This window comes from Syzygium oleosum, unplaced genomic scaffold (assembly GCF_021117445.2).
Source record: "Syzygium oleosum isolate NSW1041296 unplaced genomic scaffold, Sole_v2.1 Sole_v2.21, whole genome shotgun sequence".
Taxonomy (NCBI): Eukaryota; Viridiplantae; Streptophyta; class Magnoliopsida; order Myrtales; family Myrtaceae; genus Syzygium; species Syzygium oleosum.
This window is the reverse complement of record NW_026607505.1, coordinates 6,792,539-6,936,095: the sequence shown is the minus strand read 5'-3', so window position 1 is coordinate 6,936,095 and position 143,557 is coordinate 6,792,539. Positions and strand designations below refer to the sequence as shown.

The 143,557-nt window shown below is 40.9% G+C and overlaps 7 protein-coding genes across 17 annotated transcripts in view; 4 read left to right on the top strand and 3 right to left on the bottom strand.

Moving 5' to 3' along the window:
- Window positions 1-9,046: 9,046 nt before the first annotated feature.
- On the bottom strand, window positions 9,047-12,999 carry LOC115671069 (pentatricopeptide repeat-containing protein At4g21065-like). 4 transcript variants are annotated; one of them, XM_056320771.1, is made up of 3 exons: window positions 10,005-12,999; window positions 9,786-9,923; window positions 9,047-9,552 (listed from the first exon to the last, which is right to left on the bottom strand). In XM_056320771.1, the coding sequence occupies exon 1, from the start codon at window positions 12,773-12,775 to the stop codon at window positions 10,685-10,687; it is 2,091 nt and encodes a 696-aa protein (XP_056176746.1). In that variant the 5' UTR covers window positions 12,776-12,999; the 3' UTR covers window positions 9,047-9,552; window positions 9,786-9,923; window positions 10,005-10,684. The 4 variants fall into 4 exon arrangements, with proteins under 4 accessions (XP_056176746.1, XP_056176747.1, XP_056176748.1 ...); XM_056320772.1 differs by having other exon boundaries at window positions 9,047-9,923; window positions 10,005-10,154; window positions 10,252-12,999; XM_056320773.1 differs by having other exon boundaries at window positions 9,047-9,923; window positions 9,995-12,999.
- A 7,582-nt stretch (window positions 13,000-20,581) lies between these two features.
- Window positions 20,582-29,989, bottom strand: LOC115671068 (dolichyl-diphosphooligosaccharide--protein glycosyltransferase subunit STT3A). Its single transcript, XM_030592537.2, has 23 exons — window positions 29,765-29,989; window positions 29,365-29,427; window positions 29,101-29,156; window positions 28,930-29,001; window positions 28,505-28,610; window positions 28,359-28,409; window positions 27,143-27,238; window positions 26,872-26,931; window positions 26,664-26,777; window positions 25,951-26,037; window positions 25,366-25,469; window positions 25,048-25,143; window positions 24,633-24,753; window positions 24,463-24,543; window positions 24,247-24,381; window positions 23,922-24,152; window positions 23,347-23,490; window positions 22,692-22,878; window positions 22,523-22,620; window positions 22,242-22,321; window positions 22,059-22,146; window positions 21,003-21,092; window positions 20,582-20,908 (listed from the first exon to the last, which is right to left on the bottom strand). The coding sequence occupies exons 1-23, from the start codon at window positions 29,888-29,890 to the stop codon at window positions 20,846-20,848; spliced, it is 2,349 nt and encodes a 782-aa protein (XP_030448397.1). The 5' UTR covers window positions 29,891-29,989; the 3' UTR covers window positions 20,582-20,845.
- A 28,213-nt stretch (window positions 29,990-58,202) lies between these two features.
- Window positions 58,203-68,136, top strand: LOC130134339 (cell division cycle protein 27 homolog B-like). 5 transcript variants are annotated; one of them, XM_056320740.1, is made up of 16 exons: window positions 58,203-58,341; window positions 58,836-58,908; window positions 59,082-59,191; window positions 59,372-59,418; window positions 60,905-61,002; window positions 61,636-61,946; window positions 63,215-63,370; window positions 63,895-64,111; window positions 65,266-65,489; window positions 65,582-65,647; window positions 66,005-66,124; window positions 66,323-66,399; window positions 66,662-66,781; window positions 66,913-67,132; window positions 67,240-67,521; window positions 67,713-68,136. In XM_056320740.1, exons 1-16 carry the CDS (start codon window positions 58,237-58,239, stop codon window positions 67,761-67,763), a joined length of 2,277 nt encoding a protein of 758 aa, XP_056176715.1. In that variant the 5' UTR covers window positions 58,203-58,236; the 3' UTR covers window positions 67,764-68,136. The 5 variants fall into 5 exon arrangements, with proteins under 5 accessions (XP_056176715.1, XP_056176714.1, XP_056176718.1 ...); XM_056320739.1 differs by having other exon boundaries at window positions 63,206-63,370; XM_056320741.1 differs by having other exon boundaries at window positions 58,298-58,341; window positions 59,090-59,191; window positions 63,206-63,370.
- A 9,872-nt stretch (window positions 68,137-78,008) lies between these two features.
- Window positions 78,009-79,146, top strand: LOC115671344 (uncharacterized). Its single transcript, XM_030592890.2, has one exon. It carries the CDS (start codon window positions 78,105-78,107, stop codon window positions 78,783-78,785), a length of 681 nt encoding a protein of 226 aa, XP_030448750.1. The 5' UTR covers window positions 78,009-78,104; the 3' UTR covers window positions 78,786-79,146.
- Window positions 79,147-104,012: 24,866 nt separating this feature from the next.
- LOC130134338 (golgin candidate 1-like) lies at window positions 104,013-114,127 on the top strand. 3 transcript variants are annotated; one of them, XM_056320889.1, is made up of 21 exons: window positions 104,013-104,333; window positions 105,532-105,606; window positions 106,323-106,372; window positions 106,463-107,098; window positions 107,197-107,259; window positions 107,918-107,995; window positions 108,086-108,289; window positions 109,378-109,434; window positions 109,580-109,654; window positions 109,731-109,802; window positions 109,962-110,024; window positions 110,133-110,239; window positions 111,002-111,077; window positions 111,254-111,322; window positions 112,361-112,408; window positions 112,490-112,585; window positions 112,707-112,783; window positions 112,930-112,975; window positions 113,057-113,155; window positions 113,243-113,287; window positions 113,541-114,127. In XM_056320889.1, exons 1-21 carry the CDS (start codon window positions 104,093-104,095, stop codon window positions 113,610-113,612), a joined length of 2,349 nt encoding a protein of 782 aa, XP_056176864.1. In that variant the 5' UTR covers window positions 104,013-104,092; the 3' UTR covers window positions 113,613-114,127. The 3 variants fall into 3 exon arrangements, with proteins under 3 accessions (XP_056176864.1, XP_056176866.1, XP_056176865.1); XM_056320891.1 differs by having other exon boundaries at window positions 104,014-104,333; window positions 110,133-110,231; window positions 111,002-111,073; XM_056320890.1 differs by having other exon boundaries at window positions 104,014-104,333; window positions 110,133-110,231; window positions 110,996-111,073.
- A 7,040-nt stretch (window positions 114,128-121,167) lies between these two features.
- LOC115671000 (NADP-dependent malic enzyme) lies at window positions 121,168-126,034 on the top strand. The gene is made up of 19 exons (XM_030592423.2): window positions 121,168-121,429; window positions 122,234-122,354; window positions 122,465-122,539; window positions 122,764-122,915; window positions 123,000-123,105; window positions 123,205-123,270; window positions 123,459-123,554; window positions 123,629-123,700; window positions 123,791-123,874; window positions 123,954-124,052; window positions 124,311-124,358; window positions 124,458-124,511; window positions 124,604-124,702; window positions 124,801-124,890; window positions 125,037-125,114; window positions 125,234-125,308; window positions 125,415-125,505; window positions 125,601-125,729; window positions 125,813-126,034. Exons 1-19 carry the CDS (start codon window positions 121,284-121,286, stop codon window positions 125,899-125,901), a joined length of 1,770 nt encoding a protein of 589 aa, XP_030448283.1. The 5' UTR covers window positions 121,168-121,283; the 3' UTR covers window positions 125,902-126,034.
- A 14,089-nt stretch (window positions 126,035-140,123) lies between these two features.
- LOC115670931 (2-oxoglutarate-Fe(II) type oxidoreductase hxnY-like) overlaps window positions 140,124-143,557 on the bottom strand; it is a 4,551-nt gene continuing 1,117 nt past the window's right edge. For both annotated transcript variants that reach the window (XM_056320850.1, XM_056320851.1), the window contains exons 4-11: window positions 143,444-143,495; window positions 143,208-143,329; window positions 143,027-143,127; window positions 142,874-142,932; window positions 142,285-142,341; window positions 141,546-141,591; window positions 140,972-141,051; window positions 140,124-140,402 (exon numbers count right to left, since the gene is read on the bottom strand). In XM_056320850.1, the coding sequence (XP_056176825.1) occupies window positions 140,312-140,402; window positions 140,972-141,051; window positions 141,546-141,591; window positions 142,285-142,341; window positions 142,874-142,932; window positions 143,027-143,127; window positions 143,208-143,329; window positions 143,444-143,495 (608 nt within the window). In that variant the 3' untranslated portion in view covers window positions 140,124-140,311. The remainder of the gene's footprint in view (window positions 140,403-140,971; window positions 141,052-141,545; window positions 141,592-142,284; window positions 142,342-142,873; window positions 142,933-143,026; window positions 143,128-143,207; window positions 143,330-143,443; window positions 143,496-143,557) is intronic.

The window sequence follows — 143,557 nt, the reverse complement described above, 5'->3', positions numbered from 1 at the left end:
AATATTTCTTATTCGATCAGACATAATGACAGACTTAGCAAATTTGGTTTTTATTGATCATATTTCTATACGATTTCTATGTTGTTATATTTAACTTTGACAATGTGTGAATGCGCTCCAACTTTAGGCATCTCGCCATATGACATGAGAACCCAACTTGAATCTTAACATGAGTTAGTGTTGGATTTGTGTTGGTCATGTTAAGACTTGTGTCGAATTACTTTACATTTTTAATAGATTATTCGCATTTGATGATCTGCATATCCATACTCGCACATTGTCTATACATGTTCATTTCACACTATTTTCATCCCTTGAATAACTTTAGATACACCCTAAAATTTAAATAGTCCAAAATAACCCTCAATTAGACCTCATTAATAGTAAGATTCATGAAAGACAAAAAACATACCTTTATTTTGAACCAATCAATCTCGTGATTTTTATCCACCTTTTCTTAACCGCTCTTTCTTCTTTTTTTTTTGTGTACAAATCGACCGGGTTTATACATTGGAATTTTATTGTACAATATCTCTCTAGAATTCAATTTCTGATAACTCTCTGTCATATACAATTCTTTGCTCCAAATTCTTTCGAGTGGAATTCTCTAGTTAAAGTTGTGAAATATATATATTCCAAGCTCATTATTGAAAACCGTTCATAGAATTCAGCTTAAGCACATTAATAAGTATGAGAGAAGAGATGAAGTTTGTATGGAAACAAACAGAAAATCACAAAAGTGGAGTGAAAATTGTTCAAAAAATCATAAACATATTGCACTTTAGCCAATTCAGTCATAAACCTTTCAATGTGAGTCCTACACCATTTCATGATTTGCCAATTCAGTCGATCTATCCAATTTTAGTTGGAAATCGTTGATGTGGAAGCCAATCGTCTTCTATGGCACGGTCAGTGCTGATGTGGATAATTTTTAAAAATATTTTAATATTTTTTCAATTTTTTATTTTCCTTTGTTTTCTTTTCTTTCTCTTTCTTTTTTTGTCTTTCCTCGCCCAGCTATGGCGAGGCCTACCTCGCCCAGCAACGGCAAGGTCGAGCCTCGCCAAGGACAAGCAAGGCTCGCCCAAGGTTAACCTCACTAACCTTTGCCTCTAGCCGGTCGTCAGCCATCGCCAACGCCTGGCGAATGGATAGAGGAGGAAGAAGGGAAGAAAAAAAGAAGAAAGAAAAAAATTTAAATAATAAATAAATTCAAAAATATATTAAAATATTATTAAATATTATCCACTTCAGCACTAGCCGTCCCACGTGGCACGGCCAGCGGCCACGCTAGTGATTTCCGGCCAAAATTGGCCTGATGGACGCAATTGGCAAAAAGTGAAAAGGTTTAGGACTCAATTGGCAAAATAAAAAGTTTAAAACTAAATTGGCAAACGTGGAATTGATTTAAGACTTTTTAGACAATTTTCCCCAGAAGTGAAGGACTAGAACAACATTGTTTTGACTAAAATGAACAATTTTGTATTTTCATGATAATGTGCAGCTTTTGTGTATTTAATAAATAACAACTTTTCACCCTTTCACCTTGCGATTTCGATCAATTAGTTCTGTTGAAATTATTTTATCAACTCAATATATTCAGGGTATGTTATGACCATTTAGAGTGTAGAAACGGAGTGAGCCATGTTAAATATGGCTTTTTCTAGGTTTGGCAGTCTATCCTTAACTCATTCATGATATTATTCTCCTGCACAGGCAATAGGGCAAATTCCCACGTCGGGCAACTAAGGAGATATTCCGGGGCTTATAATAGGTTGAGTTCCCTATCGTAGCAAACTAGCTTTTGGGGATGAGTTATTGCTTTTTACCCCTTATAACACATCAACACCTTGTGGGTTGATTCACTAGCTTAATAATGATGTCAAACGTCATTTCGCAGCAATAACAGAAGTACATTTAAGGGTTGGAAGGAAATAAAAGACTAAGCACAATGTAGGGTTCGTCAATGTTGATAACATTCTTAAATTGACTACAGATATTTTTAGCAATTGACTGTTTTCTCCGTAAAGTTAAGACTTATATATATCGGTGCACTGATATTTAGGTCAAAGAAGGAAACTTACATGGTGTAATCACCGACGTACGATCTTGATAGAAGGGGGAACAAAATCTAACTAATGGAAATTGAGAGTATAATAATATCTTCATTTTTCCCAAAAATATTTAGACATAAAATGTTGTCGATGATGAAAATATTTTTCATTAACTAATCATTTCGAGCGATACAATTGATCAATTTTAGAAAAATGTTTTTTAAATCATTGATTTTCCGCGAAACAAACACCCTAAAAAAGAGACTCTCAAAAGCTCTATCCTCAAATACGCTTATATTTCTAAGTTCTCTTAAACACGTACTACAAAATAAACACTCATACATAAACCGTTAAAAAAAATGTACTCGCAAACTTTATTGTGCATTACCATATAAGGCCGACTAGATATTATTTACGAAACTTGGAAAGTATTCTCACCTAACTTTGATTCCTTGTGATCATACACACAAAGAAAATCTACAAAACAAGAGTTCCCAAATATTGACTATAGAAGTGGGAGACTCCAACAGGATGTAACATTGCATTCCGTGTAGCTGTCTGGATGACTTTACTCTTAACCTTCGAAACTTCTTGATTTTAGAATTTTGGATTTGACTTTTATGTGGTATTGAACAGCAAAAGCTGGAGCTAAAGTCACCCGCATAGGCTTTTGTGGACAAATCGATCGACAAAAGATGCTCGATTCGCTTAGGGTATAGTTCCATTGCTCACCATGTATCTACGGATCACTACTCTGTACAACATTAGTCCGAGAGAATCGCGATCGCAATATTAGGGTTTCGGCACTCTAAATCTCAATAATGCAATTCAGCTCGCCAAGATGACAGCATGTTCTCACGAGCAAACTCTTTCGAGAGTGAATTCGTATGTAATGACCAGAGGATTTCTGGGGTTTTACGTACTATTGCAGATGAAAAGGTTTTTCAATAATGACGACAAGATCAAGAGGCGAATAAAGGAAAAAAGCCATTGTCCTTTTCACCCGACACGAATCAAAGTCGTATCTCCAGACTAAAAACGCTCCCAACTTTCGATTTGGCCAATGCCGAAAGATGCTTTGCGACATCACCAACCACATCCCCTTCTATCTTGCGTGGCTTGAAGAGGGAAAAGTCTAGCGATGTCGGTCGATCACTGTTGGTCCATACCAGGAACAAAAAACATGAACAAATTCACCCAGAACAAGAACGTCGACGTGCATGTACCAACTAATGCGAACCCAGCCGTCACACAATAATTACATTTTGAACGTCACTACGTAGTGCAGTAGACAGTGAAGGGGAGCCAACCCATGGAAAAGCACAAAGCCAAGAGACGATAGACGAATGATGCGAAACGTTTACTTCATTGGGTAGTCTATGATGACTGCTGCTTTACACGTGCTTCGCCATAAGGAGGAGGAATATATATATATATATATGTATAATACCACCAAAGCTTCATGATGTGATCTTAGACAGCCATGTACAGAATTTTGATTGAAATGAGTATGTCTGGCGAAATTGAGATGGTGGCTTAGCACGAGGATCGCGTATTCAACAAAACTATACTAACAACCAAAATTCATGTGAATGCTATATGGTTCGTGTACCGACATAAGGTAGGCAGCTCTTGCACCAAGCTATTCTGCGTGACTTGACCTTCCGATTTTGACTTTACCCAAGTTAATCACAGGTCGACGGGAGGAGCTAAAGTCGTATCCGGGCTGTAGTCAAATGATTTCTTGCCTTGTATGCATTTGCATGCAATGATCACTTAGCTATACGAGATCAAAATGCATAATAAATCAATAATCATTGCATTAAACATGCGATGTCTATTGCACTCACTCTCTCTCTCTCTCTGGTCTTTTAGCATAGCATTAAGGGTGAACATATTTAATAAGAGTGACAATTGGGGCCTAGAAAGATTTGAACTTGAACTTGAGACCTCCAGCTCTGATACTATAGGAGATTTGGCGGGGCCACTTTCAACTATTCTAAAAGCTTAGCTGTTAGATAAAGGCGTGATTTATTATATAAATATTCTAACACTTCACCTCATGCATAAGCTGGACTTTGGCCTCAGCCTAAAGCGTGGAAATATGCAATTAGAAATATGCAATTGGCCTCAGCTCTAATACCATGTAAAATTTGGTGAGATCACTATCAACTGTTCTAAAAACTTAAACTGTTAGATGAATGCATGGTTTATTATATAAATATTCTAACACTCCTCCTTAAACGTAGGCTGGACTTTGGAAATATGCAATTGGGGAGACAAATAGGGGCATAGAAAGATTTGAATTTATGACATCCAGCTCTGATACCACGCGAGAAATCTCACAATTGTGAGATTTTTGTGAAATCATTACCAACCGTTCTAAAAGCTTGTGACGAACAAGGATTAAATAATGTCACTCGAGTAAAATATGATTTAAAGCCTTTTCCTCGGGCAAGATGATGACGAAGCAAGACAAAGGCGACATTATTAACCCCTTTTGGCAGACAAAACGTGCGGTTTGTTTAATAACGGCAAAAGCACGCACATCTGCCTTTTAACCCCAAAAAAGTAGTACCTCTCCCTGTTTTGACTAGAGAAAATTTCTTGAGTAATTGGTGTTCAACAAAAAGTCTTGCTTATTATGTTTAGGGTTATGTTTCTGAAGTCACAAAGGTTTAGTAGTGCTTGGAGATAATTTTCTTTTTATGTTCAGATTGTAACTTCGTTTTTTTGTCTATTGCTTTTCTGTTTTTCAGTCATTCTGGTTAATATTTCGACAGTCTCATTAATAACACATAATCACTTTACTGGAAAATGATTGGTTTAATTCTCTATGTCAGCAATACATGGGTTTCCCACAACACTTTCTCAAATTTATTTTTTGTCTCAGAAACAAGCGACCGAGTACGATAATAAAGATAACATGAAAATAAACCAGATACCAAATTATACCAATAACCCGCACAATGCTTAAGCCTCGTGATTTCTCATGGAATTTCTCTCGATCTCACTAAAGAATACACGAAATCCTACCACATTAGGATTGCAATATTATTGTGAGATTTTGTGATATCACTGTCAACTGTTCTAAAAAGTTTAAACTGTTAGATGAAGTTGTAGATTAATATTTAAATATTATAACACTTCCTCGTACACGTAGGCTAGACTTTGGCCTAGTACTAAGTATGAAAACATATACTGGGGAGGCAAGTAAGGGACCTGAAAAGATTTGAACTCGGGATCTCTTGCTTTAATGTCATGTAAGATTTTGCGACGTCACCATCAATTATTCTGAAAGTTTAAATTGTTATTTGAATTCATGGTTTGATACTTAAATATTCTAACAATCGCGGAACCCTCGTGGGCCAACTTCAGCTCTAAACTAGGAAAGTTAATATCCTTGTTTTGTTTGAAAACCTATTCAGATCTAGACTCTTTCACTATGCGACATCCGAGAGTCGCATACACGGGCCGGATTCCCGTACTCTTTCTCGGTCGGGTTTCCTTCACGAACTCAAACTCGAGACGTTTTCCACGTTCGCAATGCCTATCGCACTTCCGCACTGCGCGCACCGACGCAACTCGAAATGGAGAAATTCAAGGTAGCGGGCGTGACGAGCGGACCCATTCGAACCCTCTTCAATAAATAAATAAAAAAACCAGGTTTCTTCCCACGATCAAACTAATGATTTGTTCAAATGTCGGGATCCAAAAAATCTCAACGCAAATCATGACGAGCCCGGAGAAGATCCCCGAGTATATGAACTGACACTACTCCAAACACTTCACATTCCACGACCGACTTTTGCGGGTCCATCGATCCGTCTCCAAACAATCTCCCCGATCTGGCTAGTACCATGCAAGGGTGCGGTCCACACCCCACGCCCGTCGATTTCCGTGTCCGTGTCATGTCCCTTTCCTCACATTTATTATTATTATTGTCATCGAAGGGATCTCGTCGTATAACAACAATGCACCTTTTTGATATATATATATTCTTTTACTCATCGGTCGACATGAGCTTAGAAAAGAAGCTGAAAAAGGGGGGCTCGAGATCCGCCTCCCCGATACGAAATGGGACTTCCGATACGAGGCTTTTCCGAACCACCGGTGGTGGGGCCCCCACCACCCACCGGGGACCGCTGCCGACTCGACGCGGGGAGCAGCACGCGGGCCGTCCGATCCCGGGGGGGGAACGCGGCGCGGGGCCGTCCGATCCCCGCCGTCGCACGTCGGGCGACGGGAAAACAGTGGTTGAGACCTCGCTCTCTCTCTCCCCCACACCTTGAGGGGTTGACCGGGGTCAAAGTTTGACCCCGTGGGTGCCCGCACGGGTGGCAGCGAAAAGTGGGGCGGTGATGCGGTCGCATGGTGGGGGTGCGCAGCAGTAGATCTGGTCAGGATTTGCGGCGTCTCTCTCTTTCTCTCTCTCTCTCTATGGGGCTCTCGGGCACTGCACAGGATCTGCGACCCACAACTTTTTCATGTGGTCACCACACGTGCGAGTTTATAGGCCCGACCCGATAGAGAGGGACCTTTTTGTTTTTTTTTTTTTTTTTTGGTTCCGTCCTTTAATACAAAGTTCAGATCTTTCATTTGCTTCGCCTTTTTCCGACAAGAAAAAGTTCACTTTTGAAGAGGGAAATCTAAAAGCTGAATCGGCACGAAATCAAAGCATCGGCTTGTCTTTTTTGATGGTGTCGAAGATGTCCAGCAACCCGGTTCAGCAATTCGGTAGCCCCCCAGACGAAACCGGGTAATCGCATCGCTAACGCAAATGTGGGCTCCGGGATTAGCCTCGATGAATCGGTAAAAACGAGACCTCCCGCTTATGATGTCGGAAAACCCAAGTATCTCGGCATCAAATCCTTCGGGAGTTGTTCAAAGTTTATAAAAAGATCAAAATAACATAAGCAGATGGGCCTACTAACTAAGCCTCACATGATAAGGCTTGACTCGATATACGGATCATTTCATCGCTTTTATGCATCTATGTTAACGGGTGTCTTAAGAACACTTATCGAGAATGTTTGATAAGAGAATGTTAAGTTAGCAAATTGTTGAGTGCATATTTCTCAAAAAAAGAAAAAGGCCAATGGAATAGAAGATGTAAGCCCACATAAATTATGGAGCCTAGCTTGGCCCGATTACCTGGACTATGATTTTCTGTAAGCCCACATAGTGATTGGGTTCAAACTCGAAGCATGGCCTAGTGATACTTGTTCATTTTTAGTGATAAATTATTGAAATTGAATTCATTCTTTTTCTTTGTTGATGAGAACATCACATTGAATTTCACCAAGTTTTCCTTATGTTATAGCATAACTTACATCCTCTTTGTATCACGAGGTTTCAAGAAATTTATACTTCGAAATTTAGAGCCTAAATTAGTTATAAAATGTGGTGCACAAAGTTTAAATTCCGATATTGAAAGATGCAAAGCATAACCGAGAAAAAATGTTGTGGATGGCTTATTGAGATGTTCCTTATTAAATGTTTTAATTTGGAAAATCATTTCTTCTCCCAAAAGTATACAACTTCCTAAATATGTAGAAAGCCTAAAATGATATACATTAAGCCAAACCGAATTTGGATTATCATCTTTCCAAATTGGAACGAGTATGCTAAATTGATGAATTGGGATTTTAGTTTTGTCCATTGAGGTTATCTACAAAAGTTCCAATCAAACCATCACATTTCATTCTTCTTGAAGAAGCCCAAGCTACAAATCTTAGTATGTTACCTATCTTTTATAGGTCCAATTTAGCTTGATTTACGCTAGATCCATTCCCTCATCACTCATAAAGATATTAAGACCAGTTGTTTCATGGAAAATAAATGATTAAAAATTATTTTTATAAAAATGATTGATTATATCACGTACAAAAATTAGTCAACGGAAAATATTTTTGTTATCAACAACAAATTATGCCTAAACATTTCGTAAATAATGAAAATATTTTTCGTTCGTTCCTTCGTTCATTCTTATAAGAGATATGGGCAATCAATTTTAACACAGCGATTTCCAAAATAACTCATTTTCCACAAAATAAACACACCCTAAGCACCACTCTTCTAAGGAAACCAATATAGGTTGACACCCGAGCCTGCCGAAACAAGGATCGATGTCGCCCAAAGCTTGGAATTAGAGTTAGTCCGATCGACAAACAAGGGGAAAAGTCCAACCAATTCGGGATTCTGAAAGCCCGAAACCCAAAGTAAGGAAATAATCATCGAGTTCTATATGGCACACCAGCCGTGCAGTCTATATTTTATACACGTTGTCATTGATATGATCGTTAAGTTAAATCCTAAAAACATAAACAGTCCATACCAACGGTGATGGAGATGGCTTGTGTAGGAAAAGAAAATAATAGCCTCGTACTAAAGTTTAGTCCAATAATCATAGCGACATTAAAAGGATTGGCATCTCAAAAAGGAGGGCTATCTCGAAAATTACTCAAACTTTTCCTCGACTAACTAGAGAAGAAAAATGAAACAATAGCGAAGGCAAGCAACTGCATGATTGACATGGCTAGTTATGGACAGGCAAAAGCATCTGGCAGATCACGATAAGCAAAAACAAAGCTTTTGATGACATTTGGATTGGACTGGCAATTCCATCAAGACCACACACTTAAGGGGAGAGTGTCACTGATGTTTGAATTGTCGACAGTGGAGGAGGGTCATATCAAACCACGGCGAAAAATTTCGAGCTGTGAACTGAACTGCATTGAAGGATAAAGTTCAGGAAATGACAAGTGAACCCTATGTGACCATCAACATCAGCTTCCCACATGATATTGCTTCTTCCCTGTCCTTACACTGACCTCCTAACTGAATTGAGTTACTACCATATCCTGTCCAGGCGATAGTACAATGAGCTGAAGTAAACTATACTTCGGATGCATTGGTCCCCTAAGCAAATTTAATACATTAATCAAAGAACAAGTTGATATCTAAATTTTTATCCCACAATGTGAAGAAAATTTTGTACCCAAAAAAGAGAAGCATGATTTATTGCTAGTGCGACAAGACATTGTGCTGGAGATTAGTTCATGATGCAGTACATGCCTGGAAATATTATAGCCAAGTAATGAGAGTTAGAATTGGCCTAGCCCAGTCAACAACACAATTACAACTGCTTGCATTGCATTATATGCATCATATTATGCTTCTGCCACTGCCACTAAGAATTTACATATCCACTTTGAGCAGCCACAGTTAAGCCTTTTAGCTTCCATCCTCCAAAGTGTATAGAAAAAACAATATCTCAAGCACCCATCGACTCTTGAATTTGCCCCACAAGATTGGCAGGAATGAAATATCAAAGGAAGGACCATAAATTAGACGTGGAAACAATAGTTTCATCTCAAAAAAGGGAAAAAAATGAACACAAAATTGTAGAACTCTGAACAAACTTACACTTTTTTGTGAATGGGTGGACTTGGGTAACATGGTTAGGTCAAAGCCCGACCCAGCCTGACCCTTCCCTCTGAGCAACTCTAGTTAGTACCACAGAATAATGGTTTTCTATGACACCAACTGTGAATGTTAAACTCAAAACTAAGGTGACAGAAAATAAGTAGGGTAGAATTTCAAACTTTTTCCAATGTAGAACTCTACCAAATTATAGGAAAAAGAGCCGAACTTGAAGAAAGCTACTTCAGACCCAGTTGAGCAAAAAGTAATGTACCCAACGAGGAAGTTGATCTCACGGTTTTTTACCTAATTCAAGAATTATAACTGCAGTACAGGGTCTCCAGCACATTACCCTTCAGGCCACTTAAGCAGCAGACCAACTATTCCAACCAGTCAACCACCTAAGATGGACCTCGCCTCCTCATTTAAATGCTTGAAATGGACCTGATACAGAGAAATAAACCATTACAAAGAAAGAGGAGTAACCTATTTTTAGTGTATACTCGATTGCCTACCAGAACAAACCTGTGTCACTAGCTCCTCTTGATCTAAGTTGTTTAACAAAAGATTGTCTGTACGATATCCAGAGATCCGAGCTTATAAGCATCAAGCGTAAGTCATGAACAATCTACAATCACCAAGTGAAGAAATGTTGACCTATCCAGTGACCTCACTCTGCATCCCATCACATACAATAGCTGCTTCAGCTAACAGTGCCTGCATTTGTGTCTCAAAAGCTACTAGCGATGCTATCACCTTGCTACAAACATACCATGTGATAAACTAACAATGAATTGCTTGGGGTTCCTCAATTGATAAGCTTGTTCATCATTCTTGCTCAAGATTTGGTTTTGAATTATGATGTTAGCACATTCTATTCAGATCATTCCCATAAGCAGCCTTGCGTGCCTGTAATCAGTCGGCACGCATTGACATGGGGATGGACTCATCTAGTGAAGATCAGTCCGGTGCTTGAAGAGCCCCAACACCTCGTTATAGCTTCCAAGAGAAAAGAAATGATCAACTGAACCTTTAACGAGATGATCCATTGTTGGTAGCCCAATGAAAAGGATCTTGCATCTAGCTCTTGGCTCAGTTCATCTCAACAAGTTGAAGGGCTCCTGCTGCAAACAGACCATCCACCGCAAAGCTGCAACTTAACCATCTGAAGTCAGTTTGAGAAAATTGAAAATCAGAAATTCTTACTACCAGCAATCATTGCAAGAGCAGTTTCCTCCAATAAAATGATGATATTTGTTATAATCTCTCAAGATTATATGGCGCCCAATAAGTTCAGATGCATATTTCATAAACATGTGGCAGTCACCACATACACGAATATTCTTTATTATTCGTATGGGAATTGCACCATCAGGGTTTTTGAGCAAGATGAATGCAAGAGCAAGTTTCTCACTGTGGTAGCTTATAGATGCAAGCTTCTCATCGTCAGCTACATCATGGAGTGCTGACTTTGTATTAGGAACAAAGCCAGCCACTTGTAGTTTCTTTATCAATCTGTGCAGTTCTTCATAAATTTGATCTGTCTCTGGATGAGAACGATCTTCTGACACAAATCTGTGGACCTTACTATTGAACTCAATCCAGCTGTAAGCTGCGACTTTCCTGACATTTCTATTCTTCATCAGAGATCTCACAGATGCAACATCTTTCCATCTGGCATTAACCGCATACATGTTAGATAGTGTAATATATGGTCCAGCATTACATGGATCAAGATCAAATAAATGGCTTGCTGCTATCTTTCCAAGTTTAATATTGCCCATTGTTGCACATGAAGACAAAATAGAGGACCAAATTACGCTATTTGGTTGATGGGGCATTTGCTTGATGAGACTCAGTGCTTTATCTCCCTGGCCTAATCGAACAAGGAGGCTGACCATGAATGCATAATGATCCAAAGTTGGCGTAATCCCATGTACTTTGCTCATTGAATCAAAATACTTCTGTCCCTGTTCCATCAGATTGGCATGAACACAGGATGAAAGAACAGCTATAAAAGTGATAATATCGGGTTTCATGTTCCCTTGCAGCATCTCCTCATATAGTCTCAAGGCCTCCAGATCTTGACCATTTTGTGCATAACCACCTAGCATGGCATTCCAAGAGACAACATTCCTAGAAGTCATCGTATTAAAAATGAACTGAGCATCTGCAATGACTCCACAGCTGCTGTACACGTCAACAAGAGCACTGGAAACAAGCAGATCATCATCAACTCCCACAAGAATAGCTTTCGCATGCACAGCCTGACCAAGACACAAAAATGCTAATTTGGCACAGGAACTCACCACACTAGAGATCGTAAAACCATCGGGCTGCACATTTGTTGACAGCATACGACAAAAAAGCAGCAATGCATCCTCTTCTCTTGAACTTTGGGAGTAGCCAACTATCATTGTCGTCCAACAAATTTTATCTCTCTCTCTGATCTCATCAAACAATTTCCCTGCTTCAACGACATGTCCACATTGAAAGTAGGCTCTGAGGACATTGGAGACCGTAATCTGATTGGGCTTACAACCAGTCAATTGCATCTCACGGAACAAATCAACACATTTATCCGGATTCCCATTAATCACATAGCCAGAAATCATTGTGTTCCATGAAACCACATTCTTATCAACCATGCGATCAAACAACCACCTGGCCCAATGAATTTCACCACATCTAGCATACATATCAGTCAACGCATTCCAAACAAACGCACTGCCCCTAAAATTACTAGCAACTATCCTGCCATGAATCTGCTTTCCCAGCCTCAAACCCTGCAACTGTGAACAGGCATTCAATGCGCTCACGTGAGTATATTCAGTTGGCGCAAACCCATTTTCGTGCATAATCACAAACACTTGCAGAGCCTTTTGAGGTTGTCCATTTCCAGCGAAACCCGCGATAACTGTGTTATAGGAAACACCATCGCGTACAGGCATCTCATCGAAGGTTGCCCACATGTCCCCAACAGACCCACATTTAGCGTGCACCGAAAGCATAGCATTCCACGAGAAAACGTCTCTCATGGGCATTTCGTCGAACAGATTCCGGGCATCGTCGAGCTGGCCAGACCTCGCGTACAAATGGAGGAGGCGATTGAGTACGTAGGTGTCGTCAGGTCGAAAGGAGTGGAGCTCCATGTGAGATTGCAATCGCCTAGCTTGATCGACATCGTGGGCACGAACGCATTCGAGCACCAGACGAGTGTAGGACTCAGGGGTCGCACGCCCGCGAGAGTACAGCGAGTCAACGGCTTGGCGGAGCTGGTGTCTCGCCGCTCTCATTTGGTGGGTTCGGTTTTAGATTTTTTCTAACGCGTGGATGCATCTGCGTCGATCACGACATCAGCACACGAGTGCTCTTCACTAGACAGATGACGAGCAGATGGATACTGGTTCCAAGAGACTACAACTTGGGCGACGAGGCAATGAAGAAACGGGATTTAGGACAAAGTTGAGATTATGAAACTTAAACGCTAAATAACACGACGAAATGAGTAAGGTTGCTCTAGATATCAATCTTGATTTATGAGTTGTATGTAGTTAATGTCGGCCACGAAAATGGCACACCCAAGATCACCATAAACAGAAATCGAAACACGTAAACAGAGAAATTATCGATTTACATATCTAGTTTGGAATTCATCAAACTTAACGCGGAATTGGCGACGGTTTCCGAACACAAACTCAAATGCATCTCCCCTATACCCTTTGTCGAACACTGGCCTAATGAGATTGCCACTCACGAGAAGAAATTCCTCTCTAGATCCATATGTGAGTTATATTGTGCATCATCGGATTGAGGGAGGGACTTGAGCACTTTCTATAGAGTTTTCGAGCACTGGCCTCTCATTACGAGCCGAGCCATACTCGGCCTACACTAGCCAACCTCATATTAGACTTATTAAGAACCCACATATCTCATATTTATTAAACCAAACTAATTCAATTAATTTCAATTAATGAAGCCCACGTTAGGAAATTCTTACATTCTCCCACTTCGGCGATATTAATTGAAAAAGAACTGTGTGCACACCATTATGTTGGTCCAAAGATTATTCTTAATAATCAATCCGATCCCATAAAGTCTCGAACATCGAATCATTACGGTAACTGCATGTACTCACGCAGAGCTTTCCATGGTCATGAGTGCTTTCAACTTTACTGATATAGATTCAATATGGTAGTGTGGCAAACGGACAATATCTCATAATGAGTAATACTTCATGTGTTGTTCATTTTGTCAGTCCAAATTCTCTCTCCTTAAGTGTCACAAAACCTAGTGTGTCACTAGAGAATATCCTTCATGGTTCCAACGAACCTACATATGTCTTACCCTTATAGTTAACTATTACTTATGTCTAACAAGACATATCGATAAGGCTAATACCAAGAATGCCCCTAGTTTGTACTCAAAGTTTACACAATACCTCGAGATTTTCATCAGATATATGTATGTACTCAACTTGATAAAATTACATTCACAAATACCTCATTGAATGCAAAAAGTTGATACATATCCAAATGTTACAAAATGTAACAAAATTATATACAAACTTCATAAGAGCAACACAAGACTAAACAGCTCCCACTAATTAACAGTATCCCATGATACTCCTAAGCCCATGTTAATGACATGTCGCTCATATACACAAGGGCGAAGGCCTTTAGTTAGTGGATTTGCAATCATATCATCTATCGAAATGTGCTCTACTGCAATGTCACCATTCTGAACTGTTTCCTTTATGGTCAGGAACTTGACCTCCATATGCTAAGACCCCTTGAGACCTCTATTATTGTTGACAATTTGTTGTCACAATACAACTCTATGAGCCTATCCACAAAATCAAATACGGTCAATTCTCTAATGAGGTTCCGGAGCCAAATAGCCTGAGTAGCGGCCGAAAAGCATGCTACGAACTCTGCTTGCATGGTAGAGGATGAAATGGATTTCTGTTTCTCGCTTTTCCATGATACTGCACCTCCCGCTAACATAAAGATATACCCTGCTGTCGACTTCTTGTCATCCTAACAGCCAGCAAAATCTGCATCTGAATGCCCTACTAGCTGTAGGTCCTGAACATGTTTGTAAATCAACATATAATCTTTTATCCTCTTTAAGTACCTCAAAACCTTCTTGGTAGCAACCCAGTGATCGTGTCCAGGATTTGACTGATATTTGCCTAGAAGTCTTGTTGCAAAAGCAATATCTGGTCTAGTGCATACTTGAGCATACATAATACTCCCAAGTGCACTAACATAAGGTACATTCTTCATTTGGGCTTTCTCAAAATCTGAATGAAGATACTGTGACAGACTCAACTTATCACCCTTAATGACAGAAGCGAATCCTAGCTTGCATTGTTGCATGTTGAATCTTTCTAAGATACAATCAACATATGCCTTCTGAGATAGACCTAATGTACGAGAAGAACAATCCCTATGGATCTCAATGCCAAGGACAAAAGATGCCTCACCAAGGTCCTTCATATCAAAGTTCTTTGACAACATCCGCTTTGTCTCATGCAGTAAACCAAGGTCACCGCTCGCAAGTAGGATATCATCCACATAGAGTACAAGGAAAATGAATTTCCTCCCACTAACCTTGCAATATATACATTCATCTACTTTGTTATCAACAAATCCAAATGAAGTGACAACATTATGAAACTTCAAATATCATTGTCTAGAAGTTTGCTTGAGATCATAAATAGACTTTTTCAATCTACATACAAGCTTACATGAATCATCTGCCGCAAAGCCTTCGGGTTGCACCCTATAGACTTCTTCATTAAGGTCTCCATTGAGAAAGGCAGTTTTAACATCTATCTGGTGTAACTCCATATCGAAATGAGCTACTGATGCCATGATCACTCTGAAAGAGTCTTTAAAAGAGACAGGAGAAAAGGTTGCTACATAATCTACTCCTTCTCTCTAAGTGAAACCCTTGGCTACCAGTCTGGTTTTAAACTTTTCAATCTTTCCTTTGAAGTCCTTTTTAGTCTTATACACCAATTTGCAGCCAATGGGTCTGTGACCTTCAAGTAATTCAGTAAGTTCCCAAACACCATTATGTTTCATAGACTGCATTTCATCTCTCATTGCATCCAACCACAATTCCGACTGAGGACAAGAAATTGCTTCGGCATAAGTCACTGGATCAGCCACAAAATCGATATCGTAGTCTTGCTCTCTTATATAGATTAAATAGTCCGGTGATATAGCTGATCGTCTCTCCCTAATGGATTTCCTAACTAGAGCAGCAATAACCTCATCCTGCACCTAAGAGGCTTGAGGAACTTCATCAGGAGCTGTCTCAACATTAGGATCCTAAGCCTCAACAGGTTCAGTCTGTGATGTAGGAATCTCCACAATTATCTATATAGGAGGAGAAAAAGATACAACATTACCCATCGTACTATTATCCTCAATAATCTATGAGCAGCTACTTTCTTCGGCCACATCAAACTCCAAAAACTTTGCTGTATGTGATTCCACAATTCTTGTGCCTCCATTGAGATTATAGAATCGATATTCCTTCGAATGATCCGGGTAATATACAAAATAACACCGAGTGGTTCTGGAGTCTAATTTATTTAATGTTGGATTATATAACTTTACTTCTGCAGGACATCCCCAATTCCTAAGATGGTTTAAGCCAGGCTTACGTCCAGTCCATACCTCAAAAGGAGTCAATGGAACAGCTTTAGTAGATATACGATTTCGAATGTATAAAGATGTTTTCAAAGCTTCACCCCACAGAAATCTAGGTAAATTTGCCCTACTAATCATACTCCTCACCATTTCCATAAGGATGCGATTGCGCCTTTCGGCCATACCATTCTACTTAGGACTCCCAGGCATAGTAAATTGAGCCACTATCCCAGAATCTTCTAAGTATTTATCAAATGGCCCTTTAAGCTGTCTGGCATCGCCATGCTTGCCATAATACTCTCCACCTCGGTCAAATCTAACAACATTTATGACCTTTCCCAACTGTTTATCAACTTCAGTCCGAAAAATCTTTAACTTGTCAAGAGACTCAGACTTTTCTTTAATCAAGTACAGATAGCTATATCGAGAATAGTCATCAATAAATGTGATGAAATAAAAATTTCTACACAAGATTGCCGTATAGAGTCCACTAATGTCAGTGTGAATGACCTTCAACAGGTCAGAACTTCAGACTGCAGTTTTATTTCTTATCTTGGTCATTTTACCCCTACAACAGTCTACGCATGTCTCTAGGTCATTTTTAAGAGCAGGCAGGATATTAGTCTTTATTAGCCTTTTTACTCTATCCTTAGAGATGTGGTCAAGCCGTTTATGCCACAATGTATAAGACTGTTCCTTAGATAGAGGTCTTTTGGAAACAACATTTTCAGCCGTATAAGCGACATATATATCATTAGGAGACAAACACAATCTGTACAATCCATTGGACATATTATAGTGCCCAACCTTATTTGAATCATGAAACAAAGAAATAACATTGTCCTTGATTTCAAAAGAGTAGCCATACATGTTCAAATACGATACGAAAACTAAGTTCCGTCTAAAAGAAGATACATAAAAAGTGTCTTTTACATTAATTTAAAACCATAGTCTAGAATTAAGAGAACATCTCCCACAAACACCACATCGACTTTCTTGTTGTTTCTCACTGTGAGTCTTGATTCATCTTGATTTGGCGTCCATCGGTTTATGAATCCATGTATGGTAAACGCAACATGATTAGTTGCACCTCTATCTAGCCACAAAGAACTAGATGGTGCTTCTGATAGGTTGGATTCACAAACAAGTGCCAAAGAATCATTATTTGTAGGCTCACGTTTAGAGAACCAAGTCTTGAACTTTCAACAGTCCTTTTTTATGCAACCTTTCTTCTTACAAAAGAAGCAATGGTCGCCATCATTCTTGAAGGATATTTTCTTTGGACCCATATTATCAATTTGACCGGTAGTTTCATGAGTACCTTTATAAGTACGATTTCTGAACTTCTTATTCTTCCTCTTGTGGGAACTAGAAATATATAAGGCTAGATGTCCTCTTTCCTTTTTAAGTTTCTCTTCCTCCGCCACCACCCTAGCTATCAAGTCATTAACCGACCAAGTCTTATCTTGGGAATTATAATTTGTCTTTATAATCCTAAAATCAGGTGGAAGGGTGTTCAGGGCGTTCAGGGCTTGATGCACAATGCAATCATCAGGAATGGAAACATTAAGAGCTTGAAACTTCGTATTTAGGTCTACCATCCTAAGGACATAATCTCTAACCCCAGCAGTATCATCATATTTCATATTGAAGAGCCTTTGAAGAAGTGTACCAACATCAGCATTAGATGAAATGCAGTTTCTAGCCTCTAAGGCTGCCATTATTTCCTTAACAATACAGTCAACTGGCAAACCACTTTTCAAGTGTTCTTGAACGGATTTCTTCATTGTCAATAAACAAATCCGATTGCTCTTTTACATGCAGCATAGTGCGCTTTCTCAGCTTCAGTACTGGTGGCCATGATATCTATCGGCTTATCCTTTATAAGAGCAATGTGAACATCCGACAGCTCCATTCCAAATTGAAAATCCTCTTTCTATTTCTTAAAATTCAACCCAGTAAGGACCTCAATGGAAATGGAATTATCGTTTACAGAAAAGGTAACTGAAAAAAAAAACAAACAAACAAATAATACAATTAGCATCATGTGAGTACTTATCCAGAGAGTTACATACATCATCACATAATCACCTTTGGGCAGAAAATATGACATACACTTGTACACTCTCCACATGACAGCAGCCATGAGAACATATTCTAATCTTTCGTGAAATCACCACATTTGGGTATATGAACCATTAAGGTCAGTCATTCCTCAAGCACATACTATACATGTATCCTTCCATGAACCAATACAAAATCATCTCCTTTGGGAGCATGACCACGCATTAGAACAGGAGACATCCCACCACAATATGAGATCGATATTTCTCAAACCCAGTCAGGTGTGCCACTTTGGTGATCACTACCCAACTGAATCTTTGAAAATCTCTCATACCAGGGATATGAGCTTTATGTATCACATTCACTGTATACATGTAATGCTAGACGTAAAGATAGGAGCGTATATCTCTAAAATTACATGTCATGCTAATTATATTGTTCCATTCATTGATAGACAATAAATTACACTCTACATATTCCTTATGCGGTGATAAACATTTGAGCTACCATATGCATTTCCGAAACCATAGAGAAATACAAGAAACTACGCAAAAATACCCTGAAAATAGGCATATATAGGGTTCTATACATATTTTCACATCCTTAAAAGCTTCAACCATGTAAAATAAATACACCACAGTGTAGAGAATCTTGATACGAGCACGTCGGTACCAAGAATGTCCCAAACGGACGTTGGACGTGTCCTCACGTGCCGCTGAAAAGGGCGGAGCGTGCGCTCTTGTTCAGCCGATCAAACCGATCTGAACCGCCATTCCGACCGGTTGACCGGTCGGGTCAACAGTCGAGTCGGCCCCGCTGACGTGATGTCAGCGGTTACCGGCAGGGAGATGCGCCGATTACCGGCAGGGAGATGCGCCGGTTCATCATGGCCGCGCCTGGTCGTCACGCACCGCCGCGCTCCCGGCATGTGTTGGTGCGTGAAGGCGCGTGCGGCCTCCCCTGGTGACATGCCGCCCATCAATCTACTCGTCTTGATGAGTAGATTCCAAATATGCAATAAAATATAACTTTTATCTTAACCAAAAATTTCAAAAAGTGACAAAAACCTCTCGATCAAAATGAAAACGGTCTTAATCTGCATGTTTCAGTTATAATCTATGGCAAGCTCTGGTACCACATGTCAGCCACGAAAATGGCACACCTAAGATTACCATAAAAAGAAACCGAAACACGTAAATGGAGAAATTATCGATTCACGTAATTGGTTTGGAATCCATCGAACTTGACACGAAATTGGCAACGGCTTCCGAACACAAACTCAAGTGCATCTCCCTTATACCCTTCGTCGAACACTGGCCTAATGAAATTGCCACTCATGAAAAGAAATTCCTCTCTAGATCTGTATGTAAGTCAAATTGTGCATCATCGAGTTAGGGGAGGGACTTGAGCTTTATTTATAGAGTTTTCGACCACTGGTCCTCTCATTACGGACCGAGCCGTACTTGGCCCACACTAGCCAGCCCCATATTATATTTATTAAGAACCTACATATCTCACCTTTATTAGATCAAACTAATTAAGTTAATTTCAATTAATGAAGCCCACGTTAGGAAATTCTTACAGTTAAATGGAGTGAAACTTGTTCCTTCTATCTTGGGAGATTCGATTTTTTTTTGGCCGAGTAAAGTCGCTTTGTTATTTCAATTCGTCCTTGCCGCATCAACATGATACAAGAGAAGGATCTTCATCGTCACGAGACCTCGGCATATTCCAAATTTAGATCTTCACGATTACAACTTACGCTGGAGGAGAAAGAATCAGAGCAGCCGCATATGGAAGAATCGAACGGGGCAACATCTGTATCACCGCCTTTGATATCCTCACATCAGAGTTACAACATCGCCACAGCGATTGTTGATGTACTAGTTCTCGAAATTCTTCAGATAATAGCCGCAAAACGGGATGGCATGCCCGGTGACCAACATGGGATCGCTGCTTAAAGGACTCTCGATTCACTATGACCAAGGTGTAATTTATCCCATTGAATGTACAAGTGAAAACACAATCTCGACGGGATTAAATCCCGAGTTACCGTCAAGGCACGGAAAAAGAATCAAGTAGAAGTAAATATTTTCCTGGACAGTGAACTCTTCATTCTAGTTCCTACAGCCTTTTTACTCGCGGTATATGTACAAAAGGTTTGGTCAAAGTGATTCATTTTAACTGAACTAGAAGATACTGCAGCTGATGGTCCAACTTGCGGAAGCAAGTCCGGAAGTGATGGAAGAACATCAGTTGGATTCCTTCCATTACGAAGAAGAATAGCTCTATTCTAAATCACGGGAATGTAGTAAAAGTTAGCAACGTGGTACTCCATTGTGAAAAAGCACGAGATCGAGCTAACTCCTGATCTATCAAACTGAGCAATCTCTTGCCCTTAGCAGGAAGCAACAGAAGCAAATAGATATCGGAACCCCCTCGGCGAGAAGCAGTAAGCACAAACATTTTCGATTTGGTTCACAGGCAAAACTGCAAAATCTTTGAGAACTAGCATCTCTGCAAGGTCAATGACCACCTAATCTCACGCGAACTATCTCTGAGGTGTCTCGCCTATAAATTATACAATGAAGTACACGTAGCAACCTGAACCCATAGACTGTAAAATCTCAAAAACCTCTATTGCCAAGGATTTCTTGTTATTTTCCCACTCCTTTTTGAGCTTGAAGCGGAGCTTGTTTTCTGCCAAGAACAAAGTCAATGGATAAGGTGTTATTAGGAGGATATATCTGCATGATACCTTATATAAATTGGAAGGTCCAAGAGTGTTACATACCGCCTTCGATTTTTTCGTTTTACCACGGAGCCTGTTCTTTGGAGGCTTCAGTTTGTATAAGCGAACCATCCAATGATGAGTTGTAAACACCTGTCACCAAGCCCCAAACAAAAGTCCTTAGTTCTGAGTATCTTTTGGAATTTGGACCACTCATACTGCTGTATACTTACTACTGGAAGAATGTCATCTCGGCTGATAACTATGTCATCACACACACACACACACACACACACACACACACACACACACACACACACATGTTAAGACATTACTAATAGTGACAGAAAAGAATACATCAGAGAACAACTATGGTATGGCGTATGACATGAAGCCCCTTGAAAGGCCCTACTATGTTGGGCGGCAAAAAATTAGACTTGCAATAATTGCTGGAACTATTTCAAACCTTCTTATTTTTCCTCTCCAATAAGATATTTCACCAGGATTTAAGTGAAAATAAGATGAAGTAAGAGAATAACCACAATCAAACAACTCATCTATATGACAGATCTCATGACAAACAGAAAGATTGATGCACAACCAGAGAGTTGTATCTTTCATAATAGCATCCCTGAACCAAATCGATGATCAATATGTAGATTCAAACAACGGTAAACAGATTAAAGGATTAAAAGGAAAACCTTGAAATTTCACTCTCAAACCCTTTTCACCTTCTAGTTTGAAGATAAAATAGTTAACACTTGGAAGTTATACATCTTGCCTCAATTATAACAACATTATGACTTATATCCATCCAGACATACAACTGAGGACTGGAAGTCTTGGCCAACGTTCGTGATATATAGAACATAAAAGGGTGGGTCCTCAAATCAAAGACTTTCCAATGAAAAAGTAGTAAACTTAATGATGCTTATTTGTTCTAAAATAATTTATTGACCGAGAACCGTGTATATCATTTTTTACTCATTGCTGCACTTTTCTGTAACCTGCTTAAATAGTGCCAGATATATAAAGATTTACTGATATGTTGTTGGCGCGATAGAAACATGAATTATTATCTACCAAATTTTTGTGCTGCCTTAGAAAAAGAAATCTTACCTCTTCGAAATGGGTGAGCTTAAAGTGTTTCTTTCCAATCTCTGTCCGCCTAACTCGATCAAAAGCTTTACCATCGGTCTCAACAAACCTGAAGTATAAACATGCACAGAAGACACTGAACATTCAGACAGCAATTTTAGAATACAAAAGAGAAAAAAATCATGTTTTAAAGCTGTAACGAACCTGTAATATGAGAGCTTGTACATTAGACAGTTTAACATAGTTGGCGTGGCCTCAGAGTCAATCCGATATTGGCCATCTCGCTTTAAACAGAAACGGAAGCCAAAAAAAATCAGTCCCAAAATCATGCCATGACACATTGATAAGTGATGAAAGTTCGAAAAGCCACTATGAATATTTATCACAGCGAGAAATCTTAATTCCAAGGATTGTAGTAAAACTGCGTAAGCTTTAAGAAGCCAGAAACCAGGAGTCCTCTTTCCAATGAAAAGGGAGAAACTTACTAGGTAATCAGGCTCTTTAATATGAGGAAACACACCACCTCCTATCCGTACCATCCATAAGAACTTATTGATATCATCACTAGGATAGCCCACGAGACCTGAATTAAACAAGCACATGTCAGAACAGCTCCTCCAGGGGAAAAGAGAAGCATTTGAGAAGGCCACAAACCTCCAAAGACAACAAGAACATATTTGACATCCAAAGAGCTGAAAATCTCCCAAGCTGCCTTTTCAGGAGAAGACATGGCAGTGCCAACAGTTGCAATATGCGTGTTATTCCAGGTGTTGTTGTCGACTATGACAGTGCGATTTGCCATTGCAGTTGTTTGGTAACCATAGTCCCACCATGATGCAACCTGTAAAAGGAAAATTTTTTGGGTTAAAAAATGCTGCATTGGCATATTGGGAATATAACAAGTACTCAACAGTCTGTACTAGACATCAGAGTTTATCATTCTACTAGCATAGGGGGGTTTTAAGCTATGAATGCAACTAGCTATTTCTCTAATTAATGTAACATCTAGTTCCACTGACAAAGTCCTAACCACCCTCATTGCATTCGACATGGGGACAAACAAACTGTCACTTGCCTAACTGTACACAGAATTGTCAGTTCCCCTTAAAGAGCTTTGGATATCCTATACTTCTGAGAACTGATTGTCTGACTGTAAAAATAAAGAAAAGAAAGAGCAATCGAGCTTCTGGCAACTGCAGCATGTGGAAAATGGGGTAGAGAGGCCACAATCATCAGATTAAATAACAGGAACAATGTACAGCCTCGTGTCCACTATCAAAATCTATGAAATAAGAAGGAAAAAACTCACTTTGTCATCCACCTCCGTATTGTGACTTAGCCATGCATAAGCTTCTCTAAAATCATCAAAAACATGCAGTCCGTCATGAGAATGGGATGTCAGAACAATTGAAGGGGCTGAATAAGCTTCAGCTGCTGCCCAGACACAATGGACCTACAATGACGAAATCATGTATCTTGAGGGCCTTTACAAAGCCAGAGAAACAGTACAGGAAAAGGCAGGAGAAATAAGGACCAGATCTACTTATATGACAAAAGATAATGAGTTTTCTGTGTTTGCATCTAGAATACTATTACGCATGCCTCACGCAGCTCTCACACTATCCACATAAGCAACTTCAGCGGTGGCTATGGCTTGTAGACGGACTTCAAATAGTATGAATTTCTCGGAGAGAATAACTTTGTCGAAGAAATAGCACATTTTCATTCTCCTTTCAGATGACATCTTATTATATCAATTGCTCAAAATATAACAAATGTTGTCCATATAACATAAGAGAAAGGATAGACATTCTTTAAAGATGAAAGCTGGCGGTGATTCAACAAAAAGGCAAAAATAAAGATGAGAGAAGAAAGTGTAATTACCACATAGAAGGCACCCAGCAAGACAAGTAGAAAGATACCAACAATAGACGCTTCAAAAGGTAAAACCAAAAGCTTTTTCGCATTTCGAGGATTTCTTGGAGGCCTTTCCACTGGCTCCTTTTCCTTCTTCTTGCTCTTCCTTGATGGTCTCTCCTTGGCAGTCTCTTCAGTTTTATCAGCCTTGATTACATCATTCTGTGCACTGGCACTAGCAGAACTAGCATCCCCTGCCTTATTGGCAAAGAGATATTGTGAGTCTTTCATACCCTGATATAAATGTCATAGGCATGAGTGTATAAAGATACAGAAAAAGGTACATTCTTACGTTAGCTTCGGAGTTTCCACCAGAGATTCCAGGTAACTGAAACTTGATAGAACGTGTAAGAGTATCAAAAGCTTCAGAGAGAGCAATCCCAGACATGATACAAGCTGCTGGAGCAAGGACCAGCATTAACCGTACCTGTAATGTTAAACAAAAGAATTACCCCTGGAATCACCACAGCGGAAAAGACACTATTAGTGTCGCAAGCATTCCCCTTACCATGACTCCCGAAAAATATACTGATGTCACGATATAGAGAACAACGAAGGAACTTGCATCAGACAATGGCAGAAAACAAGCCTGCAAACAAAGGCATCAACCACGAAATTACAATCTACAGAAAAATTAAGTAGCTGGCAAAGGAAAAATTGCTCTTAACAATGACTCACAATAATGCCTGCTGGAACCAAGAAAGCCAAGACATTAATGTCCATAAAATATGATGGCCATGTAGGAGGCTGATGTTCGCTGACACTGGCTATAATTGGTATGTACTTGCTTGCATAAGTTCTGTCAAGGAGAAAGCAACAAACAAGAATGGGGAGAAAATTAACTTTCAGAAAAAGATGCAACTAACAGAAACCCTATTCCTCTCTTTTTTCTTGTCCGCCTTTTCATGATATAAGAGTTTGTGAAGATACAAACTCAAGCGACAACTTACAAATTCACACGCTAAAACATATGTGCACAGTAGTTGTTTGACAGGCAAGTAGAGAGGGAGGTTAACGAGGGCATAGAATCCAAAACCTTAAGGATCTTAATGATGAACCCAACACCTCGTGAGTTCTTAAACTAAATACTTACGGATCAAGTAGACTCAGACTTCTTCCACTCCATCCCTTCGTTGGGCTGGAAGCAACCAATGCTATGAGTATTGCTACCACGGCAAAGCACACTATCCTGCACATTAAGTTAAAGGAAAGGTAGGGAGATTAACTTCCGTATGGTATGGCTTCAAGGAAAATGCATACAATCAAACTCAAAGGAAATTCCAGTACTAAATGTGAACCGAACTGGCATGAAACATCAAAGCTTTGACCATAGTAATTAGATGTATAACATTAAACATTTGTTCAATTGAGCATCAGCCAGCATCAGCCAAATAATACAGAGGAAACTTACAAGCCTGCAGAGAGAACCAGGGTAACAGCAAGTTTAAACATCTTCGGGGAGAGAATCCCTTTGATGTAATAGACAAGAGCAACCACATGAATGATGATAAAGACCTGCCAATCACCTATTGTTAACAAAACGATTGTATTGATGGTATAAGCACCAAGCAAGTACACATATCATATTAAGATTTTTTACGCAATCACAAGCCAATCTTATCTATCAACAAGATGATAAAAGACATTTACCAGTTTGATGTACTCTTTGTCTCATGTAATATACACTCTTTTCTATCAGCATCTCAGTTTATACACAAACGTTTTCTGTATGAGTGTGATGTTCCATCTAGAGAACAATTTGTCTTTGTTATAGTACTAGAACATTAAACTTCGCCCTTAGACACCACCACAAATAATGATACAAAACTCGGACAACTGTGCAGTATAGTGACTGTTCAGATCATATACATTACACAAGTCAGAAAACTATCTGTTTTAAGTACATAACACTAGGAAAATGGAATCTCAGCAACTCAAAACGCACAAGGTTAATAAACATAACTAAAAGCATCGAAAAGTACAGGTAAAGACTCACCAAAAATGATGCAAAATGTTCTGATGTCATGACTGCATTAAATCCAACAACAGGCACCAATGCAGCCAATAATGTTCCCAAGACAACCTGCATTTGATAAGGCAATCATTTGACTATAAAAAAGAGCTTAGTTTAAAAGTCAAGTGACATTGTGAATAAATGTTACTGGACTGCTCGAAAGTAGTTGGCCACAAATTAAGATGAGATATTCGACAACCTTCTCTGTATAAACTTTCAAGGACACTAAGCAGATTGGGGCAGTAGAGTGCAGACTCATTGTTGGACACAAGGTATTTAAAATTATCGGCAGCTCAAATTTTTTCAACTCACTCAAACTAAGGGCACAATAATATTTTATTTAACTTGATATAAATGAAAGTGAAGAAAGTCCTATGTGAAGTTGTCAATATAGTAAGTGGACATGATTATTGCTGGGAACGAAGCACAAATTCATAAGAAAATGAATTCTTGGCCATTTTCCAAAGAGAAAAATGTCAAGCAAGCCACACATAAGAACCAAAAACTTAAATCCCCGTTTATAGTTACTGATGGCCCTTTATCCAGATGCTCCTAATCTGCATGCTGACATGCTCAAGCTAAAAGGACAAATTTACTCTTTGGGGCTTCTCTCTCATATTCTCCAAACCTAGCACTTCCCAATGCTTGTTCACAGATTCAGTAAAACAAGATCTTGCAGTGATGTACACACTTACAAGGGGAGCATAAGCAATGTACAGCCGAGAGGAATAGCGACCAGTTACAATGCATAGCAACACATGCATGGGAATGAGATTGATGATGAATGTGTATCCTCCCCATGAGCAAACCTGGAAGTTCATTAACCAAAGTCAACTATCAGATGCCTAAAATGGAAAAGGTAAACTCAAATAAAAGAAAGTCGCAAAAAAAATTAAAACCTACCATGTAGAAGTAGGAGATGGCATTCAAAGTGGCATAAAAGAGTGATCCAGTATTAAGTGTCTGTATAACATAGAAACATGATCTAAGAAAATCAAACAAGTAACTACTAATTACAAAGAGAACAAAGTTTAAGCCTCAAGTAAAAACACTGAAATTCCTTTCAGGGTTAAAATTAAAACCATTTAATATATTGTTGGTTGTGTCTCTGGACAACATCTAACCTTGATTTACTTATCTAAATAATCGTGTGATAAGTAAAGCAACAACTAACCTTTATGTAGAGAAAGAACGTGAAGATTAATGCAAATATAGCCACTGCTTCATTGTCATAGCTGCCAGCCACAGATCGAGATATATATGATGGAACCTGAAATATACAGCGCCAGACAATTGATGCAATTATCCAGCCGTAACTGAAATTTTCAAAAATAAAGCATCCCTGCAAGGACGCAGTACTAGGTAGGGCACAAGTAATTCATTTAACTGACCGACTAACTGCTTAAATAGCTGTAACTGAGGATTTAGTTGCAATTCACAGGACCAATTCAATAGTACTTAAACAGCCCAACTTTTGAATGATTTTGAAGTTAGTATTGCACGGGTTTGCAATTTATTTGATTTAAATCATGGGCATTCAATGAAAACTGATTAGTGTAACTAAGAAACCCGAAAAAAGTAATTCTAGGAAATAGCACATTGTCAAACCAAGAATAGAGCAACAAATTTATCTATGAGCTTCACCCCGACCCACTTAGTAATCACCAATGCAGCGACGTCCTCTGAAATAGAGAATGAAGTGGTAGAATCATTCCTCTATATTTTTCAATGGGATTCTGTTTAAGCTGCAATATCTCGACTACAATAGGAGCATCCACCTTTCCATATCATTTTTATAGCCTCCCCATTGTCCATCAACAAGAACCATTCAGGAAAATGTCAATTCATCACCCAACTTTTAGAAATAATCAAGAGGGAAAAAAATGATGTTGAGGTAGCTCCCACATATAATCTCAAAACCATTAAAGAAGATCTTATCCTATCCATCTAAGGAAAGAGGGAACGCGACAATTAATAATCATCAACCTCAAATTTCTTTAAATTTTAACCCAGAATGGTAAAACTACTCAAGCTCACCTCCTGCCTGTAGATGGCTTTAGCTAATTATGAGAGTAGTAACCATATGAACTTCAATTCTAGTTGATTTCTCCATTCATCAAATTGAGCAAAGTGACAACTTCTAAGTGCACGTCAAAGCTAAAAGGGTCAGAACAACCTATATAAAGTTTACATTCTCCCTAATACTGCAACTTGTTACCTCATTTTAAAAGTTTTAAGTTATGATATCTGCAGTCTCCCTTTATAGAAATGAGACAACAAATCTGGACAAAGAAGAGGCAATACCATGATTAGAATTTTTCTTTTACTATCTTTCAGTTCAGCTCCGTAATGAAAAAGCAATTACTTTCAGTACTCGGCTACTGTCTTACCATCGCTAAAAGGGCTGCAGCTGTCAATCCAGCACCAGCACCCTTAACTTCCTGCAGAAGATACAGGCAACAACATCAACATCCCGGAGACTCTAGCTTTAAAAACTTAAAGTGAAAATAAAACAGGAGTGAACTAGAAGACAAACCTTGGTCAAAAGGTAGGTTGCCCATGAAGCAAAGGCAGAGAATATAGGTGCAGTAAACACACACACAGTCTCCACGGATAGAGGAATATTCAAAGAGTTCAGGAACCTGACATGAGAAAGTACTTGATTAGAAGAAGAAGAAGAAGAAGACCACCCAAAATTTAACGTACACACTCCTTTTTATCATATATCCACGTATAAGACTAGATCACAAGACAAGAAAAACATTCTTGTGGTCTGTAATCTCTCAGCTAAAAGAAAACCTTTTTCTATGTACCAGTTTTTCCATAAAAAATGAAGATTTGTGAACAAGATTTCCCTGATCAGTATTTATAGACCTCTTTTTCGATAGATGAAGAAAAAACAGTGAAAGAAAGAAAAATAACCACATTGAGGATGAATTACAACAAAAATAGAATACTCACCACCAAAGAGTGCCTGCTGTCAACGTTAGTCCAGGGTACACAGTTCCACCAATCACACGTCCTAGTGGGTACCTTTATCACGTGACACGAAACACAAGTATTCAACTTTTAGATTAAATCAAAAGAAATGTGAAAGATGCATTACAGGTTATAAATTGAGTAAAGAGTTACCATGTCCGATCGTCAAACCAGTTCCAAAAGTCATATATCCCATTTTTTGTGAGAAACTGAAACCAACAAACACGCCATCACCCTCTATACTTCTTAGAGGTAATTCAAATTATCAAAATGAAATCCAAGAGCAAACAAGACGGTGCCTTGATTGAAGTGAGCACTCATAAGTAATTATACAGCAACCGCGCGAGATTGCTACGTCCGACTACACATGGCATATCAATAGAAAAATTCACGTTACTGGTTAAATCTACACCGCACCTGAGTAACTCTGTAGTTGAAGTAAGGATCGAACTCGTGAATGACACTCTCGTACTTGATGACCTGCAATTCAATCATCGGAAAGATCATTCCGCAGGCAGTGATCGACAAGTGCAATTTCCAACTCGACGTCAAATGAACCAAATTTACACATCCGCCGGTCAATCGGCGGCAGATGCCAAAGAGAAAAAGCTACAAAACACTTCCTCCCAGCATAATCAAGCCGCGCGACGACACAAAACATCCACCCGACCGACCGGCCGATTCAGGGCCACCGGAAAGGCGACCGCTTTGACAAAACGCTTCGAGCTCGCTTCCCAGGGAAACGCAGACGGGAACCGGAAAAGCGCGACAATGCACTCGCTGGCGGCCGATCTACGAGCCGTCCGGCGGAACTTACGGAGAAGAGGCGGATCGAGAACGCGAGGACGCCGATCAGGAGGAGGATGAAGAAGGAGAGGACGCCGCCGAAGGCGTACCGCAAGCTCGTCGCCGCCGCCGCCGTCGATGCCTCCGGGGCCGCCATTGACGGCCGAGAGGGGAAGCCGCCGATGAGCTCTGATGCGCTGCGAGGGTTATAGAGAGAGAGAGAGAGAGAGAGGGAAGACTTTCTAAGTCGCGAAGGGTTGTACTTGTATGCAGTGTAAAGCTGGGAGGTAACGAGACCGGGAGTAGCCTGTGACGAACTTCTTCTTCTTTTTTTCGCTTTAATTTTTTATTTCGGATTTTGTTCGTTTTGACCCTTTTGTCCACGTCGGATTGACCGTTCTGTCCAGCTTTCCGCCCGCGGTGACGAAACTAGCCCTAGAGGTTGGTGAGCTGGCGAGCGTTTTCACTTCCGTAGGCGGAGCGCCCGATTGGCCTCGCGTTGCGTGGCATCGCCACTTGGCGCGTTGCGAGTGGCCAATGGAGGAGCGCGGGCGACGAGCGTGTCTAACTTTGTTCGGGTTACGTGGAAATTTTCGTGTTTTTTTTTCTTGGTTGGGAATAATTGACTCGAGACTAGATGGAGAAAATAGCGAAGAGAGAAAGAAAAGACTATTTGAATGAGATGATTGGGTGAATGTTTTAGTTGATTGGCAAAATGAGTTGAAAATTCATAGAAATTTGTGTGGTTAACGGACCTTGACAACATGATCAAGAGCTAATATGATAAAAATCGCGGCTCGATAAAGTAATATGCGACGAATAAATCCAAACATGAATGAATCCAAAAAAAAAAAATCTCACCAGCCACCATTTTCTTGATAAATAAGAAGGAAATAAAAGCTTTGTCTTTGGACGAAAAGACGCCTCCTCCGCCTCTCCTTTTCTTTACATCTTCTGTAGTCCTCTACTCTCCACCATGTGTCACATATCAATACTTTGGATCGCGAATTGTGCGACATTTAAGGTGCATTTGATTCGATTTTTTGGGAAAGTATTTAATAATATACAATAACTTTTATGTTAAAGGGTTTTTTCAAAATACGTTTGGTAAATTGTAATTTTAAAATGCATTAAGTAACAACTTTGATTTTAATGACATTTAGAAAAATCACACTTTGTATAGCACTTTTGCTTTAAAAAAAAAACTTAAAACGAGCAAAGAACTCAGCCCAACAAGACTCCAGGAGGCCATATCTAGCTACCGGAAAGCCAAATCTAGCGCCAACAATCTCGTACCAACGACCTCAGGGGGTATTGCTTAGGTTCGCACAACCCATGTGGCTGTCACCGACCCTAGGCGACTATCGCTTGTGCAACCCAAGCGGCTGTTGCTTAGGTCAGCTTGGATCGCATGAACCCAGGTGGCCACCACCGACATCCTAGGTTGTATGAGGTTGCCAAACCTCAAGCAAGGCTACCAAGAGCCACATTTGCCCTTGTTGGCAACTTGAATCCTCGTAAGTAACGTCAAGTAGTGACATTTTCGGAATTATGAAAGTTTAGCGAGAACAAAGGTGGAAGAAAAAAATGTATTTATATTCTGAAAATGCTCAAAACTCAAAGCACGTCCAAACCTATCTTGAGCTAAATGCCTTTAGAAGCCTTTGGAGATGCAATTACGTTTTCCCAAAACTCTCATAAATATTTGCCAAATGGTACTTGCATTTGCCCAAGGGACTTTAGAGCCCAAAGCCTCATGGTAAAGCAATTTCCGAATGCACCCTTAGACCTTGAATGCCTCTCTTGGCCTAAATGAGCCTTACTTCCTCTTATGCTCACTTTAACTCTCAAGCTCTCACTCTCACACTCAAAGAAGGGAATTTTAGAAAGAGAAGTATTTAAACAGAAAAACTCTCAATGATACTATATTGATCAATTTTTGTAGATGAAACAAATGAGAAGGAGAATGCCCCTACTTATACACGAGTCATAATCTTTACAACCGTTGATTTCTCGTTGATCTAACGGTGAAAATTCAATCTTCTTACCTATCACTTACTTATTAGTGACAAGTATACATTTCCTAGATATCCTTGGAACATTATAGAGTCTCTTAGAAAACCTTAGATATAAGAAAGTTTTAGAGGACTGGGCATGGGCTATCTTGGCCTACTTTCTCGGTTAGATGGGCCGGTGGACTCTTGTCTGTGACATTCTCCTTCACTGAATTTGGCAACACCCTTCTCGCATCATCATGGAAATGTTGGATTTGCTCGGGGAATTGCAATAGTGATATCGCCAAGTCCTCATTTGCTTCGCTCTCGAGTAGCCCTTTCCACTTTACCATGTATTCATGGAGGCAGGGGTGACTCTCTCATTGAACATACCTTTTCGACGATGATGTAATCCACCTCTCGATCATGGGTAATTCGAATACCAATTGGTGCTTGATGTGATTTCATGCGCTCAAGATCATTTGTGCCTTCTTGATAAGGCTTGAGCATGCTCACATGAAACACTGAATGGAACTCAAGCTTCAATTGAAGTTTCAACTTGTAGGTGATCTTCGCAACTTAGAAAGGACCCTCGTAATCGACAAAGGAGGCCCTTGTAAAATTGACCTCGTCTTTTACAGGTCAAGATTCACAGGGACAAGATCACCAACTTCGTACTTTATTAGTTTCCTATGCTCGTCGACGAATTTCTTCATTTGCTTGGTTGCCTTATGAAGACATGACCGGGGAAGACCGATTTTCTCTTGCCACTCTTTGACAAATTTAAAGCCTCCATACTACTCCTCCTTGTAGCTCATAGCTATGACATTTGGAGTTTGAGGTTGATGGCCCATCACAATTTCCAACGAACTTCAGCTAGTCAACTTGCTTTTCTTTAAGTCGAATGAAAATTGCACCACATCAAGGAGCTTAAGGTAATCCTTTTAACTCGAATTCACCAAATGTACGCAGGAAATGCCGAAAAGTACACCTCAATAAAAGCGTTGGTTCGTTCTGTTTGTCCATCAATTTGGGGTGCATGTTGGTGGAGAAGTTTAAGTCTGTTCCAAGTAGCTTGAATAACTTCGTCCAGAATTTGCCAACGAATCGGCCATCCCGATCACTAACGATGTAAGCCCTAATACTTCACGATGTTCTTCAAGAGCGAACGAGCCACCTCCTTCACGGGGAACTCTCTTGTAGCTGGGATGAATGTGGCGTATTTGGAGAACCAACCACGACCAGATAGTGCTAAATCCCTCGGATTTGAGCATACCCACTATGAAATCCATGAAGATGCTTTCCCATGGATGTTTGGGTAGGGGGAGAAGCTCCAAATGACCCGCCGATGCTTTGTGCTCCATTTTGTCTTGTTAGCAAATAAGACAAGCCCTCATGTATGCATTCACATCCTCCCGCAAGTGAGACCAATAGAAAGTTTCCTTAAAGAGGGCAAGCATTCTATGCATCCCGGGGTGATCTGCCCATTTGAAGTCATGTCACTCCTTTATAACTTCCCTTTGTAGATTGTCGAGGTACGAGACATAAATGCAGTGGCCGTTAGCATATAGAAGACCATCCTTATGTCAAAATCTTTGTGTCTTGACCTCTTTAGCATGTTCTATAAGATTAATAGCAAAGAGATCATGAGACATACCTTCTCGGATGAGATCCTCGAGGTTAATTTGTGGCCAACTCATGTATTTGAGTTTAGACCACTTGACAGTATCCGTCACCGAGTTTGTCTTTTCAGCATGGTATTTGACTGGAAAGTTGAACTCGACAAGGAAGTCTTGCCATCGAGCTTGCTTTGAAGACGATTTCTTTTGTGATTGAAAGTAACTCGTAGCGATACTGTTAGTCTGTCCCACAAATTTGGATCCAAGAAGACTGCCATGTACTTAAGTGATGTACCATGGCCGTCATTTATTTCTCTTGGATTGTGTAACGCCTCTTCGTCTTGTTCAATATCCGACACTCAAAAACGGGGAAAAGTGCCAAAAAAGTCCTAAACCTTTTGCATTAGTGCCAATTTAGTCCTAAACCTTTTTTTGGTGCCAATTCAGTCCTAAACCTTTTGCATTGGTGCCAATTTAGTCCTAAACCTTTTTTTGGTGCCAATTAAGTCCTAAACCTTTTAAATTGGTGCCAATTCAGTCCTAAACCTTTTTGTTTTTGTGCCAATTTAGTCCTTCCGTCAATTTTGACCGAATTTGCTGTGACGTGGCGGGCCGCCGGAATCGGTCACCGGCGCGACGAGTGGCCGACGTGGACAAATTAAATAATATTTTAATATTTTTTGAATTTTTATTTTTTTCCTTTTTTTCTTTTTTTCCACTTTTTTTTTTTGGCTTTCTCCTTCCTCGGCCGGCGCCGGTCCGGCGACCGGCCGAGGCCGAGGCCGGCGAGCTCGACCTCGCCGGCCACCGGGAGGGCGGCCTCGCCGGCGAGGGCGAGCCTCGCCATGGTCGGGCGAGGCCCGACCCTCGCCGGCGAGGGCGAGCCTCGCCCGGCCGCCGGCGAGGCCCGACCTCGCCAGATCCGGCGAGGTCGGGCCTCGCCCTGACCATGGCGAGGCTCGCCCTCGCCGCGGCCTCCGGCGAGGGCTCAAGCCTGCGCCATGGTCGGGCGAGGCCCGACCTCGCCGGATCCGGCGAGGTCGGGCCTCGCCGGCGGCCGGGCGAGGCTCGACCTCGCGATCCCGGCGAGGCCGGGCCTCGCCCACCATGGCGAGGCTCGCCCTCGCCGAGGCCTCCCGGCGAGGGCTCGAGCCTCGCCACTTCGCCCGACCTCGCCCGGCCGCCGCGAGGCCGGCCTCGCCCGGATCCGGCGAGGTCGGGCCTCCCGACCATGGCGAGGCTCGCCCTCGCCGCGGCCTCCGGCGGGGCTCGAGCCTCGCCATGGTCGGGAGGCCCGACCTCGCCGGATCGGCGAGGTCGAGCCTCGCCCGACCAAGGCAAGGCTCGGCCTCGCCGGGCGAGGCGGCCCTCCCGGTGGCCGGCGAGGTCGAGCTCGCCGCCAGCGGCCTCGAGCTGCGCCGGGACCGGCGACCGGCCGAGGAAGGAGAAAGCCAAAAAAAAAGTGGAAAAAAAAAAAAAAGGAAAAAATAAAAATTCAAAAAATATTAAAATATTATTTAATTTGTCCACGTCGGCACATCGGCGCCGGTGACCGACGCGCACGGCAAAAAGTCCATCGTCAAGAAATTCGGCCAAAATTGACCTAAGGACTAAATTGGCACAAAAACAAAAGGTTTAGGACTGAATTGGCACCAATTTAAAAAGGTTTAGGACTTAATTGGCACCAAAAAAAGGTTTTGGACTAAATTGGCACCAATGCAAAAGGTTTAGGACTGAATTGGCACCAAAAAAAGGTTTAGGACTGAATTGGCACTAATGCAAAAGATTTAGGACTTTTTTGGCACTTTTCCCCTCAAAAACGATAGGATGTCCTCTTGTATGAGGACCCCTCTGATAGCAAAGTTCAACGCAACCTTTTGGACTTCGAATGCCTTGGAATGGTTGGGTAACGTCAAGACTGGCTCTTCCGCTATGGCCTTCTTTAAGGCCTCGAAAGCTTCATTGCATCTCGCACGCCAATCTCATGATTGGCCTGTAAGTTGATCAAGGGCGTTGTGATGTGAGAGTATTCACGAATGAACCATCAATAATAGTCGGTCAACCCAAGGATTGGAGCTTGGGGACCTTGATTGGGGGCTCCCATTCGAGAATGGACTTCACTTTCTTTGATCCATAGGAATGGCGTCATTGCCGATGATATGACCCAAGAAAGTAACACGAACGAGTATTTCTCCTTCTTGACGAAGAACTTGTTCTCATTTAACACTTCGAAGACCTGCCGCATCGCAAATGCTCGAAATGTTCCTCCAATATTTAGCTATAGACCACAATGTCATCAAGGTAAATAACAATGAATTGATTAAGGAAAGCTTGTAGTACTGCCTTCATGAGAGTACAAAACATAGCAGGTATATTGGTGAGGTTGAAGGATATCACGAGAAACTCGTAGGATTCATACTGTGTCACATAAGCAGTCTTTAGTTCATCTCCTTCAGCTATCCGGACTTGATAGTAAACTGATCTTAGGTCGAGCTTAGAGAAACATTGGGCTCCTCCAAGTTTATCAAACAAGTCGGCTTTAGTGGGATCAGATACTTTTTTTTTCACTGTTAGCTTATTGAGGGCCTGATAGTCAATGCATAAAGGAATTGACCCATCTTGCTTCTTTTGAAAGAAGACGGGAATACCAAATGAGGCCTTTAAAGGTCATGTGAATCCTGCGTTGAGTAGCTCTTTAGGTTATCGCTGAAGTTCCTCTAACTCGGGTGGTGCCATCTGATAAGGAGCCACTACCGAGGGATGTACCTCAAGTACAAGTTCGATCTTGTGATCCACCTTTCTTAACGGTGGCAACTTCTTGGGTAGCTCTAGAGGCAATAATCACCTCCTTAAAAGATTTAGAGCAAGGTCGCTAGGACTTGTCCCTTGCCTCCCTTGTCTTCATCAAGCTTGAGGGTCGCAATACAAGTTTCTTCATTCTTCCTTTCCCCTTTGGCAAATTGCATTGACAAAAGGTATTTGGTAGCTTTCCCGATTGACGAAACATGGGTATCAAGCATTGTGAAGTACAATCCACAATGTATAAGTAGTTTCCATTTGGAATAATTACAGTATTGACACGGTCAATAAAACAAACTTATAGCGACCGAGGGCATTTACCTCGAGAGTTTCCTTGCCTTGCCGTGTGTTGATGTAGAGATCCACACTTCAAGCAAGACCTTGCCGTGGGAATCTTCTTTTAGAGTTGACGTTATCAAACCATCCTCCCACTTTCTCCACCTTTAGGTCATGTTTCTTGGCCACAATGTTGGAAATGAAGAGGTGGGAATCGCTGGCGACATAAACATCGGTAAATATTAGGCCTCTCTTCCTCATCAAAGTTTGGCCTTTGATTGCATTGAAAATCTTCAATGAACCAATGCGAGCTTCCTCTCTTTCTCCGACATCATTCGCCATGGATGTGGAGAGCTTTCCTCGCTTGGGACAAGCCCTAGCCCAATGAGGGCCGTCACAAAAGAAGCATTTGATCGGCTTCTTTTCTCTTTCACTTTATGGACATGGATGGGACTTCATTTCTCAACTTTGCCTGTTGTCCCCGCTTTTCCCTTAGTTCTTTGATTTGGAAGAATCTGGCTTGGAGAAGTCCACTAGAGATTCAGCTATGTTGAGGGCCTTCAAGATATCTTGGACATGTTGTTCAAACTTGGTTTTTGCCCAAGGCATTAAGTCATAGAGGTGAAGAGTGTTTTACTATTCCCCAAAGTCAGGAATCTTGAGTCTAAGTTCGGTGAGCTCCTTGAACATACTCTCAAACCATTCCCCTACGTATGAGCCGACGAAGCTTATAGTGAGCCTTGATCTAGGCAAATTTAGGAAAGAATTGCTTCTGGAAGTCCTTGACGAACTCATCCCAAGTGTAGACAGAATTGGCACCTTGCTGTATCTCGTTAGCCCTACGATGCCACCATAGCATCGCAACATTGGTTAGGAACATAGTAGGGGTTCTTACCTTAGCGTTCTCTTCTTGTATGTTAATGGCACCAAAGTATTAACGCTCTAAATAAATATGTCTACAACTCTAGCGGATCGATTTCCTTTAAACTCCTTGAACCTCGGCACATCCATCTTGGGTGCCGTTTGGAGGATCCCACACTTTCGTGCTGCTAGCCTTGCACAAGACTAGCTTGATCTTGAGTTCTTGCACTTCCAACTTTAGTGCTTTGATCGCCGCTTCAAGGCTTCATTCTTCTTGTTCTAGAGGGCGGTGACTAGATTCATGGCACTTAAGAACTTAGCGCGAAGGGTGTCTTCCACCTCGTCAATCCGCTTCACTTCCTCGAATGACACTTATAGCTACTAACACCTTGTAGAGCCTTTCCTCGAAAGAGTACATGATGTCCTTCAAACTAGCCCCGTTAGCTTTCCCACGATTGTCTTTCAACAAAGACAACGGCATCGGAGTTGGAAGCCACAGCTTCAAGAACATTGCTTTGTTATCATTTGTTACGAGTCGATACTTTAGATTGTGAACTATGTAGCACTTAGACATTGAATCATTGTCTTGATCCAAGTAAGCCTTACTTGCTCTCACTCTCATGCTCACTCAAGGAAGGAATTGTAGAGAGAGAAAGTTTTAAAAGAAAGACGCTTTCAAAAATGCTATATTTAGGGGTGTCAACAAAACTCGCGCCGGCCCAGCCTGACCCACGTCGGCCCGGCCAGGCCCTAAAATTTAGGTTATTTTGGGGTTGGACCTTGTCTTCTTTGGGTAGGGCTTTTAGGTGTGGGTATTACTGGGGTTAGGGTAGGGTCAAATCTGACCCATTGACACCGTGAGACTACCCACGGGCCATAGTCCACACGTCTCCCTCTCTCTCTCTCTCTCTCTCTCTCTCTCTCTCTCTCTCTCTCTCTCTCTCTCTCTCTCTCTCTCTCTCGTCTCTCCCCTTCTCTCTCCTCTCTCTCTCTCTCTCTCTCTCTCTCTCTCTCTCTCTCTCTCTGCGCGACAAAACCCTACCTTCCCTGCAACGCTCGCTCCCTCCCCGGACTCACCTGCAACTCAGCCGTATGTCCATCACCACCGGCCATCGCCCACGGTGCTACCAGTAATCTCTCTCTGTGACATCCTGATTCTAGCTCACTTATTTTAATGCACAGAGAATAACATTTGGAAATGTTATTTCGCAATGTCTATTGAGAAATAGTCTTTGGATTATTAATTCATGTTTTATCTATCTTTTTTTTGTGAATTATTGGTTTTGCGATGATCGTGATTTTGAGGTGCAATAGCTTTATATAAGTTTCTATTGATGTGACGTGGATTCTAAAGGGCCTAGTGATGGTGGCGCCTTGCGTTTTTAGCTCATAGTGTTTATTAGCAAGTAAAAATGGCTTGGTGGAAATATCGTAATTTTTGGGAAATTACAGGGGTATATTTTAGAAAAAGGCCATTTATAAGTTAAATTTTATTTTTCTTTGGAATCCACCGACCCTCCTTTCTCTCTTTGTCCTTGCCGCCGCCGACCTTCTTCTTTGTCTTTGATTGTTGCTTCTTAGTTGACATCTCCTCCATAAATCAAATTCAAGGAGACAAAACCAAAATTCTTTTTCTCTTTCTCTTCTCACGCCCAAGACCAACCAGTTATCTCTCTCTCTCCTCATCACTTAATAATCTTCATTCGATAGAATTTGAAGTCCAATTATTTGAGTTGTGATGATTACATAGCCAATAAAGTCTCTCTCTCTCCTCTCCCTTTCGCACGGCCGGACTCTATCTCTCTTCTCTTTCTTCGATTCTTATCTTGCTTTATTGAATAAGTTTTGAGTCCAATTACGTGTGAGCAATGATAACTTTTGGCTTATGATCTTTCTTCTCTTTTCTTCTCTCTTTCTCTCTCTCACGCCAACCTCTCTCCCTCTTCCCCTTCATTTCTTTTGTCTTGTCTCAATTGACAATCTTTGAAGTCCACATATTGTATTAGATAATATTTGAAGTTGCATTCATTGAGAATGATGATGAGTCTTGAGTTTATGAATTTATTCTTTCTATCTTTTTTCTTATTCTCTTTCTCCTTCATTTCTTCTCCTCCACCGACCCAACCGCCTCTCTCCACTGTGCTCTCTCTTTGCTCTCGTTTCCTCATCGTTTGTCTTCTTGAGATCTCGCTCGTTTTCTCTCCGTTGAAGCTTGAGTTCTAGCTTACCTCGAAAAAGACGAAGGACGAAGCTTTATGATCGTATCTAAGGCGAGTATTCTTGTCATTTCTCTTCGTTTCAACCCTTTATGTTATGATTAGAGGTGGAGCTTGGATTGTACGTTGTATGTAAAGCTGACCGGTAATCACGCGAAACTCGTGAACGTTGGTAGAAGCTTCGAAATGAAGTGGTTTTGTGACAACGAGGTTGTTTGCTTTAAAGACGGTGGAAAAATGTGATTTTTCGTCGGTTCAGAAATTTCGACGGTGGCCATTCATGTTGATAATTCAGCTAGGGCTAATTTGGAGGAAGTGAAAATACTATTTCGTAGTTGAATCGGCACGATGAGGTTATGTAGTGGTTTCCGTACGTGAGTGATGAACGTGATTTGCTTTGCATGGCTAGTTTTTATTGCTTACATGCCTTTTACAACTTTCAATATATCTTGTGAGTTTGTTGTGATGAACTCAATAATGTGGTGAACACTAAAAAAATTTCGGTGGTGATGGGATTGAAACGGTGCAGCTGGTGGTGCAGCCATGAACGCTCTGAATAATGATTATTTCGACTATTGTCGATTGCATCCTATTTACAATATTGATATAATAATTATCGAGTATTGAAGTTGACATGTTGCATTTCCATCATTTCATCCATTGTCGCAACCTAACCCTCGAGGGCCGCCTTGGGAGAATAGGTTTAAAGGTATTTTTTTGAACTCTCCCTAAGTCCATACCTCGAGTGACATTGGTTGTTTAAATCTATGTGTTTGATAGGAGTCGCCACTAGCTACGATTAAGGATCGGCTAGAAATCCTAATCAAGATGCGGGAGTGACATCTCAAAAACATATGCAACCAGAGATTCTTAAGGATCGGAGAGTTCATTACACTAATTTTTCAACCAATGCCCTTTCGGTACCTAAAATTGACTATTTGCTAACCAAAATGTCAAAGCAGTCTTTCACTAGTCGAAAATTCTGAATTCCATCCTAACCATTCTAAAAGGGAAAAATAACAAACAATATATTTAAAGTGCGCAATCAAATAAAATAAAAAATGAAAATGCACAAACAACAACCTAGCATCGTCTCTAAAAGAAAAAAGGCAATCAAGAATCCCTAAGGTAAAGCCCTAAAGGCTTATCCAATTTGGAATCAAATTTTATTCAAACCTAAGGTATTTATTAACAGCCCTAAACTAGGTGAATTCTACATTTTTTTAGCTTTTCTCACATTTTTTATTTTTCTAAATTTTATAAATTTATTTATTTTTATTTTTTATTTCAGGAAAAAGGACTTTGGACTGGTCAAGAAACCCGGTTCGATTAGCCGGTCTGACCCGGACCCTAATGTTCCAGTCAAGCTCGCAATTTGGATCGGTCCTTGGGCCCAGTCCGAATTTGGGTCTCTTCTGATGGGCTATCAACAATTCAAGCCCAAGTTTTCCAACTTTTTTATTCATTTTAGCCCAACTCCAAGTTCAGCACATTCACACTAAAATTAAGCCCATTTACTTATCTTAATCTCTAGCCCATCAGCTCCTCTGCTCCGATCCAGAAAAGAACCCAACCCGATTTTCATTATAGCCGAAATTTCTTTTTTTTTTTCTGATTTTTTTATTTATTTTATTCTCTATTTTTTTATTTCTTTTTTCTTTTCTATTTTTCCTTTTCTCTGTTTTGTCTTCCTCACGAGCGTCTTCTTCATCGAGAGCTCCCCTAGACCAATTTTCACTGTGAACCTTACACCGAAGCTCCAGTCAGCAGATCCCGCCATCAACACCAACCACCAACACCGGCCACCACTCCCCGTCAGTCGGCTGACGTCAAATCACCGTCGGCCACTAGCTGGCGGCGGTTTCTAAATTGCCGGTCACCTATTCCGGACCGAAAACATTCATTTCACAAATCCATACAATTAATTTAGTATACAAACAAGCATATGCGTACTAAAACGGAGATGAGTAGACTAACTCGGGCGACCTCAAACCACTGGCTTAGCTCCGACAAGGGGAATATATCTCCGACAGAAGACTCATCCATGGCCAAACCGTTATGCATAAATATCACAGAATCACGGAAAAAACATGGATTCAGTATCAATCTAACAATGTAAGAACAAACAGAATGTGAAACGAAAATTCTACGAATCGATTTTATGAAATCGGTTTTAGGCTTTCACTCGAGCATTTTGTCAAACACATGTTATGCAAACAGTGAGTGAGTGGATTGTAATCGCTTCTGATGCAAACTCGCAACCGTACTCGAATTAGATGAATGTATGACGCTCTATTAGTCTCATGTATAGTCAGTTTTACTCGGTTTAATCCTATTCAGAGAATTGGACTTTCGGCTATCCCTCTACAGAAAATAAAAGGCAATAGAGGATAAGAGAAGAGGATTTTACCTGGTTCATGAATTGCAGAATGACAATCGACAACGGTGAGGAGAAATCGGCGATGACAGGTATGGCGATATTGGCAATCGTCGACAATGTGATGATAGCGGCAACAGAAATGAATCACGAGCAGAAGATGACCGGTGATCGAAATGCGATGATCATCTACGACCGACAGATAACAACAAACTCCGGCGAAGCTTCCGACTAATTAATGGTAAAGAACTCTCTCTTCTTCCTCTCTCAGTCAAGTCTCAACCTCACTTCCTCTTCCTCCGAACTCTCTTCCGTGAGCTCTCTCTGTAACTCCTTCTCCACCGATGAACAGTTTCAATTGATGGTCTTCTTTGTTCAAGCATGAAGAAATTTAGCGGTTGGCAGTTGGCATTTTCCGGCGATGATAAAAGAGCAACCGAAGATCCAAGGGGAGGAAATTTGCCGGTAATCCTCCACGTGAATGGAGGAACCGAACTCTTTCCTCTTTAGACCCTTCTCTTCCGGCGATGTCCTCCTCTTTCCGAACTCCCTCGGCCCCCCATTTTGCATCTGTTTTTCACCACCTTCTTATCCTGTGCCCTATCTTCCAACCGTTCTCTCTCGGTTTGTTATTTCTAACAGATTGGCCAGTTCATTAGGTTCTAGAAGGTTTCTTGTGGACTTGCTCCGGTCACTCACTGCTTCGTCACCATCGCACCCTCTCCTTCGCTCACCCGTGTCCTCTATCTCATTCTTGCGTCACATACACAAGCGTGGAAGGAAAGCTCCAGTTAGGCCAAGTGCAGCTGAGATGGGCCATAAGAGAAAGAAAAAGTAATGGACCGGGCTAGCTAAATTGAGAAAACTGATCAACTGGACCAACGAATCAATTAAGCATGAATGGGTCGAATTGAATCAATAATATTTTTATTTATTGTGTTTTTTATTTTTGTTTTTATTTAACGAAAAACGAGGCATTAACATCCATATACATTATATTGTGAGGATTACGGTGAGAACCATCGGCTGAAGTACCGGTGATGCTCCCGGTGATGCCCCGTGGGAGCCAGCGAGGGAATTTAGGAAGCTCAAGGCCGTTATACCTTGAGGCCGTGTCATGTGGTCTCGGTGATAGATGCGTAAGTAAGTCGCATAACCTCAGAGTAGGAGCGAGACGCCTGCTGCTATGTGGTCTGCAAAAGATCGATTTTTAAAATCGATGGTTACGAATGAAAGTGACATTCACGAGGAATTCATGGGCATATCATATGCATTCTCATATTCATATTATCATTATTCATATCACGATGGAAATCGATAATCTTATGGTAGACTCTTCAATCGTGATATAATTGTTTGAATAGAATAGTTATAGCTTGATTTACTTGCTGAGTTTATCTCATTGTTATTGCTTTTCATGTTTTTTAGACCGTTAGCATAGTGTTCCATCCACCCACTTGACCTATCTCCACATATAGTTCGGTACTAGATATCGAGGAATCGTTCGTTGAGCGTCCCAATCCCTCGTACCTGGAGTGGTGTGGGAACACCACTCATCCATTGTCTGGGTCGATTGCTTTATTCCCTTAGGACGGATGCCGTTTCGTTTCATATCAAACTATTTTCGCCTAGGTGGTCACCTCTTTGGATCCATCCCCTTCTCTTGTGAGAGTGTAAGGAGGCTCGCGGCTGGTGGTTGATCAAGCCAGGTGTTGATGCAGCCGCCCCGTTTTGTTTGAGCTGTATCATGATCGCGGGCAGGTAGTCTCTTAGGGCATTTATATGGTAGCTTTAAGACAGGCGCGGATGTGACGTTTTGTAGCCAGTAGAAGGAGTAAACTAGATTATTTCTTTCCCAGTTGTTATTTCTTTTGTGATGTAAATATACTAATCGCCTAAAGAAAAAAATAAATAAGAGCTGTCTGTTATGTTTCTTTTGTTATCTCTGATTTTCATTTTCGTCTTCGGCTTGCGTTTTTAATCAAATCAGATAATTAAGCAACATAGTTTTTATGACAGCCTGGGACGTCACGGCTCGAGTCGGCATCGTCACACTCTCTCTCTAAGCTCACTCTTGCTTGCGTATACTTTGTTGTGTTTTTAGTTGAATCACTCTCTCTTCTATCTCTTGCACAAATCCAGTTTAATCTCCCAAAGAACACATATTCAATTCGAGCTCCTTCTATTCACTTCCGGTCTCTCTTTGTGGGTTCATTCAGCTCATGATTGGGAGCTTTTCCGATTGTCCTCCTTTGCTTCTCTTCTTCTGGGTTAGTGCTAGGAATGCATATCAACGATTCTGGTGTTGTCTTGTTCTGTTTCATCGTTTCAATGTTCATATGAGGTTTGTGTTTTCTGCTAGTGTGAGCGGCTTTTCGAATTGGTCTCATACAGGTCTCTTATGTTTGGTTGGGTCTTTCGTTTTCCCCTTCTTTCGGGGAAAAAATGGTTTTTTTTCTCTTGGTCCGAGAAAATGTTATCTGGATGTTGACACTCTAAGCTGATGATTTAGTTGTGGCAAATAGCGGATTGAGATGCGCGATCAAAACTGATGGTAGTGATCTCGGGAAGCCAAATTCCAATTGCCTGCAGGTATGTTTATATAAGGAAAAGAAAAAGAAGTTTTTGCATTTGTCAGGATATACATTTTAGTTGGTGTATTCTCTATTTATGAGTAGAAGTTGTTGGTACCGGCAGTTGTTCTGGAATTCAAATTCATAAATTGCTTTGCTTTCTCTTAATTATGCTCATTTCTTGGTATCGTCAATCATCGATGGCTAAAGTTCAAGGAAGAAGAACGAAAGTAATCTGCATAATGGGTTTTTGAACATCTAGGAGCTAAGGAGTAAACCCTGAAAAGATTTGAATCAAGGCATACTCTCTGGACATGTCAGTTCACTTCTCTAGCAAAACTAAAGACCTAGATGCGATTTCTCTCGTTTAAATCCGTTTCTCTAGTTAGAATTATTTTCCACCTTTTCTAAGGTTCGTATCAGTTAAAATGACTGGTGCAGGAATTTAATATTTATCTTTTGTGGGAGGCTGATGCAGAATGTAATCAAAATTGAGTTTTGGGTTATGTAGTCCTGCATTGACATGTGTACATGCGCTTGAGACTGAAGTTGAGCATGATAAATAATATTTCGAGCTTGAAATTGAGAATCTTCATGTTTTTTTTTGCTGAGTCTGAAGCACGAAGAGAAAAGATGATTGATATAGTTTCTACCAATATAGTGAAACGCTTACCATTTGTATTTAGTTAAGAATATGTTGAGGACTACATTTCTGATTATAATAATACTTTGTAGGTTCTAAGTGTCATAGATAGAAGGATTGCTAGATGTCTGAAGTGAGTGCTACTAGTGTCACAGAAAGAAAGATGAGATCTGTAGTGTGGAAACACTTTAAACATATTCCTGATCAAGAAAAGGCTGAATGTATGTATTATGAAGCCCATATTAGCTGTTCTAGTGGTCAAGGGATCAGTTCGATATGTCGTCATTTAGATAGATGTAAGAAATTCTTATATGTTTGACTAAGATGATAGTGGAAATGAATTAGCGATCATGTTTTATTCTTGATATATTGCCTTTCAAGTTGGTAGAGCATGACGGATTTCGGCGATTTGTTAATAAAATCCAACCAAATTTCTTAATCCTGTTGCGCAACACTTTGAAGCGCAAATGTTATGATTTATACATGGATGAAAGAAGTAAATTGAAGAAATATTTCTCGAAGACATCTCCAAGAGTGTCTTACAACAGACACATAGACTTTTTGTCAAAATTTGAGCTATATGTGTTTCATTCCTCATTTTGTTGATGCTAATTGGAAGTTGCACAAGAAAATATTAAATTTTCGTCAGATCCCGGGTCATTCTGCCTAGATAATAGGAAAAGCGGTTGAGAAATGCTTGATTGATTGGGGGATTCAGAGCGTTTTTTCTATTACTGTGGATAATGCTAGCTCAAATGACTTAGGAATTCAATATTTGAAAAAGAGACTTAACTCTTGGAATTCTCTGGTATTGAGAAGTGAGCTAATCCACATGAGATGTTGTGCTCATATATTGAGTTTGATTGTGAGAGAGGGGTTGAAAGACATAAATGATTCCATTGTTAGAATATGTTCGAATGTGCGTTATGTGAGGTCTTCTCCTGCGAGGCTAAGACGGTTTAAAGGCGGTATTGAACTAGTGAAATTGAGTCCAAAAGTCTTGTATGTTTAGATGTCGAGACTCGTTGGAACTCGACATATATGATGTTAGAAGCAGCTTTGAAGTTTCAAATAACTTTTAGCTCGTTGGAATTTCGAGATAGCAAATTTGTTGAAAAGCTTTCCAAGGCGAAAGGGTTTCTCACTAGTAATGATTGGGAGTATGCCCGTCACTTTTTTCCTTTCCTGAAGATGTTTTTTTATACGACTTTAAAAGTTTCGGGTTCTTCTTATGTCACTAGTAATGGTATGGCGAAAGATGTGTATGAGATTTATATAATGATTGATAGATATTGTGAGAATAGGGACTAGAGTTTGCAGGAAATGGCTAAGAGAATGAAAATTAAATTCAATAAGTATTTTGGCAATGTGAACAACATCAATCTTACTTTGTTCATTGCTTGTATACTTGACCCACGGCCTAAGTGGGAATATGTGAAGTGGATGATCCTCAATCAGACGTCACTTAATTACGTATCATTGGACTTATTCGGCCTCGATTAGGCGTTAATCAAGAGGGTAAAGCCCATCTTGCCACATTTGACCTTGGTTGATTTTTGGATGATTGCACATTAATGTGCTTTGTGCATGATTAGTGTTCTATGTTTATTAACCTATAGTTTAGCTTTTAATGCAACTTCTAGAAGCTTTGTTTAGGGAAAGACCAAATTGGGTTTTGTTTTGAATAGTTTGAGCTCCACTTTAGGGAAGAGGGGGAAGAGATCAACTTGGTTGGTTTCTAGTTTGGTTTTCCTAATTAGTCCATAACTAAGTACTTGAACCTACTTTGTTAGCCATAATTGTCCAAGGGAGAGGCTTGTTGAAGAAGACTTCCAAGATGGCTTTGTCCATGAAGTTGCTTGGTTGGGAGCAAATTAAGGAGTTAGGCTAGGCTTGGTGGTTGGGTCATTAATGCACTTGCATTATTGGAGTCTTATCACTTAAGGGGAAACCCTTCTCACTTCTCTCATTCCACTTTCTCGTTAACTCTCATTTCTCTCTTTCTCTCCCTCACTCTCTCTCTTACGCCCTTCTCGCCGCCGTCCGCCGCCGCGCCGCCGCCAGGCTGCTCACCACTGTGCCATGCCATCTTTGCCGCCGTTCGCTCATCGCCACCGATTGCCATCGCGTCCCTCGCCGCGCCGTCCGCACCTCCGTGTCATCGCTCATCACCGTCGCCACGCCGTCTGCCAAACCACTCACTATCGCCACACTGTTCAACCGTTCGCCGTGCCACTGCTTGTCGCCTCATCGCTACTGCCTCACCGCAGCTGCGCCGTCTGTTCGTTGCCGCCGCTGTGTCTTCCGCTCAACGCCACAGCCGTTCGTCCATCTTCGTCTGTAATCCAATTAATTTTGAAAGTAGTTCTTCTAATCCGTGGATAGGACGTTATTCTATGCATGTTAGACTTAGGTTTAGTCTTGTTTGAGCTTGTTCTATCATGTGTATGGCTATCCTTGGCTAGGAATAGTTAAGGATGGATTGTGTAGGTATGGAAGGTCAGTTAGAACCATCTTTGGGTGATGATAATGCTTGTCATGTTTTGTTTTGCTTGTTCTAGGAAGATGAAACCCATGTATTAATTTTGTATGGTTGCTAATGAAATGCTTTCGATGTTCGTGCATCTTATGTATGCGAGGTTTTAGATGTTATAACCGTATAAGCATGAAACACTCTTGCATTAGCCTAAGTGAAAGATAATAAGTGGCTTGAGTGCTTGATATGCTTACGTGATCACATAAATAGTTTCGTATCCGTATGATTGCGGAGGACGATGCCCGATGGATTTTGGATGCCCGATGGATTTTGGATGCCCGATGGATTTCGGTTGTCGTTTGTGATAGAGTTCAAAATGATGCCCTTTATTGAATGCCGTCTTCGAGTGAGGTCAAGACGTTACCGTGCCCGATGGGGCGGGACGATGTTCGGTTACACTGGATGACCACCGACGTGAGTGTTGGTCGTGGCCCTAAGCGGTTGTAATAATCGAAACACGTGTGGTTGCATTGGGTATGAATATGTGATATGAAGTGTTATTGATTACTATGTGCAATTGTCGCATGCCAATTGGAAGCGGGCTTCGCGTGTGATTATTCGTGTGAATTGTATATGCCGACGGGAGGTAAGTATTTGCGTGTGATTATTTGATTGCGTTTTGACATGCCAAGAGGTTGACGTTACTGTTCGTATTTCCGAAGTGAGGTATCCTCCTATACTGGGCTTAGAGGATTTACTTATTGAGTTATACTCATGTGTTGTTGCTTACCCTTTTCAGGCCCCTAGTATGGACACTTGGATATTACGTTTTGATGTCCCGATAGATCAAGACGTAGAGGTGGTTGAGTATGTAGCACCGGGGACAGATACGACGTACGAGAAGTATACGACGGCCGTTTGGGTCGACGAGGAGCTTACCAACTTGGTTCCTCATCGTTTAAAAGCATGGTATGTTTAGTTCGAGGGAGAGCATTGGGGACCTCTCCGGGGCTTTGACGGACCCCCGGGTGCCCCTGTGATGTCAAACGTCCCTGATGATGTCATCAGTGATTCGGAGTCGGATCCGGACAACAACCCCGAACCTGAGCCATTGTATGCTCGAACGTGGAGGAAGCCATGTTCTTTTTTAGGTAGCCTTCGTAGATAGAGGAGCTAAGTAGATCCCGACCTCCTCTCCTTTTTGTGATGTAATAGGAAAATGGCCCATGTAGTGGGCATGTAATTATCCTTGCTTCCGATGTGGATCGTTAATACATATATATAAAGCATGCTTTTGTGAATATGTTTCCCATGCTATCCCTATTGTTGTTGGTTGGATGATTTGGATTTCGCTTCTGCATGTGCTTATTTGTTAAATAATACGATGGGTCGGCGACGTCTCCTGAGACATCGCAATTAAATGACCTAAGAAGGGAAGTCACGCACCTGAGCCTTGGTGGATAGGACTGGGGCTCAGGCGCGTGACAGTTTAAGGGCTATATTGAGCTAGAGAAAATTGAGTCCAAAAAGTCTTGTATGTTTGAATGTCGAGACTCGGTGGAACTCGACATACATGATGTTGGAAGCAGCTTTGAAGTTTCAAATAGTTTTTAGCTCGTTGGAATTTCGAGATAGCAAATTTGTTGAAGAGCTTTCCAAGGCGAAAGGGTTTCCCACTAGTGATGATTGAGAGTATGCCCGTCACTTTTTCCTTTCCTGAAGATGCTTTTTGATACAACTTTAAAAGTTTCGGGTTCTTCTTACGTCACTAATAATGATATGGCGAAGGATGTGTATGGGATTTATATAATGATTGATAGATGTTGTGAGAATGGGGACTAGAGTTTGTAGGAAATGGCTAAGAGAATGAAGATTAAATTCAATAAGTATTTTGGCAATGTGAACAACATCAATCTTACTTTGTTCATTACTTACATGCTTGACCCACGGCATAAGTGGGAATATGTGAAGTGGATGATCAATCATGTTTACGAAAGCAAGGAGACGGAAACTTTACAAGATAAAGTATTAACATCTCTGACGTCATTATTCGAGCAATACCGCACTAGTGTATGCCCCCAAAGCAACTTGAGGTTAAAGGGTACAAGGACAATGAACGTGTCAATGTCTCCTGTGGTTGGTGCAGACATTATGACTGAATTGTATTTTAGCCAAACCAGACAACAATATTTGGAAGAAAAATGTGAATTGGACAAGTATTTAGAGGAAGGATGTGAACGTTATAGTGCTGAGTTTGATATCTTGAGTTGATGGAAAATAAATTCTTCGAGATATCCTATCCTCTCTTCCATTGCTTGAGATATTTTGGCCGTGCCCGTCTTAACTATAGCATCATAGGCAGCATTTAGCATAGAAGGTCGTGTGCTTGATGTGTTTCGTAGCTCCTTGACCCCAAGTATGGTGGAGGCTCTTATATGTGCTCAAGATTGGTTACGTTCCGTGCCACTTTCACATTCGATTGAAGAGGACTTAGAAGAACTCGAAATCTTTGAATCAGGTGAAAAAATATGGTTTTAGAATATTAATACCCTTATATATTTCAATAAATACGTTAATTCTCATTTTCATCGTGAATTTAATGCAGAGTTGCCAACTATAGCCATGGAGCCAAAGTCGATATTGATTTCTCTAGAAGATTGATGAAGTTGGAGATTGCCATTTGTTGGTCGTTTTTCCTTTTTTTAGATCATGAGCATTTTTGTCCGAAATGTGTTTCAAGTTCATTTGTTCATGAGTTGTAATTTGGTTGTTGGTTTTGTAGTATCCAGGGAAGAAAAAGTGGGAGCTCCATATAGCTTCTACCTTGATCTAGTTGACTTGAGCCACTTCAACCTAGATCTCAACCTGTTCTTTTTCAGTGGCTCACTAGTCTTACTTTGGTTCGTACTAATGATATTTTTGCTATTTTGTCTTTGCTTTCAATGTTTTCTTTAAGCTTACCAATGAATGATATCTCATTATCATCTTCGCCATATAATTATCTCTAGATAGAGAAGAGCTCTGTCGAACGTACATGAATAGCCAATGTATGCTCACACATCAGAATCTAGCTTCAACATGTGCTTGTATGTGATTGTCAAGTCTTATAGGGACATTTGGATCTTTTGATACTTGGTCCTGAGGTGGTGAAACTGATAGTGTTTTGTGCACGTGTCCTTGTAGGTATATGGATGGGGAAGAGGTGAACATGGGACTCTTGGTTAGGTGTTGGGATCAAAAGTATTTAGAAAATTTTGTATCGAGTTTAGTTGGCTTGAGTTGGATAAACGTGGATTGTATTTTGTTTGTCGAAACTTTTGGTATCCATTATTCTTTGAAGATTTTGTTCGTCAATGTTTTTGTACGAGAGTAGTTTAGCATTAGACATTGAAGGAGTGGATAGGTTCTAGGCTCCTAGTTGTGCCACTTTTTTTTTTTGGTCTAAAAAGATACGAGTTGATTGGAAATTAAGTGTTCATGAAACTACAACCCGGCGAAGGGGCATCAAAACATAACAGTTCCCATAAAGGTTGAGGGGGACGGGCTAGCCAAGAAGAAAATAGAGAATTTGTCCGTTGCGCCTTGGCGACCCAATCAGCAGCTTGATTCGCGGATCGATTACAATGGGCCACAGTTAGGTTTGTGAAATGGGCCATACGAAGGTGCGCTTCTTTAACAAAGCATTCCTCTTCCCAGCCGACTTCTGTCTGGCTGTATAGTTTCTTCACTACCTCAAGGCAGTCTGTTTCTATCACAATTTCCTGCGATCTTCTATCATCGAGGAAAGACAGGGCGTGCAGCAAAGCTTGCAGTTCGGTGTGCAGCGACAAGATTGCAGGGACTGTCTTGGCGAAGCCGTCCAGCAAAGATCCAGCTTCATTTCTGAGGATTCCAGAAACTGCTCCTGTTGCTGCATCTTCAAGGTAAGATCCATCTATGTTGATTGTGAAGCAGTTTCTCTTCGGTGGTTTCCAGTACAGAGGTAAAGGGTTCTGTTCTGCACGCAGTAAAGGGTCCTGTTCTGCACGCAGACTAGCATTTTGATGGTTCCACTTCTTGTAATTTTGCAATATTTGTCTTGCCGACTCGATTATGGAACTCGGAATTGGGGGTTTTCCTCTAAACACAAAATCATTTCTTGCCTTCCAAATCAGCCACAACAGGATGGCCATCTCATCTAGATTCAGCAATTTATCTGGTTGTAGCTTATAATTAAGGATCCATACCTCAATTCTTGATAGTTCTTGACGTACTATTCTGTTCTGTATCGATGGATCTGTCCAGACGGCTTCGGTCCAGGGGCAGAGGAGAAGGAGATGCTCTACTATTTCAGCTTCTTGATCACAGAAGGGGCATGCTGGTCGAGGTAAGATCTTTCTCTTATAGAGGTTGTCTGCTGTGGGGAGAGCATTCTGGCAAACACTCCACAAAAATATTCCGACCTTGGGTGGACTTGTAAATTCCATATTGTGCACCATAGCTTGCGGGGTGGATTGAAAGATGATGATGCTTGCATTGCATTTTGTGTGTTTTCCTCTTGACGAATCTGGTTGTATGCATTTTTCACCGAGAAGACCCCCGACTTTGTAGCTGTCCACACCAGTTTGTCCTCTGTTGCATAACTACATAGTGGTATTGCTAGCACTTCATTTACAGTCTATTCATCAAATATTCTTGCTAGTAAATCTTCATCCCATTTTCTATCATCTCGGATTAGGTTTGCAACCTTGGCTGGTTCTTGAGAGTTTGCTTGTCCTCCTATTAATCCTCTTTTTGGCCACCTATCTTCTCGGATATTGATTTTTCCCCCATGCCAATAGCCCATAATGCTGAGTTTGATATCGCATCTCTTCCCTTGAGAATACTCTGCCATCCCCATGATGGCCGAGATCCCTTTCCAGCCCGCCAGAAAGACCTTGTGGGGAAGTAGATGCCTTTAAGGATTTGGCTCCATAAGGATGACTGGTCTTGAGAGAGTCTCCATGCTTGCTTGCCTAGCATTGCTCTATTGAAGGATATTAGGTCTCTAAATCCCAATCCCCCTTGATCTTTCCTGGTTTTGAGCACTTCCCATCTCTTCCAGTGAAGGCCTTTCTTTGATTCGCTATTCTTCCACCAAAAACTTGCCACCTTTCTTTCTATGGATTTACAAATTGAGACCGGGATCTTGAATACCGACATGGCATATTGGGGAAGAGCTTGAACAACAGTTTTGATTAGGGTTTCCTTCCCTGCCTTTGAGATGAATTTTTCCTTCCACCCTTCTAATTTCATATTGACTCTGGCCAAAATCCACGCAAACATTTGTTTCTTGGAGTCACCCCAATCTGATGGAATCCCTAAATACTTGCCAATCTTCCGAATCTCTGGGATTCTAAGTTCAATTGCCATATTGTCTCTTAAACTCTGCAGACAGCATATGCTAAAGGAGATTCCAGACTTGTTCAAATTAATGGCTTGCCCAGATGCATAGCAATATTGATTGAGGATTAGTGCAAGATTTTGATATTCAATGAGCTTGCCACCTAAGAAGAAGATCGAATCATCAGCAAAAAGGAGGTGAGATAGGACTGGACAATGCCTATTGAGTTGAATGCCAGAGAGAGTTCCATCTTGAATTGCTTTTTTCATCAATGTGGAGAGTGTGTTTGCTACTATGATGAACAAATAGGGAGAAATGGGATCCCCTTGTCTTATCCCCCGAGTAGGCTGAAAATAGGGTTGTGGTTCTCCATTTAATTTAACACTGAAAGAGACAGAAGTGACACATTTCATTACTCTCTGCACCCACCAGTTACAGAACCCCATTTTCAACATAGTAGCCTCAAGAAAGTCCCACTCTACCCTGTCATAGGCTTTCTTCATATCAAGTTTTACTACTGCCTGGAATCTTTTTTTCCTTTTTCTGATACGCAATTGGTGAAGGACTTCCTGAACAATCAGAATGTTGTCTTGTATTTGTCTACCGGCCACAAACGCACTTTGTTCTCCTTCTATTATCGCTGGCAACCACTGCTTCAATCTATTTGCCATGATTTTGGAGATAATTTTGTATGCGAAGTTGCAAAGGCTGATAGGTCTGAACTGATCAAGGCTTTCCGGGTGATGAACTTTTGGGATCAAAGTGATATATGTTCTGTTCAGTTCTGGGTTTAGATTTCCATAATGAAAAAATTCCTTCACTTCTTCAAAAATCCCATTTTTTAAGCTTTCCCAATTTCTTTGGTAAAATTGGCAATTCAATCCATCCGGTCCCGGTGCCTTCAATGAGCCTAATTGAAATGATGTTGTATGGACCTCTTCCATTGTGACCTGAGCTGTCAAATATTGGTTCATCTCAGTCGTGACAATAGTAGAGCACTGTTGCAAAACAGGTTCAAATTGTCGGGGGCCCTCCGAATGATAAAGCTTTTGAAAGAAGTCCCCTGTCATTTCTTTTAACCTCTCCAGATCACGAATCCATATGTTTTCTGCATTTTTGAGCATCGATATTCTGTTCCTCTGTCGTCTTTGAATCGTTGTGGCGTGAAAGTATTTTGTGTTCTTATCACCCCATTTCAGCCAATTGATTCGGGATCTCATTCCCCAATACATTTCCTCCTATCTCCACAGTGTTTCGATCTGTTCAGTAATGGCCTTCCTTTTGTTTTGACTATTGTGCAGATTGTAATCATTTGTTATGCGCATGAGTTCTTCTTGCAACTCTTTAATCTTCTTGTGGCTGTTCTGAAAAGTGTTCCTGCTCCAAGCTGCCAATCCCCTTGAAACTTCCTGTATTTTCTGCACTAGATTAGAGTGTTGTAATCTATCTTGATTTCCAGATTTGTGTGATTATCCTCCCACAATCCTCATGTTCCAACCAGAATGCTTCAAATTTGAATGTTCTCTTACTCCTAGGAGGTTCGGCTGCTAATGTCAGTAATATAGGGCTGTGATTAGATCCGATGGCTGGTAGAACGAAAACCTCAGCTTGAGGGAATGATATTCTCCACTCAATATTGCAAACCGCCCTATCTAGTCTTTCTTTAACAAAATCCTGCCCTTCTCGATTGTTCACCCAAGTGAATGCGCATCCTTCACTCTCTAAATCCATTAAACTACAAGCATTGACGAAATCTCTAAATGCATTTAGTCTATGTTGTTCCGGAGGCCTCTTCCCTAGCTTTTCCTAGTAATTCAAAATGTCATTGTAGTCCCCTATACACACCCAAGGCAAGGTGTTTTGGCTACTCAGCATCTTCACCTCTTCCCAAAATTTAATTTTATCCTGGAACGATGTTGGGGCATGAATAAAGGTAGCTCTGAATTGTTTACCCACTTCATCGTCTTGAAGAGTAATATCAATGAACTCATTTGTGGAAAGATTAACTTTCAAAGAAATTCCATCCTTCCACATCAGAGCTAAGCCCCCCCCCCCCCCCAATCCCTACCGGATTGACAATATAGCAGTTTTGAAAGTTTAAATTCCTGCTGATACGGCGAACTGTAAAATCTTGGTTCTTGGTCTCCATAAAAAAAACCACCTCGGGCCTTTTCTGGGCTATAATGGCCCTTAAAGCTTGAACTGTCAAGGGTGTGCCCAACCCCTGACAGTTCCAACAGAATAGCTTCATATGTAACCCGGTGGCTTATTAGGGCTAGCCACCAAAGCCCATTGATTGGGTTCTTTTGCAAGTTGCACCGGAGTTTCTAAAAGCTGTGTTTCATCTAGCACTTGGCCATCCGAGGTTTTTTGATCATACGGTCCGAATCTTCTGCTCTTCTTATGATTCCTTGCCTTCAGCTTTCTACAGTTGCTTTGCAGTCTTTCACCTGCTATCAGCGATGGGGATATGTCTATCTGCAGTGGAGAGGCTAATTCAAGATCAGCATCTACTTCGATTTCTGGTATGTGCACTATAGCCAGCAACTCCTTTTCCGTTAATTTCCTCTTACCCCTATCCTTTTGTATATTGTGTGGTCGTGTATGCGAGCCACCTTCTTTATTCTGCGCCACTGTGATCAATCCTGAATTTTCTGGGGTTTCCAGTACCATCTCCTGCTCATCTTCCACTTCATAGATTTCCCCATAATAGGCTGTCCAAAATGGGCTAATAGAATTCTCTTCAGCTTTTAGCCAGGGCCCGTATAGCAGTGTTTTAGTTTTGGACATGAGTTCGACCTCATAAGGCACAAGTTGACAGTTTTTTGCATAATGTCCAATAACCCCACATGAATAGCAGAAATGGGGAAGTCTTTCATACCTAAAGTCCAACCAATGCTCCTTGCCTCTAAAACTAGAAAGCATGCCTGAGGAAAGGGGATTTGATAATTTTAACATAACTCTAGCTCTCCCCACCACTATGGATGCAAAGCCTTTTGTTTCTATGCACACTTCTGAAACTTCAACTACATTTCCTGTTATTTCTCTTATTGCTGCTTCAGACCTCCCTTCTATAGGTAATCCATGAATTTGAACCCAAAAGGTAGAGGAGTCGAATATAATACAATGTGGAGGCATACTTGGCTCCCATAGCTTTAATACCAGCAAATGACTTGAGAAGGACCAAGGTCCAGAGTTCAGTATTTTGTTTCTCACCTCCACTGACTCAAACTCAAATGAAAATAGACCTGGCTGTAGATGCTTGCAAATGACAGAATTCGATTTCCATGCTTTCCTCATCGTGGCTTGGAAGGCTTGGAAATTAACAGACATGCTTCCAAAAAGCTTGCCGAAAACAGTACGTTCACACTCTTGCAGTTTATCCTCAGTAACCACATTATCTAACACAGCGATTTTTCTTCCTGTCCAGAGATGTCCTAGTCTTCTACACAATGCCGCCATCCTTAGCTCCCATTCTCTATTTTCTCCCATATTGTTAGATATCTATTACTCAGGCAACCTAAAGCTCCTAACTTGCGATTTGTTTCGGTTGTGTTTCTTCCTTAGGGACCCAAAAAGAGGAACCATCTAGAGGAGAAGGGAACCTACCAGAAGAAGGACAAGGACCCATTCTGGATACAACTATCACCCATCGTGGGTTTCTTCTACGCCATTTCTTTTGCTTTTGAACCTTGAAAAAAAGGTTAACAGTGGCTGTGGACTTCTGGGAAGGAGTGGCGCCAGAGGAGGGAACTAATAAACCAACGACTGCACCTGGAAACCCGCGGCCTTTGTGCTATGGTTGCGCCTCTTTCTTCAAAGTCGGGATTTTGGATCTAAGTGTCGTCATTTAGAATGGGAAACAGAGAAGTTAAGGGTTTTGGAAAGGTGTAAGGGTAGGGAGTAGAAACCAACTATGGTATTGTTGTGGATATGGATTCTTGGGATTTTGGGAGGAAAACAGGGTTTAGGGCAAAGCTATCCAGATGATAGAGAAAGGCTCTTCATGCGAGAGAGTAGTTGTTGTGCCACTTTGATACTACGTTATGTTTTGCTATTTACCCGCATTTCTTGTTGCTAAGCGTTTTATTTTAACACTACGAACTCTATTAGGCTTCTGTGCTTGCTCATCCTCATTATGCTTTATCTAGTGTTTGTAACTTTGTTTGCTTAGCCCATTGCACTGTGTTATGTTTTGCTATTTACCCGCATTTATGTCATTTTCTTCCCTTGGGATTCGCTTGATGTGGTCTTTTCTATGAATTAGAAATTTTTTGCCCCTACAAAAAGGTTTTAGTGAAAGGAAGGTATTAAACCTGCAAGGGGAGAAAACATAAGCTTTACAAGAATTATGACGCCGAGAACCTGTTGCTCAAGGGGATTAACAAACGAAATGCCAAGTCATTTGTCATCTATCTAAAAAAAAAAGAAAAAAAAAACCAACCAACCTCCGACCCAACCCAACCTGACTCGGCCCGGCCCGACCCTTGGGGTGTATGCTGAACAGGGTCTTGGGGTGGGTTTGGGCGGGTCAAGTATGACCCTATGAGTTTTGGGTCGAGTAGGGTATCATTAAAACCCAACCCGACCCATTTACACCCCTAGCCATATTGCTCAGATGCTTATATGGTACAAATGAGGAGATGGTACCTAATTTTTAAATGATTCCCAGCACCTACCTATCAACGACAAGCATACATTTCACATAATACCCTTTAAACATTCTCGAGTCCCTTAGAAAACTTTAGATACAGAAATATTATGGAATAACATGCCTGAAGTCATGGGCTACCTTGGCCTACTTTCTCGATCAGATGGGCACGGTGGACTCTTGATTGTGACACATGTCTCCACCGCACCGCCGCCCCGAGCCCACGACGAGCTTCATCGGTCCATGACGCCACCGCCGCAAAACAGAGATTAAAATGATCTTTTCCAGAGAAAAGAAAAGTCGGATTTTTTACGTCCCGAAATTTCCGACAACACATTAGTTGTCGCATCGCGTGACGGGTAATAAAACGGCTCGATCGAATGGGTTACCCGTTGGGTTCTACTTCTAGACTCCGCAGCTTGCTTTTTCGAATGAAACTCCCGTCTGGGGCCCGCCCGCCCGCCCGCCCGAAACCGAACCGCGATGAATAAAAAAAAAACAAACCATGTCACGTGACCGCAGTCGTTCGAAACAGGGGACGGCACGTGCGGCGCAAATTTTGAAACCTGCTAGAGAGCAAGCAAGAAGCCCCCAGCGCCATCCCTCTCTCTCTCCCTCCCTCCCTCCCTCTCTCTTGAAGCGAAGCGAAGGCAGCCATGGAAGCGATGCTGGCGGACTGCGTGCAGAACAGCCTGCGGCACTTCATGTACCGGAACGCCATCTTCATGTGCGAGCGCCTGTGCGCCGAGTTCCCTTCCGAGGTTAGTTTTCACCGATTCTTCTTCTGAATTGTTTCGCCGAAGGAGCTCGAGCGTCGAATCGAGTGCGTCTCTTTTTGCGTTGGTTGCCGTGGTGCGATGCGCGCTGAGGATTCCGTCGTCCGTTTCCAATCTCTCTCTCTCTTCCGGTAGATTTGGGTGCGACTTCTTTTCGCTCCATCAGTGTCCAATCTCACTCCCTGCAGTCCCCCGTGCTTCTCGAATTCGATGTCTAGCTTTTGCTCTCAGTGGAGCGAACTTTTACTGTTGTGATTATGCGATTGCACTGCTAGCTCCTCTTTTAGTGCGCTGGTGATTTGGACGCTTCCCTGGCGCTTTCGTTTTCTGTGGGTTTTTCGCTTTAGCGGCCGTTGGGTTCGGACATATCGGTTTATGAAGCTTCGGATTTATGAATTTCTGTTTTTTTTAGCATGTTCTGTATTCCTTTTTTATATGTTATGTTGAAGTTGAGTTCTGGGTCGTTCGGTTGCTTTCAGGTGAATCGGCAATTGTTAGCTGGTTGCTACCTGCACAACAATCAAGCTTACTGTGCTTACCATATTCTGAAGGGTAGGGCTGGTCTCCTGTGTCTTCATTGTTTCGCTGATAATTTTGTGTTTTTGCTGAATTACTCATTTATCCTGGGGTCACGCCCCTCCACCCCTTCTTCTCTACTGGGTTCCTTCTGTAAAGTTTCTTGGGTATTTGTTTCCCTGATTGATTGAAGTATTCTTTATGTGAAGGGACACAGATGCCTCAATCACGCTACTTGTTTGCAATATCGTGTTTTCAGATGGATCTGCTCAAAGAGGCCGAGTCAGCATTATGCCCTGCCAATGAGCCCGGGGCAGAGGTATGTGACCTGCCTATGCAAATGAAGCCGGTGGTCTCGATTTATTTCATAGTAGTTTAAATCTCATTGCATGTGGTTTATATCGGTCTAACCTCATGTTGTTTGACAGAACTCGTATTGCTTATGTCTTGGTTTGATGGATGTGGTCATTTGCTAATTGCTGTTCTGTGCTGCGAGCAGGTTCCAAATGGTGCTGCTGGTCACTACCTTCTTGGCCTTATCTACAGGTTGTTATTGCATTTTTTGCAGAATCATCCTGATAGCATCCTTCTTGTATACGTTGTCTATCGGGAGTAATTAAAATGGTTTCTCTTTTTTGTAGTTGGTGATATAGATGCTATGTCATATCTAAAATGTGGACAGAGGTGAAATAAGCAAAAATAGTTTGAGAATCTCTTTCTCTGAAATTACCATGTTCGTCAGAGATAAGGAAAACTCTATTGAAGAGGTACCAAGGGGTACTGGCCCATTACAAAACGACTTCAGAGGGGGAGCCTCCCAAATACAAAAGTTATGCGCCAAAGTTTGTTTCTAACATTTCCAACAAACTAGAAGTATGAAATCAAACGTCCCCAACATAGCAAAAATGACTATTATATTACTAATTATTCATAAAAGAAAACCATGAAATTAACTCCTTGAAATATCATCTTGTTTCTTTTCTTCCAATGAGCTAAAAGACAAGTAGAGGAGCCATCTGAGTAACTTCCTTGTTTCTGACAGAAGAATTAATGGCATCTCTCCAAGCACCAACTTCACGTTGCAACCCCCCTTTTGTGAATCAGTCTCTCTCCCCCTTGAAAGATTGAAAAACTATAGTCTAGATCAGTCTGGTTCAATTACATGCAACAATAAATGATTCACACAGCCTCCTTCATTCTTGAAGGTTGTGAATCACTCTCCCTTTTGTTACTTATTGTCACGGGCTTTCTTTTAAAAAATGAAGCAAGATGTAGTATAAGGTTAGGCTGCTATACTTTCATCATTTTTTTCCTATGATGTGTTTCCTTTTCTTTTTAAAGAAGGAGGGGAGGGAATCAAGAACTGCATTAAAAATTTGCATTTTCAAGGACAGTAAAATGTATTTGGCCAAAAAAGAGGGCAGTAAGATGCAGCCATCCGTTTAGGAGGAAAGTGAGATAGTAACTGTTGCTTTCCTGTAAGGAAGAAAAGGTAAGAGGATGTACTCTCTTATTCAAAACAAAAAGGAAATAGCCATGCACATTTTGTCCAGTCTACAAAATTAAAATTGTAATCGTACTAACGCAAATAAGCTAGTGGTGGAAGGAAAAGCTTTACCCTTGAACAATTTAGCATGATGTTTTAGCTCTTCCATTTCCCATTTTTCGCTCCATTCTCAGAATTCTTTACACTGTTTGTAGCATGGCAAAGCCCAACTTCTGTATGTCTAGATGTAGCTTACATAGTTTTCACGATTGGGAGCTATAAGTCTTAGCAAATGCTAGATTTGTTATATGATCTATGGTCAGTGTAATCCAATTAGCAAATGCTGGTGCTTTTTTCTAGGTTATCCATGTTTCATTGGTGTGGAAATGGTTCAAGATTGCATTCTTCATTGTTGGCTTTATAAGTGTAGACACGGCATAATCTTTGCCTGACTAAAGTATTGTGAGAGAATATGGTGTTCTTGCTAGTTAATCTGTTTTCGCATAAACAGAAAGTTCCTTACCTTTCTATGTTTGCGTCTCATAGATATACTGATAGAAAGAGAGGTGCCATCCATCACTTCAAGCAAGCTCTGTCAACAGATCCTTTATTGTGGGCTGCATATGAGGAGCTCTGTGCCTTAGGTTTGTGCTAAAGATATCCTTATTCTCTTGCGTGATTCTGAGTTTCGGTGATGATAATTGGGCATATTTCAATAAATTGATTTGTTTGATGTTATTTATTTGAAGTGCTTAGTAGATGGACATGGAAGTAGTAGAAAACCATTTGAATTAAATTGACCTGGTCTACACTTCTCAAGTACTAGTCGACTTCTTCAGCAAATGTTATATGAACACTGTCCAGTGAATAAAACATGGAAATGTTCCCTGCGCAGAGCAGTAACTTTTTTCTGCCTATTCCCTGTTTCTGGGGATTTTTCCATGTTTTTGTTTATTGTAATTGTAGTATGATGGCAATGACAAGCACACGTTTGAAATTCTGTGTTAGTTTTATTACAATTGTAAACCTATATTCAAGTATTTATGCAGAGAAGTGCCTATTGGGATTGAGTTTTTTGGAGTATTTGTCTATTTAGTTTGAGGTTATCGCGTTTCTTCCACAGTGGCATTTATCTAATGACAGCTACTTGAATCTTACATAATATTGCCACATTGGGTTCCCACTACTTTGTGAATATTAACCTTGTCACTGGGTGGTCATGTACAGGATTTTCTCCACATACAAGTCTCATTCATCATCTTTCCATGACTTTTTAGGTTCTGCTGAAGAAGCGGCTGCAGTTTTCGGTGAGGCAGCTGCTGCTTGTATTCATAAGCAATACTTGCCCAATGGGTTTTCCCCTCAAAATGCAGATATGTCAAGTGAGGATCACAACTTAAATACAGCCAGGAGGTCAATGGATGATGTGAGCTCAAGGCAACTGAAACAAATGCTAGGCAATAATGCAAGAGATGTTGCCGGAAGCTACCATGGAACTACTGCGTCTTCCCGAGGTTCTGGTCAGCCTCTAAACGGTGGATCTTCTCAGTTGTCTCAATATAATACTCCTTCCCCAGTTGCTACACAGGTAAGGTACTGTTTAATTTGGTCTGAATGGGTGATAATTATTACTTCCATATTCTTTGCTATTTGCCATGGCTAGGGGTGCCAATTCTTGAATGATCGTATAATACGAGTCAAACATGAGACAAACTTTTTGAGAGAAACGTGAATGTGACACGAACAACTCGAAATGTACATGAATTGGCACGTCTTAAGCAAATTAATGAGAAACCGAAATTCATAATTTTTTAATAAGGGAATGAAATTACACAAATAACTGATACAAATATGAGACGCGGCACGAATTGCCGTCCCTAATATAACTGAATGAGTCATCTGGTAAAATGCATGACAAGCTAATAACTCAATTTCACTTGAGTTATGCCTTGCTATTTGGTTCGATTTGTAATTTCCGATTGAACTCTTTCAAAGTTGACTGGTCTACAAGTTGGTGTCCACGATGTCAACTAAGGGTTACCACCTGGAAGTTTGTAATTTTGAGTGGCACGCACGTTTTGTCTTATGATACGCCAGTTATTAGGATCGCGGAAATCAATGTTCCTAGCGTTTCAATGCAAATTGTCTGATACTTTCACATTACATCCCTAATGCTAATAATCTCTGTTAGGAAATATATATTTATTGATACTTTTATTCAGCATGTTACTTATTGTGTTAACTATGATTTAATCATATTTTGTCAGCTTTAATGTAAGAAAAGAACAGATGTTTTTTGCAATTAAATGAGCAAAGGAAGCCTACCCATCGTACTACATTTTTTACTAGGAATTTTCCATTTTCTTTCCACATATTGGAGCCACAAACCCTCCTTGTGTCATTCTTGCTTAAGTCTAGATTCTTTATGTCGTTTTTCGTCTCAATGGAAGTTATTTCCCTACACTCAGGAGTCATTTTTGACTTGGGAAAGAAGTCGGGTACTTTTGGCTATAGAAAGTCAGATTAATTTTTTATGAAACTTATTAAACTTAATGACCTTATAACTCTTACTTTGCTTCACCATCCCCACTCTGACTAACAAGAGGCTGCGGTGTATTGCATGCCCTTCTGTTAAAAGCTATTGAAAGGATGTGATGACTTATCAGCCTAAATTTTTAACGATGTTTCTCTCCGTTTTTATAAGACTGGAACAGCAACTTCTTTTCTCGTGTCGAGTGCTTTATTAGAATAAATGTAAGCTCATATAACTATGTCTCATCCAATTTTGGCTCTTAACATCTAATATTTTTTATAGTATAGATCATCTGGATGTTTCTGTTTTTAAAGTCTCTGCAGTTGTCATGTGCTGCACCCCCACCACCGTGTAGAAATTTGCAGCCAAATGGACCAAACTTGAGTGCACTTGGCGTTGATAGCTCCCCAAGGTCAACTGTAAACTCGACGATTCAAGCTCCTCGAAGAAAGTTTGTAGATGAAGGAAAATTGCGAAAGGTAATAAATTTTTTTTTCTGTCTAATTAAATGGCTGGTTTAGATTGGCTGACAATATGACAATTGCAGTTTCATTTTTTTAATGGGAGTCATCACCCAAGTTCAAACAGTTAGATATATATTAGCTTGAGTGCCTACACGATCAGTTCTTGGGCTTAACAGGAAAATCTAGGTATGTGAGGTGGGCCTTAGATTTTCTGGAGTCCTCGGCAGAATAATAGGCTGAGAATTTTCCCACCCACAAAAGAAAAGAAGTAGGCCGATAAAGAGGGTTCTCACTTATTCAGCAGAAGCTTATGCCGACCACTTTTCTTAGTTGAAGACATCTAGAAGACTAATTTTATTGTATATCAGCTTTTGAGTTATTTGAATGAATTTATTACGCTAATAAAATAGTGAGTTGATGGTTTTATGTTGTTATAGGGCATTCATGCCCCTTTTCGCTCTCAATATTGAGGTGAATATAGCTGGTCGGACTAACAAAGACCAATTCAAGTTTCTTCTCATAATTCATATCTCTTTCAGATATCGGGAAGATTGTTTTCTGATTCTGGTCCTCGACGAAGTACAAGACTTGCTGGAGATGCAGCGGCAAATGCAACTACAAATGCAACATCAGCTGCTGGAAATGGTGCTAGCAACTCCTCTAAGTATCTTGGAAGTTCAAAACCGAGTTCTGCAGCACTTCGTGCAGTGACCTTCCGAAAAGGACAGTCTTGGGCTGGTGAAAATTCTGATGAAGGTGACGTTTCTGATCAAGTAATGATTTTCTGATTTTACTTAAATTGATGAGTTAGAAGAATCTTACTGCATCATATTTGTATAAGAGAAGGCATGCTCTATCACTTTGATGGTAAGAGAATGGGCATGGTTGTGCTTCAAGTTTTATCAAGTAAGCGAATATGATCTTGGAAGGTCACATGTTCATGGGTCTAATGATGGTTTTGAATTTAGAAGGTTTTCATGGCGAGTATGAAGCACGCTCAACTGTACGCTTAGGCATTCATTGGAACCGAAATAAGTCAGTGTTAATCCTATTGGATTCTTGTTTTGCAGGGTATCTGAACTAGAACAATCTCAATTTCTTTTATTAGGTGTATTAAGAGGAATTTTAGATTATGCGAATCAGTTGGAACTTAAGAAGGGCTGTGAACAGATATTCTCAAATTGTTGTAATAAGTTGTCAAGTATAGATTAGTGGTTGTTAAATTTGGATGTCACGCTTGAAGCAGTGAGGAATCAATCCGATTCCTTAATGGCAGTGCATCCTGCATGTAAAGAAAACAGTTGGATAAGTGCCCACTTAAGAATGGGAACATGATCCAGCCTCTAGGACCCCATGGTTGCCTCTCAAAACGCATAGACAATTATAATTCGAAAATTCATTTCTTTGAGTTGGAAACCTTTAGAAGTCCTTGTTGTTTGCTTAGCTTTGTTAAGATTGTGAAGGGCATAGTTAACTAATAAGGGATGTAAACATCATATGTTTTGTTGGACAACTTGGAAATGTTTATGGAAGTGAGCAGTGGTCATCTCCCTTTCGGCTATTTGTGTTCCTGTCATTGAGTCCCAAAACCTGTGGCTCAAAATGAAGTGTTTGTATAGTGTTATTGTTTTAAAGTGGTTTTCGCGGCATGAAGGAAGATTCATTGAAATATCTCATTCTCTGTTCAAAATTTGCATAAATGTGCAGAAGTATAGTTTTCTCCTGTTCTTGTTTCTATTTCAAATGGGCAGAGAGCTTTCTCTTTTGGGTTGTTTTTCCAATTTCACAGTAGATGTGTCCTGGATTCTCGCAACCTCAAAATCGTGCTGCTTTTACTTTAGTGGAAGTCCTCATTTGTTCTGTTCTAATGATTTCAATGACTAGAAATTGTCTTTATTCACATCCTCTAGGAGTACGGAATGAGGTTACTGATGATTCTCGTTTCAATCCTACATTGGCAAATTTTTCTTGTCCTTCGGGGGACAATAGAACCTTTGATCAAGAAGGAGCAAGTATGCCTGTTGCTGGGCCTGTACTGACTAGTGCAAGGGTTTTAACTGGCACAGCAGAAGTATTAGGTCTGCTAAGATTATTCGGGGAAGCCTATAGGCTTTCCTGCATGTACAGATGTCAGGTACTTTTGAATTGCCTTTGTAATAGCCAAAGATTGTGTTCTCATCTTCTTTATAATGTTCCTTTTTCTGATTATGTTTTTTCTCCGCACAGGATGCACTAGATATTTACTCAAGACTTCCACACAGGCATTACAATACAGGCTGGGTGCTTTCACAGGTAATGTTGATGAAAATTCCCCTTCACGAGATGTTATGATCTCTTTGAGCATATTGGTTTGGCATGTAACTATCAGTTAGACAAATACAGATACTATAGGATGTCAAGCTAAAACAAGAAATTTTTGTTGGCTTTCTTTTCCGCTGCAATCTTATAGATTGCGGTGGGATCCTGAAAATGCATTTACATTTCATTGTCTGTGCTGGCTCAGTGGTTTGAAAAGAAGATGAAAGTTTCTTTGCTGCTAGGTGTTGGAATAAGCAGAAAAATTCACGACACTTTGTCTATTTTCATTAGGCAATGCTAGTGTACGTGCAGTAACAATGCGTTATGTGAACGAGCATGGCAAAATTGCAGGTTGGCAAAGCGTACTTTCAGTTGGTCAATTATATGGAAGCTGATCAAGCCTTTAATCTCTCTCGTCGCGCATCTCCCTACAGTTTAGAAGGAATGGATATTTACTCAACTGTTCTTTATGTAAGATCTCCATTCTTCAGATGCTCTCGTCTGTTGTCAGATTGAGATGTAAATCTGTCTCCCAGCTTTTGCAAGTTCAAGTAACAGTAGTCTGGTTTCTATCTGTGACTCTCCATTTCTTAAGATGCCAGTGGATTGAGCTGTTTACTTGCTTGAGTTTCGTATCATTTGCTAATTTTGTTTCTCCATTCTTTGCAGCATTTGAAGGAAGATATGAAGTTAAGTTACCTAGCTCAAGAGCTGATCGCAGCAGACCGTCTAGCTCCTCAATCATGGTACCTTCGCCCTATCTAATAATTAGTTGAGAACCTAATCTTCTCCTTGAGCATCTGTAACTGGACTACTTAGATAGATCTGCTGCTTGCTGTAACTGGTGAATATTCGTTTTGTTGATTAATTGTCAAGTACAATATAAGCTAAACCTATGCATTGTATGGGATAATGCTTTAAGTCCTCTTTGGGTTTCTGGTTGGAGTGGGCTGTCAATAACAAGCACCTTTTGTTCTTATACTTCTGCCTTTATTCAATAAAATGCAGGTGTGCCATGGGTAATTGCTATAGCTTGCAGAAGGACCATGAAACTGCTCTGAAGAATTTCCAGCGAGCGGTGCAGCTGGATTCAAAATTTGCATATGCCCATACTCTTTGTGGTCATGAGTATGTTGTTCGCTTTTCTTGTCCCTGTACTTTTCATTTGTTACATATGCAGGATAAATCTTCTAAATTGCTGCTTAAGTTTCAAATTTTTGATCATGTTGTCATAAGTTTACTATGCATTGTATCTACAGGTATGTATCTTTGGAGGATTTTGAAAATGCGATTAAAAGTTATCAGACTGCCCTTAGAGTCGATGCTAGACACTATAATGCCTGGTATGGGCTTGGAATGGTTTATCTTCGCCAAGAGAAGTTTGAGTTCTCAGAGCATCACTTCCACATGGCTTTTGAGATAAATCCATGTTCTTCAGTTATAATGTCATACCTTGGAACAGCTTTGCATGCCTTGAAGGTTGGATTGCTAGTTGCATTGAATCATTTATTTCTTTGATTGAAGAGGAATGAATTATTATTGTTTTAGTTGCGTCTTTCTGAATATTTATTTCCTTCATCTGACAGAGAAGCAAGGAAGCTTTGATGATGATGGAGAGAGCTATTTTAGCTGATAGAAAGAACCCTCTTCCCATGTATCAGAAGGCTAATATACTCATCAGCCTGGAAAAGCTTGACGAAGCCTTAGAAGTCCTAGAGGAGCTTAAAGAATATGCCCCTCGAGAAAGCAGCGTATATGCTCTGATGGGCAAGATTTACAAGTCACGGAACATGCATGCGCAGGCCATGCTACATTTTGGCCTTGCTCTGGATTTAAAACCATCAGCAACTGATGTTGCCACCATTAAGGTGATTGACTTTTCTCCATTCCGCTGCTTGCTGAATCAGCTATCGTCTCCAATTCTTGGCTGTTATATGAGGATATGCATGTGCCTCTTTCTAGTTTGCTTCTCCTTTAGCTGAGATAATTCTCACGATTGCCTCTTCCTGCTAAGCGTCAGCTCTGTTTCTCATTCTTTATCTTTATAATCGTTTGACAGGCTGAGATAGAAAAGTTGCATGTCCCAGATGAAGTAGAAGATTGCTTATAGTTTTAATCAAAGCTGGGAAGTTCAGAAGAGACCATGATGCACATTATCCGGCTCTGATCGCTTGGCCTTGATGCTTGCGCTTTCAAGGGATGGCAAACATAATTGATTAGTCCTCGATCCATCGAACAAATAGTGCCCCTTCCGGCGGGCAGGTTCCTCGATCTCAGTTTTGTAGGTTACTGGGTCATTGACGGGGTGAATCGGCTAAACAAAGGTAAGGCTGACTCACATGTATGCACATCTGTACCATGTCAAAATGTAGTAGACGCTACATTCATCTGCTTCAACCTTTTTTCAGGCATTTTTACTGCTCATTTTAAGACGCAATGCCTTTTACAAAATCTAGAGGAGGCACCTCCGTCAATTCTCGCCACCATCGACCACTAGCTAGTGGTATATGTTTGGGGGCAAGCATTTAATTTGACCTGGTTTATCATTTGAGATTTTCTTTGGAAAGACAAGGAGCCCCGCGGAGGTTGTCGGGCCAATGAAATATCACGCACTAAAATCATGGGCTTAATTGTACCTTTGATTCGAGAAGTCGAATTCATATGGTACACATGAACTATCGACGTGGATCTGTTTCTCGAACCACCAAACATCCTGATTGCTTGCACAAGTTGCGCATCAATCGAAACTGCAACATATCGATGAGAAGAAAGAAGGGTCGATTATTGGGGTCAGAGTTTTAGACTTCCAAGAGACAAGGAAAATGACTTGAAATGAACGGTTCTATAAGTACGTCTCTGTTTTCTCTGTTTTTCTGTGGCCGGACCACCAATAAATCACAAACCAAAAATGCCCAATAAAAAGGAAAAAGAGAGATTAATAATTTCATTCATGGGCTCTTTAAAGAAACGAAGAAAGATCTTCAAAGGGTGGTTGAGAAGATCGAGCTGGAGGCTCGTTGTAGCGGGTTTCTTCTACAACTACGCAGCCTTGCAGGCAATGTGAAACTCAATAGATTGGTTAGAAAAGTTCAAAATCATAGGCACTCTATGATTAAGTGAATTTGGTCGCTTCTTCAGTCATTTTCAAGCTTTGGAAGCGGCCCTATCAAGTAGCTATCGAAATTAAGCCTTCATACCCTCGCCGGTCATTTTGTTCAATTTTCTTTCTTTTGGTCAAATCCCAAGTGAAGGGGTCTCTCCCTCCCCCCTCTAGTTTCTGGTGGCCTGTAAGTCTCAAGGCTCAATTATCAGCACAAAATATCGATCCGCATTAATGGTTCGATGGTCCATTTCCCCGAGAAATTATTTCGGGGAAGCTAGTCGGGCGATCGATGTTCGCGAGATCATGGAACGATGCGTCAGGTATTCGCTAACGTCGGGGTCGTTTTTGATTGAGTCGTGGCAACGATGAGATGATCCCGAGTCGAAATGATGAAAGAAACAAAACGATCTTGCTTAAATATTGAAGCCGTCCGATTGTAACTTTAATACTCGGTGGAAATACAATTCTAGTATAGATTCTTTTTACTAGTGGATTTAGAAGTGCAAAGTTTTTAGCACAATGATGTGTTCCCAAACCGCATATGCAATCACTCTTACCAAGTGTTTAAGAGAACCTTGCAACATTTCCATTTTAATTTGTTTGAGAATCTCTGAAAAATCAGAGGAAAATTCCAAAGATGAATCTGAATATACAGTTTGGCTCCTGAAATTTCTGCACCTATAGATATCTTGCAATTGATACTCAAATAATTCTCTTAGGCTTGTCCCTTGTAATTATTTCTGGAGTTGACTTTTTTCCCTGAATTGGCGATCTAAAAAACTGCTATATTAACTAAAAGGGTAATATCGAGATCGAAAATCATATGATTAGTTAGCTTTAAAAAGCGTGTTTTATTTCACAAAAAGTGAGTGAAAATAGCCCCACCCTAAAGAAAAAAAAATGAAAAATCGTGAGAATACGACTTACTTGTCAAAATGCTTTATTCACACTCCGCTACATCATTAAGTATATATATCATAAATCAGAGTAAAATAAACCTAATATTACAAGCAAATGCCCATTTCTCTTGGGAAAAAAAAAAAGTAGACCCCTGATATAAAACTGTCATAGTGAAAGCAGTTCACTCCTAGTTTTACTTTAGTCGATTAACTTTTCAAAGGCAGAAATATCTTTCATGACAACGAAATCTACAGTTTCCTTTGACTTCGTCCCCTCCTCCCAACTTTTCTTGTGGGAGAAGCTCCGGAGATGTTCAACCACGCTTAGCTTCTTCTCCCTCATGATTGATTAATCATCTCTTTTGATTACTGTTTGGGGCAAATGGAAAAAAAAAAACATAATTAATGCCTTTCTTAAGAGGGATTGTTATGTACAGGCTCTCGTATAATGTTTCGGATTAGCTTTCGCTAAACAAAGTAATCAACTTTCTCTCACCGATCAAGTCCAGAACGATGACTAACTTCTGACTTAACGTGATTCACATATCGAGTAATCGATTTTACGGGGTTTAAAGAACTTACTTAGATCGCTGTTGACTATCTCTTGAAGTTTTAAAATGTTACATAAGGACATAATTTAATAACGGCGGGGCGGGCCATACAAGGAATGATGCCAGGGTTTTCTTTTTGAATAATGCTCGAGATATAAAGACCGATTCCTAAAATCGATGTATCAAATAATATGATAAAATGCGTGTTGTATACTTGAGAAGATATATCCTACTGGAATGCCTATGATCTGAATGTTTTGTGAATCATTACTTACATCTTTAGTGGTTATTTTATTTTCCTCCCCCCTTTTTTTTCCTACCCAAGTCCTAAAAGCATCCTTTGCCGGGTCTACTATGTACAAAAGTCCAATGGATTCCATCCAACAAAGTCCCACACACAGACACAGACACAAACTTGTCAAAGTAAACACCAAAAAGCAAGCCTCTTACACACGTTTTTTCATTAAAAGAAGAAAAGACATGGGTGGTGCCCCTCCCAATAATGATGGGTTTGCTTTTCTTGTGTCGGACAGCTTTACTAAGGAAACCCTAGAAAAGGGAATCTATCAATTGAATCAACTCAAATAATATATCTTAACCTCATGCCGTTCCATATGTAACTGATTCTACTTCTATTTGAATTTTTTTGTTCTGTTTTCCTTCCTTGAGAAGGCAAAGAGATTCAGGAGATGCACACACAATCATAGTGAATTCAAAGGCCCTCAGTTCAATTTGAACTATAGCTCTTCATAATGTGTACTACAATGATAAGAGAGTGAACGAAGAATTTAAAAAGAACCAAAGAGAATGCTAGAGAAACTTAGGGTTAAAGGAAATATCATCAACGAATGACGGGTGGTTAAATGCTAATCGTGTGCACAATATGAAACTCATTTTATTTCCTAGAGCAGTCACATATAGAGCTAAATATGTAAGAGAACTGGTCCGTTTAAATTATGAGTTGTTGCGCATGTGTAAATGACGATCTACACCATTGGAATTGAATATGTCGATCCAAAATATCGTAATTCACTCTCTAGCTAAAGGCAGGAAAAGGGGTCGTCCACTCTTTCACATTCTCGCATCTTTATTGTTAAAGTATTCCATATCGTCTGTTTGTAGAGTTTAAATTGGTCTTATATTCACGTATCTCCTTTCCTCATCTTTTTTTTTTTTTTGATGACCCAGGAACCCCCCGCACGGCCGACAGCCGGAGGGGTAAACCTGGGGTGACGTTAAGCAGGACCCACCACCACCTGCCACACTGTAGTTAATCCCTAACGACTACGCTGGGGTTGAACTCCTTTCCTCATCTTTCCTATTGCATTTTCTAACACCTACTGCCGATAACTTAAGTCTCACTTAAAAATACGGATTATGAATCATATAAATGTTTGAACCGAAATTGAGAAACTATTACGAGTTTGTCTTTCATACTTTGAATTTGTTTTTTCTCAAAGCACGACCCATCGATCGAGTCTATCCAATATCTCAAGTAGAGCTTACTATATACGAACGGGGGTCCAAATCGTCGACGAGTAGTCTCGCGACAGGTGGCCCGGGGGAGGGGGCTCCATGACATTGGATCCTCCTTTCACTTTGCTTAGTACAAAACTGTCGACCCACCTAAATTGATGAGAAAACAAAAAGATTCACCATCAATCAAGCTGCCCCAAAGAGGCCGTGGCCACTGGGAGAAAACAAAAAGATTCATCATCGATCAAGCTGCCCCAAAGAGGGAAAAGAGGGAAAAGAGGGAAGCTTAAGGGTAATGGTGGATCATCCACCCCTCAAGATAAGTTCCTCGAGGTGGATCTACAAGCAATTCAACACTTTTTCTCTTATTTTCTTTTTCTTTTTTCTTTTTTAAATTTTGTTGGCTAGCTATGGAATTATTTGGATAAAAAAAAGCATAGAGAGCCATGGACACGTCATTTTCAATTGATAATGAGTTGAAGAAGAAAGCTCTTGGAGTTGGAGAGCTTGAGGGATTGAGATTACTTGGGTGCTTGCTTTGTAAAAGTTGGGCTGCTTAGAAAGTCACTGTCTTTTAATGTGGCATCCACGTCCCCTTTCTTTCTTGTACGTAGAATGGTGATTTGACATGGTCTTAAAAAGTGACACGGGGTGTGTCGAGCCAGATCTTTCTCTTCTCTAATTGAACACCTGGCAAAATCATATTTTATTTTCAATTTCAGGATTTTAGCTCCCGGAAATTCTAGAACAAACGGTGGACCAGTGCCAAGCAAATCTGTCATAATAGAGTGCATTAAAAAGGTGATTCGAAATAATATCAAGGGTTAATACTACAAAAAATCCTAAACTGATACACCTATGATAAATTTATCTTAAATTAATTTTTTGACTACCAAAAATCACAGGGAAAATTTTAAATCAGTACCCAAAGTAGAGTCATTTTCTCAAAAAGGGGTCCAAAGTGGACATAGTATCAAATAAGGGCGTGAAGTCTTTGAGTGGTTTGAAATAGGGCATGAAATTGCCCAGATTAGTCTCAAGTAAGGGCTACAGGATTATGTGCACAACCGGCCAAATACTCACCGACCGGCCTGATCATGTCACTGTTTCAGTGATTGGAACAAGGACAATTTCGTCTTTTACTCTCTCTTTTTTTCTCTTTTCCTTTTCCTTCTCTTCTTCTTCTTTTTTTCCTCTTGTCCCTCCGCCGGCCATAGCCTGGGCCAGCGGAGGTTGCCGGCCTCAGGCGGAGGCCGCCCTAGCCGGCGTTGGGCGAGGGCCGCCCTCGCCTAGGCTGGGCAGGCGAGGTCACCCTCGCCGACCGACCCTAGGTTTCCCTTACTGGCGTCGGGCGGCCCTCGCCCGACGCCGGTGAGGGCGGCCTCTGCCTGAGGCCAGCAACCTCCGCCGGCCCCGGCTATAGTCGGCAGAGGGAAAAGAGGAAAAAAATAAGAAGAAGAAGAAAAGGAAAAGGAAAAGAGAAAAAAAAAAGTAAAAGATGAAATTGCCCTTGTTCCGATCGCCGGAACAGTGACGTGCTTGCCGGCCGGCGAGTATTTGACCGGCCGGCGAACCCAGGCCCTTACTTGAGACTAATTGGGCACTTCGGGCCCCTATTTGAGACTAATTAGGCACTTTATGCCCTTATTTAACACTATGTCAACTTTGGACCCCTTTTTTAGAAAATGACCCCACTTTGGGTATTGATCTAAAATTTTCCCAAAACCCCAAACTGATACACCTGTGATAATTTTACCCTCCGTTAGTTTCTGTTAAATTTTACTGTGAAATTGCTTTGTTAAATAACACGTGGCAATTAAGGAGTGTACTAATTTATGGTTTTACCATTCGTTTGTCACGGGTGTAATTGTGATTTTTCGCGGTATTAATTCAATTTAAAGGAGGATAAATTTGTCATAAATGTACCAGTTTGAGATTTTTGATGGTCAAAAAATTAGTTTGAGATAAATTTATCATAAATGTACCAGTTTAGAGTTTTTCGTGGTGTTAACCCTAATATCAAATCAAAAAGGTTGAAGCATGCTAACTCTTAGGGGTAAGAGTGAGAGCCTTGAGCTTAAGCTCCCCCTCCTAAGGTCTGACGTGCTAGTCATCACTAAGTCGAAGCGCATTAGTCACCCACTCAGAACCATAACATATGTATCACCAAAGACTTGACAGGGTTCGAAATGCCTCCAATAACTCACATTCCGACTATTCAGAACTATTTCAGATTATGTCAACGGGATCTATTGAGGGTTACTTGAGTTTACTAATTAAAATCGCATGCCTTAAGCTTAACTTTTGTCAAGACCAAGTCGGCTGTGCCGATCAGGACGGCGGCGGCGGCGGCGGCCAACGACAGCGGTGAGTCGAGGGCAACAACGGAATCGACACATCAATATCTGATGGAGAAGATGTGAGATAGGGGCAGACGATCATGGTGCACAAGTGAGCTTTTAACTTAAAGCTCTGTTTATTTCGAGGAAAATGAATGATTTGAAAAATATTTTCCTAAAACTGATCTCTTATATCGCTTACAAAAAAGAACAAACGAAAAATATTTACGTCGTTCATGAAAATATTTAAACATAAATTTATGTGGATGTGAAACATTTTTCATTGACTAATTCTATCGAGCGATATAAAAGATTATTTTTTTTATAAATATTTTTCAAATCATTTATTTTACGAGCATAGGCGTGTGCCCATGCAGCCACATGTTCACTTTGATTTTCGGTCTTCTGGTTATCGACCACGTGCCGAGACTTGGTAGTTGAATTAATACGCAACCACCTGGGCAATGGCTGGCATCGATTCATAGTCACTATTAAATGTGAGAGGAGGAGAGCAGCAGCGTTTGTGCTTTGTTAGTGAGCGCCTGGTTGTATATGGACCTGAGGTTCATTTTGTTTTCGTGACCAGAGTTTGAACTTGCTAGCATATGTCGCAATCCACGATTTATATACCTCAAGGTGACCAATCATGAATGTTCGGTGCGTCGCGATTCTTCGACTAACGTGGTAAAAAACGGGGATTCGTAGGATGCATTGTCTGCACCCATCTCACGATTCCAATTCCGTACCTTGATTTTCCTCTCGAAGTTTGTACCGACATTAGTTACGTATGACGAGCAAAGCAGTGGCCTTTTGCATTTCTGTGCTCCGCTAGTCTTGGACCGCAGCAACACTTATCAAAAACCAATCGACCACGTGTTTTTCCTCCGAATCATACGTTCAATGGGCGGTTAATATATTGCCATGTACTTGACTTCAACTAATCGATCGATTGGAGGAACGATCCTCAAAACTCGATAGGGAAAAAAAAAATACAGACCTCTTCTTCTATAATATATACCCGCACCACCAACCGAAAGTCCGATCGGAGGTGGAAAATAACGCCCGATTTAGATTTTACGGTGACCCGTATTTTTAACTTTTAATTCAACATTTGTGGAGGCCTATTATTCAATCTAGAATATCCAAAACCCTAAAAAATGTAACAAAACTGTTCTTGTACAATTTTTTGCAATCTTTACGATTTTTTTTAAATATATTTCTCTCATTTTTACAATTTGGGAGCAAATTAAGCAAAAGTTACTTTTCCCAAGTCAAAACCAACCCCTTAAAAAAAAACTATTTATCATCCACTGGTTCCAAGATCAAAGTTGGTCAATGTGATGGTTTACTTTGCATTGACACTTTCCATTCCACGTTAAGTCCCACCAATCAAATTGCTTTTTACCAGCCTCCCTCCTCAGCACGGCAATTTGATTTGTTTTGACATTGGAGGACGAAAGTGAGCGCAAACCTCCAATCAATCCATCAGGTCCCGTGTCACTTTGGTAATAATTGCACCCAAAGAGGGACCTCTCAGTAATCTCCAAGAAAAAATAAAACCATTTTCATAATCAATCATCTTCGAAATATCCAACGGTCTAAAATGTGTAGTGTAGACCGCTACTTGAAGAGCCTAACAGCCACCAATTTGTACTTTTATTAATGAACCCGAAAAATATTATCGGCACCGTCTTTTTTTTTTTTTGGTCAAATCTCTACGCCGTCTTGATCGCTCAAAAACCTCAACTTGTACAGTGCAGCAACAGCTTGCTCCCAGTTCAGTCCTAAACCCTAGCCTTAGGCGTGTTGTTGAGCTTCGGTTTTGTGAAAAGAGACGTAATCTCAAGACATTATATCGACTAAACCCATCAAATGGGTGAATCGGATAAAAAATACTCCAACTCAAATTGACCCATTTAATCCAAATTGAGCCATTTCCATTCAATACCAATTTAATGACTTATATTGAGACCCGACTCATACGCAATACATACTCAATTCAACCCAAATTTAGGTAAAAGCGTCGAGTGAGCGTGCGCGAGATCGAATAAAGTCGAGAAAGAGTGAAGAGAGACTCATAAATATAGATTGTATCTAAATAAATTGTGAATTCATTTAACACATATTATTTTTGGCTTTACTATTCTAAACTTATTTATGACTCATATACATAATATAACTAATACATGTAATATCTCAATTCATCAATTATGCGTTAAGAAAATTGGTCTATGACTCATTTTAACAGGTCTAATATTGACATTGCTGTACTATTACACAAGTGTCATAAGTCTGACTCTGACCTAATTTAGATTGTTTATCAAGCATCTTAAGAAAGTTGAGCAAGTTGAAACTCGGATAGAAGGTGAGACAGCCAGCTAGCAATTGGCTTCAGACAATCATCTACCAATGCATTGGAGGTTACTCTTTTATGGATCATTCAACAAGATTGAATAGCAAATTGACACGTGCGGTGGATTCCATGCAGCATTGAGCTTAAAAATAAATATTATGCAACTGCAATTTAAACCATCAGCGTTTAATTAAAATAATTTAAATCATTGGATCGAATTAAGCAAAATAATATATATATGTGTGTGTACAAAGCTGATTAAGGCAATTATTAAGTAGTTTTATACACTGATTACTGTCATGCTGTAAAAGAAATTACTATTATTGAGATGCTTTTTCCAATTTAAAGACTTAATTATCGCATAGAAAGAGTTACTTTCATAATCATAGAGATATCGAAATTTGTTTTCAATATGAAAGATTACTAATCAAAAGGATTAACTCTTGATTTGATATAGGTTAAAAACTAGATTTCATCGTGAAAACTTACTAATTTTCCATAGGTTAATTACTCTTTTCTAAGAACATTAGTAGGCATGTTGGAAATTACCAAATACCGATGGGTACAATTACTTTTCTAATGCAAAATGGGTCCGGCACAGCAAAGAGGTAAATAAGATGAAAATGAATGTAGGTACCAATATGTGTAAATAAATCCGTACTTTACTTTCACCAAATATAACTAGTTGCAACAAAAGAGATGGTAATTGTATGCACGATAGTTATATGGGCTGGTGCAGTCGGTTGGGGTGTCCGATAATTTCTATCTAAAGTATCAGATGCTGCCTATTTAAATCTTCTAAATTGCGTGCAAACTACTCTCGATCAGAGAATCACCTCAGTAGGTTAAACCATAGACTTAATAGGTTCGTGGGCATTGGACATGTAAAAATGGGTTATAAACTCATTTCTTAACCCATTTATCATTAAATTGGTCATAAATAAATTAGTTATATTTAGTCAATGGGTCATAAATGGGTATAAGTATAATATGGATGTTAAATGGGTCGTAAATGGGTCATAAATGAGTTTTTAACTTATTTAAACTCAATTCCTCTCTCTCGCCCTCCCTCAATCTCGCATTCACTCACCCCGCACTCTTATTTCAGTTTAGGTATAAGTTTTCTAATATTTAGTTAAATATGGAAGTGTTTTAGCAACATGCGTCAGGTCGAGTATGGATTGAGTCGGGTATGGGTGATTAGATTTGCGTTACATGGAAATGGGTCTACTTGAGTCAGATTATTTTCGATCCGACTCATTCGTTTGACAAGTCTAATGGGCATGCATAGTATTCCACGAGCCTTCGACGTACCGGATGTATGCGCTCGTGCCCTTGAACTATGAAAAATAAAATAAAAAATAAAAAATTTGCACGTAGGAGTTATTATTTTCGAGGGGCACCATCCACACACACTCGAAATTCCAAGTCATGGCCAAAAGAGAAAAAGAAAAAAAAATAAAATTCCAGGGCACCGTCTCGAAGCTTTCCTTTTCACTTTAGAGCGAAGACAACGCGCCGCCGTGGCGCGTGGGAGGCATTAATTTCATTTAAAAAAATTCCCTAAAATCTCATATCACGAAAAAAGAAAAATTAAATTATTTTCCTCCCCCTTTAAATATCTCCCTCCCCCTATCTCCCTCCTCCCCAAACCAAAACCAGAAACCGGAAAAGACCAAAAAGCCCCTCCCTCCCTCCCTCCCTCCCTCCCTCTGCGCGAGTCGTCGCTGATGGAGATGGAGCCGAGGACGCCGGAGGTGGCGAAGAAGCTGTGGAGCGTCGTACGGACGGCGGCGTTCATGATGAGGAAGGGCTTGTTCTCCAAGAGCAAGCTCATGGTGGACCTCCAATTCATGCTCAACCGCGGCAAGCTCGCCGGCAAGGCCATCGGCAACCTCATGCTCCACCACTACTACTCCTCCTTCACCTGCCGCTCCGACGACGACGTCGCCTGCATCGCCTCCGCCTCCGCCTACTCCTCCTTCGCCCCTCGCGAGTACGAGTTCAGCTGCAGCAACACCCCCGCCAACAACCCCTTCTTCCCCAAGCGCGGCAAGCACCACCGCCACCACCGCCACCACGGCCGCCGCAGCAGCGGCCACCGCCACCACCTCGCGCCGCGCTACAACGACGCGGGGGCGATCAGCGCCGTCCAGAAGGTGCTGGAGATGCTGAACAGCGCCGACGTCGTGGAGGCGTCGCCCATGCTGCTGCCCGGGTTCGGGAAGAGCCCCGCGGTGCGGCAGCTCCGGATCACGGACTCGCCGTTCCCGCTGAAGGACGACGACGGGGACGGCGGCGAGGTCGACGTGGCGGCGGAGGAGTTCATCAGGAAGTTCTACAAGGACCTGAACCTGCAGAAAACCATGGCCCCGGTGGAGTCCCCGTATCATTATGGCATGTGGGGCTGAACCGACGGCGGCGGCAGCGGCGACGTTTTCCGACATGGTGTTAGTTTTTCTTCCTTAACGGTCGTGGATCTCCACGAATGTTCTTTCATAAGGGTCGCCGTCGGGCGGCCGGGGGGGCATCAAGCATGATTCGGATGCATTTCCACAAGCCCTGATGCGGCAAAAATGCCGGAACATACGAAGATCGGATTACCAAATCGGTTTATGACGGGGGAGAAACGCGACCCCGGATCTCACCGGTCGTCGAAAAAAAACCTTTCGGATGTCCGCTCACGGTTCGCATGGTCTCTCTTCGTAAACCCGCTTGGTAAACCGATCTACGTATCTTTTAGCATTAATTAACTCAAAAAATGCTTTCGGACGGTGGCGGCGAGGCTGCTTTGCTTATGTAAAACAAAAACAAAAAAAATTTGGACTATGGCATGGAGCTATGCTCTCTCTAAATTGCGACAAGCTTGGAGGAGTTGGTTTTTTTCTTCTTTCTAGGCTTTTTCTTCTTTTCTGTCTTTCATTTTTGGCAATTCCTCCCTTGTTGCCTACTGTCGATAATAAAAGGAAAAGGAACCGGAGAGACGTGGATTTCCCCTCTCGAATCTTAGCCTTATTTCCTTCTGGCGATGCCAGAAATGCCGGGTTCGATAATGGACGTGATCATACCGAGCGAAACCGCACGTACCATGCTTATTTCGAGAGAGGCCCGATCGCAATCCGGCACCGGACAGCAACGAGGCAAGTCCCGTGCAGTGGCGGGCGACGGCGTCGGGTGCGGTAGTAGCCTATAGAGGTTGGTGAGGGAAAGAAGAGGTGGAGGTGGTTGCGTAACTCTAGTGGTCGAAATTCGGCTGCCTAGTTGGGAGGTCACTTCGGGAAGTGGTACTGAAAAATTAAATGAGGGAGGGAAGGAAGCATGCACGAATACGACGACGTCGTTCATCGGCGGTGGCGAGTCCTGCGAGTTCTCCCCCCACTTCCGTGGATAATTCAGGAACAGAGAATTTGGGTCTGGTCGGAATGATGTTTCTGGATCAGAATTTGCAGGGAAAGATGCTCTGTACTATGTATCATCCATTTTGGTGCGAGGGACTTTTTTTTATTTATGGGTTAATATTACTAAATACGAAAAACTCTAAATTAATATATTCGTGAAACTAATTTAAAATCTCAAAATCGGTACACCTGTGACAAATTTACCCTCTGTCAGTTTCCGTTAAATTTTATCGTCAAATTACTAAGTTGAATGACACATGGCAGTTGATGGGTGTACCAGTTTGAGTTTTAACCTTTATGTTTGTCACAAGTTTACCAATTTATGGTTTTCCGTGGTATTAATCCAATTTAGATGAGGGTAATTGGGGTTTTAGGTAGTCAAAAAACTAGTTTGTAGTAAATTTGTCACATGTGTACCAGTTTTGAATTTTTTATAGTGAAAATATTAATTTTTGGTAAATTTATCACAAATGTACAAATTTTAGGTTTTTCGTGGAATTAACCATTTTTTTATTGAGTTTTGCATGAGAAATTAATAAGGAGTCTAATTAGGTAGCAGTGGGAATACAGAATTCCGGGTGTGCATCATTTCGAGAGCAAGCACAAAAAACAGAAAAGAAAAGATGATTTAATAATAGCCCTATACAACATCTACAATTGCATAGTGCTCCAAATCTCACCAGCATTTTATGAATTTCCATTGATGACATTCATATGATAATATTGGCACTTATGTTACAAAAATATTGCCTTCACACAATTATGGACAATCTCGCTGGTTGCGACGGCCACTCTGATGTCTGGAATATGAAATTCGAGTTAGATAAGCTTGCGACATTGCTACCATGGTGGAAGAAATCGATTATACATCATATATTCTTAAGTGAAACCCGGCATTTATTTTGCTTCTTTTCTTTTCTTTTAGGTATGATTGTGGTGGTCTACAAATTGAATCAAAGACAATATCATCCCAAGAAAATCATGTTAAGGATTGGATGACGTGAACCGCGCGAGAGCAAATAGCGGTAGTTGGGCCAACTAATCCGACGAAGCTTTTGAGCAAGAACTTCTAGACAGCTTGTTGCTCAAAGCTTTGATAACTTTCGACTGGTCCCGACTGAAATTGGTAGCATTTTCCACTCTAGCTAAACCCTAAGTAACAGATCTACCTCAATTATGGAGTGAGATGTATTTTCTTTATTGTTTTTTTTGGCTCGAAATTATGATGTGAGACGACGAATTAGGTTCCGAAAATTATTGTAGAACTTTCTGCAGGTACCATGGTCGTGGGTCATGTGTTACTCCGACAAGGCTGCTAAGCATGTCTCGCTTAGCCACTGTGCCACGCGACCTAAAAAAAAAACGAAGCATGTTTAAGTATGCCTCGCTTATTTCAAAATCTACTGAGAATTTATCGCATTTCTTTTTACATTAATGGCACGACGGAATTCTTTTATAATCAAGCATTAATAACTTAGGCTCAATCATTGAAAATCGCGATGATTGGCATCACTTCTTAAAACAGCTTGTACAAAGTTTTGTCGATCGCATCACATATGGGTCACTTGCGAAAAGACATTCGTGTACATTCATAATCATCAAAATCAAAAGATGCGTGTTACGCAGAGATATTCAAGTTATGATTTGCGATACATGCATATGAAATTAGGGTTTGGAGATGCGACAGCTGGCATGCTGCTGATTTCGGTGCTGTTTGGGGTTAAATTGATGTTGCACGTGGAACCACGACATATTAATAACAAGTGCTTACATTTTTTAATCAGCTGATATTTTGGGAACAGGCATGGAGGTTCTTAGCAAAGATTCTTGCTAAATCTACAGGGGAATCAGTAATCGTTCAAAGGGAAATAATATCTAGGTGTTGCCATCAATTCCATTAATAATCGCATCAATTATTGGGGGGGATCGTGATCGGCAGCGTTGAAGGGTTCTACTGACTTTGGGGAGGAAATGAATTATTAGCCCTAAAGTTGGACAAAATGATTTTGTGCTGCAATCTTAAGGGCGTGCAAGATAACTATTTTGTTTCTCTATTTTTCTGATTCCCAGAAACAGGTTTAGAGAGGAAATCCATTTGGTAACACAATTTCATTTTTTTTTAATTTTTGGAACGAATTTTGATTTTAGAAATAGGTTTGAAATAGAAATGAAAAGTAAAAACTTTTCTCATCGCTTGCCTTCGCTACTAGCCAGCCGCCCACCCGTTGCCCTCCATGGGCTGACCGCTGTCTACCGTCCTCCGCCGCCATCTGCCATCCTCCATCACCGCCCGACACCGACCGCCTCCCGTCGTTGGCCGCCGGCCGCCTCCTGTCGCTGTTGGTTGCCTCCCGTCGCTGCCTGGAAGGGAGAAATTTTGTGTCATTATCAAACAAATTTCTATTTCGGGAATATAAATTTTGTGTCGTTATCAAACGCGTATTTTGGCTTAGAAAGAGGGAATAGAAATAAAAAAATCTATTTCTTGCCAAAAATTGAATTCTGGAACAAAATTGTTGTCATTTGCACCCTAAATGAGTTTTTTCACTATTTATTACGCTTTTTTTTTATAATTATTCTTGTAAACAAAACCCTAAACAGATTGGTTTTAGTGGATCGTTCTTTTTTTTTTGGGTCATTTAGGGTATTGGACAATTTAATTCACTAAGTGATGTGAGTGTCTAGTATTTCTCAATGCTTTCCGTGCTGCATGCATCTCTTTATACGTTATGTTTTAAATAGCATCATGTCATTGTTTGTAAAATTTAGTGGGACGGTTGTCAATTGCTCTAAAAGTTTGTATGACAATTGTCTTGGTTACTAAAGTATTACTTCATCCATTTTACATATTCCCATTACAATACGCCTTAGGGAAAGACATGGATATCTTTTAGAAGGAAAAATTACTCGATCAGTCATAAACCAATTGTACGAATGCCAATACAATCCTAAACTTTTTAATTTTGCCAATTTAGTCATAAATCTTTGCATGAAATTCCAATGTAGTCCCAACCAGCCAATTTTTGCCGAAAAAATCGATGGCTTGATTGTCCAATCATTACCGATCATCCTACGTGGCACACCACCGCGTTGGTCGAAATGACTACATTGAAATTTCGTGGAAATATTTACGACTAAATTGGCAAAATTAAAAAATTTATAACTGAATTGATATCGTACGATAAATTTAGAGCCGATTGGATAATTTTCTATTTAGTGAAATGTTTGACACAAAAGTTGAAAGGTTAAAATCCTCTTTAGATCTACATCCTATAGAGGGAAAAAAAATTGCGAAAATCAGCATGGAGTCTTGGAGAAAAGGACTCAAAATCGAAAGAGTAGGTGTGAAAGGTTGAAAAACTTGTGTGATGCGATTGGTGCTCCATGATTGGACTCGTCTCTCTCAAAGCACATAAAGACGGAGGTCCCCTCACCAAAGCAAATTGAAGCTTTGAGCCAATGCTTATCTTTGACAATAATACTCAAAACGCATTTTTGCTTTTTCCACAATTTTGTGGCTATGGTAAACAATTGACGGAAAAAAAAAATAAGAAAAAAATTTTAGAATCAGCAAAGAGACACGTGCCGCGCGTGATCGCTCGATACTGACCATTTGATTCCGACGGCGGGGGCGTGTCTCATGTCTGGCTCCACCTCAATCATTGAGGTTTTCGGCCCCTTAAACCTGCTCCTCTTCTCATTTTTTTTTTCTTAATCTTGTTAATTGGGTGATTATGATTATTTGAAGAAAAACTGTTTCAAGAAAATTATTTTTCGACTTTTTGGTGTTTTGATGATAGAAAACAAATCGATTTATGAAAATGTTTTCGATTAACTGAAACCAACAAGCTTAGATTAAGAGAAAATGATTTCTCTTTCTGAAAAGAAGGAAATCATTTTTCCTAAACCACTAAATAAATGAAAACCAATAATTTTCCTTGAAAACAATTTTCATAGAAAATATTTTCTCTTATCATAAAGTTTTCAGTAAAATAAACGCACTTTAGTCGTGAAATGGAGTTTACAATTTGCCGTCGTCAATTAGCTACATCAAGCTTTTGACTCGGTCGCATACGTCGAAGTTGAATGATGTTGAACTTAACCAAGTATTCATGTTTCCGTGACTCCAACGAATTGATCCCCACTTAAATGTGATTCTTGTTGGGAAATTTTTTGTCCTCTCTTTCGTTAGGGACAATTCCTAAGATTCTTCCAAGCCGGTTTTGATGAAGCGACGTTTCGGTTCTAAAGATGATATTTTCGGGTCGACAGTGCTCGACCGAGCCGGTCTTCTCGACGCACACTCTTCACAACCCTAGATCTGCGCCGGCCATTATTAGTCACCAAATTAATACGTCAATGACGATGGAGGGTCGCACTTGGCGATTCCGGGGCATCGGTTTAATCATGCATGCTTTGCGATTTGCACCGTGAGATAAACGTCGGTGTTGTTCTGTCTCTCAATCATAAGTGCTGCTTTCTCATATTAGTCTAATTCTATAGTCACACTTGTAACTATAGTGCTTTTAACGTTATTGACACTTGATAAACTGTTTGGTAGAGATAAGAGAAATGGAGACAAAAAGTCACCGAACATATAACCAAAGCAAATTGAAGCTTTGAGCCAATGCTTATCTTTGACAATAATACTCAACGCATTTTTGCTTTTTCCACAATTTTTATGGCTATGGAAAACAATTAATGAAAAAAAATATAAGAAAAAAAATGTTAGAATCAGCAAAGAGACACGTGCCGCGAGTGATCGCTTGATACCGACCGTCTGATTCCGACAGCGGGGCCGTGTCTCATGTCTGGCTCCTTCAATCATTGAGGTTTTCGGTTTCCCCCATTAAACCTGCTCCACTTCTCTTAGGGTGCGCATGAATACCATTCTGGCCGTCGCTATTTCGAACAGAAATGATTTTTTTTATTCCGCCTAGAAACAATTTCGAGTATTTGAAGGCGTTTGATAAACTGTCCAAAATTTCTATTCCTAGAGTAGAAAAGAACAGAAATGCGTTTGGTAACTACACAAAATTTCTGTTCCCAAATAATATTTTAATAATATTTTGAATTGTTTAATTTTTTTTTTCTTTCTACTTTCTTCTTTGGCCATGGCCGGTCGCGGAGACCGGCCCACCAGGGCCGGCGAGGGCGTCACGCCTCCGCCGCCGCCGCCGGAGGCGAGGGTCGCCCTCGGCGGCGAGGGCGAGGGCGGACCCTCGCCGCCCGGGCGAGGCCGACCTCGCCGTCGCGACGGACGGCGAGGCTCGGCCTCGCTCGATCCGGGCGAGGCCGCCTCGCCCGCACGGCGAGGGTCCGCCCTCGCCCTCACCGGCGAGGGCGACCCTCGCCTCTGCGCGGCCGGCGAGGGCCGTGACGCCCTCGCGGGCCCCGGGCTGTGGGCCGGCCGGCGGTCGCCGGCGGCCGGCCCAGCCAAGGGAAGAACAACACAAAAATAAGAAAAGAAAAAAAAGAAAAAGAAAAAAAAAACTGATTCTCAAAATTGTGCCGAGAAACAAGAAGCAACTTTTTTTTACTTCTTGTTTCTCTTCCAAAACTGTTTCTCGGCACAAATTTTTACAAAAATGTGCCAAGGAACAAAAAATTTACCAAACGCATTTCTGTTCCCAAACTATTTCTGGGAACAAAAGAACAGAAATTTTCACTATTTGGCACGTTACCAAACGGGGCCTTATTGGTTGAAATTCGATCATCTTTTTTTTCTTAATTTTGTTAATCGGGTGATTACAATATTTTAGGATCCGTGTGTCTTAAAAAAAATATTTTAAAGAAATTATTTTTTGACTTTTCGGTGTTTGGATGACGGAAAACTAATTGATTTATGAAAAATATTTTTAGTGGATTGTGAACAACAAGCCTGATCGAGAGAAAACGACTTTTCCTTTTGTTCCCTAAACCGTCAAACAAATGAAAACCAAGGAAAATATAATTGTCTTGGAAAACATTTTCCCTTATCATGAAGTTTTCAGTAAAATAGACGCACTCTTAATTGTGAAATGGAGTTTACAATTTGCCGTCGTCAATCAGCTACATCAAGCTTTTGACTCGGTCGCATACGTCGAATTTGAATGATGTTGAACTTAACCAAGTGTTCATGTTTCCGTGACTCCAACGAATTGATCCCCACTTAAATGTGATTATTTTTGGGAAATCTTTTGTCCTCTCTTTGGTTAGGGACAATCCTAATTCCTAAGATTGTTCCAAGCCGGTTTTGATGAAGCGACGTTTCGGTTCTAAAAACGATATTTTCGGGTCGACAATGCTCGACTGAGTTAGTCTTCTCGATGCACACTCTTCACAACCCTAGATCTGCACCGGCCATTATTAGCCACCAAATTGATGTTGGGATTTTGGCACAAAATACCATAGAATTGAATGAGAAGTGTGTGGATGAAAGTGTCCCACATAGAATAGAAGAGAGATGGGAAATGGGTTCAAATAGTTGAGCCTCACAAATGGGTTTGGGCCCCAAGGGGTACCCCACTTTTGTGGAAGAGAGAGGACCTACGTCAAGCTAGGTCGGTCCACCCCCCGCGCGCCGCCGCCGCCGTCCGTCCGGCCGGTTCGGTTCCGGGTCCACTCTCTATCGGTTTTTTATTTTTTATTTTTCGAACAGACACGTTGTTTAGAAATTATTTATTTATTTATTTATTTTTTGGACAAACAAACATGTCTGTTCGTGAGGTTCGGTTCGCCCGAACTAAAACCGAAGCCCTTCGCGCCTGTTCACGAACCAAACCGGTTCAAGGCTCGGCTCGTGACTGTTCACGTAGAACCGAACGAAATTGTTCGGTTGGTGACTCTTCAGTTTCATCCTTCTATATCCGAAATTCCTTGGTGACTATTCATTCATACATGACCGAGCGAAGTATTAAGTCAAAACCGAATTGAACATTTCGGTAGACTCTTGGCATTTCACGGCATTCTGCTGCACTCTCATTCTTCATCGTTGTCATCTTTTGTGCGATTATTCTGCAAAGTTGCGTTCGAAGATTTCCTTTGAAGAAGTACCGCTTCATAGGAAAGGCGATCCGTTCTATCCTGGGAGGCAATTGTTCAACGACCTTTGGGTACCGGTAGAGGGGACAAATTGTCTTAAGGACACAACGTGAATTCGTTGGGCTCGGATCAATCGTCAAATTCGGATCACTCATTTCAGGTTTGTCAAACAACTTTACTTTATATGCACATACAAACACGTGTATATTGAACAACAATCTTAAGACAATTTTCTTATTATCGTGTTTGTTCAGTTACGTTCTCAATCATTTCTGACTTCATTTCAGAAATGGCTACAACATCGACGACGCCTATTGCGTCTGTTCCAACTCATGGAGAGAAGCCGGAAAAGTTCAATGGGCCTGATTTTAAGAGATGGCAACAGAAGATGTTGTTTTACCTCACTACATTGAACTTGGCAAGGTTCCTCACGGAGGATGCTCCGAAGTTGGATGAAGGAGAGACAAACAAGGAAAAGGTTGCTGCTATAGATACATGGAAACATTCTGATTTTCTGTGTCGCAACTACGTCCTCAATGGTCTGGACAATTCCCTCTACAACGTTTATAGTCCGCTAAAAACGGCTAAGGAGTTGTGGGAAAGTTTGGACAAGAAATACAAAACGGAAGATGCTGGATTGAAGAAATTCATCGTCGGCAAATTTCTGGACTTCAAGATGGTAGATTCTAAAACCGTCTTAAGTCAAGTTCAAGAACTTCAAGTGATCACGCATGACATTCATGCTGAAGGTATGATGATTAGTGAATCATTTCAAGTGGCTGCTTTCATTGAAAAGTTACCGCCGTCTTGGAAAGATTTCAAGAATTATCTCAAACACAAGAGAAAGGAATTATCACTTGAAGATTTAATTGTTCGATTGAGGATAGAGGAAGACAATAGGAATTCCGAGAAGAAAGTTGGCAGCAATCTGGCGGTCTCAAGGGCCAACGTTGTTGAAGAAGGATCAAAACCCAACAAGAAGAGGAAAAACTATGGACAGGGATCCACCCAAAGCTTGAAAAAATTCATTGGCAAATGCTACAATTGTGGAAAGTTTGGACATCGTGCCAAAGACTGTAGAGCCAAGAAAAGGAAGGTGACTCAAGCGAATGTGGTGGAACAGATTTCCAATGGTCTTGATGATATCAATCTTACTGCTATGATATCAGAGTGCAACATGGTGGGAAACCCCAAAGAATGGTGGATTGATACTGGAGCAACTCGTCATATTTGCGCCAATAAATCAATGTTCTCATCTTACATGCCTATGGAAGGTGATGAAAAACTCTATATGGGTAATTCATCAACCTCTAAGGTTGAAGGTGTCGGAAAGATTGCTCTAAAGATGACCTCTGGGAAAGTTGTGACTCTAAACAATGTGCTACATGTGCCAGACATACGCAAGAATTTAGTGTCCGGATCTCTTCTCAGCAAGAATGGTTTCAAGTTGGTGTTTGTGTCTGATAAGTTTGTACTCTCTAAGAATGAGATGTATGTAGGAAAGGGTTACCTTAATGATGGTCTTTTCAAGTTGAATGTAATGACTGTTGTACCCAATGATGTTATGAATAAAGTTGTTTCTGCTTATGTGCTTGAGTCTCCTAATTTATGGCATGCTAGATTAGGACACGTTAACTATAAGTCGATAAAGAAATTAATGAATATGGGACTGTTGCCGAAATTTGATTGTTCAAGTGAGAAATGCCAAGTGTGTGTTGAATCTAAATTTTCTAAGCCTCCTTTTCATTCTGTAGACAATAGAGTCTCAGAACCTTTAGATTTGATACACACAGATATATGCGATATGAAATTAATACCGTCAAGAGGTGGTAATAAGTATTTTATCACATTTATAGATGACTGCTCGAGGTATTGTTATGTTTATTTGCTTAGTAGCAAAGATGAGGCTGTGAATGCTTTTAGAATCTATAAGTCCGAAGTTGAAACTCAGTTGAATAAGAAAGTTAAAATGATAAGAAGTGACAGAGGAGGTGAATATGAATTTCCTTTTGAGGAAATTTGTACTGAGTTTGGTATCGTTCACCAAATGACTCCTCCTTATACGCCGCAATCTAATGGAGTGGCGGAAAGGAAAAACCGGTTTTTAAAGGAAACAATGAATGCATTGTTGAATAGTTCCGGTTTACCACAGAATTTGTGGGGGGAAGCTGTTTTGACGGCGAATTTTATTTTAAATAGAGTACCCCACAGAAAGACACAACAAACTCTCTATGAGAAATGGAAAGGCAGAATGCCTAACTTAAATTATCTCAAAGTGTGGGGGTGTTTGGCTAAAGTTGCGGTTCCTAAGCCTAAAAAGGTTAAGATAGGACCAAAGACTGTTGACTGTATCTTTATTGGATATGCTCAGAATAGCAATGCATATCGTTTTCTTGCTCACAAGTCAGAGATCCCAGATATACATGTTAATACGATCATTGAATCAAGGGACGCTTCGTTCTTTGAAAATATATTTCCGTATAACATAGTATATGAGCCAATTGATAATAACAAGAGGCCTCGAGATACTATATCTAGAAGTGATCCAATGGAGGATGAACCTAGACGTAGTAAAAGACAAAGGACTTCCACGTCTTTTGGACCTGATTTCTTAACGTATCTGTTAGAGAATGAGCCTCGGACATTCAAAGAAGCTGTGACTTCACCAGAAGCCCCGTTCTGGAAAGAAGCTATCAATAGTGAAGTTGAATCCATATTGTCAAACCATACATGGGAATTGGTTGACCTTCCTCCTGGTAATAAACCACTACAATGTAAGTGGATTTTCAAGAGGAAAATGAAAGCGGATGGTACTATTGATAAATATAAGGCTAGGCTTGTAGTAAAAGGATACAAGCAACGAGAAGGTCTTGATTATTTTGATACTTATTCACCTGTTACTAGAATTACATCTATAAGGATGCTAATTGCCATAGCAGCGGTGTATAAGCTTGAAATCCATCAAATGGATGTTAAGACGGCCTTCTTAAACGGGGATTTGGAAGAAGAAATATATTTGGAACAACCCGAAGGGTTCATTGTTCCAAGTCAAGAGAAGAAAGTATGTCGGCTTATCAAGTCACTCTATGGATTGAAACAAGCACCGAAATAATGGCATGCTAAATTCGACCAAGTCATGTTGTCGAATGGTTTCAAGATCAATGAGTGTGATAAATGTGTATATGTTAAGAACACTCATAATGGTTTTGCCATTTTGTGCTTATATGTAGACGACATGCTTATAATGGGCAGCGATAGTGAGGTTGTTAAGGCAACTAAACGCATGCTCACAAGTAAATTTGATATGAAAGATATGGGGGTTGCAGATGTTATTTTAGGAGTTAAAATCCATAAAACATATGGAGGATTAGCTCTATCACAATCCCATTATATTGAGACGATTCTTGGAAAGTGCAAGAATCTAGATATTGTACCAGTAAAGACTCCGATAGATGTTAATTTACATCTTTCGAAGAATACTCGGTGAAAGTAAGGCTCAAAATGAGTATGTTAGTATACTAGGCGGTTTAATGTATGTCATGAATCAGTACTAGGCCGGACATAGCTTGTGCGGTTAGCAAGCTAAGTCGATTTACAGTTAGTCCAAATGAAAATCATTGGAAAGCAATGAAACGTTTATTGGGCTACTTAAAGCATACTCAAGATTATGCTTTGCATTACAGTAATATCCGGCGGTACTTGAAGGATACTTGTGATGCAAATTGGATAACCGGCACTAAAGACACAAAATCGACAAGTGGATATGTATTCACACTTGGGGAGCGGCAGTGTCTTGGAAATCATCCAAACAAACTTGTATTGCTAGATCCACTATGGAATCAGAATTTATTGCTTTGGATAAAGCCGGTGAAGAAGCAGAGTGGCTTCGAAATTTCTTGGAAGATATTCCTAATTGGCCTAAACCAGTGCCCGCTGTTTGTATACATTGTGACAGTCAAGCAGCAATAGGAAGGGCAAGGAATGTCATGTATAACGGTAAGTCTCGACACATATGTCGAAGACATGACACGGTAAGACAACTTCTTTCTAGTGGAATTATCACAATTGACTATGTGAAGTCAAAAGATAATATTGCGGATCCATTAACAAAAGGCCTAACTAGAGAGATGGTTGCGAAAACATCAAGGGGAATGGGTTTAAGGCCTATAAACAAGTCATCATAGCGGAAACCCTACCTAGTTGACTGGAGATCCCAAGATCTAGGTTCAAAGGGACAACTAAGTTATGAAGACGATTAGTGAAATCTGTCAAATTTTTACTCATTCCGGATGAAGACAAGACTAATATGTGAAGGTTAAGCAAAAGTTTTTAATGATTCTGAATTGAGTATGTGATATACTATATGTTCAGAAATCACCTATGTGAGTGTGAAGTGAGGGCCGCTTCTGTGAGAATTGAAAAAGGCTGAATTCTCTAAAACACTCATGAGACCAGGCGGTGTTCATGGCCAAAACGAACACAACAGTGAGAACCAATTTTGTTCGAGAAAAAGTTGTGTGATTTCTATTGTCTAGGCTTACACCAAAGGTCGACAGTTCAAAGACATCAAGTCTACTTATTGACTGAGTAAGTCCGGTAGGTTTCGCTAAGGAAAGTTCAAAGTCTCAGACTACTTATCCTAATGCAACGTTTTCTCATGGAATAATCGCACCTTGCATCTCATGCATACACGAAGAGTCATGATATCTGAACTTCTCATTCATGTGGGGGATTGTTGGGATTTTGGCACAAAATACCATAGAATTGAATGAGAAGTGTGTCGATGAAAGTGTCCCACATAGAATAGAAGAGAGATGGGAAATGGGTTCAAATAGTTGAGCCTCACAAATGGGTTTGGGCCCCAAGGGGTACTCCACTTTTGTGGAAGAGAGAGGACCTACGTCAAGCTAGGTCGGTCCACCCCCCAGCGCCGCCGTCCGTCCGGCCGGTTCGGTTCCGGGTCCACTCTCTATCGATTTTTTATTTTTTATTTTTTCGAACAGACACGTTGTTTAGAAATTATTTATTTATTTATTTTTGGACAAACAAACATGTCTGTTCGTGAGGTTCGGTTCGCCCGAACGAAAACCGAAGCCCTTCGCGCCTGTTCACGAACCAAACCGGTTCAAGGCTCGGCTCGTGGATCGTTCCACGTAGAACCGAACGAAATTGTTCGGTTGGTGACTCTTCGATTTCATCCTTCTATATCCGAAATTCCTTGGTGACTATTCATTCATACATGACCGAGCGAAGTATTAAGTCAAAACCGAATTGAACATTTCGGTAGACTCTTGGCATTTCACGGCATTCTGCTGCACTCTCATTCTTCATCGTTGTCATCTTTTGTGCGATTATTCTGCAAAGTTGCGTTCGAAGATTTCCTTTGAAGAAGTACCGCTTCATAGGAAAGGCGATCCATTCTATCCTGGGAGGCAATTGTTCAACGACCTTTGGGTACCGGTAGAGGGGACAAATTGTCTTAAGGACACAACGTGCATTCGTTGGGCTCGGATCAATCGTCAAATTCGGATCACTCATTTCAGGTTTGTCAAACAACTTTACTTTATATGCACATACAAACACGTGTATATTGAACAACAATTGATACGTTGATAACAATGGAGGGTCGCACTTGGCGATTCCGTGGCATCGGTTTAATCATGCATGCTTTGCAATTTGCATCATGAGATAAACGTTGGTGTTGTTCTCTCTCTCAATCATAAGTGCTGCTTTCTCAGGTTAGTCTAATTCTATGGTTGCACTTGTAACTATAGTGCTTTTAACGTTATTGACACTTGAAGAAGAAACTGTTTGGTAGAGATAAGAGAAATGGAGACAAAGTCACCAAACATAAGGCCAAAATGAAAAGAAAGAATAGGAGAGTGGATGGAGGGGATGATGAGTACGTGAATCATATTAGCTGATTTGGGTAAGAAAATCGACCATTGCTTGCGGGATAGTTTGCTTCCAACAATCCAAAGAACATTGATTTTTTTTCCGATTTTTTTCCCCGATGACGACGCCGAACAGAGTGCATAAATTAAAGGAAGCTAATGTGTAATTAGATTGACATTACATTCCGTAAATCGCAACACAATCATTGTTTTAGCAAGGCCGTGGTTTGGTCTTCCTTCCCACTGGATCACAGACATGCAAGAGACACAATAAAAAGCAGAAAAAGCAAGCAATCCGCGGGGAGATACGTCTCGCTCGCTTTCGCTTTTGCAATAAATCAAGTCTTGCAATATATGCTGCTGCTGCTCGAGATTCCAAAAAGCACGAACCATCCCGAGCACTACTTTAGGGCAAATTGGCTGTCGGGGTTCATGGTTAAAAATAAGTATTCTGACAAAGAATAAAGGAGGAACAAGGATAAAAAAATAAATTAAAGGGTAAAGTGATGAATATGCTTTTAGTTGTGGGGGCGTGGTGTAGACCCGCAATTGAAGCGAAAATCGATGAGTTTCGTGGCTTAAAAAGTCAAGAGCGGATGAGGTGCCAAGGCCAAAAGTCGTGGGCCTTTGGTGCGTGGACATGAACTTGGAGTGGTGTTCCTAAGTAACTTGTTTTCATAGGGTTCAATATTATAGTTGTTGCTTTATTTCAGGTCGGAGGAAAAGGATGTGTTTAAGAGTTTGAGCACATTGTTAAACTCGAGTTTCGTGATTGCGCTGGTCGAGAATTCCTTTTGATGTTTGTCGGAAGATGCCAGACGACCGTGGTTTTGGTAGCAAGGTTTGTCCTTACGATGTTCTTAGAGATTTTTTGGTACAGACTGTTACTATGAAGAGCAGTGTTGTAATTTTTGTAGGCTGTTTGATGGCATATTTACAACAAGAGTGCTTACGATAATTCTTGGAAAGCTGTCATATTCAATCTTAAAGTGTCCCGTCTTTAATATATGCATTGCCCAAAACACACCAATTATATCGCTTCCTGACATAGCTACAACTCAACGCAATTATCATGTAGTACAACCTTAATTCCATCGTAATCATGCTAAACGAACCTTTAACGCATATGAATTGAATTGAATCAATAACCATGACAGGCGTTAGTGATTCTACTTAAGAGAAGCAGATGAGATTAGGTAAATTTTATAAAATTTCTAAGTTCTATGAAAGGTTTTGTAGAAATAATACGTTCCTTTTTTGTAACTTTCCTTCTTCATGTTGTCGAAATCTTGAAATCATTTTCATGATGTTCCCTTGAAAATGGAGTTCCTGTGCGCCGAAACGAATGAAGCCTGTGAATGAAAGATCAGGCCCAAGTAAGGTATGTATGTAGATTTTGGGCATGAGCATTTGGCAGATTTGTGGCTTAAGTTATCTCCAATGCCAAGGCCCGTGAGCCCAATTGGTTAATCGGGCTCTTGTAAGTACACATTTCTATTTGACCAAAAAAGGAGAATATCTTACGAGAACAATATGTACATTATCCTTACACTCCCTCTCTCCCTCACACATTTAAATTTTTTTTGGCCATTTGCCAAATGTCATAAGAATACACGAACTTATGTGCGAAAGACAAAAGGATCCCCACTTTACAAATGGCCAAAAAAAATTGCATGAAATTTTACTCGAGAGACAAAAATACTCCACTATTGTACGATCACCAATTCAATCCTAAGTTTTTCAATTTGGCCAATTTAGTCCTAAATTTTTGCGCAAAATTCCAATTTAGGTCGTAAACAGTGATGTGGTGGTCCAGGCAATGTTGGCAGTCCTACGTGATATAGACGGTGCTAATGTGCACCATCAATGATTGAAACGAAGTCGTTCTGAAATTTTATATAAACTTTTAAATTTTTTTAATTTTTTTTCTTTTTTCCCCTTTACTCACTGTAAATCTTCCCAGACGATGTGTAAAGGGGAAAAAAGAGGAAAAAAAAGAAGAATGAAAGAAAGAAGAAAAAACAAATACAGAAAATTAAAAAAAATTGCAAAATGACGTCAGTTTGAGCCTCATTAGACACGTCAGATCTAGCTATGCCACGTTGGGTGGCGAGCTGATATTGATTGGATCGCAACATCAGCGATTTTTGACTAAAATTGGCCGAAATGACTATATTGAAAATTTGTCAAAAGATTTAGGATTAATTGGCCAAATTAAAAAGTGTAAAACTAAATTGGCGGCCGTACAATAAGTTTAAGATTTTTTTGGACAAATTTTCCATCAAATATCATCAAGTTTTTATCCATTCCTTCTCCAAACATCTATCGACTTATTTACACTTAGCAGATGCGTACGGGAGTTGGCAATAGCTCGATAGGTTGCTTGGTATAACGTAATTGCATTAATGATGATGGTAGCTCGAAGAAGACGAATGATAGTGATAGGAGGAAGACCAAAATTGAGAGTGGCGAGGGAGCCTATCGAGGTTATGTGGCAAAATGAAAATTACAGTTTTTCTTCAAATCTTTGGCTTCAGTAGCTTGAAATATTTGGATAATGATACTAGAAGTATTATAATTTTCTTAAGGCGCTCATATCAATACCAAAACTTTTTGAGTTATTACTTAAGTGCCTTCGTTGATTTGGATTTCTAAAAAATCAAATATGGCAATAGTTTAATATTTTTTCGACCAACGTGGCTCGCCAACAAGGTGAGTCAACCATGAATTACTTTAAACTAAATTATCAATGTGTTATTTGCCCCAAATTTGTGAATTGGGGCTAAATTCATTCTCTTCTTCAAACCCTAATTTCGATTTGTCCTTCAACTGAGAAATTGGGACAAAATTATATGCTGAAGGTTGCAATGGAGAACAAGAGTTGGATGACATTACCAAAAATTGAGCATGTTACAGTCAAGAATCGAACAAATAAGAGCTGTGAACAAGAGGGAGCAACATAAGTACTTGTACAAATCGGTTATTGCTATTGAGTTTTTTCGGATGAAAATGAAGACGCAAATGAAGTAGATGACAGAAGAAGGTGAAGAAAGATGAATGAGAAGAGAAGGTAGATTTGTGAGTTAATTAATTATCATTTTCAAATCCTAACCTCATAACCAAATTTTCAATTTCTCTCTCTTCTCCCATGATTGAGCCATGTTCCTCAATCTTCTTCATATGTGGTCAAGCTCCAAGAAAAAAATTTAAGAATTAGGGTTTCATATTCAAGTCAATTTGGGGAACAAAAGTCAAATGAGGTCGTTTCGGCCCTTTTTTGCTGCATCCGTCGAAGGTTGTCCGTGTTGAACTTGAGTTTCTTTTAAAAAAATCCAGGTCAAAGTCAAAATCAATTCAAAAAGCCACATAAGATGAATCGTCATAATAGATTTTTACATTATTGATTTTTCATCAATATAACACTCAAGTGATTGTTTGAAAAGTTTTGGCACTGAAATGAGCTCGTACGAAAGTTATGGCACTTTTAATATTATTTTCCCTATAAATGTTATACTAAGAAATTATTTATTTTTTAAGGAATCCATTTGAGAGGTGAACATAGCGGACCTAAACTCGTGGTCTTGCCTAGATTTTTTTTTTCTTTCTCTAAGCCATGGCCTACGCCCCATTCCGCTGCCCTGGAGCCATCTTGATCCTTTATAGATCAATTAGGGAACTATTAAATATTCTGTATTAATTTTCACTTACATTGTGAGCACACACTTAATAACCTATTTTAGATGTCGTGTGTATACTTTGAAACTTGAATATCTAGTATATCATCACATCTCACATAACATGTGTGTACTTCCCTAACGTACTAGGATACACTTTTGGGGTTGGCCGGAGCAATGGTGGCTACAGCAACGCCTTCTTTGGATTCCTCCGCACCTTCCTCGGTCACCTGCGCCTCGGTGGCCGCAATAGCAGCGATGGCCGCCACCATGAGGCTGAGAGAGGTGCCGTGACCAAAGTTGCTTTGGTGTCTGGTTCCGGAATCATCCAAACAGCAAAAATTGAGAATCAAGGAAGAGAGGAAGGAAGAGCGGTGGTTCTCGAAGGAAAGGAGAGACGGGGTGAGCTCCCGAGCTGCGGATAAGGAGGAGGACGAAACTTATCCGTGGATGATAAAATTATTTTTTGTTGATTAATTTTTGTAAGCGATACAAGCAATCATCTTTAAAAAAATATTTTTAAAATCATTCATTTTTACAAAACAAATGCATCCCTGTAAAATGAACAAGGCGAATCATTGCCAAACACCCGGAATAGTTCAGATGATTAAAATGTCAAAAATCTACTTATGATGAACTAAAGTGAAAAATTGCATCAACTTATCATTGCAATTAACCGTCAGTTAATATTTTTTTCTTTGCCTTATATCTTTTTAGTACGGAAAGGAAACCATACACACTTGAGAACACTCTAGGTAAACTACGGCAACAATGCCTCAAACTTTCAGAAGCAGACACTCATAGAATCTTCGAAAACAACATTTGATTACGACGATAAGACTTTATGAAGAACAAGAAGCGAATGCGGTGAGTAAGTTCCTCTCGATTGTTTTAAACCGATCTATTTCAAAATTTGACACGAGCCATAGTTTCCATTGTCCATGGTACACTTTGGAGGTCCTTCTCACTAAAGCGACGGGTGAAATTGTTTGTGTAATCCCCCAACTCCCAAGTCGTTCTCGGTGAATTCGAAATTAGAAGGTGGGCTTTTCAATAACTTTTTCGGCCTGTCTTTTAGTTAATAGAATTGAGTTGCAGAATTGTTTTTTGAAAAAAAAATTATGGTTTATTTTTTTTCATTATGGATGTGTGCACGCTTCTTTACGTGGGGTTCTGACCAAAACTTCCCCTCTCTTGCAAAGGTAGGGCCAAGTTTGAAGAGATCAGAATAGATTTTATCTGTGGAGATGACAAAATACTTTATAAGTTTTTGGACAATTAGGCTCCTTAGATGGTTTTTGGCTCTTTTATTCCACATTGTACATTTGTTTAGTTTCATTTTGTGGTTGAAAATGCAGTAAAAAGTTTTGGGTGATCACAAGAATATTGGTTGAAGCGGCCATGGTGTAATTTTTAACTAGCTTTTTCCTTTCCTTTGTTGTTGGATTTGCGCATTTTCCTAAGGCATATTTCATTATCTTTTTCTCTTTGACTTAGTCACAATTTCAGCAGCTTCCTCCTTCACCAATGAAGTGACGCAGAGTATTCCTTTTTCGGACACTGGACGGAAAAGTTTTGCTGGCCAAATTTTTGGTAAAAATATATTAACAAAATTTTTCATAATTTTTCGAAGTATATGATTTTAAATGCTCAATAACAATTTGTGCTACATGTAAGTATTCTACTGCCTTTCTAATTGATTTCCCTCATTGCCTATAGAAAAGTTTCTTTTTTTCGGATCATATCTTATTGTTATATTTGAACTCCGCAGATATGCTCGATGCACACGCTCGGTCTCAATAGGTTAGGCCAATATATGTTATTTTTCACCATTGATCTTTTCTTTTAGGGAGCACTTTCCGTTAGCCCGATCAACATAAAAGTATGACCACCGTGGATTCTCCATCAACCCGCTTTCTTTAAAATTCACCATCTCGATACTTTTGATTTTTGAAATTCGAACCATGTTTTTGGAATAATCAGCTCACAGGCTTTCCGTAGGTAAAAAAATCGAGTCAATGGGACGTCGGATAAAAAAGGTATATTCGATTAAATTTTGGCCAAATTTGGGTAAAAAAATATATGAAGATCATTTTTCAAAATTTTTCTCAATTAGATAACTTGAAATGTTTGAGTTGTCGAACTTTAGAGCTTTCTAATCATGTACTTAGGATCAATCAAAGTTAGGGGTGTCAAAACCAAACACAATACCCGAACCGAAACACGAATCGACCCGACCCGAACACGAAATTTTCTTATTGGATCGAGTTTGGTGTCAACTTGTTTGGGTAACAATGAAAAGAATTGGGTATTGTTTGGATCTATTGGGCTTGGGTACCCGGGCCCAACCCAAACAATAAGCCAACCCAAACAATAACCAAAATCCTCAAGATCCGTCTTCCTCCCAGTACTTGCCGCCGACTTCTTCTTCCTCGGGTTCCGCCGCGCCCACGCCGCGGCAACATCACCCCCGCTGGCCGTCGCGAGATCGACTGGCCGCAATGCCCTCAAGCTCACCAACGAGACGACTTGTTTCTACCCTAGCCAAAGGCGGCGGAGGATTTCATCCTTCTCGCCGGAGACCACGCCGCCCGACCCGGATCTCGCGGCCGTCGCGCCGCCGCCTCGGGAAATACCGCATCATCCCCGAGTTACGCACGGCGAAATCATCGACCGGCGACAACAACGCCGCCACCGCCGTCTCTCGTCCCCGGGAACCACCACTGCAAGCGGTCCTCGCTTGCCGATAGCGCGATTCCGAAGCCGCGAGGTCGAAACCTTCGAGCGCGATGTGGAAGCCGAACCCAGTCATTGTTCGGGCGGGAAGAAGGTCGCGGCCAAGATGAGCTCTTGGCTGAAGATTCGATGGTGTCTGCAATCTCTCTCCTATGCGGTCGAGTTCGCTCTTTTCCTTCCTCTTTCGACCGATTCTCGCGCATACCCATGTCTTGTTTGATCCTCCTGTTGATGCCGTTCCCGGGTTTTCTCTTTTTTTCCGGGGTGGGTGTGGAGCGGAGAGTCTACGCCTCGCAGCCGTGTCTTCTCGTCGGCCTCGTATGTATGTTCCTGGTAAGATCACGCGCGCCATCTCAGTGGGTTCGATTCAACTGCTCATCGCTGCGTGTCGAAATTCTTGTGCTTTCTGGGTGATTCGCGGTTCGGTCGTTTTGCAAGCCTGCTTTCCATTTTGCCACAATGCTTACTGCTTTTCTGCTTTCTGGGTGATTCGCGGTTCGGGGTGGGTGTGGAGCAAAGAGTCTAATTCAGTTTATATGCGAAAGCTCACTTTTACCCTCTCTCTGGTGCTTTCCCTGTGACTAGTCCCAATGCTCGTTCATCGTCCCAATGGCGTCTCTCTCTATCTCTATCTCTGAATTCATTGTTTGAAACACAAAACCCGCCCCGACCCGACCTGACATGACCCGGCCCGATCGTGTAGCTTTATCTTGTTCATGTCTTGTCTCGGGTCGGGTCGAGCACATATGTCCAATATTTGGGTCGGGTCGGGTATCATGAAAACCCGACCCGACCCGACCCATTGACACCCCTAATCAAAGTGATCGAATTTTTCACGATAATAATAACATGATCGTTTGTTTGATTTGATTTTTGGAATACAAGATCCCGAAACTTTTTTTTAAATTGAGCCACATTTTTAGAACAATCAAATCTTGGAAATTCCGCAGGTGCAAAAATCGATTCAATTAATCAATAAAAATAGGGTTGTACAAAAAAAATAGAGTGAGGCAAAACATATGATCAATAAAATCCAATATATTATAAATTTTTAAGTAAATTTCCTTTTTGGCTAGTCAGAAGATGATCATGATTTTGATTTCTGAGTTAACTTGGACTTTTGTAGCTCGAGTTGAATTTAGGAATGATTTAAGCTGTATAAATTAGGGAGAAAATTGTTTAAAAAGTTTTAAGCCCATTTTATAGCCATCAATTCAGTCCTAAAATTTTTAATCTAGCCAATATAGTCTTAGACCTTTCCACGAGGTTCCAATATAATCCGTCCAATCAATTTTGATAAAAAATCGCTGACTCGGTGGTTCAGTCAGAGTTGGCCGACTAACGTGGATCACCGATAGATGTTTCAACCCGCTTTTAACCCATATTCAATAAGTTTGGTCATATATGGGTTAGTCAAGTTTTAATAAATGGATTATTAATGGTTTTAAGTTGAAAGCCTTAAGTTTAAATGAGTTCAAAGACAGATGCATTTACAATCCATTTAGCTTTAAAAGGTTATTAGTTAAATCTTAGAAACATTTTCACGATGTTTCCTAGATAATGCATTTTCCTGTCTGAGCCTAAGCAAACGAAGTATGCCCATGAAACATAAGGCCCAAGTAAATCCAATGTCAATGCGTGTAAGCCCAATTGGCTAATTAGGCTCAACTATGTTATTGTAATTACAAATTTTCTGCGGTTTTTTTAAAGAATAAATGTACTGAAAGTCCAAAAACTTTTCACGAACGCAATGAAATTCTAAAACTTTCAAAAATCGTAATCAAATCCTAAAACATGTCGCGAAAGTCCAATTGATACCTAGAACTTTCAAAAAATATAATCAAGCCCTAAAACTTGTCAAGTTTGTGCAATCAAGTCCTAAAACTTGTTCAGTTGGTGTCATTAAGTCTTCAACTTATTAGCATTTTCCATTTGTCGAGTTAGACGGAATTAACGGAAGGACTTAATTGCACAAATTTGACAAGTTTTAGGACTTGATTTGACTTTTTGAAAAGTTGTAGGACTTAATTGTATTTTCGTACCACCGTCCGCAGCGGCTGCGTTGGCTTCGGGCTCTCTTCCCCTCACGAAGGGAAGGAGTTCGAATCCCAATGCTGTCGTTAGGGATTCTTCAGCGTGACGTCGTGGTGGTGGGTCCTGCGCTAGCATCACCCCGGGTTTACCTCTCCGGCTGTCGGCCGTGCAGGGGGTTCCCGGGTTACAAAAAAAAAAAATTATATTTTCGTGATAAATTTTAAGATTTTCAGTACATTTATTCATTTTTTTTAAATGCCAAACAAATCCACGATGATTAGTCTTACAAAAAGAATGCCCACATTTGTCCTTGAGTTTTATACACATACACACACATATAGGCCAAGTGCTCAAAGAATATATTGACTTATACTTGCAAATATCCCCATTTTACTAACGGCCAAAAAATAGCACAAACTTTTACTTGAAGGACAAAAATACCAAACTTTCAATCCATATAAGTTCATCCAAGATTTGACATGGCTAACGGCATCGACAGGTCATTAGGGGTGTCAAAACCAAACACAATACCCGAACCGAAACACGAATCGACCCGACCCGAACACGAAATTTTCTTATTGGATCGAGTTTGGTGTCAACTTGTTTGGGTAACAATGAAAAGAATTGAGTATTGTTTGGATCTATTGGGCTTGGGTACCCAGGCCCAACCCAAACAATAACCAAAATCCTCAAGATCCGTCCTCCTCCCAGTACCTGCCGCCGACTTCTTCTTCCCCGGTTCCGCCGCCGCCGCCGCCGGCAACATCACCCTCGCTAGCCGTTAGAGATCGACGGCCGCAAAGATCCCTCAAGCTCACCAACGAGACGACCTGTTTCTACCCTAGCTAGGCGGCGGAGGATTTCATCCTTCTGCCGGAGACCACGCTGCCCGACCAGATCTCGCGGCCGTCGCGCCGCCGCCTCTGGAAATACCGCATCATCCCCGAGTTCTGCACGGCGAAATCATCGACCGGCGACAACAACGCCGCCGCCGCCGTCTCTGTCTCTGGGAACCACCACCGCAAGCGGTCCTCAATTGCCGATAGCGCGATTCCGAAGCCGCGAGGTCCAAACCTTCGAGCGATGTGGAAGCCGAACCGGGCCATTGTTCGGCGGGGAAGAAGGTGACGGCCAAGATGAGCTCTTGGCTGAAGATTCGATGGTGTCTGCAATCTCTCTCCCTATGTAGGTCGAGTTCGCTCTTTTCCTTCCTCTTTCGACCGATTCTGCGCATACCAATGTCTTGTTTGATCCTCCCCGTTGATGCCGTTCCTGGGTTTTCTCTCTTTTTTTCCGGGGTGGGTGTGGAGCAGAGAGTCTACGCCTTCGCAGCGTGGCTTCTCGTCGGCCTCGTATGTATGTTCCTGGTAAGATCACGCGCGCCATCTCAGTGGGTTCGATTCAACTACTCATCGCTGCATGTCGAAATTCTTGTGCTTTCTGGGTGATTCGCGGTTCGGTCGTTTTGCAAGCCTGCTTTCCATTTTGCCACAATGCTTACTGCTTTTCTGCTTTCTGGGTGATTCGCGGTTCGGGGTGGGTGTGGAGTAGAGAGTCTAATTCAGTTTATATGCGAAAGCTCACTTTTACCCTCTCTTTGGTGCTTTCCCTGTGACTAGTCTCAATGCTCGTTCATCGTCCCAATGGCGTCTCTCTCTATCTCTATCTCTGAATTCATTGTTTGAAACACAAAACCCGCCCCGACCCGACCTGACATGACCCGGCCCGATCGTGTAGCTTTATCTTGTTCATGTCTTGTCTCGGGTCGGGTCGAACACATATGTCCAATATTTGGGTCGGGTCGGGCATCATGAAAACCCGACCCATTGACACCCCTACGGGTCATGGTAGACACACAAGCAAGGTGGAATGAGGTAATTTCTTGCGAATTTGGTCTTCTTATTAAAAGAAATTGGCCGTTTTAACAAGAAAAAATAGAGAAAAAAAATCAGTTGTCCAAAATTAAAAGAGCAAGGCTTTTTAACTGAGCTCTTTCTAGCCCAAATCGAAAATTTGTACTTCATAAATATATGATTTAATTATAAGTATTTTTGTTCCTCAAGTAAACGTCGATGCATTTTTTGGATTGTTTGAAAAGTGGGAATATTGAGTATGAGTTTGTGGATTATTTTTTGGCATTTGGAAATATATATATATATTTTAAAAGGACATTCGCTGAGTCTTGGTCAATATTCTACTAGTCCTTTACATTTTTTCAAAATACTGTGAATTCACCAAGAGAAAACCGATGAAGTGACCTAAATATTAGAACCATCTTATTTTTTTTTGTTTTTGTCCCTTTTTGATGGGGAGAAATTGATGTTTTGAATTTAAAATTGATATTCTATAAATAGATTGTGTAAAAATTAAAATAATTAGCAGTACATATATTCATATAAGGACTTACAACTTTTACAATTTATCTTAGTGGGCTTCTTTAATCCGATGTCTTTTATATTAATACATATATATATATTAATAAGGATAAGTGTATTGCAAGTCTTACAACTAGATAAATTGGTCCAATATAGTCTTTTAAGACTCTATTACACTTTCGTGATAAGTCTTGAGACTTTCATACACTTATCCCTATATAGTATATATAAATATATATTTACGAAATTAAATTTCTTCCGATTTCTAATCATCATCCATGAAGGCCCAAACTGGCTAGGCCCATGGACTCGATGCCGACGCCTCAACCGCCAAGCCCACCAACACTAGCCGTAAACGCGGCTCACCGGATAACGGAATGGCGCCACGTTGCGCTCGCGCCACGTGGAACCGTGCCATTGGTGTCCACACCCTCGTTCGGTAGTCTCGACGGCACCGGATTCACCGAGGAGCTAGCCCACCTCCCTTTCTCTGCCATTTTCGCTTGTGGCGCACCCCTCCAGTAACTCCCGGAGAAAAAAAACCAAATTTTTCGTGCGCAGAAGAAGAAGAAGAAGAAGAGCGCATGCGCGCAGAGAGCTTCAAATCCAAGCTGCCGCGAATTCGATTCGCTGCTGGATTCGAATCCTCGAAGCTGCACCGGAGCGCCGATCTTCAGCTGATCCGATTCCCGAGGTCCGTCCGTCGGAGGCGTCGATTCCGCATTCATGGAAGCTCCGTTGCTCGATCGCTGAGGCGCGGCCCGCCCGCCGGCCGATCGGTGCGCGCCCCGCCGATAATGGCTTCCTGGCTCAAAGCAGCCGAAGGTGCGCATCGGGAATCTCTCTCTGTTGTGTTTTTTGATTCCGCCGTCGGATTCGTCGGTTCGCGTCCATTTTCCCGGCACCGCCGACGTTCGTGACGTCCGATCCGAGGCGCTTTTTTTTTTTTTTTTAAGAGTCGCTCGCGCTTGGATCGAGCGTCGTTTTGGTGCTTTCGGTGTGCTTCGCGGGAGGTGGAGTCTGCTTTTGGTGCTCGGATTGTTCTCTGTTAGAAATTAGTTTTAAGATTGTTCCGTTTGATGATCCGCATCGAAATGAGGCTGTCGATATATGTTTGGTTTGGTGGAAGCAGGTGGAGAGTTAGGATTGCCATGAGCTGTGTATTTCGAACTATTTGCGACGTGCTTCGGGGCATTGCCCTTGGATATGCTATTTGATATTGTCCTTACATTAGATTGTCATTCAGGATCGAACAAGACATTTGGAATGTTCTGGCATTAACTGGTAGTGTTCACCGGATCTTTCTTTCAAATTTTCTGACAGAAGAGGATTTTGACTGAAAGAGCTCCCAGCTTAACTTGTAATTTACCAATGAATTTACTGCTGGATGAGATAACATGAGTTTAGCACCTTTTGCGCTGCCCAAAAACATGAGTCGGTGATCCACTTTTATGTCTTTCATCATCAGAATCTGAAATGTTTACACAAGGTTGCTTTTTTTTTTTGACCTCTGTCATGAAATTTTTTGCTAAGTGTGTGACTTCTTGATTTCGAAGGTGCCTCATGATACTAGATGTCACAAGCCTTCCGACACAACAAAAATCTAATCAGAATTCAGAAAGGGGACGCTCATTATAGGCTTGCCAAAAGCTCTTTTTTTCTCACCTAGCTTCACAGTAGAATGTTTGTCACAAATCCTTAGTTGGAAGATCACCATTTACATTTATATCAAGTCATAGAGTCGCACTATCTAATTGTTCTATCCAGGCCTGTATTACAAATAAATGCCCAAGTTCTTTCCATGAAAGTAGACAGGACTTGTTGAAGAAATTGAATTAGGCTCCTTCTCACTATGTATGTGTTTAGAGAATTACCCAATTTGAACTTTTTCTTGCCACTTGCTGAAGGGTGGTAGAGAATCCAAATATAAAAGCATGATATGAAGCCTGACATTCTTTTGAGTGCTTTAGGCTTAATAATAATAACAATGGGATACCGAGAATTGTGAATTCTTTTTGTACAGATTTGTTTGAAGTTGTTGATCGAAGGGCAAAGCTGGTCGTGAATGAATTGGCAGAAGAGCAGAAGAATTCACCAGGTGGATATTACTGGTTTCATTGGATGTATTTTCATACTTCAATATTTAATGGCATGCTCTTAGATTTTAATCCTGTAGCTGTTAAAACGGTGATTGTGGTTGGATGACTGCTATTTGCTTAGAACACATGCATTTCAATTCCTGTGTCTGCAGCCAGCTTCCCTTCCCCATTGAATTAGTTCTTTGCCGGTCACTCATTTTGGTGATACTACAATTTATCAAGAGTTTTCATGAAAGATAAGATTTAGTAGTTTGGGACTCCTGGTGGGTAGGATTGTCACAGCAGAGGTAGATATTGATTTTCTTTGGACAAAATTTTGAAGTTCGAAATTTCCCTAAATGCTAAGAGAGACCTTGAAGAGTAATGAAGCAAACTGATCACATTTGATATTTTTGAGGCTTTGAAGCTTTCCTCTTAGTTACCACTCAAGTTGCTAAATTTGGACCAGTAAAGACCTTTCATATGGATTTTTTCTTGCTGTATATCTGGGAAAACTGTTGTCTTCTACTATTCAAGACTATCACCAGAAATTCTATTAGAACATTGAGTAAATACCAAAAGTTTAAGATGCTGCTAGTGTAGGTGATGAACCAGGGCCGGTGCTATAAAATAAGCACTCTCATGGGGTCGTAGTGTGAATCATGAAGGTCCTCTTTGCTACATGTTAAGTACACGTCTCCAATTAATTATCTACTTTCCTTTTGAAAATCTGAAGCTTCTAATGGGCAAGGATCTCAAGCCAAGAGGACAAAGCAGCGGACGAAGGTACTTTGCTCTCTGTCTCTGTTCCTAAAGAACTATCCTTCTATTCAGGAAAAACAACTTAGAGCACATTTTGGTGCATGCTCTTGGCAGGCTGTTAAGCGTCCTTCTACAACTGAATCTCCCAGAGAAATTGATACTGCAGAGGAGCATAGTACTATCCGAAGTCCACAGATAGATGCCAAACCTGACGGAGACACCTCCTCTGGTTTAGTTGAAAATGAGGGCAGCCATTTGCATAGGTCACTTACTTCAACAGATGATGAACATTTTAATGACCTCAACAAAGATATACCTGTTGAAGGCAATGCAACGCCTCCAGAGAAGCAGGCAAATGACATGATCAACCATGATCTGCGTAATGATGAAGTTCCAGCAGCTGAACCAATTGTTGAGACTCCTGTGTCAAGTCTAAGCGGTGACGTCGTCAATAAAAATGCACCAGATGCTCGTGAGGAACGATCTGCCTCACCCCCGCTTACTAAAGTAGTTGAGGTTGCTGATGAAGATTTTTCGGTTGATAAACGGAAAAATATTGAAGTGGAAGCTATAAATGCTCCTACAAAAATTGAACAGGAAAGATCTCAATCTGCAATTAATGAAGTTCCCAGTAGCAATGGAGGCGAAATGAAAACTGCTGATGAAATTGTTGTATCTTCACCCAAGAGAGAGAAGGACTCAGAGCACAAAGAGCAAGCTTCAATGAAATTACAGGAGCAGCTTGATGAGGCAAGCTAGTTGTAATTCAGCGAGCAGATTTTGCATAATTCCTTAAGTTCTTAATATTTGTGAGTTCTTGTTAAATAGTCCATTTGGTTGCTGTGCAGGCTCAAGGTCTTCTCAAAGCGGCAACTTCCAGTGGTCAGTCTAAAGAGGCCAGGTTAGCTAGGGTAAGTTCTAATCTTAGGATAGTCATCTTAGATTAGACATAGAATGTGGTTGTTATGATATTTCGCTTCTGGAAAGCATATAATTATGTAAGTTGTACTTGCAACTGATATTATTTTCCTTAAGGTTTTATCTACAAAAGAAGAAAGAGTATAGTTCTGATAACATATGACGTTTTTTCTGCAGGGTTGAAATTAGGTTTGTGGACATTTTCTTTTACTGATTTTTTTTGTCAGTTGGCATTCATTTGATGGAATTGTGGAAACTATCATAGACATTTTGCTAATGAGACAGACTTAATTACTGAATCTGTTTGCTTGTGCTGCTCCCAGTAGACCTAGTACAACTATATTATGTTTAACCTCTTAAGTGCACTGAAAAAAGAGGCTTTTGAAACTGTAAATGAGAGATCCTCACTAATTCTGATTACAGACCTCAATTATAATGCGACAGAGCTTTAAATTGAGACACAAGCCCTCTTTTCACTCAAGACCGTTCAAATGGATTTATTCAACAATAAAAACGAGATGGTCCCCAAGTAGCTTCTTGATACACAGGCCATCTTTTCAGTCAAGACTACTTTTTAAGGATTTATTCCACAATAAAATTACTGAGATGGTACCCAAGTTGTAACTTGATGATGCTTACTCAATTGTTCAGGTTTGTGCTGGACTTCAATCCCGTCTTCAGGAATACAAATCGGAAAACCAACAGCTCGAGGAACTTCTTACTTCGGAGGTAAACTTGAAGTTGCTATGGAGAAATTCTTCCTTTAGGTTGCAATGATGTTGAGCAACTAATGTGGATACTTAACTTAATGTCCAACAGAGAGAGCTCAGTAAATCATATGAGGTTCACATAAAGCAGCTCCAGCAAGATTTATCTGCAGCTAAGAATGAAGCCACAAGAGTAGAGTCAAGTATGGCCGAAGCCCTTACGGCAAAAAATTCTGAAATTGAAGCACTTCTCAAGTCAGTAGATTCCCTGAAGACACAACTTGCTTTATCTGAAGGAAATCTGGCTTCACTGCAGGTTCAAGACATCTTTAGCAATTACATACACATGAATTTTGCACAATGTGAAATGATCGGCTTGCAATCTCTCATTTTTTTGCAAAATTTTGGCAATCATCAATAAGGTTTAGTATGTGGTGAAGGAGTATTATGGGCCTGCTGTGGTCATTCTTTTTTTGCTGAAATGTTGTTTGGAGTGCAACATAGCTTTATATTTTTCTTTGCTGCTCCATGGTGTGGCTGCGATTATTTGCATTATGTGCCTTGTGTTGATTGTGGTCCATCAGTTTGAATCTTAATCTTGGTTCACTGATGCATCAAGTCTTTTATACACTGGAGCATGGCTGACTAAGCAACTGCACTAATTATCTTTCAGTCATTCTCCTCCCTAAGAGGTAGGGATTTTTTGAATTCAAGGGGGAAAATCTTTATGATTTGATGTCAGAGGCAGTATTGTGAAGTCCTGTATCATAAATGCGACTTCCAGTGGGATATTGTAAATGATCTCGAGAAAAGATTGTGTGCAATTAGATTCTGAGATGATACTTTTTACAACATCCTGTTGCTATTACAGTCCCTGAGGAGGAATATTGGAGAATTAGGTTAAGGCTGAGTGAGAATTTCTAGTAATTTCTTGGTAAAATTTACTTCAACAAATTTCTTTGGCTTTGAATAAACTTTCTCGACTCCACCAGATTTCCTTTTTTGCCTGCAATCATGTTAGGTTCCCTCTGGAAACATTCATGTTTCTCTTAAGAAATGCTGGGTTGATCTGTCTGCCTATAGATTTACATGAGTGCTTATAATACTTAACTTGAATGTAACTGGAGAGATCGTAAAATTTTAGTTAATCAGCTTCTACTTTTCATCTAATTATCTCTGTCAAGTCTAGTAGACTTTTCCTGACAAAGTTATTATATTAAAGAGATTGCCTGAGCACAGACACACCAATCCTGCATGTTGATCCTCTACCTTACACTTGCATTAGATAGAATGCTTCTCTCCGAATATTTTGCCTTGGAATCTTCAGCTGTTCCCTATATGTGTTCTCCTGGACTTGTGAATATTATCTGAGACTTTAATTGTTTTTACTCTTTCTCTTACCAGGTGAATATGGACTCTATCATGAGAAATCGAGAATTGACTGAGACGAGGATGATGCAAGTAAGTTGGCCCTCTTGCTTCTCGCCTTTTCTACTTGGAACCGAAAAGTATAATTAGTCGTGGGATGTCTTGTGCTGATTGAGAGCATGGGCGAGTTTTTATTGCTTTGATAATTTGATTCCTTGTGCATGCAATTCTTTTATAGGCCCTTCGTGAGGAGCTGGCTTCTGCAGAAAGGAGGGCAGAAGAAGAGCGTGCAGCACATAATGCTAGCAAAAGGGTTTGAACTGGATTTGTTTGCTTTTGTTCTGTCTCTCTTGTTCATTTGTTCAATGGCAGATAACTTTTGTTTATAGGCTGCCATGGAAAGGGAAGTAGAATTAGAACACAGAGCTGTTGAATCATCCACAGCACTTTCAAGAATCCAGGTAATGTGAGCACTCATATTTTTTCCCTTGTCTTGTATATTATCATCTGTGGTGCAATGCTTTGGCAATCTCTAAAATCCCCAGACTCTGGTTTTCTGCCTTGAAATGAGTGTAAAGCGGTGCTAACTTATTGCATGCCATATTTGCTTGATTATTCAGCGGACCATAGATGAGAGAACTGCAAGGATAGCCGAACTTGAGCAGCAAAAGGCGCTTCTGGAGGTATGATTAATATTCAACCTGCTTGTTTTCTCTTTCATCATGGACACTTGGCTTGTGTGCGAGTTAAATGCAGCTTTAGCTAACAGTTTATCAGCTTGAATACATTAGGTTGAAAATTCGTCCTTAAATCAAGAATTGCACGATATGGAAGCCCGTATTCGACGTGAACAAAAGAAGTCCCCAGAAGAGACAAATAAACTGATTCAGGTACAAATGTGAGTCTGTTGTAGATTCTTTTGAATTATCTACTCTCTCGTGCAAAGACATGTCCTTCGGAAAAATGCAGAACAGGTCAATTAATGTGCAGTTGGAATGTCTCTTCTTCACTTTAGAAGATATGGTCAATGAGTAATTGCTTCTTGTTTATTAATCTAGGCTTGGCTTTGTCTACTTGTTTAATGCATAAGTTACATCCTGAGGTTTGCTCGTTACTCTATGCCATCAATAGTAGCTTCTCTTGCACATGCACATACAAACCTGGTTATTGCTGGACTTCATGAGGACAATCACTGATGGAACGACTTATTTTCTGTAAAATCCACTGCCTCCTTAAGGTGCACTATTGTGATAGTTTTGCCTATCCTTAAGGGTCCTTGCCTATCCTTTTAGAATGACCTGATCTTCGTTGTGCGATCTCCGGTATAGTTGGTGCTGATTGGAGGCGTATTTCAGAAGTCACTGTGAAAACATAAGTCTACCCAAGTTTTCATGAATAATTTTTGCTGCTAAGGAACATGAATTATCAATAGAGATTGGCTTTGCTATTTTTTCAATACATGCTGTAGACATGAATATATCTAGCCAATTATTCCATTGCAGTTTCTAAGACCATCATGCTTCTTTAAACTTCTGCTCCTGCCATTCTCACCTTGAATGTGGCTGGAGATGAAAATTGCTAGAATTTCTAATGCGTGTAGATTTTGCATGTTGTCATGACTCCAGTACATTCATGTAAACCCTAAATTATGAAGATGCAGGCGTGGCAGGAAGAAGTTGCATCTGCTCGTCAAGGCCAGAGAGATGCAGAGAACAAGGTTTCCACTATGGAGGCAGGTGTTCTTTGCCCTTGCTATTCTAATTGTAAAAGAGAACTGGAGAGACTCCCACTTTCGTTTTCACTGTAATTGGAATATCTAAGATAAATCTTAGAGCTTGGAACTGCAGTAAAATGTACTTGACCATTTTGAACATGTTATTACTTGATACCATGGCTCCTGGTTTATTTATAGGCTGAATTGCAAAAGATGAAGGTTGAAATGGCTGCCATGAAGAGGGATGCTGAGCACTATTCTCGTCAGGTGACCTTTATTCTAATGTCTGTAGATAATGGTGGCATCCTTCTTCTCTTTTTCATACCTGTGAAATAGAGCTAAAGTTTCACTTAAAGCACATTTGACGGGGAGGCTATTTAGGTCATGTAATACCTTCATGCAGTGTTCTGTTTCTTGGGTTGGAGACCAAACCATGAAAATTGTAGGAACTGCTAAGCTAACTCTATACATGGCTCATGCCAAGTGTCCGGTGACACTGACTTTATGAGTAGATTAGCATGGCCTTCCCAATTTCTACTTGTACCGCTTGCATGATCAAGTCTGATGTTTCAAGAGTCGGTTGGACAGTATCGTCCAGTGGCTCAGCGTAAGTATATATAGGTGTGGAAGAATGTTAAGATTCAATATCAAAGGAAAAGGTGAATCTATGGCCATATTGGTGAAGTTGTACCTTCTAATTGGCAGTAGGTTCGGGTTGAATGTGGTCTGACACCAAGCATTATATTTGATTCTCTTACTTGAACTGGCATAATTGTAAAAAATAACAATTACTTTGCGAATCTATCCTCAATGTGGTTGACATTGGAAGCAAATGGCAACATTCCCTGGGATTGAAAGGGAAATTCATTAGACAGATGAGGTCTAAACCATCTCCTTTTCAAAATATGAAATTGATGTGACGTTTTATACATATAGTACTGCTGGTCTCGTTAGATGATAGGTCATACCTTCCTCTCAGTTGACAATAGTTCCACATGTAGTCTGCAGGTCATATTAGATGTTATACCTTCCTTTAATTGTCTCTTAGAACCATCATTCACTTCACCAAATCTTTCCCTAAAGTTATCATCCTGCTAAAGTTCCTTGACAATTTCCGGCTATCTTCTGGATGCTGATTTCTTAATGTTGCCGAGATAAGATGAAATAGCTATTAAAATTTTCCTTCACCAACTTTTCTTGTCTTTGCTTAATTTTTTGATTTTTCCTGAATGTTTTGTTCCATCTTATGTAAATAATTTTTGCTGTTGGTGAATAGTTTTTTCTTTGTCTGCTTCTTTCTTGCAGGAGCATATGGAGCTTGAGAAGCGGTATCGTGAGCTCACTGATCTACTGGTAATCTAAACTCTTAGTTTCAAATTGTCTGGTTACCACATACAACTCACATATATGATGACTTGTTCATTGTTATAACAGTATTACAAGCAAACACAACTAGAAGCCATGGCTAGTGAAAAGGCTGCAGCAGAATTTCAATTGGAAAAGGAACTGAAGCGTACTCAAGAAGCACAGGTAGGATATAATGGTTTGTTTCCTTTAATTGATGACAATTACCTGTACTTGGAATCTTCGTAGAACCTATAACATCATTTTGTTTTTTTTTTTTTCGCTTTTGAACTGTTTGACTGACCAGGCAGAAGCAGAAAGAAATAGGGTCTCGCGCAGAGCTTCATCGTCATGGGAAGAGGACTCTGAAATGAAAGCACTGGAGTATGTTGATTCGTCATGTCTTTCTTATGAAGTTGGCAATATGATTCTGGTCATTGTTAGAGAGAGGGAGAGAGAGAGCCTTACAAAGTGTTAGTCCACTTGGGAACAAGTTTAATTTGACTTGCTCTTAATACTTTAATCTGCAGGCCTCTTCCCTTGTATCACCGTCATATGGTTGGGGCAAGCATACAAGTGATTCCTCTCACTTTCATCCAGCTTTCTTCTTTTTTTGTTTTATTTTTGTTTTGAATTGCGTTAACATGTCCAATGCAGTTGCAAAAGGCAGCTAAATTGTTAGATTCCGGCGCTGCTAGGGCAACTAGATTTCTTTGGAGATATCCAACAGCTCGGTTGCTCCTACTTTTTTACCTGGTAACTAGTTGACTCTAGTACATGGATTCATGATGGGGACAGTTTTGTCGAATAGTTATTCTCATGATAGCTGTTGAAATTTTGCAGGTATTTGTACATCTCTTCTTGATGTATCTTCTGCATCACCTTCAGGTACTACTATGTGGCCATTTCTAATAAGCATGTAGCATTTTTGATTAACTGATTGGATCAGATATTTTCCTGACTCTTTAATCTTCTAATTTAGATGATCAGATGAATGATGAGATAAGAGTTCCGAGTGAGAAACCATGCTAGATTGATCTTAGAATGAGGATGTAGATAAACAAGCCACATCAACTTCCGCATATACTTGATCTGCCCAATCCTGCAACTTTATTGCTTGTTTATTTTGCCTTTTTAACAGGAACAAGTGGACAAATTTTCTGCCAGTGAAGTCGCAGAGTCTATGGGACTTGCCACTCCCACATTACCGTGATTGTCTGGACTTGTCAGCGCAAAAGCTCATGTAGGAAAGGTCCTTAAGCTCGATCTGTCTGCTTTACCCTATACATACTCAGAGTGGCTTGAAAGAAGGCATATATATATAAGAAATAGTCCACCTAGACTCCAGACAACAAGTCAGGTGATCAAGAAGCCCTATTGGAGGAAGCCCTTCACACTCTAACGTAATCATTGGTCCAGCATTCTTTGAAGTCATAGTCATATTCCTTGAAATGCAAATATCGTTTTTTCGGTTGCTCCAGAAATATGAAGCATTTTCATTGTTCTGAACTGAACAGGGCCAGGTCCCTAATTCCAGTCATCAAGTTTTTTTTTTGCTAACCCCTTATTTTACTTTGAACTTATTAACGGGTCATGATTCATCTTTGTTTAATCTGCTCTATGTGACTTGACAGTGATATAATGTGTACATATAAGGCAGTTCAAAGATTTTCTTGAGGATGTAGATGAACTTGCTTGTTGAATGGGATGCAAACCTCAAATTGCTAATTTTGACCCATCATCATCATCATATCCTTGGATAAATGTCGCTTCCACTGACTGCATATCTTGTAAGGACAGATGGGTTCCCAATCAATCAGATTTTTAGTTTTGTCCGGCTTCTGCTCTGTTTTTTGGTTGCTGCTGGTGGGCTGGAATGATTTTTTATGAGTGCTGATGCAAGCGATAATCTCGGCTTTGAACTCGTTTTTGAGCATGCGATCTCTTGAGCTGTGGAAAGGACTGAAGGAGGATCTCGGTTACAGGACACTGGTAACTTCTTCAGAGGGTTATCGACGTCATCAAATCATGCATTTTATTTAGGGAAAAAACCACCAAAAACCCCAAACTTTGCCATCTGTGACACATTTACCCCGAATTTTTTTTTGTGACACCAAAAACCCCGAACTTTCTTTTTGTGACATTTACCCCAATGTATTTAGTCCATGGGCATTTTCGTCTTTCTCGCTTTTTCTTTTTTTTTTTCCCTTTCCGTGAGGGGCCTCGCCGCGTGCCGGCGAGGCGGCCCTCGCGCATCCGCGAGGGCGGCCCTCTCTGGCGTCGGGCGAGGTTCGCCTCGCCCGGGCGAGCGAGGCGGCCTCGCCCGACTCAGCGAGGTCGACCTCGCCCGAGCCGCATGGGCGAGGGTCGACCTCGCCTAAGTCCTGGGCGAGGCCGCCCTTGCTCGCCCAGTGCGAGGCGACTCGCCGCCGGCGAGGTCCGCCTCGCCCCTGGGCGAGCGAGGCCGCCGCCCGATCTCGGCGAGGTCGACTACCTCGCCGGCGTCGGGCGAGGTCGACCTCGCTCGAGCCGGGCGAGGCGCGCCTCGCTCGCCCTGTGCGAGGCGACCCTTGCGCCGGCGTCGGCGAGGTCCGCCTCGCTCGGGCGGCGAGGGCCGCCTCGCCTGATCCGGCGAGGTCGACCTCGCCGCGCCGAGCGAGGCGGCCCTCGCCGGATCCGGCGCGCGGCGGCCCTCGCCCCGGCTCGCGGCGAAGTGTCGACCACTCGCCCGACGCCGGCGAGGTCGACCTCGCCAGGATCGGGCGAGGCGGCCCTCGCTCGCCCAGTGAGGCGAACCTTGCCGACGCCGGCGAGGGTCGCCTCGCTGGGCGAGCGAGGGCGGCCTCGCTGGGCGTCGGCGAGGTCCGCCGCCCTGGGCGAGCGAGGCGGCCTCGCCCGACTCCGAGCGAGGTCGACCTCGCTGACGCCGGCGAGGTCGACCTCGCCCTCGAGCCTGGGCGAGGGCCGCCCTCGCTGGGCCAGCGAGGGCGAACCTCGCCGACGCCGGCGAGGGCCGCCGCGACGCCGGGCGAGGCCCACCTCGCGGAAGGGAAAAAAAAAGAAAACAAAAAAGAAAAGCAGAAAAGACGAAAAATGCCCATGGACTAAATACATTGGGGTAAATGTGTCACAAAAAGCAAAGTTCGGATTTTTGTGCATACAAAAAAAAGTTCGGGGTAAATGTGTCACAGATGGCAAAGTTTGGGGTTTTTGGTGGTTTTTTCCCTTTTATTTATATACAATGTCCGTGTGGATCTAGTCAGTGAAAATGTCTGCTGATAATGGGAATAGAAGTTGGTAAACTATTGTTGGCAATCAAGCGTGCCAAATTTCTCATGATGCTTGGTGATGATTTTCTTAGTTTCCACAAAATGCGGACGATTACCTCGAATATTAGAAACATTGTTGCCATACATCTTGTGTCGACTGAACCACAGGTTCAGTGGCTTCTTTGTAAATGCGGGTCAACCGATCCCGCCCATTTTCTCAGGGTGGCTCGTTTTGCCCTACGGTGGCAAATGCTACCCGGTTCAAGCACCTTTCTTTTCCTTTCTTTCCTTAATTCAATTAAAGATCCAGATTTCTCCTTAAAAAGATTAATGACATTAGATGACGTGGTCGGATTTGCTGTGAAGTTGTATATGTAGGCTGCCGACGTGTCTTTAAAAGGGGATGCCAGGTCACCCCACTAGGGCTGAGTTGCTTCCTGGTCATCTCTCTAGATCTTTAAAAGTTTAGGTGCCGCAGATGACACCTAAACTTTGTTGGTCACAAAATCCCCTTTGTAGCAACCGTTGCAAATTGAGGGCCAGCACCTCCGGCAAATAGGCCATCCCCATCAGAAGGTCCGGCCACCACCATCAGCGTCGGGTGCCACCACCACTAGCCCGAAAAAAAGCACCACCTCAGCAAGCAAAGCCACAGTAGTATCATTGGTAGATTAGGTTTATACTAAAAGGCATAATTGTCATTGTATTGTTTTAGCCCTCAACCCTATGTATATATATATTGTAAATTGTTTCATCAATGAAAAAAACGTTTGCCCAAACTCTACATGGTATCAGAGCAGTAATCCTTGAAGCTCGTCTCTCACGTCCCTTAAGCAATATCTGGTCCTCCTTTGATTCGGTTATGATTCGATCAAATTGATTCGCCGGCGTGGTTTGATTTCTCGGTGTCGTCGATGCTTCTGTTTGGCGGTCTGGTTTTGCTTTCTCGTCGAAATTCTCGAGACCTTGTTTGCCAGTGTTGATCTCTAGCTCCCGTCCTTCTACGCGCCATCGCCCCTGCCCCTCACTAGTCACCATGCCCGCTGTTGGCTCGTCCATCATCGCGCATCCACCTCGCTTGCCGCGAACCTATCTGCGATTTGCTGCGTCCTTGCTAAGTCGCCATCATTGCTGCCTTGGTCCCGACGTTCCTCCTCACCGGTCGCCGCAAGTCACCATGGTAGACGATTCTTAAACCTCTTCAGCCATCGCTCCTGCACATGAGCAGTCGAACAACTCTTATTTTATACATCCTTCTGATAACCCTGGATCTAATCTCGTGAGCATGGTCCTTACGGGTGATAATTACAACAATTGATCTCGTGCCATGGAGATTGCCCTTTCTGCCAAGAACAGGATGGTGTTTGTTATTAGAGAAATTAAAAAACTAGCCGCAGTCGATCTTGCCTATGCATCATGGATTCGTGTTAACAATTTGATTCTATCCTGGATTCTTAATTCCATCCATCCAGATTTGGTGCCAATGGTTCTCTACACAGAGTCGGTTGCGGATGTTTGGGCCGATCTCCGCGAACGTTTTTCGCCATTGAATGGTCCTAGGGTTTTTCATCTTGAGCAAAAGATATGCACCCTTGCTCAACATGACGATTCCGTGACCAAGTACTACAACAACTTGCTAGGATGAATTGAATAATTTGGATCCGTTAATGCAATGCTCTTGTTCAGCTCATTCTATCATCACCAAACAACAAGAGAATCGGCGATTATTTCAATTTCTCATGGGTCATCTGAGGTACGCTAATGTTATTAGTCAGATTTTACAAATGGATTCGTTACTTAGCGTTGCACATGCATATGCACTTATGAGTCGCACCGCCATATCCAATTGGATTGCCCACCGTCCAACTAGACTAGCACTTTGCTTAGCACTCATGGCAACCATACTCCACAGCCATACGTGGATTCTTCATCCCATGGACCGCCCGGCTCTCTTGGCGCTCCCGCTTCGTCCGCCAACCTAGCTAAACGAACGAACACGTCTCGCGGCCGGGAAAGATGTGCCCACTGTGGCATCCCGGGACATACACGGGATGTGCGTTTGAGACTCAATTTCAAACCAAAGTCCAAAATGTTCAATCTGACAACGGGACCGAATTCCTTTCCTCTCGATTATAAGATTTTTTTCGCGCCCATAGTGTTCATCACCAGTGCAGTTGCCCTCACACTCCTCAACAAAATGGAGTTGTTGAGCGCAAGCATCGTCACTTGCTCAGTGTTGCTCGTGCGTTGCGTTTTCATTCTAGCATGCCTCTTCATTTTTTGGGGTGATTGTGTCTTAATTGCTACTCATCTCATTAATAGACTACCTAGTCCTCTCCTACACAATAAAACTCCGTATGACCTTCTCTATGGCAAACCACCTTCCTACTCTCATCTTCGTGTCTTTGGCTCATTATGTTACGCTTCTATCGGCCATCTTCACTCCGATAAATTTGGCTCCCGATCTCGCCGATGTGTTCTAATCAGTTATCCTACAAACCACAAAGGTTATTGTCCCTATGATCTCCAAGATCAAACAACTTTTATCAGTCGCGATGTCGTTTTCTATGAACAAGATTGTCCTTTCCGTCAAACAAGCAAACATACCACAACCGAACAGACCCCGGTAATTCCATTACCCACACTCGACCTTGGTGAAACCTCCCCTCTTCCCTCCACCTCGGTACTTGCACCGACCTCACCTCCTCAGCCCCCTGCACCCACGTGCCGCACCATCATCCACTGAACCCGAAGTTGTGCCTTGGCCATCTTGGCCACGCCGTCCACCCAGATATCTTCGAGACTACCATTGCTCTATTGTGGCCTTCGATCAATCCTCTTCAGACTCTAAGGTAACTGAATTAGGTACTTTTTACCCCTTATCCAACTATTTATCATACTCGCGTTTTTCACCCACTCACCACGTTTTTTTAGCCTTCATATCCTTAAAGTAGGAACCTGAAACTTTTGACGGTGCGTGTCAATCTCCCAAGTGGCGAAAGGCGATGTCTTTTGAAATTCAGGCCCTTGAACAGATTGACACTTGGGAAATTGTTCCTTTTTCTCCTGACAAACAACCCATTGGATGTAAATGGGTTTACCGAATCAAATATAATTCTGATGGCACCATTGAGCGCTACAAAGCTTGTCTCGTTGCAAAGGGTTACACTCAAACATAGGGGATTGATTACCATGACACCTTTGTATTTGTTGCTAAAATGGTAACCGTTCGCACTTTATTAGCTCTTGCTTCGATTCGTCATTGGCCTCTCTACCAATTAGATGTGCATAACGCTTTTTTGCATGGTGATCTTGACGAAGAGGTCTACATGAGGTTTCCATCGGGTTTTCATACTAAGGGGGAGAATTTAGTCTGTTGGCTTAAGAAATCACTCTATGGCCTTAAATAGGCATTGAGGCAATGGTTTGCTAAATTCTCTTCTGCACTGCTTGATGTTGGTTTTCAACAGTCCAAGGCGGACTATTCACTTTTTACATTGGTCCGTGGCACTCTCTTGACCATTGTCCTTGTTTATGTTGATGATTCGGTTATCACGGGTGATGATGAAGTTATGATTCAACTTCTCAAGCGATTCCTTGATACACAATTTCGCATTAAGGACTTGGGTACTCTCAAATACTTCTTGGGCATTGAAGTTTCTCATTCCAAGTCTGGAATTTTCTTGTCACAAAGGAAATACACTCTTGATATTTTGTCTGATGTTGGACTTCTTGGAGGCCGTCCTCTTGATACTCCGATGGAACCCAATATACAATTTTTGGATTCCTCCCCAACTCTCAAGGATCCATGTTCATATCGACGACTTATTGGTATATTATTATATCTTACAGTAACTCGTCCAGATTTACTTTTTGCAGTGCAACATCTTAGTCAATTTATGCACTCTCCTAATGAAGACCATTGGAATGCCGCACTTCGCATTGTGTGGTATCTCAAGCATGATCCCGGCATTGGTTTGTTTTTCCCATCCGATTATACTCTCCAACTTAATGTTTATACAGATTCTGATTGGGCATCTTGTTCTACATCTCGACGATCTGTTTTGGCTACTGCATGTTTCTTGGTTCTTGTCCCATCTCATGGCGTTCCACGAAACAAACCACTGTTGCCCGTTCCTCAGCAGAAGCTGAATACCGTGCTATGGTGTCTGCCGCTCGCGAAATCACATGGCTTCGCATGCTTCTCTCGGATCTCCACGTCAACACTACCACTGTTGATCTTTTTTGTGATAATAAAGCAGCCATCCACATTGCCACTAATCCCGTTTTCCATGAACGCACCAAACACATTGAGATTGACTGTCACTTCTTTCTTGAAAAAATTCAAGATGGCACTTTGCACACTCTTCATATTCCCGGTCACTCCCAACTCGCGAACTTGTTCACGAAACTGGTCAAAGGTGATTTATTTTGTACTTTTAAGAACAAGTTGTTGACATGTTTACATTCACCAACTTGGGGAGAGTGTGGATATATTAGATTTATACTAAAAGGCATAATTGTCATTATATTGTTTTAGCCCTAAACTCTATGTATATATATTGTAAATTGTTTTATCAATGGAAAAAACGTTTGCCCAAACTCTACAAGTATAACACCACACTGGTGCTGCCATCAAACTTAGCCGTCGTCATCACCGATTTCAAGCACCACCACGCCACCACACAAGACCACCACTCCACCACTCTGTCCGTCTATCTCTAAAATATTTGGCACGCCTCGGCCGATTCGTCAATCTCAACCATTTAAAATTCGGGGTAAGGTTGAATAAACCATAGCTAAAATTGAACTTTCGTCCGCGACCGTGCACCCTTTACGATGATGTCGTGACAGTAACTGCGGTGCGCGTCTCGTGCCAAAAGAAACAAAAAAAAGTGAAATGAAGAGAGATCCCCGCGAAAGTAGCCAAGACAGGGAAGATCGTGCTTTCCCACCGGGGAACGACAACGTTCGTAAGCTGACCAAAAAAAAAAAACGACAACGTCCGTACTGACAAAGGTGATGACACGTCTCCACCTTCTTCCTTCCCCTCCTTCTGTCTCTCTCAATCTCCCGAACAGTTTTCCTTTTTGTCCGCCGCGATGATCTCCATCGAAATCACCATCAGCTCACCCCCACCACCACCACCTCCTCCACTTCACTTTTAACGAGAAATCCTCTATCCTTATCTCTCTCGAAACAGTTCCCAAATGGCCACGGCTCGAACCTCCGATCCGACAGCGACAGCGACAGCGACGGCGACAGCGTGTAAGGATATTTTTAGTAAACAGCATATCCCCGTTTCTTGACTTTTGTCCGATTCGGACTTTTTCGCACCGCCATCATCATCCGTCGTCATCGGCGTCGCTACTGGATTGGTCGAGAGAGAGCGCGCGCGCGCGCCCCAAGGCCACGCGTCCGAAGCACACTCGTCGCTGACAGACTGGCGATCTAGTTAAAAAGCTGGGAGCGAGAATCTCGGCCTCCGTCGTGGCTTCTCTGGCTTTCTCTCCTTAGTTCGAAGCACACTCGTCGTTTGACCTTCGAGCTTCGAAGAAGTAAGGAGGAGGAGGAGCAGCAGCAGGAGGCGGCGGAGAGAGGCTTTCGCGGCGGAGATGGAGAGCGCGACGAAGGGCGCGAGGGACGGAGCGAGCGTGCTGGACACCAAGGCCGCCGTCGGAGGCGGCGTCGAGGACGCGTACGGCGAGGATCGCGCCACCGAGGACCAGCTCGTCACTCCCTGGACCTTATCCGTCGCCAGGTCAGCTCCTCCTCGACACCGATGATGACGATGATGATGATCTTCGACCTGTTTGGATTCTGTAAGCTTTGGCTGTAGCGTCTGGCTTTAGATTTGCATGAGCTTCGGTTTCTGTTGCTCAGTTTCAGGAGTTCGATTTGATCGGTCTTTTCAGCTGCGTGTTCTGCTTTTGGTTTGATCTTGTTATTCGATAGTTCCGATCCAAAGCCACGCCGGCACTGGTCCGACACAGTCGCTCCGTCAAGTCAACGTAGCATCTCCGATTACGTTGACGCCGGACATGGACGTCCTGAGTTTTAGGTGGTGTAGTCATTCCTGAGATATCGATGCAATCCTAGGACATGGACATGGTCGGTCGATATGCAATTGACTAAGACGATTTCAGGGCCGGATCCTTTTCCCCGTAGATCGTAAGGATCTTCGCGTGGAGTCGTCTGTGTTCCCTCTCTCTGCATGTGCGTATCGTCATTACGTAGATATATCTAATGTAGAAGTTTATTTTTGCCTATGAGTACACAAGCATATACACAAAATAAGTACTGTGCAGTTCTTCATGTTATTGTTGTATACGAATGCGACAGTTTACCTTGTGTCAAACAAAGATAATTCATCACAAAGTGTTGATTTGTTACCTCCAATATCATGACGATTGCCATGGTCAGAGCAAAATATCTGAAGATGGATGGTTACAGCTTTTATACGGAAAATCAACCGTTCAAGATTATAAGATTTCTGATCGCTTCCCTTGTTTACCCTCCACAATTTCCCGATCTGACTGCTGCTTTCTGTGGACATCTGATGCAGTGGGTACTCTTTATTGAGAGATCCTCGCCATAACAAGGGGCTCGCTTTCACTGAGAAAGAGAGAGATGCCCACTACTTGTGTGGCCTGTTGCCTCCTACTGTTGTGTCTCAGCAAGTTCAGGTTGGATAAGTGCAGTATCCTGAGTCTCCATCCTATTTCTGCACGCCTGAACTCCATGATTTTGTATAATTGGTCTGACTATTCTGTTTGTCATGAATTTGTAATAATAGGAGAAGAAACTGATGAAAAATCTTCGGCAATATCAAGTTCCATTGCAGAAGTATATGGCCCTGATGGACCTGGAGGTATAAGTTTTGCAAACAATCATATTTGTTGTCGGGATCTACAGTTGTTCATTTGGTTCATTGTAGCAAAGTCAAAGTGATGTGTTGAGTTTACTTCAATCATCTTAAGGAAGAAATATGACAACAAATGACGAATTGTGCTCGTAGAAGATCAAGACAAGAATGATTTTCTTGCCTATATATATATTTTTTGGCTTTCAAATGCATCTGTTCATTATCTACAGGAGAGAAATGAACGGCTTTTCTACAAGCTTCTTATTGATAATGTCGAGGAGTTGCTTCCAATTGTCTATACTCCAACCGTCGGTGAGGCTTGCCAAAAATATGGAAGTATCTTCCGGCGACCTCAGGGTTTATTTATAAGCTTAAAAGAGAAGTATGCACTGTTTCTTTGAGCTGTGACTTTCCCCAAGTAAATGTAACCATGTCAACCTATGAAATCTTGTTGGCTTTTTTCCAGGGGTAAAATTTTGGAAGTGTTGAAGAACTGGCCAGAGCGGAGTATCCAAGTGATAGTCGTGACTGATGGAGAGAGGATCTTAGGACTTGGTGATCTCGGATGCCAGGTGATTTTAAGCTCTTTTAGTTTTAAGGGACATGAAGATGTAGACATTACATTGTATGTGTGACAAGCTGTGGTACCTGACAAAATAGTACTTTTCTAGGGTATGGGCATCCCTGTTGGGAAATTATCGCTGTACACAGCTCTTGGAGGAGTTCGTCCTTCAGCAGTAAGTAATTTTAAATGGTGTATTCTTGCTGACGTTTGTTATTTTCTTCCAAATTGCATTTCCAAAAGTTCTTTTAAAATCAGAACATTGCCACATTCTACAAATTGAAGGTTTGGAATGAGGCATCTGTTTGTAGCTACAGATGCATGCATTATAAGACTCTGATCTTATTTTTACTTGTTTTCTAGTGCTTGCCGATAACAATAGATGTGGGAACAAACAATGAGCAGTTGTTACAGAATGAGTTTTACATTGGCCTCAGACAGAAAAGAGCCACTGGACAGGTTCCTTTACTTCTCATTTTTGTTAATCCTGTTATGTATTCCACTTAATTGATGTAGGTTTTGCAAATTTGCAGGAATATGCTGATTTTCTTAATGAGTTTATGAGTGCTGTCAAGCAGAACTATGGAGAAAAAGTCCTTGTGCAGGTCAGGCGTTCACATTCTCAAGCCCATGGATTTCTCAGAGCTGTTTCATATTTTATTCGGTGCAGATTCATTGTTTCCTGAAATCTGCAGTTTGAGGATTTTGCAAACCACAATGCCTTTGAACTGCTTACAAAATATCGCGCAACTCATCTCGTCTTCAATGATGATATACAGGTATCTTTTTTAAGTACTCTCAATGGCGGCATGCAGATGTATTCCTCAGCACTTAGCTGTTTCCTTATTTTTTTGGCAGGGAACGGCAGCTGTTGTTCTCGCAGGAGTTGTTGCTGCACTGAAATTACTAGGCGGCACCCTGGCAGATCACACTTTCTTGTTCCTCGGTGCTGGGGAGGCGAGTTAATTTTCATTTGCCACTTCCTCTTTCTTAGCATCGTATCAGGAGATGGACCCAAACTTGCATTTTCATTTTGACATGGAGTATCTTATTGAAACATGATGAATTTCCTTGCTTATTATGCTCTTTCTTGTCTCCCTCTTTTCATCTTTAGGTAAAGTTTAGGCTTCATTTTGATTATGCGCCTGGGATGTTCATATTGGCTGTTCTTAACATTGCTTCTTTGCTTAACTCAAAAGTGGTTGGCCAATGCAGGCTGGAACGGGCATAGCTGAGCTTATAGCTCTTGAGATGTCAAAGCAGGTAATTGACTGATGGATTTGTGCAGACTAGTGTTCTCCTAATTGTGCAAAGTTGGACTTTACTTTTTCCCTTTTAGTAGCTTTTATTGATACATTGTAGGTGAAAGCTCCTGTGGAGGAGACTCGTAAGAAGATCTGGCTGGTCGACTCTAAGGTAGCATTCAGTTTGATATGACTTGGCTGTTTGATGGTGAAGTTCGGAATGAAAACAACTTTGACATCAATCTTGATGAAATGTTCTTGCAGGGGTTGATTGTTGGTTCTAGGAAAGAATCGCTTCAACACTTTAAGAAGCCATGGGCTCATGAACACGAACCTGTCAAGGATCTCTTAGGTGCTGTCAAGGTGTGTTAAATTAATCCGCATCCCGTTTCTAAACGTCCATGGATTTTGATGCTTTCTTACGCAAGCCACTAACTATGCATACTTAATTACTTCCTCAGGCAATCAAGCCGACAATTCTGATTGGATCCTCTGGAGTAGGAAAGACATTTACGAAGGAGGTCATTGAGACACTGTGCTCCTTTAACGAGGTAAACTTTTTTCTTTTTTCGCTTTCAATCGCAGGTAAGTTTTATGTCCAAAGAACATCCGTCAGTAGATTTGACGTGGCATGCTGACCTTGAGTTTGGCGTGTACAATAACAACTCTCACATCTCTGCAATGTAATTTGATCCAGAAACCTCTTATCTTGGCTTTATCCAACCCAACATCGCAATCTGAGTGTACTGCTGAAGAAGCTTATACCTGGAGTAAGGTACTTTGGCATTTCGAATATCTATCCTCCACGACTTGATGAAGCTGTCCGCTCCAGATAAGCGGTTATGTATTCCCAATTCTACCACATTCCTACTTAACGCTGTTCTGGAGTTGTAGGGTCGTGCGATGTTTGCCAGTGGAAGTCCTTTCGATCCAGTGGAGTTGGAGGGCAAAGTCTTTGTTCCTGGCCAGGTTATCCTCGTCTTCTATAGTGGCTTTCACAAGTTTTACTTTTCGGCATGTCAAGCCAAATAGTCAGTTATCCGAGACTTAGATCTGGTTACATCTGTCAATTTAGGCCAACAATGCTTACATTTTCCCTGGATTTGGTCTCGGTGTGGTCATGTGTGGGGCGATTCGAGTCCATGATGAAATGCTTCTGGCAGCCTGTAAGTGCATTGTCGCTGCGTAATTATAAGTGCAAGTTACCTGCCATGGTAGCACATTCTCTAGCTCAACCCCTCACTGTCTGTCTACAATACAGCGGAAGCGTTGGCCGGGCAAGTGACGCAGGAGAACTTTGAGAAGGGACTGATTTACCCGCCGTTCTCCAATATTAGGAAAATCTCCGCCAACATAGCTGCGAAAGTCGCTGCCAAGGCATATGAACTCGGTGAGCCTTGCATGTTCACCTTCTACTTCCTCTCTAGATGCGCGATTCGACATGCTATCTTGCTTACTGTTCTCGTTCGACAGGCTTGGCATCGCATCTTCCTCGCCCCGAGAATCTCGTCAAGTATGCCGAGAGCTGCATGTACAGCCCAGTGTACCGAAACTATCGCTAGAGTAAATTGGACGTCTGCTACCGGTATGTGGTTACGTGAGCCTCGTTCTCGAAGTGCTTGTAACAATAAATCTGTCACGAGCTAGCTATTCACCCCACTTTCGTTATGCTAAGTCTTGTGGAGTTTTTTTGTATATCCAGGTTATAAATGCCTTATGTTATCATGGACACCGCATCTTTCTAAGTACGAGTGCTTCCGTTTTGGAGCAGTTCTGTTCATCCATCTCAAAGGTTTTCCCTTCGCCCCTCCCCCTGTCCCGGGGTTCGAACCCCGTCATTGCGCTTCCAAGGGAAGTTCTTTGTTGAACGCCTGTTCCTAGTCAAACAACCTGACAAGCGTTGACTCTATATTCGACTTGGGCCTGAACATTATTTTTCTGTAGTTTGCGCTCAGACCGTGACGAAATTCGTGGGCGGGACTCTTGCTTCTCTCAACTCGATCGACTTTGACTTAGGTGTTCAAGAAACTCTACCTAAATTAATCCTTCTCCGAGTTGCGGTGAACTCCTGGAGTCTGAATAGAACCGTCTCTGAATGGTACTGCTTCTTTATCGGCAATGTCGAGATCTCTACAAGCAAAAGCCACGAGTCGTATTTTGCATTGTCAAAAACAAAGGGCGAAAATTACCTGGCTATGGCATGCGTAAATTGCCTTGGTTTGGTTGTGTTGACACCAAAATAAGAATCGGCATAGACGCTGAGTCGGCTTCAATGCCGAATCTGATGTAGAATGGAAATCAATCATCTTCCGAAATACGTTTGGATAAGATTCGGAAACATGCTGGGAAGCAAGCGTGAATGGCATCATATCCCGAATTCGGTAGTTGATGAATATCGGTATGTTTACCGAAACATGGAAAGTCATAGTTCGGAAATATAAAGAGCGTTGGAACGTTTATGCCTCGGGACGTTGACTCTTTCCGAAATTCGGGAAGTTTACACTTCGGGAATATACCGAAATTATAGAGAATCGGTAAAGATGAATCACAGCCCAGCCACGAAAATCACGATAGCAGGAAGTTATGAGCAAAAGGCGGAAATAGTGAGCACGAGCATATTGTGGGGAGTTACTTGTCCAAATTTGAAGTCGTCCCAGCGGTTGAGATCAAGTTTTGGAGGACAATAAAACTGGAAAAACGTGGTTAGAAAAGGCAGTTATTGGAAGAGTCAAAATTCAAAGTTTGAAAACATATAAGTAACTGACAAGCAGTTGCAGGATATGAAGAGATACAAATATTCAGAAGAAAGAAGGAAGGGAAATCACCAACAACAATGCAAAAACACTCAAGACTATCTGCACTTTAGTTTCTTCCGTACCTTTACTTCCTGCATTTACAGCTTTCTGCAATAGTATTTAGCCTTCAAGTTCTTTACAGCTTTCATAGGAGTATTGTAACTTAGCTTGGAACTCTGCTAATCTCAGATCCATTTTCAATCCATTCGAATTATATCCGTTCCATATAACCTTGTGCCCACTTTGTTTCCTTCTTTGCCACAACTCTCCTAGAAATCAAGCCACATAACCTATCTTAATAAAAATCGAAAATCAAAGTTTCGGTGAAAGATATTCCTCGTCTCAAAACGAGCGAACATCTTTTTGGTACGCCTGGTGGGACCCGGGTGGTAAGATTTGGAGAAATGGTGAGAACTAGGCAATCTGAAGGAATACCGGTCGGTAACGTCAACAATCCAGTTGATGAAGCACATTCTGAACACTCTGCGGCTAATCAAGTAGAGGAGAATGTAACTGAAGAACAAGCCCGCGCGTTGGCACCAGATAACACCTTGGTAGCCACGATGAAAAGGATGTTTGAGGAACAGCAGAACGACCTTACCAATCATATAGTGCGACATGTGACTGATGTGATAAAGCCCATGGTGATCAATGCTATAAATGAGGTAATATCGCATCCCGGTTCATCTTCTCAAGTTCCACCCCTTTTATGCAAATCCTCTTGGGACAACATCGTTTCCACTAACATCGGGACCTCCTCATGTTGGATATAACGGTAATGGGGGATCAAATTCGCAACCTCCTGTCAGAATTATACCAAGGCCAGAGAATCCTACCCCTATAAACCTTATGAATGGTGTGAATGCTTACAATTTCCCTCAAAATGCCCCAAATGATGTTAATTTGGTTAATTCCATGATCACAAATGCACCACCAGTGCTGAATGTACCTCCGCCAGTAAATATGCCTAATGTTGATCATATCAGACCACCTGCTCCTCAACCATATCCTCATATGATAGAAAACCCTCTTTATAGGCCACCACTACCCGTTAATTTCAATATGGAACAGCAGGGGGTGAATAGACCTCAGCAGTTTGATCCTAGGGGTCAAGATCCTTGGTTAGGCTAGCAAAATTTAAGACCATGGAACCCAGATAGAGTTGCAGAACTGATAATGCAACAATTGGGAGCAGAGAGGGGATTGCCAAGGCCAGTATATAGGAAGCCACATCCCGATTGGGTTGACAAAATATCATATCTAAGGGGTTTCAAGATGCCAAATTTTGCTGTATTTATAGGAGAAGAGGATCAGTCAATTGTGGAGCATGTGGGTCGATTCCTGGTACAACGTGGAGAGGCTGGAACTAATGAGTATTTGAGGTTAAGGTTGTTCCCATTGTCCTTGTCAAAAACAGCATTCACGTGGTATATAAATTTGCCTGCGAATTCTATTCAAACATGGGCCGAAATGAAAAAGCAGTTTCATTCTTAATTTTACCGAACGGTGCCAGAGGTAACGGTAGCCGATCTGGCCAGGATGTATCAATATAGTACCGAGACAGTATATCAGTTTATTGCACGTTTCAAGAAATCCAAAAATCGATGTTTAACATCACTCACTGAAAAGGAGTTCACGGATTTGGCTTTTAACGGTTTGAGGTTTAACCTTAAGGAAAGGTTTGAAGGACAAGCCTTTGGCGATCTCTTTCAGTTAAATGCTCGAGTTTCAAAGTACGAACACTTGTTGAAGGAGAAAGATAAGAAGCCGAATAAGGATAATCGGCAGACAGTGGCATTTGCTGACAGTACCGAACATGGTGGTATAGCCGAAGAGGAGAATGAAATAGCCGTAGCAACTATGGTGCTTGAAAAACCGTATGTATGCCCAGCACTTAAGCCAGCCAGGGTGAGAGATGTATCTAAGTTCAAGGCTAAGGAGACAAATAACTACTTCTTTGATATCTACAAGTTAGATGAAATATTTGACCTGCTGTTGAAAGATGGAATGATCAAGTTATCTGAAGGACAAGTAATCCCGTCAAAGGATGAAATAACAGATAAGAGATATTGCAAATGGCATCACTCTACAACTCATGATACGGTGAATTGCATTGTGTTTAGGAAGACTATCCAAGAGGCAATTCGCCAAGGCAAGACTAAATTTGCCGAAGACAAAGGTAAGGCCCCAATGGAAGTAGACACAGACCCTTTCCTGAACATGATCGGCATGGTTAATATACGAGAGACGACGTGCAATGACAACAAACAACTTTGCACCTGTTGTCACCAAAAGCTGACTCGTCAAGATCGGGAGATTTCCAGGTTCCAATACATGAGAGGAACGAGAGGGCGATACAGATCGGGATCGTTTGTCCGTAGGATAGGTAGACCACATGTAAGATCTGAGATTGTAACTACCGAAAACTTTTCGGTACAAGCAAGAGAGGAGGAAGTTCAACTAAGACAAACAGCACAGGTGCTTGAAAGAAAAGATGTTGGTCATAAATATGAGAGGAAGGAATACCACCATGATTCATCTCAACAAGCCCTTCCAATTCAGAAATTGATTACGCAAGTTCATGAAGAAAAAGAAACATTACTAAAGCCTACAAAGAAAAAAAGTTTATGGCAGCGATATAAGGAAGGTGACCCTAAGGTCGGATTGCTTGGAGAATCTAGCGGAAAGTTCGATTATGTGGTCTACTACGGAGATACGGATGATTATCCACCTCCATCATTGCCAATTGAGCCGACTGGCTGGGGAGATGAGTTTGATGATCCACCACCGTCAATTTCTCAAGAAATCCATAAAAGAAAAATAGTTAAGGTGTCGTATAATCCTCCCGAAGGAAAATGGTCAATAGTTAGATCGCCGGGACAGGCGTCTTACAGAACCATCAAGAGGTGTTTCCAGTGGATGAAAAATAGACAAAGGAATTTCGAGAGTGGCTAAGCTAAAGGTATAGCAAGGCAAAATTTACCTTTCACGTCTGTCAGTAGGAAAGGTAATTGGGTCTGGAAAAGAAACCCTGATGAAAAAGATCGAATTAAATCAGAACCAGGTGATTCGGGAAGTAGCTCTCACGTTGAGATGAGAAGGGAGTTTCACAGGTTCCCCAGACAATTAATTTTGGGCAGATCACCGTAGCTCTCAACCCAAAACATCAGAGAAAGGTGGAGCAAAAGAACCTGGGTCCTAAATCGTCGCAAAAAGATGGCAGAAGTTACCGAACTGGTTATTCCAAGATATCAAAGAAATATGGCTCTCCAATACGGATAAACATGGTCCATGCTAAACTTCCAGCGGAGTATGGAACTAATTTGGTTGTGGAAGAAGACATCGAACACATTTCAGAAAAGGAGATAGCCATGGCAGAATTTCAGTTCCCCGACAAAGAAGCTATTAAGTTTGATAAAGTACATTCTGAAAAAGCAAAACATTTGAGGTCCTTGGTTATTTCAGGCAAGGCCAATGGTAGGTCTATCGGTAAAATCTTTGTAGATGCTGGAGCTACTTTGAACCTCATATCTTACAAGTACTTCAAGAAATTGAGGAAAAATGACGACGACATTATCCCATCCAATGTTCAGTTGTCTGATTTTCTTGGGGAAGTTACCAAAGTCAATGGGGGCAATAGTGCTTGATTTAATTATAGGGTCCAAGTCGTCCAAAACGACTTTCTTTGTAATAGAGTCTGATGGTTCATATAATCTGTTGCTCGGAAGAGATCGGATACATTCTAATCAGTGTGTACCTTCAACTTTACATCAAGTCTTGGCATTTTGGAATGGTGAGAAAGTAGAATATGTTGAGGCAGATTCGGGATATGCTTCAATTGGGTAGACTGACATTTGTCAAGAATATCGGGATTGCCCACATGAGGGCTATGCTGTTGAATCACCAGGGACAGATCCACAGTCCTTTGCTTATTGCCGCTTCGGGGATATGAAAGCTGAATGGATCCCTAAGTCAAGCTTGGCATTAGAAGAATTACACACTCTTTATGAAAAACGAGTTCGTATTGCAAGAAGTTTGTGAAAGGTACTTCGCATACTTGGCGAAAATGGCGCAACGAAATGTGGAAGCCTCAGATTGTATTGATGAATGGGAAGAGTTATTACTCAAAGAAGATAGAACAATGGAGGCTCAAAATCCATTATTAGAGGTTGATATAGGAGAGCCTGGTTGTTTTCGTCCAGTGTATGCAAGTACATTTTTGCAAGGGGCCATAAAAGAAAAGTTGGATAACCTGATCAAAGGATACAAAGATTGCTTTGCATGGAACTATCACGAAATGCCTGGTTTGTCAAGGGATATTGTAGAACATTGCCTTCCAATCAAGAAAGGATTTCGTCCGTATAAGCAGTTAGCAAGAAGATTTGCTCCAGATATAGTTGATAAAGTTAAAGAGGAAATAGAAAGGCTGCTGAAAGCAAAATTTATTGAAATAGCCAGGTATGTAGAGTGGCTTTCAAATATTGTTCCTGTGAAAAAGAAGAATGGAAAACTGAGAGTTTGTATTGATTTTCGGGATCTAAATAATGCCACTCCAAAGGATGAATACCAAATGCCCATGGTAGATATGTTAGTAGACTCAGCGTCTGGAAATGAGATGTTATCCTTGATGGATGGTCATTCGTGTTATAACCAGATTTTTATTGCTAAGGAAGACGTCCTGAAGACAAAATTTAGATGTCCTGGTGCGATCGGGACTTTTCAGTGGGTAGTTATGCCTTTCGGATTGAAGAATGCAGGAGCTACATACCAGCGGGCAATGAATTTTATTTTTCATGATATGATCGGTAAATTCTTAGAAGTTTATATTGATACCGTGGTGGTTAAATCAGCCCAAGAAAATCATCTGGATTATCTCTAGCAGGCATTTATTAGGATGAGAAAGTACAAATTGAAGATAAATCCAACCAAGTGTGCCTTTGGAGTATGAGCAGGTAATTTCCTGGGATTTTTGGTCAATCAGAGGGGAATTGAAATTGACAAGAACAAAACAAGGGCTATCATAGAGCTTTCCCATCCTACGTCAAAGAAACAATTACAGATGGTGATTGGAAAAATAAACTTTCTTAGAAGATTCATTGCCAATTTGTCTGATAAAATGGAGCTAATGACACAGCTTCTGCGTCTTAAAAATCAGGACGAATTTATATGAGGAGAGAAACAACAAAAGGTGTTTGATTTGATCACAGCCTATCTAATGAATCCTCCTGTATTAATACCGCCGAAAGCAGGCAAACCACTGAAATTGTACTTATCGGCTACCGATATAACTATCGAGAGTATGTTGGCACAAGAGAATGATAATGGAAAAGAACAAGCGGTATATTATTTGAACAGGGCATTAACTGATGTTGAAAAAAGATATACCGCAATTGAAAAATTATGTCTATCTTTATACTTTGCTTGTATGAAGTTAAGACATTATTTGTTACCAACTACAGTGCATGTGATCGATAAGACTGATATAATAAAATATGTGCTATCCCGACCTGTTATAAAAGGGCGTATAGCCAAATGAGCATTTATCTTGTCTGAGTTTGATTTGATATATGTGCCGATCAAAGCAGTAAAAGGCCAAGCCATTGTTGATTTTCTTACCGAATACCCATGTTTACAAATGGAAGAAAATGAGCAAAGCCTCAGTCAAGTGCTACCATGGACTATGTATTTTGATGGATCGCGTGCTAAGAGTATGGCTGGAGATGGATTAATAATAATTTCTCCCGATGGGGAACTTACAAGGTGCGTCTGTAAGTTAGATTTTGAATGTTCAAATAATCAAGCTGAATATGAAGCATTGATTATTGGCTTGGGAATATTGATTGAGTTGAAAGTACAGTTTGTTAAAGTATTTGGTGATTCACAATTGGTGGTGAAACAGTTAAAGGGAGAATACCAGTGCTCGAATGAAAATTTGATTGGTTATTACTATTTGGCCAAGAAGCAATTAGAGCAATTCAAAGAGTACGACATAGTTCATGTTAAAAGAGACACAAATTTCGAGGCTAATGAGTTGGCTCAAGTAGCTTCTGGGTACCGAATATCAAAAGAGTTGGCAGACATCACAACTACTATAACACTGTCGGTACCTTCTATTGAACAAAGAAAGATACCAATAGCAGTAAGCAAGGTAGTTCAAGAAAAGGATTGGAGACAAACTATCATCGAATATTTGAAGAATCCAGATTCAAGAGATCGAAAGCTGAGGAGACAAGCCCAGAAATATGTCATATTAGGAGAAGAATTATACCGAAAATCCTCAGATGGATTGCTCTTACGTTGTCTTGATAAAGATAATGCAAAATTGGTTATGGCAAAAGCACATGAAGGCATATGTGGAGCTCATCAAGCAGGAATCAAGATGAGATGGCCGTTAAAAAAGTACGGATATTTTTTGCCGGCAATGATGTAGGATTGTATCAACTATGCCAAAGCATATCTTTCATGTCAAAAACATGGACCGTTGCAACATATACCTGCTATGGAGCTCCATTCTATTATAAAGTCATGGTCATTAAGAGGATGGACAATTGACATAATAGGTAAGATCTATCCACCTTCTTCTCATAAGCACAGTTACATTTTATTGGCTACGGATTACTTTACGAAGTGGGTGGAAGCCATTCCATATAAAAGTATTACACAAAAGGCTGTGATCAAGTTTATCGAAGAAAACATAATTCATCGGTTTGGTTTGCCTGAATCAATTACTGCGGACCAAGGAACAGTGGTCACTGGAGGTGAAGTAATAGAATTTGCACGATCAAGAGGAATCAAAATGGTCTATTCCATACCATATTATCTCCAGACAAATGGACAAGCTGAAGCTATTAATAAGGTTGTTATTGGTCTGATCAAGAAGCATCTAGAAGAAAATCCAGGGGAATGAGATACTTTACTGTCAACAGTATTGTGGGTATACCGAACATCATGAAATTCAAGTACAGGTGTCAGCCCTTATATGCTTACATATGGACAAGAAACAGTTTTACCGATGGAGATAACAGTACAATCTTTAAGAGTCCAATTGCAGAGTGAAATGTTGCCTGAAGATTATAGAGATTGGATGCCCATAAATTTGGATGAGCTAGATGAAGTTCGTGCGACTTCTTTGGATCAGTTGATTGCACAAAAGAGAAGAGTAGCCAGAGCTTTTAATAAAAGAGTTAAAGTCAAACAGTTTGTTGTGGGGGATTTAGTGTGGAAGGCAATTTTGCCATTTAATCTCCAAAACAGGGAATTCGGTAAATGGTCATCAAATTGGGAAGGCCCATATTTAGTTACCGAAGTACTTAGTGGAAACGCATATAGGTTGATGGATGTCAATGGAAAACAACTATCACGTTCTATAAATGGGAAATTTCTGAAGAAATATCATCTATCAATCTGGGAAACACAAGGAGATTAGTCCATTCATTAGAAATGAAAGTACATTCTAATCTTGGTTACAAAGATCTGCAAATCATTAACAAGTTTGAGGTTCTGGGCTACATGATTAGAATGCAAGGCAAGATCCTAGTGGAGTTTAGATTGTTGCTCCTCGAGATACTCCATGTAACGAGAATAAAAGCGAACAATTTCAAACCTCTCCCAAGCTTCTTGAAGCAACTGCCTGTACTTGTTTGAAGAAACTTCAACCATAGACTTAACATGACGATGACTGCAAAGGAAATTGAGAAGTCGACGTGTCATCTCAACGTCATCTCTAGCTTGGGTACAGGAGTCCTGAGCTTGAGCATATTTCTCTTTGGAGTTTCGCAATTAGGAAGACTCCTCCTCAATTTGAAGTTGAAGAGCGTCAGCTTCCACAATAATAGGTTCCAAATTCCAAATTTCCCTCGCATTATATTCGAATTCATCAAAGTTAGAAGGGAATAAAGAGCACAGCTCCTAAACCAGGTCCAAGAAGGTAGAATCTGCAGACAGAAACACTTTGGATCTGAAGAAGTTTGTCAAATCTGTAATTTCTATCTTCTGCTTGTGGTTCAATAATAAAGCATGATGTCATTGGGACAGCAATTCGTGTAGTTGCCTCCATAAGGATCGATCACCTATAAGTAGTTAGATAAACAAGTTGTTCATGTTAAAGGAAATGAAAAATAGTTGTCAAAGCTCAAACCCGGTAATATTCAATGGAAAGTTTATCTTCATGGGTAATACGACATCTTTGTGATCGGGACCAAAGAAGCAATTGAGATGAAGAACCATGTGAAGACATCATGAACAGGACTGTATGTTCCCAGGAAAGATTTGGTAAGCTTGAGCAGTTATAAAGGTAAATGATATGGAGCAGATCGTGGGCAGTAATGCACCAGAATTTCTTTCGGGGAAATGAGATAGAGGCAGAACGTGGTTCATGCATATGGATAAATGGTTATTAAGTCAGTAGTCAGTGATTTCAGAGAGGATAAGTGAAAAGGAAGGTTATTGTTCGACCTTTCAATTATGAAAGTTACGATGGAACAATTTTCTTTGAGTTGGTTTAAATATCAAAGGAGCCAAATGGAGATTAGGTTTAACATTTGGTTAAGAGGGTTGAATTATTGATTTGGACAAGGTACAACGTCAGGAATTTGCATTGTCGGGATATTCCACAATTAAGTAAGTGTAAAGGAGACCAAAATAGAATCCAGCAAGTAAGTCCTTCATTTCATTTTCATTTGGCCAATAGAGCCTTGGCTTCGATTACAAAATTTCTCAACTCAGTTTCGAGCCTATGGTTTTTATCCATAATTTCTGCTCTCTTCTTTTCATGGACCCTAACCAGTCCAGTCGTAGTATCAAATTCTTTCTCCAACTCCCGACACTGCTGCATCTTGTGCCTGAGTGTAGGACAGAAGTTCAAGACTGTGAGCTTCTGCTCTTCTATTTGGGTAACCACCATCCTCAGCTCTACCTCAAGCTCTTCTTTCCTGGTTTCCAAGCGTTGAAGTTTGCTCTCCTCAACTTTAAAATGGTTGTAGAAAAGACGAGCATCTTCACGCTTACGAGCTAACTCATCCTGGATTGCCAATCCTCGGTTTTCCCCAAAGAGAAGACGAGGGAGTTGATCAAGGTTGACTCTAATTGTGGTCACAACGTCCACAAAACCAACAGCGTAGAGATCAATCTTGTCCTGGAAAGATTCAGATAATATGAAGGATGGATTACCGGAGCATACTTCCTAGAAGAAAATCCTCGCTTAGCACTCCTTATCAGAGTCATTGATCAATTTCCCATAGCCAGGTTCTAACAAGTTAAGGAGCTGTTCCCACTTAGCTTTGGCTACTTCTTTGGGAATTTCGGCAGACATTGATAGAGGTGAAGACTCTGAAGAATCAGGAACTGTTGAAGAGCTAGGATGAGTACCTGCTAATATCCTCTCCATCTCCACCTGTTCAGCTTGAGAAAACACTTCTATCTTGGCAGGTGACTGGTCATAGCATAAGATGTTGAGGGAGGCAAAATAGTAATTGCATAAAAAGTAGGTGGTAATGGCACACTCGATGCTCCTTCGGAAATTGGAGTCTTTTGAGGCACAGAAGTGGGTTCATCAGTAACTGCAGATATTGGCATATGTATATTAGACAACAGCATAAAAATCTTGAGTCAAACAAAGGGTAATAACATTTACCGATGAGAGCTGAAGGAAGATTTTTTTTCAGATCTCACAACATTGGCAGAAGTATCCTTTGTTGGTATACTCTCTTTAGGATCTCGAGCAGAGGGTTATTCTTGAACCAACTAAGCATTAACATCTGTCAAAGGAGCAAGGATCACTGGTAAAGGATTGGAAGCTGATGTGGCAGGAGTCTTGCTAGGAAGAGAAACAGGAGAAGCAACACTGGACTGATAGGTCTTAAGAGTTCCTGGATTGATCAGAAGATAAACAAGTTAGTGCTAATATATACATTAGTAGCCTCCAAAAGTAAAGCATGAGAGTTACCTCTCGGAGTGCGCGGCTTTATCATAGCTCGAAGTGTGGGCTCTGGAGATTGATTCACTGCTGGAGAACTCTCTGGAGGTGACTCTGAGGATCGAATAATCACTCTCCTAACACTACGTTTTGCTGATACTTTCTCTGGAGCAGATGAGTCTGAAGCTTTCCTTTTCTTGCTTACTATAAGAATAAGAAGTTAGATTGAAGGTTGGGTATTAAACAAAATATATATATTATATATATATATATATATATATATATATATATATGAAGGCGAATCAAGTTACCTTTAGAAGGCTCTGTTAGTTTAGTTGAAGGCACATTTGCAGCTTCAATTGTTTTTGGTACTGTAAGAGGAACATCATCCCTTATCTTCAAAAGAATATGATCTAGAGAATTTGAAAATACAGTCTTTTGATAACCATCCCACCAGAGGTCGAAATCAGCTGAAGAACGGTCAGGGTATCCAGTAAATTCGGCAACACGAGACAATCAGTAAATACCCCGTACCAGTGTGGTCAGCTCAATAAAAGGTTGATCATCTTTTAGCTTGCAGGATATTTTATCGAAAGAAGCAAAGGAGAAAGTATAAAGGGTTGGAACAGGAACCCCTTGAATCAACCCAAGTTGTCTGGCACAGTACTGGGGAGAGTAAATTTCAAAGCCAGCAACGAATCTGCCTTTTGTTTAAAATCTCACAGGGAGATAAACAGAGGTCAGGACAGTCTGCTAGAAGTCACTTCTATTTTTTAGGAAAGCAGGAAGGTAGAACTTGAATTGGGGAAGAAAGGAGAGAAGGAATATGGATTCTCTTCAATAGAATAGATCTGAGAAATAAAGTACCGAAAATAAGAAGATGGCTCTTTGGAGACAGGGACCAATTTCCTGCTCAAGGCTTGGCAAACTGGTTGGTCAGGAATGGAAACCGAAAGGGGTTGGAGAACTTGATCCTTGGAAAACCAAGCAGGGTAATAGAAAGCTGCCCATGCTTGAAGAAGCCAGAGAGGACCACCAAAAACTTCACTAACTTCGTCTGAAGCAATGGAGGAGGAAGCATAGGCTAAACCTCGGTATAGCAAGGCTAACATTGTTTTGCCTAGAGCAAGTGAGGTCCCTGAAGCTAAAGCGGAGGCAACAGCAACAAAATCATTCGAGACCCTAACTATGGGGTGGCAGAAAAGGAATTTACAGAGCCAGTACAAAAGAAAAGCAGTGTGCTCCTTCTTAAAGTATTTCTTAATGAATGCCCCATAGGCCATTTCAGAATCAGACAATCTACCAAGCATCGAGCGAGAATCTGGAGATAGGGTAGATGAGTCTGTACCCAAAGGAGAAAGCCCAGTAAGACAATATACGTCAAGCAAAGTTACCGACATAGGAGAGAATGAAAAAAAGAAGCGGTTAGTTGAAGATGACCAAAAATAGGACAATGCTCCGATTAGTTCATGATTCAAGTTGTATTCGAAGCAGCTAAGACGTAGAGCATTATGAATCAAAAGGGTATCCCAAAAAGAACCCTTAGAAGGAAGGAATTTAAGATACCATTAGTAGAAATCAGGTTCAAAATCAGAAAAAGCCCTAAGATGAGGGGGATGAGAATGCCACTGATACGCCAAAATAGACGATTCGTGGACTGGAAGTACCTCAAATTGGTGATGTGGGAAGTAGCTTGACAGGCATTTTGGAACAGAGAAGTGATTGTGAACTGATGGGCCAAGGATGTAGGAATCTTCGTAGTCATTTTTCAAAGAGAGCAGATGAAATTCTTCATTGAAATCCTCAGAATCTCAGAACAGATGGTACCGGTCAAGGGCATTTGATGCAGAAAAAGAAAGAGGTTGATCCTTGGAAGCTTTGGAAGCCATAGGGTTGAGACGAATGTTGGGAGAGATTGCAAAGAGTCGAGAAGTTGAAGATGCAGAAGAACGAAGAAAGGAATGATTTTTAGAAAAAATGTTTTGAAGATGAAAGGACAAGCGCGCGAAACAAGGTAACGAAATGACGGCAAGAGTAAAAAGTAAGTACCCTTTTATTTCTGGCATTTAAAAGAATTGAAACTTCTTTTAATCCTTTTAAAAGGGGGCATTTTTTGACACCAAAATAAGAATCGGCATAGACGCTGAGTCGATTTTAATGCCGAATCTAGTGTATAATGGAAATCAGCCATTTTCCGAATTATGTTTGGATAAAATTCGGAAACATGCTGAGAAGCAAGCGCGAATGGCATCATATCCCGAATTCGGTGATTGGTGAATATTGATATATTTACCGAAACATGGAAAGTCATAGTTCGGGAGTTAAAAAAGAAAAAGAAAAAAAGAGCTTGGAGCCATTATGCCTCGGGATGTTGACTTTTTCTCGAAATTCGGGAAGTCTATACTTTGGAATATACCGAAATTACAGAAGATCAGTGAAGATAAATCACGGTCCAACCACGTAAATCATGATAGCAGAAAGTTATGAACAAAAAGCGGAGATAATGAGCACGAGCAGATGGTGGGGAGTTACTTGTCCAAATTTGAAGTCGTCCCAACGGTTGAGATCGAGTTTTGGCGGACAATGAATTTGGAAAACGTGGTTAGATAAGGCAGTTATTGGAAGCGCCAAGATTCAAAGTTTGAAAACATAAGAAGTAACCGACAAGCAATTACAGAATATGAGAAGGAGATACAAATACTCAGAAGAAAGAAAAAAAGGAAAAGCAAGAACAATGCAAAAACACTCAAATTTACCTGCACTTTAGTTTCTTTTGTATCTTTACTTCATGCATTTACAGCTTCCTGCAACTTTAGTTAACTTTCAAGCCCTTTATAGCTTTCATATGAGTATTGTAACTTAGCTTGGAACTTTGTTAATCTCAGATCCCTTTTCAATCTATTCGGTTTCTATCCGTTCCATATAATCATGTGCTATATTCTATTTTTCACCACAACTCTCCTAGAAATCAAGCCACAGAACCTATCTTAATAAAAATCGAAAAATCGAAGATTCGGTGAAAGGTATTCCTCGTTGTAAAACGAGCGAACAGGTTGTATTTCAGACGACGGCTCACTATTAGTGATGCCCCATAATTATCAGGATAGTAGTCATCATTACATGAGAAAGATAAAAAATGAACGGCGGAGGGATATCAAGATTTTTATGGGATACGTGCCGTGGCGCCTATATGATACAATGAATGATACTAATCCTATTTAGATCAACCGGTGCTGATTGCCAAGCCCACCAGACGAGGTCCACTCAAGTCTGTTCCGCTCTGTATGTATTAAGGTCGGTATGAGTATCGCTGTAGCGCTGGCTCAGGTAAGTCGCACATTTGATAGGAGGAAACCTGGCAACAGAGAGAGCATACTTAGTCAGTTCAAGAGCCACAGCCGTTCCACAAATATACACCAAAAGTACACCAGATTTGTGGCATCCCAGAAAAGCAAAAGAGAATGGCCAGAACAAGGAATTTTCCACAATGTACTTGCCAACTTATACAGCATTAAGCAAGAATGGCCTAATCTATCTTGCCCAGTGACTTACGAACTGGCAGGCCTGATACTAAGACTTCAATCAAGATATAATTGAAAATCGGAACTTATGGAGACTAGGGCATGTGCATGAGTATACCTAGTGTCACAGGAATGAAAATTTCTCACTGAGATCTGGAGGAAGTATATGGTGGAATTGGGAAAATCATTTCCCAAAATATGATGCACAAAGTATATTCTATCGTAGACTAGAAAAGTAGAAATGGAGAAAAACACCATTTATACACATGACTTCTAACACAAATTATCCACTAGCACTGACTAAATGGGCCTCATGTTGGTTAAGGTAAGAATCAACAGCATAAATACTCAGTTATTATCAGCACAACCAGGTTCTTACTCGGATCATGGTGTTCTGACTTACTTGGGAGGATTTTCGTCTGACTTGCAGGATGGCAGGCACTCCACAAGACATTCATGGCTAGGTTCTACAAAATACGCGATCTGCATAAAGAACAGAGTTATTAAGAAATGGACGACCCTTGATTTTCTCAAGCAGCAACTTATCTGCTCAACACTCACCCCTTCCCTCCCCCAAAAAAAAAAAAAAAAACAAAGCAGCAGCAGCAATCTTCTATTGTAGAGAAAAGTACAGCGGACTGCCAAGTAATGGTAACAAATATGAAGTCAAAGAACATGGCCTTTACAAGGAAGTGATAATTGCTATATATAGGTTGAACAACGACAATGTGCTATTTCAAGTTGAGCTCAAACTGACTTATCAAAGTGTTATAGAAACAGGATCTTTACCACTTAGTTTTTCCCAATATGACAACAACCAAGTGTTTGCTCTCAGCGGGGGAAAAAGGTGAGTTATTTAAGAAATCTTTGTGAATAACTTATCACAAAAGCAGATAAACAGCAAGATTCACTCTCTGGAGGAAATTGTTAAACGCTTAAAGAGGCCTTCAAAGCCTGAGATAAGGCAGGAGATTTACGGAATATCTCTGCTGGCCATTTCCTAGTACTCTGTGCAACGTGGACCTGACAAAAGCAAAAGCAAAGTGCATCAGTAAAAGAAATAAAACATGTAGAAAGAACATAAAGCAAGTTGAGGAAAGAGTTCTGAACATGTTCACTGGAGGAAATATGACATGGTAATGAGATAAGCATTCCGTAAAACCCAATTTTTCTGTGAAGCTTTCTGGTGGCGGGTCTCATGCTCATTTCATGGATTATGATTTGGCCATGAAATAAGCATGGAGAAAAAAGAATGTTCTTAGAAACTTCTAGATGGTTTTGAATCTGACTTGACTGCCATCTTTACTTCCTTGAACACGGAGAACGTTGGTGGGAAAAAAATACAGATAGATAATTGCTTTACTCAGATCACAAACACATGAAAAAAAAGACTATCCACACATTGGGTTTTATAAAACTAACTATATCTGTAAAACTGGCATATAGGAGAAAACATGGCCAAAGATCAGGGCATAGCATTTTTTTTCTCGAGACCAACCTCTATCTTAATCAAGTATACAGTGCACCTTTATATATTTGCACACCAGGAAGATGAAAGCAATTTTTCAGAACCCAGACAAGACGTATGATTTTAGACCAGCTAAATGTGGCACTCACTCAGTCTTGAGCCGCTCCTAGCTCCTAGCAGTATACTTATGCCACACCTGACATGCAAATGCATTTTCAGTTAATTTTAAAGATGAGAGATGTCCTTACTTGAAGATACAGTTGCTCCACCGCTCCAGCATATCACCAAGATTTACAATGAAAGCTCTGCCAGCAACAAGTCAATGACAAAACTTGTCATTTTTCGTAGAAAATAATAAGTGCTTTTCTGCGATCTCTTCTATACCTAAACTTCAAGGTCAATTAACCTTATTGAGCTTAGCAGGCTCCGATGCCATGCAAAGAAGTTTCCTTGAAAGGAATAAACACCAATACAAGCAGGAAAACTTTGACTTATGGTTCATCAAGAACCATGTGATTTTAGAAAATGCATATGTCGAGGTTTATTGGGGATTTGTATGACTTCAAGCCAATACCATGACCTAATTTTACCAAGACATAAAGAACCTTTCATGAGATTATAGACAATATGGGCAAACACTGAAATTGCTTGGTATGAAAAAGAGGAAGAGTTGATAAAAATATGGCATGACGACGTATTACATACACAACTGGAAGATTTCCTGTCTTATTCACAGAAAAGGAATTGGGTAAAATCAATGTATCATAAAGAGAATATAACTGAAAAAACAGAAAAACTGGAACCTTAATCTTTTCAGCAGAGTTTACAATGACCTACCCTTTGACTGGTGCTACATATTCCCAAACACGAGGACTGGCATCCTTATCCCTGCATATCTACAAAACACGATAGGATCCATTGAAAATAAGCAAATGAGCTAGTTGGAGCACAGAAGATGATTAATATAATATCTTTTAGCATGCTTCATACTTGTAGACCTAACACATCATCTGTTGCCAATAGGGTAATTAAACCATAGTCAGAATGAGCTCCTGCTCCGTAGATTCCTTGTGAGGGATTAGAAACTTCTCCTACATTACAATTTAAATTTCAGTATAACTTAAAAGAAAATTATCTTGTTTAGCTGCAGAGACCTAAAATGAAATTTCACCTCCATAGTGTAGTAAACGCAATGTGGCAATAGGCTTGCCCAGCATTTCTGGCTTATCAAAGAAATCAACTTCCAGATCAAGTGCAAGTGCTATGATCCTTGCCACTGACTTTGCTACCTCCCTAAATGCACATCAAACATTAGAAAATATAAGTGGCTGATTTTACAACAAAACAACAGAATAAAGAAGATGCAAATTATCTATATTGTGGGTATTATAAGTTTGTAAGACTTACAATGCCTTTTGGTGATACTTCTCCATAGTTTCTCTCCATCCAGGCAATATTTCTAGCAAAGAAAGGAAGAAGAATATCTGTTGAAGCATAACTGACATGTCTGCGGTACCTTAT

Bases quoted from the DNA above. Each gene is read 5' to 3' on its own strand.
- LOC130134338 (XM_056320889.1), top strand. From the start codon at position 104,093: ATGCGCGCAGAGAGCTTCAAATCCAAGCTGCCGCGAATTCGATTCGCT. The intron at 109,803-109,961 runs GTAATGTGAGCA...TTGATTATTCAG, and splicing joins CAGCACTTTCAAGAATCCAG to CGGACCATAGATGAGAGAAC. The intron at 111,078-111,253 runs GTGTTCTTTGCC...GTTTATTTATAG, and splicing joins GGTTTCCACTATGGAGGCAG to GCTGAATTGCAAAAGATGAA.
- LOC115671069 (XM_056320773.1), bottom strand. From the start codon at position 12,775: ATGAGAGCGGCGAGACACCAGCTCCGCCAAGCCGTTGACTCGCTGTAC.
- LOC115671000 (XM_030592423.2), top strand. From the start codon at position 121,284: ATGGAGAGCGCGACGAAGGGCGCGAGGGACGGAGCGAGCGTGCTGGAC. The intron at 121,430-122,233 runs GTCAGCTCCTCC...CATCTGATGCAG, and splicing joins TGGACCTTATCCGTCGCCAG to TGGGTACTCTTTATTGAGAG. The intron at 123,875-123,953 runs GTATCTTTTTTA...TTTTTTTGGCAG, and splicing joins TCTTCAATGATGATATACAG to GGAACGGCAGCTGTTGTTCT.
- LOC115671068 (XM_030592537.2), bottom strand. From the start codon at position 29,890: ATGGCGGCCCCGGAGGCATCGACGGCGGCGGCGGCGACGAGCTTGCGG. The intron at 29,428-29,764 runs GTAAGTTCCGCC...ATTGAATTGCAG, and splicing joins TCTCGATCCGCCTCTTCTCC to GTCATCAAGTACGAGAGTGT. The intron at 28,410-28,504 runs GTTTGTCTTCTA...TATCTTCTGCAG, and splicing joins CAACCTACCTTTTGACCAAG to GAAGTTAAGGGTGCTGGTGC.
- LOC115671344 (XM_030592890.2), top strand. From the start codon at position 78,105: ATGGAGATGGAGCCGAGGACGCCGGAGGTGGCGAAGAAGCTGTGGAGC.
- LOC130134339 (XM_056320739.1), top strand. From the start codon at position 58,237: ATGGAAGCGATGCTGGCGGACTGCGTGCAGAACAGCCTGCGGCACTTC. The intron at 63,371-63,894 runs GTAATAAATTTT...TATCTCTTTCAG, and splicing joins ATGAAGGAAAATTGCGAAAG to ATATCGGGAAGATTGTTTTC. The intron at 66,400-66,661 runs GTACCTTCGCCC...AATAAAATGCAG, and splicing joins CGTCTAGCTCCTCAATCATG to GTGTGCCATGGGTAATTGCT.